The following is a 126,892-nucleotide window of genomic DNA, read 5'->3' on the forward strand; positions in this document are numbered from 1 at the left end:
AACAGCAAGAAAACAGTCATATTCTTTCGTGTGCTCAATGTGTTGCATTGCACTCTGCTCTGTTCAGGATGCTGCCACCACAGAAAATGGCATATCTGCTTTTTCTATGATCAGTGCAAAAATAGGCTGCACTAAGAAAAGCTTTGTCACATTACACCTCCAAAATGTGTGTGACTGTATTACATGACATTAACATTAACATTAACATTAACAAACACTATTAATGGCAACATGTTCATTTCCAAACCCACAGTTGATCACTGAAGTGGCAGAATTATTTCTAGGCCAATGTCTGAGCTCTGCGAGAGTAATTAACAGAAGCTTTGGTGATACAAACGAGATTATCTAGAGACTCCACTGTTGTTTTATCAGTTCAACATGGTGGCCTTTCTCCTCAACAAAATGTAATTATTTAGCTAAGATAAACAGACTCTGTCTCCCACCCTCCCCGTCCCTCTTTTAAGCGTTATTCAACCCCACTCTGCTCCAAACAACACACTCACACACACGGACACGCTTTAGGTCTGTCAGTCAGTAACTAAGGCTGATCCCCACAGGGATAGACTTTGATCAATGCGCACAAATTGGCCCAAACACACACACAAACACAAACATATAGAGTAAGATATTCGCAGTCATGAACAACCTCATCCAACAAACAAGCAAAGGCAGACTGAAGTCAGAGGCAGGCGTAAACATATTGGACCTGCAGCAGATTAAACGATTCACTGCAGCAATGCTTCCAGGTAAACAAGTGAAGAGCTCTGCAGACGGACACACCATAAGCACACAACAGGAGGTAGTGCATTAAAGACAATGATGCATAATAAATGGCAGATAACAAGAGTCCTCTCTTACATAATAGATAAGGTCTATCAAATCTTGTTGTGTGTGATTATTTGCTTCATGGGCCAATCAGATCTCCTATGTGTGGTGAAATACACATGACACAATGTGTTAAAGATTACATTTTTATTAGAACATCTTTTTTTATTATAAAAGCTCTATAACAAATACACAGTGACATTTTAAACAACGTGGTAAAATACTTCTGGCAGTATCTACTTAAAAAAATAGAAGAAAAAAATAAAAATCTATAATCATATTTCTCAGTATTACATCACAAGTAGAAAATCCAATCTTAAAAACGAAGAAGACGGGTAGGAACAATAATTTGTTAGTAGATGTGATGCATTCACAGACACATGGAGATAAAAGGCTCTCAAGGACGTTTTGCCATCAAAGGGTTTTCAGATCTGACTGTGCGCTCCCACACAACATGCAGCTCAGGTACGGGCATGCAGTTTCTTGCTAACTGATCAAGTAGTTGGCCTTCACACTTAATCACATCAACATGACATTTATGCTTTTTAATGTAATTAATTGGACGTGGCGTAAGCCCCTCAGCAGCCCTCCAGGTGGAGGAGTGGAGTGCTCTGACACTGGCAGGTACCGTGATGGTGATGGTATGGGTAACTGAAATTCACAACTTACATTGTCCCAAATTACTTTGAATTATAAAACTGAAATATGAAAGATGATCCTTTAGATTCAGTTACCTTAACCAGAGAATGTTTCTAAAATTAAGGCACCCTAAAAAATATACTAGTTTTAAAGGTCCCATATGATGCTCATTTCCACTTCATACTTTTCTTTTCGGTGTCAACTAGATAATCACATGCTTTAATGTTCAAAACACATTATTTTTCTTATTCTGTCCATTGGTGCAGCACCTCTGTTCTGTCTCTAGTTTCTGTCTCTTTAAGGCCAGCCTCCCAAAAAGCCCAGTCTGCTCTGACTGGTCAGCTCTCACAGGCCTGAGTAAGCACCGCCCACTGTGTTTCTGCGTCAGCCTTGCTAGTGTTTTTGCAAACATGGCTGTGCTTGGGGCTCGGCTGAGGGCACTGACTGTCTAGCTGTGACATCACAACCTTTATGCAGTCACGACGGCTCATTTGAAGGCACAGTTCTTGAATACGGGCAATTCTCCATGGATCCAGCATTTTAATACTTTCACAGTAGTTACGGTATATGGCACCTAGACCTGCTTTGTAAGAAAGGAGATATTGAATTGTCACTTTCTACAATATGGAACCTTTAATATGGCTCATGATGGCAGAAAACAACTTCCTCATTCTGACTACTTTCAGCTGCGTATAGTAACTGATTGTGCTATTGACCTCCCACATTTAATAAGACCCATGTCTTAAACAGCAGAACACTGAACAGAACACTGAACAAGAATTGATCTGTTTTCCCTCCTTGACAGTAGGCAAGCCAGCTTCAGGATTACAGTGCCTCTCACTCCAGAAGTTAAATCTAGCAATCCTTTCCTCCTATGAATATTTCTGGACTCTCTGAAAACTATACTATATGCTTTTGTTCTTTAAAAGCTTTGTTTCTAATAAATAAAGCGCATCTCTCATCTCCCATCTTTCAGAGCTTTCTTTCCGTTTTTCTTCCAATCTCGAACAACGTGCTTTTTTTCTCGGCACAGCGGCAGCAGCGCTCTCTTCATCTAGTCACCACTCGGCAGAACCGTGAACCGCAATCCATGGGTGCCACCTGGGCATCCTTCCAGCAGGCTTCCTGGCTGGCTTCACATCAGCGTTTCTGTCTCTCTCTCCCCACCTACTCAGTCAGAGTCATCACCCCCGTCGTCGTCGTCTGAGCTCGGGCCCTCCTCCTCTGAGGAGCTTGGGTCTTTGGTGCTGGCCTCTGAGATCATGCCGTCTGAACTGTCAATCTCTATGGACGTCTGTGACATGTAGAGGTGGACGGCCCTCGATGGGTGGCTGAGACACACACGTTCACACACAGAGGGGACAGGGAGACATGCAACAGGGGGAGGTAAGAACAACGTGGCACACACACACCGGGGTATGAATTCATGCATGACACGTACATGAATTATTTATGTACATGCATGTGCATAAGTCTCACACAATGGGGACAGGGCAAAGACGAGCAGACAACACAAACACAGCAGCAGGGACAAAGGATTAGCATCACTCAGGGTTGAGTCGTCCCAAAATGAGAGTTAAGGTCGAATCAGAATCTACGATAACATATCTGCATCTGATTGGGGTAAAGAATTTCCTTCCTTCGCCAAGTTTTTCAATGGGAGATTCAGTTTGAAGTCTGACTACATCTGATCGACCAAGATGACATCAAAGTTCTCAGTTTTTCCTTGAGAGGCTTGGCGTTTAAAGTCTGGTACACACAGTCAGTTATCGCAACACAGTTTTGACAACAACCATTATAGCGCCAATTACAGAGAGATCTGAAAACCCAAGAGAGAAACAAAGAAGTCCCACGTGCCCAGAGAGAAGATGCTTTTGACAAAACAGCTCATTGTTCAAAACAGACAATCGGAGAGCATACTGGTAAAAAAGATGTGCCACTTTGTCAATGCATTTTTGGATTGATATTGCATCCATGTGCTGGTAAAATGTTTCCAAAAGTACTGTATGAAATGTCTGTTTTCAACAAGTGCGCTCCCTCAGATTTTGATTATTTAATAGCACCTTGATTATTTCTGCAGGAGTCTCAACATCAGGATAATAACACCACAGAATCTCAGAAAAAACACAGCAATATAACTTCAGTAGTGAAACAAAATAGAAATGTACACCAGCATCCTCCATGTGGATTCAGAAGCGCCACAGTGAAGTGGGTCAGTCAGATGATACATACACCATTGAATGAAAGTTTTCATCATCTGGTAATTAAAACGAAATTTCAATAGAAGCTTGGAAACTGCTCATTCATTGTTCCACTGCTTCTATTGTTCGCTGAAATAATATCTCAAACACGCGATTTGTACTGCACTAGTATGTTGGGGTATGACATGTATTAGTAAGGAAGTAAACAGCATGAATACACCATTGTTCTACTACTACATCATCAAAACATTTACTCTAAACAGGAAATGTGTTTGGAAGCCCATTTAGCTGAACAGGAAAAGATGAACTGATAACACAGTTGTTTCTCTCCAGAAATGAAAGGCACATGGTGATATAAAAGATACACAGCAGCCCGTCTAATGTTCTGTATCTACAGCTTCCTACACAAAGGTACATTCTTAATTTATCTCTGGTTAATAACAGCTGCCCATCAACTGGTCCACATCTGGGATCCAAAGACTGTGGTTGGAGAGGAAGGTGGAAGTGAAGTGTCCAGTAGGAAAAAAAGCCCCAGACCCCAAGAGGGAGCGCCACCTGCCCCGATCCCCAGAGTCAGACGGAGAGCGAGAGAGGAAGTGTGTGATTCTTTTGTTCCTCTCTCTATCCCCCTCTTCCTCTCCCTCTGTCTTTCTCTTGGTCTTACCACGCGGTGGGGTCTTTTCTTTCTTTGCGGGGAGCCTCTACGTTCTCTTCCAACTGTCCCTCTCTCCTCTTCTTGCAACGCCTGCACGACCAAATGACGACGAGGAGGAAGACCACAATGAGCACACCGCCCAGGATGGCAAACGCCAGATAGAGAAGATCAGAGAAAGAGGCTGTTGGTGAGAAGAAGACACAGGCAAACGGACTGAGTGAGCTTGTTCGATAAAGCAATTAGCCCTCACTGCTAAGAGCTGTTTCATGCATTTGTGTCTGCTATAAGCTGTTATTAGTGCAAAAGAGTATTTTCATTTTTAGACACCACCATGAGGTTTAAATATGTGGTTTTGAGTGGAATGAAATGTCATTCAATAGCTGTTGACCAGCTATTGAATGAATTGCCATACAATTTTTTACAATCTAAATGGTCCCCCGAGGACGCATCCTACTCTTGATCACCTGACTTCACCTGTGACACCATGATTGGGTCTAAATTTCAATTTGTTTGATATTTCGATTTATAATTAATACTTGCAAAACTAATGACATTCCCATCGGCCTCAGCAGCACTTTGTGTTTAGTGCTGATCAGAAAACGGTGGCATGCTAACACGCTAATCTAAGATGGTGAACATGGTAAACTCCATACCTGCTGAGCACAAGCATGTTACCATTAACATTGAGAGCATGTTCACATGCTGAAATTAGCATTTAGACTCCTTATCTTGTTGACATGTTGTGTGTTTGCAGTTGCTACAAGGAACATTAGTTTTTTGTTGATTCTGGCCGCCCCTGTGGACAAAAGGGGTAGGAGCACCTCTGCTGCCTGTGGTAAAGATCTTGATCTAGCATGTGCGTTTGTTTTACAGCGACTGAGAGAAACAATTTTTCTTTTTAAACACAAGTGTTTGCAGAGCTGCAGGGTTTTGCATTTTCATCGCAACTGGGCTACCTGCTTGAAGGCGTGTCTTAAAACAATGGCGTGCTTGTCCCAATGCCCGCAGTACCATCGAAGAATAGTGGCTCTGCTAATTCAGTTACAAACACGTTTCATTTTCTATAACTTATTCACAACAATTATTTAATCATTTAAAAGCTTTTATTATGAAGCAGCCTTACAGAAAACGTTGTGTTTTCACCAGCAGTAACTAAACGTTACTCCCAAAACAGCTGAAAGCGAACACGACGAAACAGTAAAACACAGGGGATGTCTGAAAGTACATACAGGACAAGAGAAACTGAAGAAAGTTAGAAGCTACAAGAGTACTGAGAGCTGAACACAGACTTTTCTCAGGTTTCCTGCACAGGAGTATTGATCTTATATGGAGAGGGTGCATGTCATGGGTATGGCTGCAGTCGCGAGAAATTGGAGGCGGGGCAGCCGCAGCTTGGCCCTGCTCCAGAGCAGGTCCATCGCTAGCACAGCTCAGCTCAACTCGGCTAAACTCGGCACAGTAAAACTGCTAATGGACTCGGCGCGGCCAAAAGTGCCAGTGGGAAAAACGGTATTAAACTGAGACTGTTTTATAACTCTGTTTTGACTCTGAATACATGTTCCTTTGCTTTATTTATTTGGCTTTTCAGCAAGACTTGAAGTTATGTTTTGAAAAGGATTTTTTTCAGAGACACAGAAGAAACATGATTATATTTGAAGAAATACTTTTATCTGAAAGTGAAACTGCAGACCTGTCGTGACCACGCGGAGTCGAATCTCCCCAACCGCGCCATGAACATCCGGCGGATTCTTGACCTGGCAGATGTAAGTGCCGTTGTAGGTGAACTTGACCTGTTGAAGTATGATGGAGGCGTCACGGCCCATGACGTCACCGGCCCAAGAGACACGCTTCCTGAAAATGCCATCAACAGGAGGATACGGTCGCTGCTGGTAGTGGAACACCTAAGAAAGGAATTAGATGGGTAGATCTGGTTGGATTACTCCAGACAGAAAGTCATACCAAACTGAGTCTGGGGAAGGAAGCAATTTTATTCTCTCAGAGAAAATAAAGACAAGACACAAACCCAGACCTGCTGCTTCTTATTCTTTCTATTCTCTGCACACACACACTCACACACAGACACACACACAGGCTGTCTTGGACGCTCTGCAGGGAGCCTGACGATGACTCACCGACTCCTCTCTCGGTTGGCTGAGGGGGTGGATGCTCCCTGACACAATGAGGGAGGTGTAAGGTTTGATCTCATTTTCATGCAAACACAGACACACACACACACTCACCGACTCTTCTCGGCCTGGTTTGAGGGGTCTGAAGCTCCAGGAGATGACGATTGAGTTGGGGTTGATGGGAGCGGAACTCTCGAATGTGCACTTCAGACGAACATCCGTCCCGTTGACTGCCTCCACATTACCATGTGTATATATACGCATCCCGCTCACCTGCAGCACGCCTGCAACAAGCAGACAGCAAGAGTTTACTTCAAAAAGAGAATGCAGGGCACACAGAGCAGATCTATACATAGGTTCATGGTTTGCGAGAGAAATACATATTCATATACAAAAATACAACACATCATACGCGATGTGAATTCACCCTCATCAGTAAATTCCTGCCTAGTGAGCGCATGCAGTGTACCCGGTGACCCTGCCTCTGCCTACGCAGTGCTGCTGCAAGAAAAATCACTAACTCCAAGTTGTCACTCTAACTGTGTGAAATACATGTATTACAGCACATACTGAAATCCCACATATCGGTCCATATGCTGAATGTACGAGATTAGATCTGCGATCGGCAAGCAAACTCAAACACCTGTTTAATTCCACCTGGAAAGTCCAAACTGATTTCAGATCAGGAGGCCAAATCTGTGACATTTAATGAATGATAGCCACTTTAGCTCACCTACTGCAGCTCAGACAGGGCTGAAATGGACAGTCTGCTCTATATTTTACGGATATGGACTATATCAATCTCTACTGTACTTGGTAGACCTATTAGATGGAAAATGAATGGACTGGAAGAGCGGAGGGGGATATTGGCAACCATTTGGTTTTCTTCCACATAATGATGGATGGCGCTCCCCGGAATGGATTCAGCGCTGACATGCACTGCACACACACACACACACACACACACACACATGTCCCACACACAGGCATGTTTAATGCTGAATTTCCCATCTGGCAGCCGGTCAACATTTCATCAGGAGCCAGCCGATCACGTCTCCCTCTCCCCGAGATGGCCAGAGTCTTGCTCATCGAAGTAGATCCAGCCTTATTCTAAAGCAGCGAGTATATGTGTATGAGTCTCTGTGGAAGTTTACGTGCAGGCTGTCTAGTCCAAATCACCTGGTCTATTTATAGAGAGAGCTCTATATATCCTAATAATATCAGGAGCCACGTCTCGCCTTATTAAAGTCTATTCCCAAGCACACAGCAGACTGTCTGCAGAGCTAGCAGCCACGATGAGCTCAGGGTAGGCTTGTCCTAACGTCATTAGCACACTCACACATATGAGGAGCCAGCAGAACAAACACTTGATAGGAGCTCTGACTATCAGAGACGCTTCAATCTGACAGACGACTGCGGCTCGAGGGATTACCTGAGTGCACGTGCCATCCCAGGCCAGTTATAAATATTAGATAACTAGCTTTTGTTGATGCGATCAGTTAGCATCAGGGTTATTCTGTTAGTCTGCTGCAAAATGGATGAGATGTAACACCTCGCTGTCGATAGTCAGAAAAGATTGCACAATACTTTTCACAGGTCATACTGTGATGGGTATGAATTATATCATAGATTTTAAAGGATATTAAACCCTCAACTTAATTGGTGATTCTGCTATTTCAAATGCAGGTTGAGTGACTTGAGGTGGGTTTGCCCTATGTCGAATGGCAATATAAGGCTCCAGGCAAAGAAGTAAGAAAAGTCCAGGAAGGCAAATTGAGCCGTTATTAATACGGTGGGCATTAAGACAGCAGCGAGATGGGAAAATGTCAGCAGGGTCTTGGCTCCTCAGGCAGCGCGTTCTGTTCCTTATCAGGCTGGAGAGAGTTTCCTGCGGGCTTGGATGAGAGAGTGCGGCGACCAGACGGCCCCCACACAGCATTAAACAGACAGGCTTCTCTCTCATCACCGGGCCCTGACAGTGCTCTAACAGCCTAATGTGTTTTAAATGAGCCCGATGAAATCTGGGAGGAGTGCACAGTACAGCCCAGACTACTACACACTGCCAGGCACGTCCATCTTTGCAAATCACCGGCTCTTCTTGTCAGACTTAAAAATGTAATTTTCATTGAATGAAAAAAACACTCGTCGTCACAGTGGGATTGCTGTTTAAGCTTGTTTGGGTGTTTTTCTGCATTGTTACCTTGTAAATAAGGCAGGCACTTCAACTTACATCAATAACTTGAATAACTCAAGAAAGATGTGTAGACAAATTGGTTTGCGATGCAACAAATCTTGCCCCACTGGCAGATATTTTTGCTTGTGTATAGAAAAATAAGACGTTTACTCTTTTATATTACAGAATAATAATAATTTGATGGATTGACTTCAAACGGAACAAGCCTCCTCTGTAACCTTTCTCTCTCTTCCTCATCGACCTGGCAGTGGAAACACTGAAGTTAGTGGATTAAACCGCCTGTGTTTAGGATATTCATTAGGCAGATAACATCAGTGCTGGCTGGCTCAGTACAGCCAGTAATGACTCCCTCCTTCACTCGACTGCAAGTGTGTGTGTGTGTGTGTGTGTGTGTGTGTGTGTGTGTGTGTGTGTGTGCATGTGTGTGTGTGTGTGTGTGTGTGTGTGTGTGTGTGTGTGTGTGTGTGTGTGTGTGCGTGTGTGTGTGCGTGTGTGTGTGCGTGTGTGTGTGTGTGTGTGTGTGTGTGCCTGTGTGTGCGTGTGTGTGTGTGTGTGTGTGTGTGTGTGTGTGTGTGTAAACTCCAGAGCGTCCGAGCCACCAGGTAATGATCTCATATTCCGTATTCACTGTGAAGGCTAACAAAGAGAAAGAGGGGGGCTGGAGGAGGAGTGGGAGCTGAAAGTGTTGTATATTCAGCTGCCAGTGTCACAGAAAAGGTGACTGCTACTCCTGTTGACAAGCACCAAGTGCCTCATTTCAAACTAAAATATATGGTTCTCTCTTTCTGGCCGTAACATAGCTTGGAATGGCAACGTCAGTCAGTCAATAGGTTCACCACTTTAATCCAGACTGAAATATTGAAACTGTTGGATGTATTGCCATAAATGTTTATACAGACATTTATTTTCCCCTTAAGCTCAATCCCACTGACTGACTTGGATGGATGGCCAAAAGATTTGGTTCAGTCATCCCTAAACTGTGACGAATTGTGAACCCTGTGATGATCCCTAAACTTTTCATCCAACGCCATCATCATGTCAACATTTTATCCTGACCAATACTTTGGTTTAAAATATTTGACATTTGCATCGGCCTGAGCTACTTTGTGTTTAGTGCTAATCAGCAAATGTTAGCATGCGACATGCTAAATTAAGTATTAGACACTTACTGTGCCTTACAGTCACCTTTTATATTCGCTCACAGATATCAGCCACCTTAATGCGCTTGATTTTTTTCATCGAGATCCATGCATTATTAACTAAGGAATTAACGAACATGTTGAAAATGTTAAAGAAAGTGGGAAAAAATTGTCTCTCCCTTTATCTGGATCCACATCAAAAATTAACAGGGTCTGTTCCTACCCACACAAGTTTTGTGTATTCACGCCGACAACTAAACAACAAACTGATGCGGATGAAAAAAACCTCCATGGCGGAAGTATTTATACCTGCAAAACACACATGTATTAACACTGTTATTGTGATTCCATGTTGTCATGGCGGCAAGAGCTGCAATGATTAATCGATTAGTTGTCAACTATTAAACTAATCGCTCAACTGTTTTGATAATCGATAAATTGGTTTGAGTAATTTGTTGAGAAAAAAGAAGGTTTAAAAATAAAACTAGCTACTTAAAGGTCTGATTATGTTGAGTCACTTTCCAAACTCGTCAAATTTTCGGTCAAGCCAACAATATTTTGTGGTTTCTTTATTCCCCTTGTAGACAAAACACAACAATTGAGGACGTCATCTCGGGCTTTGAGAAACACAAAGTTTTCAACCATTTGCTGACATTTTAGACAAAGCAACTAATGAATTAATCAATAAATAAATAATGAACAGATTAATTGACAATGAAAATATTCAGTAGTTGCAGCTGTAATGGTTACATTAGCATTTAGCCCAAAGCACTGCTGTAGTACACCCTCATAGCTTGCATAGCTGTAGCCTCTCAGTCTGGTTTACACATAAAAGAAAAAGTGGTACATCTCAGTAATAACATTCATTACTCATCAAATCAGTATCCAAAGTTAAACCCCTCTATTTCTGCATATTTCAGAGAGCGTGCACATGGATTAGCAGAGCAATATAGTGCTCTCCCCCTCTACCAAATTGTTTAAAAGCTCAAGCAGAAATGATTCATCATGCTTAATGTATCAAGAGAGAAAGCAGGTCCTCCAGGCCATAAGACCTCATTTCAAATTTCCTCCTTTAACCAATCTATTTACAGTACGTGAATTTAAATAAGCGTTGCTAATCTCCTTTCAACAACAAAAAAAGTGAAGCGCTTTCAACTACGCCGTCCTTTGACGCGAGCCGAGCTGATTAAGAATTAAGGTTAATTAGGCCTTTTTGAAGGCAAAATGGATATTAACAGAATGACAGAACAGTTAGGGCTATGTACAGCGCCTCAATTACAGTACTAATTTGTCCCTGCGGCGAAAAGTACATGATCACTATTTAATCGGTCATTAGCAGGCACTAATTCCTGAGGAGGATGCATGCCATTACATGATTGAGGACATTAGGAGTGTAGAATTTAACTCATTTAGAGAAGGGAGATAAACAAGCAGAAATGAGAGAGTGACGAACAAGAGCAAGATGATTGAGTAGATGAAAGACCGAGTGATGTGTGGAGAGGATAACACCACGACGGAGAATGCAGTTCTCCTGCATAATTGCAGTCTGTAAGGAGGTGATAAGATTAGCTCGAGTTTGTTTGCGTGGTTGTTTGTCTGTCCATTCTTCCACTCCGGCACGTCTCTGTCCAGTCTGAGTCACTCGCTTGTTTATGTCTGAACATCCTGCCAAGCCTGTGCGACCACACCCAGTGTCCAGAGACGAGAGAGGGAGAGCTTTCATGGCTTATTAGGATGGCGTTATGTGCCCTACATTGGAGGGCGGGGAAAATGTAGAGATTTATCCTAATTATGTTGCAAACGTTGTCTGGCATGCAGTTATATTGCACAGTTTGCAGAACAACTCGTGCAAGACAAAGCAATTAGAGGTTTAACTCTCTGACTACACTCCATCTCAAAATTCGTATTATGAATGCTTTTGCAAGTTCATATTCATGCGAAAGGAGTAGATGGTATTAATTCAAAGTATTCAAATGCTTCTCATTTTTTTGTTCAGGTCTGTCTCTGTGCTGAGGTCTGTCGGGTTAGCACAAGAGTACTGTTGAGTCAGAACAGGAGGGAAAGAAAACTAAAAAAAAAACCTAATTCCAGGTTATATAAAGGCAAAAAGAAATGTCAGCTTTCATTTTCAGGCCTCTACTCCCTATTTCCCTCATTAAAGTCATTAAATGCTGTGAAACGTGGGAAGGCGATCTAATACACTTCACTTGTAATTAAAAATGCTAAATGAGAGCCTTTGTGTGAGGTGTGCTGCTGACACTTTACCGCCTGATTGCTTGAACTTAAAACGACTGTAGCAACAATAAAAGACTTTCTCACATAGGATTTCACCACAGGTCAGTGCTTTATCTCACACAACCACATGGAGAAAGTGTGTGTGTGTGTGTGTGTGTGTGTGTGTGTGTGTGTGTGTGTGTGTGTGTGTGTGTGTGTATTTGTCAATGTAAACTCCAGATGTTTCTATTTATGAACATATACAGCAACAGGAAAAGCGGTTGTAAAATATTATCCTCCTTTGTTATGCATGTGTCTATCGTGTGTGTGTGTGTGTGTGTGTGTCGGGTTGGGCGTCTCTCAGGGGGCTCACTGTTGGCACACACGCACATTCTCTATTAAATGTAACAGCGTTGGCATTAGGCCACTGTATCTGTCAATATGCGCAATACATCATAATGAAGTGAACTTGCTGAACCTTTAATGCACTTTATTCTACCCGTCAACACTACCTGTTACAAACTACACTGGTCCTCTGGCCCGTCTGAAGCCAAAGAGGACAAATACTTTCATCTGCTGTAAAATAATCAAACCAAGCCCACTCAAGTGTGATTAGCTTTGCTTGGCTTGGCAGTCGTCCCAAGATTGTATAAAAGCCCTCAAAAGAGGCCAAAAAATACCAAGTAGTGTTTGACCTGCCCATATAATATTTCACCCAATGTCAGAGTGTAACCTCCACCATGTCTTTAGTATCACATTGCCAGATATACTGTACAATCTGATGTATAGTGCCCCTGACTTAGTGACTTAGTGCCCCCCACAGGTTCTTAGTGCAACACAACTCTCGTAAATACGAATGCCAGGTCTGTGACCATTAGGTGCTAACGACAAACAAAACTCATTACACCATAACGATGTTATGAGTTGAAAACTTGTTGAAGTAAGCATATATGTAACGCTGTGATCCTCCCCTCTCACTGAAGCTACAGTGCAGAGACAAGTGATGGGGGCTGGAGTGGCTGAGACAGAGACACCATTCAGCCTATTACAGGACACTGTACCATCACAATGATTCTGAAGCTGTTATTTTAAGGTAAAAAAGTCACATAATGTTGCTTTAAATCTTACATCTTCAGTAGGTGTGAAGTCCTCGGTAAAATAGTGGTTAATTAGGAAAGATGGTATAACTTGGAGGATGAGGAGGAGCACGTTTTGTTGCATTCTTCAAATATATGAAGTCAGATAACTTTCTAATGAACCACAAGCTTCTAATTTATTATTATTAACAGTTTATATTGTTACAACGTAATCTGTCCATTAATAGAGCGTCGCTGTATTACCGTATGTTGTACTTGGGTTTCATCACTTGATGTCACAGTTGCTATTTTACACTAGCTGTAGATTAAAGGTTGTACACTATAGTTATTATCTATCTTCGTCTTATTCACATACATTTTTCTTGTTGTTTGTTGATTAGCAGTAGTTAAGGGAAGTTATTTTCAGCCGTTAGCCTGTTGAAAAACTATTTGGCATGAGAGACAAAATGGTCGTAAACACAGTATTGAGAGTAGCGCAATTTCCATCATGCACATAAGGAGAAACATCACAGATGTTCAGCTCCCTGATCTCAAATTCTAGAGATTATCATGCCGGAGGGAGCAATGCACCACCTCTCGTGATCACATTGGGACGCAGATGTAAACAAAATGGAGACTAACATGTCGCCAAAACTTGTATTAATGCTCTGCAGTGAGAAAAAAACAATCCCAGAAGGCTACACGAGTCTGGAAAAGGAAATGGTTGGGAAGATTCGGTCCACACGTCCTGTTTAGAGAGTACTGATGAGAGTTTAAATCTGTCAGAGTAAGCTAGCTAATGTTAACTTCAGGCTGGAATGTTTACTGTTGGCTACTCCAGGACAATGCCAGCATTTAGATAGCTAATTCAAAAAACAATCTTGTCACTGCCATGTAGGATCCTGTTGGTCCAATTACAATAAACCATCTGCTCTGTTGTGAATAAATCCTCTTATTCACTCTCATACACAGAAGCGCTCTCATTCACCTCTGTCTCCTTATAGACCGGTCCCTCTCATGGGCTTGTGATCCCTCTCGGAAGGTAGTGACGTAGGTTAATCATCCAGATTTGAACTCCTGAGTATCAAACGTGTTAGAAATGATCAGCAGCCACGATGAGTCTGCAAGCAGCTCAGGCGGTTTAAGACTGCGTCTGTGAATCCCTTACATTAGAAGATAATTTGAGCCAAACACTGGTGCCGACAAAGGTAACAGATCAGACTTCTCCTCTGATCGTCAGGTGAATTGGTAACTAAAGCAGGAATAGTTTGAATCAGTGAAGTTTGCATCCTCGCAAGATACATAAAGGCTACAATTTACACTGGTGGATTTGTCACATGACATGGCTGAACTACAATCCTCTAGTGTGTTGTGCATGAGAAATGTATCTGTTCTTTCATGGATCATGACCTGACTCTACGCCACACTGCACTGAAACTTCTGAATCTTTTTCGTAAAGTGAATTTAGCTTACAGGCAAACAAACAGAAACTGTCTCATCCCATTTAATTATTCTCAGATACCTTTTTTTCCCAAATCGTATTATTTTCAGGCCATTCTGGGCGTTTTTCACACTGCTGAGAGGCATGCTCGGTATATTGAACTTGAGTCATAACTGCTGAGCAAACATCCCCTGGTATTCTAAGTATTTTCTTTGAATATCTCGAAAACAATCCACAGAGTGAACAGAACGTCTGCCTTATTGCACAATCAAAAATATTTGTCAAAGTTTTCGTGTCGCCTTGAGGGCCTGTTCTGATGCAGTTTCTCATACATATGCAGATTTATAAACGGCAAAGCGAAAGCAGAGGGAAGCTCTTGTTTTTATAGATTTTGTAGTATGATAATTTCCATGTTAAGATAGTACATGTTGATATCTGGAAACCACAAGGATACCAAACAGAACCAATCCCTGTTTAAGAGGTGTTTCCTTGACGGTGTACACTGTGGACCTGGTCTTTCCATTTGCCCTGAGGATTCGCACTTTACAAGAGAGGAAGAAACACTGCAGGAGAAATCAAGCAGCTGGCACAACTCTCTAAATCAGGAAATTGGTTCCATTACATTATTTCCTAGACGGTGTGTGTTTGTGCCTTTCCTCTCTTCATTATGGCTCCGAGACAAAGGGACCACCAGAGGAAACCCGATTCTCTGTTGCACCGGTTTTGGAGGAAACACTTAGGACGGGACCAAACACACAAGGACCTCAGCGGATTACAAAGAGCCTCTTCTACTCTTTGTGAGAGGTTTCACAAGCCCAGGTTAGTTTTCTTTTTCTTTTTTTTTAACAAGGCCTATCTTTCATGCGGGGCTGGACTGAGGGCTGGGAATAGCAGGTTCAGGTAACAGTGTTTTCGCAGAGGAGGAGGAGGAGGAGGACGCAGAGTTGAGGGAGAGAGTGAGTGTTGAGTGGTGGAATGGGAGGTAACCCCTGAAATGGACACAAGTGTGTATAGTATACAGTGCTGTACATTTCCCTTCCCCTCATTCCACTCGTGGAACATGAACATGCAGTTGTGCCAAAATAAGCAAACATTGGTCCAAAGCTATGTGTCCACATACTTTTTTTATACTTTTGTTCTGGAGCTGTTTTCATGGATTGGGCCCCTTAGTTCCAGTTCAGGAAATATTCACGCTACAGCATAACATGGTGTCCAAATGTGCTTGTAGCAACAGCTTGAGGAAGGTCTTTTCCTGTTTCAACGTGACAATGCCACAAAGACAATTTGATAAAGAAATGAACACCCCGACTGTTGTGGAAGAACTTGACCCGCCTACACAGAGCCCTGACCTCGACCCTGTCTAACACCATTGGGATGAGCTAACATGGCCCGGTTTGCAGTGGATGCTGATGATTACATTCGACTGGTCGGGTATCATCGTTCATCATTGAGATGGCCTTCTAACAACCAAAGGCGGACATAACTTTAGTTGTTACTTGAACAAAAATCACTTTCTATGTTCTGTCATGTTAAATAAATAGTATTTCAGATATTTAGAAAAGGGAAATACTCCGGCCATCTCTGCAAGAAAGTAGTTGTGTTGTTACTGCAGTCAAGCATGTTGGGGCTACAGTTCAATCAGATTGCAGTTCAGTTGTAAATAGCTTCTCAGAGCCAATCATGGACTCTGCTACTGCACCTTCCCCCAGGTTGGCCCCGCCTACATTAGTCTGCACTTTACTGCTTGTGTTTGAGACCCTTTTTAACAAGAAATGATCAGTGTTATTGGTGGAAAAAATGATGTTATATGTCCTACTGACGCTGTCACGGTTCACTGAGAGCCTGCCGAGAAGAGTGAAGGCTCTCCAGTCTGTAGATCTGTGCACGTTTTTTAGAATGACACGTGCAACTATCACATATAGGCGTGATATTTAGGCATCGACGTACTCGTGGCCATGGTGTATGATTAAAGTAAACACTTGCAGATACCAGAGCATACGTACTGCCTCTCTTTCTCTTTCCATAAACACTATATTCAGTCACAACCTCGGCATCGAGTCCTTGTCAGTCAATCAGTCAATCAAACAATTAGATCCTCTGTTTGATTTTCTGCATGTGGCCCTGTTTTCTTTCACTCTGTGATGACTATCCTTGCTCATGCCTATTACTCCAAATAAAGCTGAAGTTTAAACTGTAATAGACCAGAGATGTACCAGACACCGGGTGTTTGGAACAGCAAATCTAAAAGCTTTTATTAACTTGATTTATGGGAAATCACTCTTTGTTTTCAGAGAGAGCAAGCAGACATTTCTTTGTAATCATGTTCTGATTGTAATCCAGAAGATTCAAGAACTGTAACCAAACTGTAGAAAGCCACAAAAATGTGTTTGGATACACTCTAAAGGTCAGTCTAAACACAGACCACGCATCAATCTCTTCTTCTAACTCTTTCTTCCTCTCCCTCTCTCCCCCCTCCTGCTTCCTCTAGGCCAATTGTAATTCATCAGGCGACGGCGTCCAGAGGAAACGTGTAGTGGGTGAGCGAGGATAAGAGTTTAATCCATCAAACCTCTTCCACTCCCACCCCGCAGCTGACTCAACAACTTCTCCACGGGATTACAAACTCCTGGGGGGGGGGGATCCAACGTGCACACTTCAATGCAACACACCCACAGGCTTCTGTTGGAGGGACGATCCAACCCTCAAAAGACAGCCTTAGATTCACATATTTACTACGAGGCTGGACTGGCCGTATGTTAAGTGGCCTGCAGTGGTATGATTCAGAGTGAATCCAGTCCCACTGTGACTTCCACCTCTGCTCCTGAGCCGATGAATAAGTCAGCAACTGACAATATACTGCGTACACAGATCAGAGGCCACTCTGTGGAGGAGGTAAAGACCTCTGCTCTTTGCTTTCCAGTCTTTAAGGGGCAAAACCTACCATTTAGTTTACAGTCGTATAATTTCTTTGGTTCTGACGGAAGCTTTTTGAAAACGAAAAAGAAAAAAGAAGAAGTTAAATAAATTTGCAATGCAACTGTTCAGTTCTATACACCGAGTCTCTACACAGTAGGCCTCTCCACATGCCTCTGACAGTACTAATACATTTTTCTTTACATCAGTCCAGCTTCTAACACCAGTTGCCAAATGACTGGCATTTCCCCTGCACTGTAAGTGTGTAGCTGCGACCCTTACCATATTGTTACACCTCAAGTCTACTGTCTTCCCTTTTTTACGTGCCTAACTCCAGTGATTGTGTGTCGAGCTGTGTCTGATCGCATCCTGTACGTGCAGACAGAGCAATGAAGCTGCTGATCTGTTTGATGTGCTGCTACACCTCCTGTGTAGGCGCGGTGTTAAGGGTTCTTACTTCCGCCATACTTAGGTCTAGTCCACACTTACATGGGTATTTTTGAAAACATTTTTCACAACGAAAGTTACCTACATCCAGACGAACGTTCAAGCACCGTTTCAGAAATAATTGCCGTCCATACTCACACTTGTCACATTGCCATTCAAGTACACTGGTCATGCACTAGCCGATGTAAAGTGGAAACAGACTGTAAAGGCTAATCTGTAGTTGGTTGCTTAGTTACAGATAATACTATGAATCAGGGACACGTGACCGCTCTTCACAAAAATCAACCTAATGCTTTTTTTATAATAATGTTGTCAGCAGTCTTTCTTTTTCTCTCTATCTTTGAATTATGAACGTTTGTTTGTGTTAATGCCCAAACTCAAGTACAAGTTCACGTTGGCCAGTGATGCTGCACTGATAAGGCCCAATTACGGAGCGAACAAGGGGGTCTGCACTATCTTTATTCCTCCAAAAGGTCCATTTCCATTTACATGTGTATGAAAGGCCAAAAGGAAAAAGCTACGTTTAATAAATACCCATGTTTGTATGGACAGGGCCTGAGTCTAGCATGACCAGCCACTTTTAGTGGCTAATGTGCACTAATGCAAACTTGAATCAGTGACTGCCTTTGCAACTCTTCTCCACTTATGCTACTGCTACAGTAGGTTTTAGCATTTTAGCGTCCCATAATTGTCAGTGGCAGCTGGTTAGCAAAAGTTAGTATACATATATAAGTGCATGTATACGAAATTAATCTTGATAACATTTTGCATTTGAGAAACAGAAGGCCTGTGTTGCAAACTTGGTAATGAAAACTGTCAGTCTGTTTCAGGAATGGAGAATCTATTGAGAGATCCTATTTAATTGCATTTTGGAGGATGTAGGATCCAGGGTTTTTTGGAGCTTTAGCCAAATTAGGAGCTAAAAGTCTGGTTCTCTCAACCTCCGCTCAATTAATTGATCACATTCTTTTGAAAATGCGTTTCTCGTGAGTCCCCAGAAGTCATGAAAGTGCATCGCTGAAGAACTGGAATTAGAAAAGAGTTTAAAGACAGTAGCATTCTACTTACACACCTTTGTATTGCTTCCCCATGTAGCTACTATATACAAGCGAGGATGTCATTCTTTGCAAATGTGCCAGAGCAAGCCTGGACTCAGAAACCTGAAAAGCACTCTTATGTGCGTCAGTCACACTGGCTTTGATGGAAATGAATGAGAGGTGGAGGTAACATTCAAGTGTGACCGAACCCTCGCACTCTTTCTTCACTCCTTCACCTGCTCCACCCACCTGCCCCACACCTTCTCTCCTCAACTTACACTCAGTCATTTAAATTGCAGAGTGCAGTTTGAGATAATTAGAGAGCAAAACCGGAAAAGTAGCTGCCTCCGCTGCTCTTTCAATACAGAGATCATTTTTATTATAAGTCGGTGTTTTGAATAACAAAAGACAGACGAAAGTCAGACACCAAAGCAAAGAAAAGGAGGTTAAGACAGAGTAACTTCCCGGCCTGGGAAATTCTATCATCATGACGGCTCTGCTTTTAACCACAGATATTTCACACGGCAGCTGCTGATGAAATTCCTGGCTTCCTTCTGATCAGATGATTCATAAAGAACTGCTGATCCATCCATCCATCCATCCATTTTCTGAAACCAGCCCAATGTCAGCTGGGATTGGCTCCAGCCCCCCCCCCCCCTCCCTCCGTGACTCTAAAAAAGGATAGGCGGTTTCAAATAATGGATGGAAAGAACTGCTGATATTCAGTGGGAAACCTTGATTTATTCCATATGCCGTAAGCCTGCTGGAGGTGTTGCTTTAGCTGGAAGATCCACTTGTTTACCGTAACTCTAAACAGTTATGAGAACCAGCGACCAAGTCTAAACGGGAAAACCCATGCTAACAAACATGCAGTATTTGCATTTGCACACATTCAGATGAGCACTGGCCGTGTGTGTGTGCGCAAACACTCGAAACTCGGCTGAACCTGCAAGAACAAATGCTTTCAATTCAGCGAGAAATGTGTTCACAATCCCTGTTTACACTTGGAGCCGAGCACAGCCTTGTGGTTTAAACATTGCGCAGGGAGGGCCTTGCCTTCACACTCAAACACTTCACAGATGCATCTTAAGCCCACTGTGCTTGGGATCAGTGCATTCTTCCTGCTTATGGACGCCTCATTGTCAACTCAACACACCCCCGGGCAATCGCATCAATCCTGACACAAAGGCCAGACATCCGCCTAGGTGTGTCAACACCGTGCAGCATGTCAAAAACACCACAGCAATGCTTTGTTGCACTGACCCATTATTGTGGTGAGATTAGAGAAGCCGCGGCAGAGAGACAACTGTAATATCCCAATAAGACTCACAGCACAAGAGGCTGCTCATCTACTATAAAGACTGACAGAGTTAAACTGAAGCCCAAACATGCCGCGTAAGCATCTGGTGGGCTGTTTACGTGCATGTGTCACTAAACCTGTAAGTCAGGACAGGTTGGCGCACGTCAGCCTGCGAGCATTTGGGCTTTCTGCTAAAGAAGCAGGAAAAGTTAAAGGAAGACAAACGATCTCCCTTTTGGAAGAAGCAGGGAGTAGAGCGCAAAATCAAGAAAAAGCAGGCAGCAGGGGATCAGGGAATGTTTGGGAAAGACTTCCAGCCGTCTGTCTCCGTTCGGTCGAGAGTAAAAAGCAGTAATTAGAGGAATCTGATATTAATTGCTGACGTCATTTTAGTTTTTCAGTGTGTTTCCTTTTAGTTTGAATCCAAGTGGTCAGAAACTGGAAGAAAAACAAATCACAAACAAATGGATGAAACATTCCAGCGCAGAACAATGAAGAACAAGGCAGGTCGTGTCGATCCGACTTCAGAATTGAGGCCAGGAAAGTCTGGCTGCTGGAGGTTCACGGTTCACACATCACTTTTTCCTTTTAGATATTTCAGCTCAAAACAAGAGAGCAACATGAGGCTGTGGTGCAGACGCACCAAACCACACAACTGTGAGCAGACACCACCAACTAGCTTTTTTTGAGTTGATTCATATTGTTTAAAAAGAATGTGTTTCTCTTTTAGGCAAATTATTCCCCAGGACCCCAGACAGCCAGGAGCCACAAGGTTCAATGTCAACTGCATTTCTATTGTTTTTGGTCATTTTAATTGCAGATTTGCACCAGTTAAATTCAATACCTGCTAAAGTGGCTCCTTTATCTTGTGGCCCTGTCTTGCATAGGGGTCTTTATCTAAATCGAGTTTATCAGTTGGCTAATATTATAGGCTGATGTTGGCTTATCACAGATATATCGCTGTCACTGTATATACTGTCCAATGCGCCATGTGAAAGAGATTAAGTGTTTGATAACCACATTTGACTGAATGTTGGCTGATATATTGATATCTTAATTTTTTTTTAATTCTCCTATACGGGGGATCAGTAAAGAGACATCTTATCTTATCTTGCACCCTTAAATTGGCATTGGTCCCAAAAATAGAGTAATGGTGGGACTTTGGTTTAACCTATTAAGACCTGATGTGACGTGTGCGTGTTTGTTTTGGATGAGGTCGTCACTTTCAAGACATGTGACTAAAGAAATGCATTGTGATTCCTTGATGAACATTAGAGCAAAGGCAATAATTTCCAATCACAGCCAAAGTCTTGTGCTCTGAAAGGTTTCGATCTGCGCCAGAGGCCAAGAAATAAAGGTTTTAGTGAACACTAACAATTCTGTCAAGCGTTTCAGGAAACGCACAGGATAAAGGAGGTGTTTTCAGACAACGCCTTAGGTTTTAAAATGCCTTTTTATGGGTGCCATACGTCTTAATGGGTTACGACCTTTATTGCTGTATGTTGTGTGGAATTAAATTGCCTGAATCTCATAAATGGATAACTTGGGGCCCTTAATGTTAGTGCAGCGCAGGCGCACAGGCTGGTTTTCAGTCTTTGTGTGTACCATACTCCAGAGGACCTGAGATGTGAATAGGTGCACACACAAAGCCCGGTTTGACAAAGTGACATTTTAAGGTGACACATGACAAATAAAAAAAAAGAGAGAACTGAAAACTATGCAGAAAACATGTCGCCATGCATGTTTTGTGTTTGACCAGGTGTTCTGCTCTCAGTCTGACAGGCCTGGCAGTTGACTGTGCTGCGCCTCCACCTCTGAGACTCTGAAGCGTCCGACACACCTCGCAAATCTGGCAATAATCATGTCTGTTCTCGAAAAGCTATTCCACTCTGGCGTTGTGAAAAGCGAAAACATTGCTCCCAGAAGCATCTTGACACGAATCATGATTTGTTGTGTTATTTCTGAAAACACACTTAAGAAAAATACACAGAGGAGACGTGCATTTATCTTTGAGAGAGCGATGAAGGCTTTTTACAGCTGTAGCACTTGCTGCGATTATGTCTGGAGCAGCAGGAGGAGTGAGGGATTATTCTCTTTGGTCTATAACATATCTGCTTAAACATGGGCTCTCAGAAGCAAAGCCTGCATGTTGAATGCTTCCTGTCTTTGATCAGCGCAATGCATGTCACAACAGTGGAGGGCTGATGGGTAAATGTGCTAGCTGTGCGCTGTTTTCGAGTCGTCGTGTGCACCTGAAGGGAAGGGGGATGGGGAGGAGAGAGGAACGAATCTGAATTGTTTTGCCTGCACAATTGCAATTTTACGCCATACATGTGTCATGAAGATGAGGCGCGTCAGCTGGCTTGTTTCATCATGCCGTGCCGTTTTGCCAGCACAATGGAGCCAAAGGCAGTGGCAGTGATTACAGCATGAGGAACCAAGATGCTGCTGAGCTGTAATCAGTTCCAGCATGCTCTCGTTCATCCCGCACGCTGTTATTTGATTATCTGTGCCTCTATATCCACACAGTATATTTAGTCATCCTCCTGCTCTGTCAGCCTGTGACTGTGTTATGACTGATCTGCAGGCACATGCTCCTTGTAAACATAAGCAGCTTGCTACTATAGTGAATCCCTGCATGGTGCTTTGGCACTGGACGGACATGTTCAATCAATATAATCCACTTAAGTGGGATGGACACAGATTACTTCAAGGTTAAACAACCTGAATGAATTGCCAGTGATACGCCAATTTGTGATATTAAAACGTTTTCCATTAGCCATTCAATTACAGCATTTGGATTGTGAGCAGCCACAACAATCAGATGCAGTCTGCTGGTGTTTGTTTACTTATGTGTGTGTGTGTTTGTGCGTCTGATGTGTTATGATCCAGCTGACACACGCTGACCCGGACCCTCCTTGTACGGGAAGCAGGTGGACTCACTTCAAAGCACGGATGCGCGTTGAAAAGGCAGGAAATGGTGGAGCTTGCATTAAAACCGAAACACAATGAGGCCACGGGTTCGATGCCAGTAAATACTGTACAGTTATGATGTTACCAGAAGTTCTGACTGGTTTATAGCTTTCGCAGGAATTCTCCAGCGACGCTCCCGGTGCCAGCGTGCCAAGTTCTCCACTTCCCAATGACGCACGACGGCCGCTCAGGGATGGAGGTTAGGGGTCCCTGCGGAGCTTTCACTAATGGGAAGAGGATCAGGGTTTTCTCTTTAACTTTGAAAGTCGATTGTAAGCAGCGTCTCTAAAGGCTCGTCCTGTTCAGCAGTCTTATGATGTGGGGAAAAAACACCCTGCCGACGTAAAGTTTTGGAAAAACCCAGACGCTGTAAAGAGGCTGGTTTCTACTGTAGAGGACATTTAATTTGTTCTATTATGAGACATGTAGCCTATTTACTGGATCCTAGTATGAACATAGAGTAATCAAAACACTGTAACTGGCCGACTTTTAGAAAGAAATCTAAATTTCAAAACATACATTTGGATAAATCACACTTGACTGTAAGATTCCTCAGTACAAATGAAGTGAACAACACGCTCATTCACTCAAAATCGTCCCCTCACTCGGTTCATCCACTCACACCACACCGGGGTCTCACCTGAAGCTGCGAGTCCACACAGGACGGTGAGGAAACAGAGCCCCTTTACGCACATTGGATGGACGGCAGGCTGTCCGATGACCAGAGAGACCGGGAGTCAGCTAACCTCGCCGAGACTCCTCCGCCGACGCACAAGTGACTGGAAAACCGGGCCGACAAGTGTGTTGATCCCTTTTCAAGAGGGACAAAAACATGGAATTTCAGTGAGTCCTCTCCTCCACCTTGCCTCTCCAAAGACGCGTCCTGACTCGCTGCTGCCCTCATACATTTCATCTCAGCACCCACCCTCCCACCACATTTTCGGGCGGAGTAACAAAGTCAACCACTCTCCTCGCCGCCGTCTTATCTCTCTCTCTCGCACACACATGTATAAACCTTGAAGCAGGGCACATTCTTCACAGTCACCAAACCTGTTCCGCTGCTGCGTAAAACACATACCGTGGCGGTGCCATACCAAGGCTCTTACGCAAAAGGTCCATCAGTACTGTGTTGTGCAGAAACATGCATTATCTCATTATGGTCCAATGTTATGATGATACGATTAAACAGCATGCGGTAATTGTGCGCTGTGACAGATTAAATGAGGTAATTAAGGCACTCACTGCAGAAGATGTGACACTGTGACCTCATATCCGCAGATGTGTTTTGACATGTTTAATGTCATCACTATGAGACCTAATGGAAATGGAAAACCACATTTTATTCATTTTTCACGTCTCCTTTGCTTTAATCATCAACATTTAAATGGGAAAAATCAGTTAGTCAAGTTTAATCATGTGAAGTTGGTTAAAGAGGAATTTCACATTACCAGGAAGAAATGTAATAAAAGCCAGTGTAGAGTCTGTCAAAAACCACAAGGCTGATGCTGATTGGACTAAAAACAAACCCATCTCCTCCTCATGGGAGACCAGCAGACAGCTTCATGGGAAACTGGCTGGTTACTGGTTTGAACCACTTGGGGGCAGAGCTGCACTTTGATGTACATCACCTGCTGTAGTCTGCAGCCTGTCAGAGAGATCAGTGGGGCTGCTGTTCACTATATTCCCTTTAACTTTAAAACTTATTGGGTCAAAATATGTGACTGTGAAACGACAAGTGCATTTACAGCTGTGTTAACGTCGCAGAGGTGAATAACGATCTCAACAGTCGACCTCAAAGGACATTTTTTACAACCTTTATTGCAGTGGAAGCAGTGAGATGACCTATCAGAGTCCACCAGCAGCCTTTATGAACAGTTTATACACCTATTAATCATACAAAAGGAAATATGTTGTTTTACTGTAACATTAGAATGTAGTTATATATTTTATAAAGCTCAGTTACTGGTCCAATCACAACCTCCTGTATAGTACTGCATAGAGATATGGAGTTATAAAGCCCATAAAAACACAGTTGTTATTGATTACACAGTCTGCGAAAAAAAAAAGGTATGGTGTGTTCACAACCATCAAACATTGAGTGTTTTCAAAGAGAGAGCAAGTAATGAGTTCATGTGTTTGATGATTAATCTGACTACAACAAATGAGCAAGAACATTCATATTCATTGCTGTAATTTCAGTACTAGTATCTCATTCAAGCTGCTTTCTTGTAGCTGCTGTAGTTGTCTATAACCTTTATTTCATCTGTTAAGTTAGAGACTAATGTAACTGTAGTAATGCAATACAAAACCATGCATGTATTCACAACTTGTATAGTGAATAGCTGCAGATATAGTAGCCCAGTCTCCGTTTGGCCACCAGTTCTCATCCACACTACACCTTATGTCCTCTTTTCTATTATCTTTTTGTTGCCTGATCTTTCCCTGGTAAGTGGGGTCAGGGAGCATCCATGGCAGTGTTCCCCGGGGGGGTCAGACCGTGGTCTGCTGTGTCTGGGAAGATGCAAGTGGGCGGGTGTCTGTGAATGGTTCTGTGGACTGGAGCTCAGGCATTCTGTTCTGATGAATTTCTTGTTCGGTCAGGCTAAACTGGCTACTTGGCTCAGAAGGCGTAGCAGGTTGGGGGGTGCAGGGCTGGTGGAGTTATTGTTTAAAGCGCTGCTGTCTGTACGCCTATAAGAGCTGAGTATGAATACCTATTTTGATATGTTTCAGAGGATGTGGTGTGTAAACGAGGCTGTTTGTAGTTTGATGTGAACTAAATTGCTTTTCTGGTTATAATAAGGATTGTGTTCATGTAAAAGACATGTTTAAATAAAGGAGGTGCTGCAGTCTTCCACAGAAATGTCCAGACATCCAACACACAATGTGTCCAAGAGGGTCATCTGATCATGTCGAAGTCAAAGCGTTTATCATCAGATGCACAGTAAAAGAAACAAACAGGTCGCCCTGTACAATGAAAATGAAAGTTGTTTTACAATGAAAGCAGTTAAAAAGTTAGAAAAATATCAAAAGGACAAAAATATAGGAATAAGATAACATATACACAGAATAAGTACAGTATGTGCAGTATTAGTACAATAAACTGTAGTGCAAATATGCGTGTGCTTCTGACAGTCTGTGCAAAACTACACACATACAGTGGGTAGTTGTGATTGTGCAGTGTGTGCACAGTCACAGCTACTCACTGTATGTGTGTAGTGGCTGATGGTCATAAACTTTCCACCATCATGACGAAAATAATTCCTCCATGGGGTTGAGGAAGGAAGAGTAACATGGAAAGAAAAATGAAACCATCCTGAGATGGGCTGTAAACATCTCTGTGACTGGAAGGGAACAGTGAATCAGCCGAAACAATTACTGAACCTTCTCAGTTCTGTCATCAAGGAATGAAAATAAGCACTCGAAGCAGACGAACCTTGTTACTTACAGTAAACATAGCATCAGTGGTGTGATAAAAAAAGAGAAAATGGCCAAATGAATAAACGCAAATCAGTGATGCAAAGGAAATGTTAATGAAAACATAACTAGGAAGAGCATCCACGCAGCAGATTGTAATATTTATTACTAACATAGTCACAGGTTTGAATGTGAATTTTACCATTTTATACGTTAACATGGGCAAAATAAAGATTTGGTGTTGATCGAGTTTGAGTACGAAATTAATTCATGAAATTTGAAAGATTCGGTCAGTGAATGCATTTTGCGTCAAAGGCAAAGCATTGAAAAATGATCCGCAGATAATTCACAATCCACATAAACTTCTGTTATGCTGAGCTGTCAAAAAAGTGAACTTTGTTTCTAAAATTATGTTAAAGAAAACTGTATTTTATTTATTTATTTATTACTTTTATTTTACAAAGATTTCATTACAATGAAAGAAAAGAAACCTGCTGAATGCATGGATTGTGTCACCTTACAATGAATCTGTGACCTGCAATATACTTCAGTACGCTTTATTTTTGTACAGTTCAGTAAATCCAGTCATGACATAAAAAAAAAAAAATGTGTATAGACTCAGCATACATACACACATATAGGACAGCTTCAGATGTTGAAATGACACGGTGCCAGTCACACAAGTTCTCACTGACATTACACTGTATGTCCTCTCTTACAATACACCTGGAGAGGAATCTTTTTGCACGTTTCATCTTTCTGCAGACATGTCCAGACATCCAGAAGGACATCTGATCATCTGATTGTGGTCATAAACTTTCCTCTGTAGGGTTGAGGACTCTCTGCGGGGTCTCACTGCATGTTTGCTGAGGAAACACCAACAATCTGCCCTGTTAACGGTGTATACAAAGCATGAAATTAAAAAGCACGATGTGCTCTGCTCAGTGTTTTAGATGTGAATGTGGCTGGATGTAGAAATGAATTTTGAAAGATGTGGTCACTGAATGTATTTGCTATGTAAAGTTATTCACGGTTTCTTCCACAGCGACTTCTGCTGCGCTGACTGTTGTCAAAAAGTGAACTCTGTATAGAGAAACACAAGTTAGCAAAAGTAAAAGAATACCTCTAAATCCAATTATCACGCAAGACCTGGGCACATATCATACAATTAAAATATACATGACGCAATACAGAGCATAAAAATACAATCATAGATACATGATTGACATATAAGGTAAAAAAATAGACATTACTCAGTGCATCTTCTCTTTTTTATATTGTAAAATAATCAGGAAATGAATTGTAAATCAATAGAATAAAAACACTACAGGAGCATTTCTATACAGCACACTGATTCAGTTTGACTTCATTTGGAGGTTCAACCGTGAATTCATCTTGAAAAAAAAAAGCTTCCTGTTGGGTGCAACGAGTGTGTGTGTGTTTGTGTGTGTGTGTGTGTGTGTGTGTGTGTGTGTGAGAGAGAGAGAGAGAGAGAGAGAGAGAGAGAGAGGGAGAGAGAGAGAGTCAGAGAGAGCCAGGGTGCTTCTTTGAATCTTTTTGTCTTATCCAACAGGCAGCTTAATGTTTTTATACATATTGTAGTGGATACATTCACAAATCTGATCCACGGAATAGACAGCTCAAGAAACACAGCACAAAGAAGACAGAGGTCGAGTGAAGAAAGTGACCAGCATGGGTGTTCGGGCTGCGTTCGCCGTCCTCCTCCTGTTCGTAGCTACTGTGAAGGCTGATAAAGGTAATTATTGCATTTTATTTTTATTTGACCTCATATTTCTTAAAGTTTCAGTACACTGGTTATTACTTAGAAAAACCCAAAGTCCGACCAAAAGCAAAATGAATTTCAGAGCTTTTTTCAAAGAAACTTCATCAATTTCCTGTGTTGAATTTCTGTGCCTCAACTGCTCTAACTGCTATGTTGAAAAAAAAAATTCGGTTCACCCCACTGTACCGTGTACTTCTTCACCTCTGATGTTTTGGTTTACTTTAATCCCTTTTGTAGCTTAGTATGCCATTTGTTTTCCCCGAAAAGTATGGGTGCATCCTGCTTTGATCACCTGTATTTTTGTTATTTATTGTGGGCTCTTCTTGGAGACAATTCAATCTCCAGACAGTGGCATGATGTAATGGACGGTAACACAGAGACAAATGGCCAGACTCAGATGTGCATAACCAACCCCAGCTCTCAGACCAGACCTCCTTTCTAACTGAAAAGTGCTGGAGAGAAAAATAACACACTAAAGCAAGCACACTGATGTTACTTTATATCTGTCCATGTGTTTTAAGGAGGAGTAACATTCTGGGGGAAAACTTTCACAATGACCTGTCCAGAACAAGGGACTTGGTTCGACAAAGACAAGAAACCACTTGAGGAGGCGAATGGTACAATTGGGTCCGCCACCATGGAGTATAAAAATAAAGGCTTTTACCACTGTGTACACGATACCGACAAAAAATATTATTTCTACGTGCAAGGAAAGGGTGAGTTAAAATAAAGTCACCATTTCTCATCATTTGCCATCCCTGTCAGTTGTCCTCACTGAGCTTTCACTTGTTCCACTGCTGTTCTTTGACCTCCAGTGTGTGCTGCCTGTTATGAACTGGACGCGACTATGTTTCTGTCGGTCATCGTTGCCGACATTTTGATGACGATTTGTGTGATGTTCATCATCTGCAAGTGCGCCAAGAAGAAAGGCCCAGCAGGACTTGCTCACACTTCCAAACGTAAGGATGCACTCCAGCAGATCAGCAAAGAGCACAGCATTTCACTACTTTACACATCCATCTAAAACGTTCCTTTGGCGTAAAGCACTCATCGTGCACCTTGTAGTGTTCACACATGCTGATTTTTCAGACTGATCTTCTGTTGAGAAATAGGGTTGCATACATATGCTCATGCGGCTGAGGCAACTCTTGCAAATCATTTTTTTGTTATTTTGTGTAAACCTGCAATTACGGTAATGCATAATTTGTACACAATAGCGCACTTTCAACCAGAGAGCATCCTTTTAAGCAAGTACTGAGTCTGATAGCACGAGTGATTGGTCACACATATTTTCTGTCATTATCCTCTAGCAGCTGCTCGCTCAGGCGGCCGGGGTCCACCGGTCCCATCTCCTGACTATGAGGTAAATATTGTATTGTTTTCCTTATTGCATGTTGCCTTCAACTGGTTTTCTTCTCCAGGGTGACTTAAAATGCATTTACCAAAAAGTAATCAAATATAAGGAGATGAAAATTCCTAATTCCTTGCAAAATAATCATAAAAAAAATAGAATCAGAGCTGAAATAAGGGAGGTACATTTTTATCTATTCATTTTTTAAAACTTAAAGGAACAGTTTGACATTTTTTGGGGATACACTAAAACGCTCTCTCGCCGAGAGTTACGTGAGAAGATCAGCACCAGAGCCAAGCTACGGGTGGTTAGCTTGGCTTAGCATAAAGAGTTGAAGCAGGGGAACAGCTAGTCTGACTCTGTCCAAAGGTTGATAAGAAAATCGGCCTACCAGCACAGGCAAAGCTCAAAGATTAACACGTTATATCGTTCCATACGCGTTACACGTATATCGGCTTTTGAAGATTCCAGGAAGAAACTGTGAAATAGTCCAGCATGTAACACGTAGTAAAATCTTGTCATCTAATTCTCAGTTAAAAAAGCAAACAAATTTCCCAAAATGTCAAACTGTTCCTTTAAGTTAAACAGATTCGTTTTACACAGTTCATATGCTGAATATACTTCCCGACGTAGCTCACTAACACGTCCGACTGATTTACAGGCCGTTACTGTGTATTGTAATTAAAACAACAACATCCACACATATGAGGATTTACATGACCATCTGTCTGACCTAACACTGTGTATGTTGTGTTTTGGCAGCAACTGAACCTTCATACTCGCTCCCAGGATACCTACTCTATGGTCAACAGGACTGGATAAAGACGAGTCGCCCGACTGCGCGTGCTGGTTTAAAGGCTACAGGGATGAAGGCAAACATTCACACAAAACATACTGTACACGATATAACAATCATGCTCCCAGTAACATGCAATCACTTGCTTTTTCTCTTTTGGGTTTAAAGGGTCACATAACCCAAATGGCAAAAAAAAATAATAAATTAAACAATGTCTTAGTTTCCCCTGGTATTAGCTAGCCAGGTATAGTAGTTGCTCCCTGTCTCCCATTTTCCTCAGAGTCGCACAGAATGTGAGTTTATTCAATCATTTAGTCTGTCATAGAAATGGATCGTCAGCAAACCTTCCTTTCCCCGGGTGAACATGTTCCCCGGTGGCAGACAATACTGTATCGTGACACTGAGGTTTACAAGGAGCCAGTGTAAACGCTGATGGTGTCATTTTAACAATTGCAATGTTTTCACTGTGTTCAGCAGATTTTTCAACATAGCGGGGACACTGTTTCTGTAAATTTGATGATTTGATGACATAAAATTGATAGACAAGTCTGTGTTCTCTGAGGAAAATAACACACACATAGGATAACTGATTGGCGTGATGCTATTTTTCGATGTATTCGTTGTCATCAATGTTAACTATCATGGTCGGGCCTGAGTCAGTAGTAATACTGAAGAACCGTTATTGAGAGCGCATGAAAACAAGTAAGCAAAAACAATGAATGGCTGAACTGTCCTTATCGAGGTGTGAATACAAACTTGACTGACGGCTGGAGAAAAGACTAAGCATCGATAATTCACTGCGTCCGCTGTGTTCTGAAATACTATTGAGCAATGTCACGAAGACATCACATGTGTCCCCGTTGAAGGGAAGCGGTACGATAAAGGGGTACTTGAGCCCGTCTGATAGGACTGCGCGGGGCAGGTCAGACAAAAAAGGTTGTAAACTACTGTCTACTGTTTTAAATGCTTACAGTGTTGTGAGCACCACAAACTAATGTCCATTCAAGTCCACTGTATTGGTGTGGAGACAGAAATGTCAGAGATTAGGTACCTGAACAAATAAAAATAACAATTGTCTGCATTGCTGGTTACCATCAGAGGTTGGTGAGAACGTTATGTTTTTGTTATGTATACGCTCAGTGGCCACTTTATTAGGTCCACCTTTACAGTCTAATGTAATCTGTTCTGCCGTTGTCTGCTTTTATGATGAAGTTCACTTTGTTTGACAGTTGTCGACTGGTGTTAATTAGATAATATTCAGTAGCACTGAGGTCTCTCCTCTTGACATACGTAAGCAGAGCAGAGTATTGAAGACGCCTCTCAAAACTACAGCCCGTGCACGATGTGTAACTCTGACCTAAGTAATAAACGCATCAATTCATTTACACATTTTCAACAGTGTGACCAAAAAAAGGTAGAACAATTGCATTTGATCGCATGAGACTGTAAAGGCGAACCTGATAGAGTGGCCGATCAGTGTATACATACAGTATGTATAGTGTATATTGTGCTATGTGTGTACTGACACGTGAAGTTGGCAGAGTACTGTCTAATTTACAATAATGTCATGAATAAAATCGTAACTTGTATCCTTGTTTAAATGCCAGTATACCTGTTTTCTGTACATATACTGTATGTTGATGTCATTATAACTTCTGACTTCCCACACTGTTAAAGAAGTAGCTCATTTTATGCTAAATGTTTCTGTACAAACTTTTATTGCCCATCATCTTGTTTACTCTTTTCTTTTTCACTCTAATCTTCTTGTGACTGTTATGGGTGCGACGTGTGTCACTAATAAATAAACCGCAGTCAACTCTGCTCTCGTTTCTCTTCTCTGCTCATGGTCGGAAACAGCCCTGAGATGCCTCTACGGATATAACTGTATGCGATTCATGAAGAGGCCTCAAAGCCGCAGCTCATATCCGCAGCACAATCACCATCGAGATGCCTTTGTCACCAGAGTTTGCTGTCTTTGGAAACATCTGACATTTCTTAATCCGTATTACACATGTTTTTATATCAGTTGTGAGCACAGTGGAAATGTTGGCTCATGTTTTGCCCTTGTTTTTTTTGTACAGTTGTGTTTTCCGAGCAGTGACTGAGCAAAGCTGTACTGATGGAAATGAAAGCAGGAAACATAACGCCACGTAATATCTCTTCTTCACGCAGACTGCTAATAATTCATTAGTCTAATTGACTTTATGTAATCGACTGAGGTGTAGAGTTTAGTGGAAACACTCCCACACTTAGTGCTCAGCTATCTTCATCTACATCTGCTGAGAGAGAAACAAAGAGGTAGAGGGGAAGGGGAGGGGGGTTGTATACAATGTGCTCCTGTATCTGTCTTTAGTTAAGTCAACCGTTCCCACACACAGACCTACATCTGCTCGACGAGTGTATGTGGTTGTGTGAGTGAAACATCCGTGCACGAGCGCACACATCGGTGTTGCACGAGTTTCAGTGCATGACAGTGTGTGCACATGCACTGAGTCGGATGTGTTTGTGTGAGTGTGAGTGTGGGTTGATCAGGGTTGTGTTTCTAAACCAAGCTGTCAAAGCTCAGTCGTTTGATCTCTTTTCTCCTCTTCAGGTAGAAGACTGTAGTTTTGTCACAGCAGCGTCGAGAAGAAGGCGAAAGCCTCCGAGCAGCGATCAAAGAATTTAAGATATCAGATTATCTGACATGGAGAGGCTTGTTCTGAACCCAGCGAGAGTTTCTGTCCTCCTTCCTCCTCCTCTTCTTCTTCGTCACCATTTTAACCTTTTTGTCTTATCACCATTAACCTGGTTGTGCAATTCCATCAATCACTGCTTTATGCCGCTTTGTGTTCTCGTCTGCGCATAGCTGCGGTGCAACAGACTGAAATAGACCTCTGAAAGACTCTCATCCTCACGACATGGTAGTGACATACAGCAGCAGTAGCATGAAATGGAGGAAGTATTCAGATCCATTAGAAGGTAATCAAGTACCAGTACAACAATGAAAAAGTACTCCATTACAAGTCACAGCCCTGAATTAAAGCTCATTTTTTCATCATTATCTTTAAAGGATAACTACCGTTTTTTACAACCTGGACCTTATTTCTAGCGAAATATATGGTCATTTACTCACCCAGATAACTTTGGTGTCATTCGTCGTCGTTCGGATGAAATTAGATCCAGTGTAGCGCCGATATATCCATATAATGCGAGTGACGGGGCAGCGACACACAGCCTCTATATAACGCATTATCTAACACGAAAATAGCTCATTTCACCAATATTTTGTTACGATATGCTAGTGCTATTCCCCTCTGAGTCCGGGCTCGTCTGTTATCAACATCCGGGGTCAAACTAGCAGTAGCAGCTACAGGTAAACAAGCCGGGCTGTCGCAGGTGCGCGTGCAGCTCAGAGACGACATCTTCCAGGTCAGAGGTAGTAGATCAGCCTACAGACCCTGGATGTTGACAATAGACGAGCCCGGACTCAGAGGGGAATAGCACTAGCATATCGTAACAAAATATTGGTGAAATGAACTAGTTTCGTGGCAGATAATGCTCATAGAGGCTGCGCTTCGGTACCCAGATCACTCACATTATATGATATACCGGCGCTACACCGGATCTAATTTCGTCCAAACGACGCCAAATGACACCAAAGTTATTTGGGTGAGTAAAGCATCATATTTTATGCTAGAAAAAAGGTCCAGGTTGTAAAAAACGGTAGTCATCCTTTAAGGTCAGTTATGACTCTTTTCAATTATGACTATGATTATTTTTTACAATATGTGGAAGTTTTGTAAAACGTTCCTTCGTCCGAGAAAAGTGATATTCCGCAGATAGGCCGTATATCCAAGGAACCTAAAAAAGGAAGGAAGTTTGGTCTTTGTTTATTTGAACTCACCTTTCTGATGCTTCAGTTTGTTTGTTCTTTGCATGTTTTGTTTGCTTTTTATTAATCTGTTTGTGTGTTTGTTTGTTTGTGTGTGTGTGTGTGTGTGTGTGTGTGTGTGTGTGTGTGTGTGTGTTTTCTTCCTATAAACACTTTCTCTTTTTCCTGGAGTGGCAACACCTTGTTTGTTACTGCACAATTAAATATTTAAAATACATCCAATTAAATCAAATTAAATTAAATTAAATTTATGAATAAAAAGAAGGAAGGGTCATTACGTCACTGAATCTTGCTTTGGTGCTAGACTGTGGTGTCAGTCTGTGGGAGGCAAATGGAGAAACACACTAAAACTCAACATATCTACGTCGTATGAAATCTGATGAAGAAACTCCTTCAGAAAATGAAAGAACACACATCAGAGAGTGGGTTAACGACTCATTTTTTTCCCCAAAATGATTAACAGGGCTGATAATATAGTGACACCAAAGCAAGGCTCTGTGATGTAATGACATTTAATTTAATTTAATTTAATTTAATTTAATTTAATTTAATTTAATTTAATAAAAAATGTTAATTTAAAACGAAAGCTTCAAAATCATTCTGATGACACAGTGTCCTCTAATAGGGTAAATTGTGTCTCTGTCTCAGCCACTCCGTCCCCCTATCACTCTTTTCTACACGTTTACTTCAACATACAAGCTTATATATACGTAATGAGTTTTGTTTGTAGTTAGCTACATCACGTCTGACACATTGTTACAGTTCTGGGACTTGTGTTGGTGACAGTGGTGTCGCACTCACAAATTGTGGGGGTGTCGAATCGCACAAAGTGCCAATGTGTACATAATGTTGCTTTAAATGGCTATTACTGAAAAAGTATCATAAATTAAGTCAAAAACTGTTTACTGTTTATGACTATATTTCAATTATAACTCAGTATTGAAAGCAAAAGTGCTCATTATGCAGAAAAATGGTCCCTGTGACTGATATATTATAATATATTATACAAGTACATTAATACTGATGCATCAATGAATGACCAGTATTTCACTGTTGTAGCTGCTGTAAAGTTCAGTCGTTTGAATCCAGTGGTTCCCAACCAAGAGATCAGGGTCATGAGGGAATTAACAGTCTGTATCAATTAGACTTTTTTCTTATATTTATCCATGAAATTTTGAATAATTTGACCTTTTTAAGCCTCAAAAAATACTTCAGTGAAACCACCTGAGTGGTTATAGAATGGGAAATGTCTTGTTTTATGGAGCTGTGTACAACTCGTTTGATAATAGTAGAGAGTAGCAAGTATAACTGAAAACAGTACTTGAGTACATGTACTTAGTTACTTTCCACCATGACAAGACAGCACAATTTTATTCCTGAATGTTTAATTTTGCACAGTTATGTCAGCTTTGTTGGTCAAAATCGACACTTTATTGTTAAGTCGTGCAGTACAGTATATGAGGTTGCAGCCCTACTTACAGATACTCACAGAAAACACAGATAATGAGTGAAAATATCAAACGGGTTAATTAAAATGCGCCCACGGTAAGAACTACAGCTCATAAATGTTAAACTATGACATCCAGCAACAGGTTAATGAGTCACTCATTATGTGAGTGGTCTATTAGCAGCGACAGCTTACAGGCAATGTGAAAATAAGATCTTAAGCGAAAACAGTATCATACAGAGAAACACACATCAGGGATGAGCGACACCCGTCACAGATACAGTAACAGACTTTTCCCCCCTCCAGATGTTTGGGTTGCGAGGACACGTGGAGAGTATGTCTTCAGTCGGAGGGCTCCCAGGCAGTGATCCATCGCCCCTCTATCGCCCCTCTCTTTTGTGAAGAAGTACGTCATATTGTCCACCCTGAACAGTTCTGGTGTTCAGGGGCTGAGGAGGGAATGGTCGAGTAAAGAGGACAAAGAGAAAAAGTGTCATGTATGAGTTCATTTTTACATGTGATAAACACATATGCCAACTGAAAGGTCTGCATATTTGAACTCACCTGATAATGGTCGTTGGTACCTCTGGGCATTTCGTTTGAAACAAGATGCTGTCTATCAGAGCCTGAGGATAGAAGTATCGATAATATTAATATACAAATATCAGTGATACACAGGTCCTAAGTATTTGTCTTTGTTTTTCTTTCATTAAGATTTATTACATTTTATATTTCTGTACCTGTCTTCTTTGACTTAAGTCAGTAAATAGTGAATGCAACATTTTTTGTTTGTTGTTTGTATATATGATGATGCTACTTTTACTCAAGGATCTGAGTTCAACTATAATATTCATCTGTTAATTATTTAAAACCAAATTAGGAGGCTGAATAAGTAACACCTAATAAGAAACACCTTAAACACATTTCTCATCAATAAATAGTTTAACAGTTTGGGACATGAGAGCTACATAAGAAGATTGATGCCACTCCTCTGCAGTGTCGGGGGTAACGCATTACAAAAGTAACTTGTTACAGTAATATATTTTTGCGGTAACAGAGTAATCAAGCAAGCAAGCAGTCATATTGGAACATAATATATTGCTCCTCTGTTTGCTAAATATGTAGCTGGAGCTAGCAGGTGGTTAGCTTAGCCTAGCACAAAGACTGGACACAGAGGGAATCAGCTAGCCTGGAGGGAGTTGTGGTTGTACCCGTTGCTGAAGCTGCTTAGCTGCCAAGTGTGCATCATTGCAGCTAATACAAAGACAACTATAGTGCAGGTTAGTTCACCTGGTTCTACTCTGTCTGTTGCTGGTGTATATTCACGCTATAACACATCTGACAGATCTGATGGAAGCACTAGGGTTTGAGTCCTGACTGTCCGGATTTCTGATGTCTTCTCAGCTGATTTTAGTACGTCAGCTGCTGTAAAGGCTAGTCAGAGCGCAGCTACAGCCGTGGACAGCTGACTGGCTGCTTCACGTTTACTGTACAGACAAGTGAGTGGTTTCAATTTTCTATCATGATAAAAAAAAATATCATATTTGAACCAGACACCCCTCTGGCACGGTCAACAAAACTGATTATTGTAAGCATCACAATGGCAGTACTTGTTTATGTCATCCATGCTTCTGCCATACATCATTCATTCTTGGGTCTCTACTTTAGCGTACACCATGATGACTGATTATGTATCTCACCTTTTTGTTCAGATTTGAATTTAATATATATATATATATATATATATATATATATATATATATATATATATCTTTTTTGTAATTAAAGTTAAATTTAATTAAAGGACAGGTTCACAATTTTTCGTTGGGCGCCCATATGAACAAAGGAAGAGGTTTTGCTCTCTGTAATCACTGCTCCTGTTCATACTGGACATTTAGATATCCCTTTCTGATGTGCTTTCAATGTACAGTAAGTCTAGAGTCTAGAACCATAGTTCACATGGGCACCAGACTATTGAAAAAAAGTGTGAACATATTTGGAAGTCTTTTAGGAAAAACAATCATGTGCTCATCCACTGTCCAATGATATCACTTCCTGTGAAAACACAGGAAGGAATCTTCGTCCATTATTAAAATGGACTAATCAGAAACTATTTTATTCATTTGTATTACTTCTACTCCTTACTCATTACAGTTTCACTGACTGCTGTACTAATCAGCAAAATAATAAACATGAAGGAAACACTGAAATCCAAAGATCATATTTACCAACAGACAGACAGACAGACAGACAGACAGATAGATAGATAGATAGATAGATAGATAGATAGATAGATAGATAGATAGATAGATAGATTTTACTTTTCTTGTGAGAGGTGTTTGGACTGATCCGAGTCTGAGACACAACGAGATAGACAGCCACTCCGATCACAATCGTAGCTACCAGGTTTCCTGTAGCTAATCCGATTATCGAACCCTCGTCGAGCTCTATGCAGTTGTCACAGCCTGGACACACACACAAACACACAAACACACAAACACATGTCTTGAGAATCTGACATTTCCAAAGTGTGATTACTGTCAAGAAATACTGTCCTCATAAATACACTGTAAATGCAAGTGATTGAAGAACTTACTCCGAAATTTCACATAGATTTTTGGTAGATCAGCGTCGTCATTATTCTCATTATTCACACAGCGGTACTCTCCTGTGTTCTCATCATTGTATTGCAACTTAATGGATTCCTCAGGTTCGCCAGTTTTTTTTGATCTCATTTTGTTTCCCTTACATGTTAGCTCAATCCCATCAGAGACAGTTTTCACTATTATCTCAACTTTTTTATCTGCGCCTGTGTAGGAAAGAGAGACAGTAACATTTAGGAAAACAAATCTGCACTATTTAATTATTGAAATGCTTGTTCAAATGAACTGCAGGTGGACTTTCATAAAGGCCAATTCAAACATAATTTCACGCATGTAGTTACAACTACACAGCCCCCTTTAACTGTTAAAGCAGTCTTACCTTCTTGACAACTGACAAACACTGTGGGAGAAATTTGGAAAGAAACATGAGAACATTTACTCGCATACAGTTTGCTACTATTGAAATAACTAAAAGGTCCTTTGTTGCTCTTCAAACCTGACTGATGTAAAATTCTGATTTCATGTCAACAAAAACAAAAATCATGGCAGAGGCCTACCGGTCAGTGTCCAGAGCAGCAGCAAACAGGCAGGCAAAATGCTCTGGCATTTCATTGTGTGTTCTCTCCTCTGACTTCTGCTGATGACAGGAGGAGATATTTCAGATCGCTGTAAGAGCGAGCGAGCGAGCAAACAGACAGAAAACAGGAAGGGCGCCATTTTCTGCCCCCCGTCAACCATTTTATTCAGCTTATTGTAACAGATAAGTGATGACAAAAGGTGTCAATCGATAAAGTTTGTTCGGCTTATCTTTAATACAAGTCTGACTTTGGGTTAAGTTGATTTTGATTTATGAAACGATTGTATTATTTGGTCACCATCAAAACATAAAGTGCACGATACAATCTGAGATGAACTGAAAATAAAATGTGATATTCAGCAACATTTAAAATAAAACTACTGACCTTGAGAATAAAGAGCCGTTGTGTCCCTGATGTCAAAGTATCCAGTCGTCTGTTGAAGTGTGTCTGTCTGTGTGTGTGTGTGCATGTGTGAGTGTGTGAGTGAGAGAAGGAAGTGAGTATGATTGGTTTATTTTCCGTCTCAGCAGGCTTTGTTGATTTCTACATCTGGAGGGCTCTCTGTGACTCTCAGCAAACGACACCATATGTTAAACACAGGCGGAACATAACTAAGGGCATCTACTTGTACTTGAGTATTTCATCTCATGCTGCTTCGATCCTCTACTCCACTGGAAATTTGGATGGAAATGTTACGCTTCTAAATCAACTACATTTATTTGAAGCCAAAGTTACTCAACAAATTCAGATTTAACATACAAAATAATGCATAAGATCAGATGATGCGTTGTTATACGCATCATCTGATAAAGTCATATAATATAATAGGTAAGGAGACTTTTTTCTGCATTGAGTACTTTAGGTGCATTTAGCTTAAAGAAATACTTTTTCACTCAAGTAACATTTTCACTGCAAGACTTTTACTTGTATCTGAGATTTGAAAAATTCCTCCACTACTGATGTTAAAGAAAAAATACACCCAAAAATTATCTTCTCACCCCAGTGGTGATGGAAAGTCAGGTGAAGTTTTGTACTACACAAAATATCTCTTGGAGCTTCGCAGCAAAACAGTGTTGCAGCATTCTCCTAAACAGCTGAAGAAGCTGGGGACTTGTTTTATAACGTTAATAAAGCAACCCAAATCTGCCATAATCCAAGTCTCTGGAAGCTCCAGAGAGCCCATTGATTTAAAAAAGCGATATTCAAATCCTTTTTCGCAGGCCAAAATCTTCAGCGACCAAGCCAAAAGCACTGTTGAAGCGGTGGCACGAGCTCAACCTTGCATCGGAGTTTGGAGCTCAGTACTGTCAGAGACTAGGATTACGCGAGTCAAGCTGTATGGAGCCAATGTATGTCTTTTTCTGTGTTTTTTTTATGTTTTGCCCATGGGGTTGAGTAGATAATGACAGAATTTTTGTGTTTGGATGAACTTTTTCTTTAACATAAACTGTCAATGGATTCAAATTAAACTGGTATGTAATATTTAGCACATGTGTAGCAGGAAAGCTGCGGTGAATTGTTAATTCATTCACAGGGCTTCAACATAAATTCAGGGAGATTTTGAAACTTCACTTATTTCACTGTAGTCCATACCCTCATCCCACCATTCATTTCTGTCGAAGCAGCTTACACATTTTCCAGAAGACATGAGCAATCTTCTGAGTCAATCTTCACACTGACATTGCGGAAATAAAGTCACTACCAGCCTTATGTTCGCTGAAATGACTGCTACTTGCTGCATAGTTGCTTTGGGAGACGTGTGGAGCTGGTAAAAGAAAGACCAGGAACACAAACGTGTGTGTTCTGATGAATATTTCAATTCCCTGTGTGTTGTAAATGTGCATTCCCTGTTCAGCACAGAAGCAGCAGAAGAGAGAGAACAAAGAGATGCTCCCACAACACAACTGTGCTTCCTGTCTGAAGAAAAGCCACAAAAACCTGTGACCTAGAGCTAACACCTGGCACACACACACACACACACACTTACAGAGTCAAACATAAAAACATGTATTATTTGGTTCTTGCACCTGCTATTGTTAAAAAAATAGAGAGAAGAGAATCACATTTCTTTTTCACTAAATGCAGCGATGCTTTCACCATCACACAACACACACTCGTCACCAGCACCATGTCAAAAACACACAGCACCCTCATGACTATGAGTCCTCTACATTTTCCGGCTTATAAAGCACGTTAGAGCGCCCCCTGGTGAGTGCCAATAAAACCGCAGCAAGTCCAGTAATCACTTCATATAATTTCAATATTATCTTTATTAGACACCCTCTTTTATACACATATACATATGCATACAAATATACAGTACATGGCATGTTACACGTCCTTATACAAATACATACTTTATAATTATTTACCGTTTTATTTGGGTATTTATTGTTCAAAATGTAAAATCTCACGTACAGTACACTATCTTGGACATTCTGGTGTTAGCATAGGACAATAAATGCATTCCAATAATGCAACAGGGAGGAGGACTTTATGAGCATGTGGTTACATGGAAATCATGTCAAAACATACAGAATATGAGTATTTTTAGGTAGAGTTCATACTTTGCATTGTTGAGACAACACACCAGCTGCGTATAGACCGGAGCACTTGATTCAGAAAGACAAAGACGGCGACGGTTTTGTTTCGTGAGCAAGAAACTCAAGTTCACGGATGAGCAACAGAGTGAGTTGATTCTGTATGTGGCCCCCGAATCCGGTGAGATCTGGTCATCCTGGTTCAGCTCGAAGGCGACGGATGCTTGGTCGAATGACTGACTGGCAGTTGTTTTGGGTTTCCTTGGAAAGCTGCACTGTTGGAAGTAGTTTTGCATGCATGTACAGTGTGTGTGCGTTGATGTGTGACTTTGAGGTCAGTCAGAGCCAGATCTCCTCACTGCTTGTGCTGTTCACCTTGTAGATGTAGCCCACCATCGGATATCTGGCAAAACCTGGGAACCATCGGGGGGGGAGAGCGTTCAGAAAGAACACGGCACGACAAGGCGAACTGCTGCTGTTCCCCCACACTGAATCTAAAGTATAAAGAATGAAAAATGCAACAGTATTTCCCTGACCTCTGGCGGCGTAGGCTAAAGACAGATCTTCCTCCTCCTCTTCCTCTTTCTTCATCTCTCCCACACTGTTCTGCTGGGCGGCCTCCCGGGCTACGAGGAGCGATGCAGGAGGGATGGAGGACAGAGCGGAATGCAAAGGAGACGTAAGGATGAGTTCGAAGGGAAAGTTTTTGGGGAGTACAGTTTACTTTTTCATGCTGCAAGTTAGATGAGAAGATCGATACCACTCTTGTGACTTTAAATATGAAGCTATAGCAAGGAGATGGGGTAATAAATAGCTTTATGTAATGCTCCCATAAAGCCATAGGTTTCAACAAAACTAAATTAAACAAATGAGATGTAACACGTTAATTATTGAGCTTTAGAGGCTCGAGCAAGGAGAATTTGTTTTGCCACGTTACCCGTCTTCCCCTACTCCCACTCGGGACTATGCTAAGCTAGCGGCCGCCGGCTGTAGCGCCATATTTAACTGACAGATATGAGAGGTTGTCTGGAAGAAAACAAACAGACATATTCCCTAAAATGTCAGACTATCGCTTTGAAGATACAGCCGGGAGATAGAGAGCTATAGCTATGCGTAGGCTGACGACTGGAAACGGGGGAAACAGCTGGCCCGGCTCTGTTTCAAGAAAGGCCAGAACAGAAAGAGAAACAAGAAGTTCCACCTACTAACACCTGTAAAGCTCACTAATTAACAACTTCTGCAAGGTATTGCTTACCTGCAGACCGAGTTTATATTTGTACATGCTCAGCTGACATGATGTGCACTGACTGAAAGACTGAAAGTTACACCAGTAGTTTTCCCTTTAAGTCACTTCTTTTCAAGGATATTATTAGCAAATTGTGGGACACAAATCATGAAATCAAAAAAAGTTACAAATCAGAAGAGAAAGATCTTCATTGACTGATTTGTATGCCTCAACAAACTAAATAACTACTATGACAGACTGAACTTCAAGGACAACACAATTCCATACTGTTCTACTTTGTTTATATGTGGCGGACCCTGCCACCTTTCTAGCTTCAAACAGTGTTCTTGGTCCTTATTTTCCTCTGAGAACAGCTTGTTTATTCACTCACGCAAAAAATAAATATTTCCGAGTTTGTATTATTACCTCATTAATATTGTGACTATTAAAATTCTGAGTTTGAATTTCTTCTCCAAAGCTACATGGTGCTCCTTTTAAGGTTTAGCAGTGTATTTGATGCTTCACTTTAGTTAAATCTGAATACATTTGTACTCAGATTTCAGCAAGCATGTGTTTCAGCTGAGCTAACCTCCACACTTACGCCATCTTCTAACCCTTTAATTCAACCCAGCGACTCAGAAATCCTACATTTTAATATTTCTAAATTTCTAAGTTGTATACAGTCCATAGCTACATGTTTTATATAATGCATATTCAGATATTAAAATGTATTTCGCGTACTGTACTAGGCCGATGTCTGTTGCCCTTGCAGCTCCAACCATCTGTATGAGGTGAGGGTGTTGCAGCTTCTTACCTTTTCTCAAAGTGCTGAGGTCATTGAGCTGCATGTTGGATGGCAGAGACATGTTCTCTCTGGGGATCTGGGCCTTCTCAACTTTCTCTACCTTCAGATTGGCAGAGTCGCTGTGCAGGAAATATAAAGGAGAAATATCCAACTCGGATTAGACCTGCTATCGGTCTGCAGGATGGACATTAAGTATTCATAAGAGCACAAAAATGCTATCATCAGTGTTTTCCTTCCAAATCACTTATGATGCCAAGATGGAAATGATCAGATGAGATGTGGGCTAGGTGTGTGATACAGTGTCAGTGTGGTGTCAATGAAAAGAGATTAGCCTAGAAGATTATAAAAAGAGATTGGTGAATTACTTTTCTTTAAAATCCAAATACCAGACTAAAATCTCAATTGAATATTGTCAGCATCAAATACGTTTTCAGTCTTTACCAGAGACAGGTGGATGTGATTTTGTGAACTGTAGTGTTTTAATGCTTCACCCTTGTCAGCACACTAGAATCATCTGCAGGACACCTTCGACTGTACCTGTGCCCAGCGTTCAAAATGTGTGAGGTGCATTGCCATGACTTTGAATATGTGAATAGTTCAACATTTCAGGAAAAGCTAGGGCTTTATTTTTTGTCGAATGCTAATATGAAGCTCCTGCTTGCAGCTTGTCAGCTTAATTTACAACACATCCACCTGTCAGCACCTCTTATGCTTACATCTCATTTGTCTAAGTGTTAAAACAACACGGTGGTGGCATGACAGCGAGGCGGGGTGGCTGCCGAGTAAGAGACCACTGTTCAGGACGGTGCTTCAACATTTGTAAGCATGACATCGGGAAAGATGATCTTCTCCTAACCCTAACCATTTGGGGGTGGTTCCCGTTTTCCCTTAACCTAACCGGACCATTAGCACAGTGTCAAATCCAACGTAAAGTTTTAACATCTCCATGGTTTGCAGGAACAAACTGGCGACTGGATTGCTAACTTGTAGCGAGAATGCAAATAAATGGATTCCTCAAAATTTCAATTTCCTTGAAATGAGACTTCTACTTCTATTAAAGTGGTTCACACAAATATCCAGTGACAGAATTCTGATTTCTGATTACCTTTTCTTGGTCATCAGAATCTCCACTGGCTCATCTGTAACACAATACAAGCAGATGTATTACCCTACGACAGTGTTACATGGAACAATGCACGTTGCAGTCACAGAGCTTCCAGCTGACGTGCTCACAAACACACTCTAGTCTCACCAAAGGTCTTGCTCTTGTTTTTTTGCATGAGGCAGAGAACTATCAGACTGAGGATGAGGAGGGCCATGAAGGCCATGGCTCCTCCGGTCACTATTCCCAGCATGGGCACCTCCACGCGAGACTGCAGGAACTCTGGGGACAGAAGAAGAGAGAGCGCTAAAGGATTCATGTGATGAGAAGATTGATACCACTCTGTAGCCTCCATGATGAATAAGAAGCTACAGCCATGACACGGTTAGCTTAGCATAAGAGAGACCTTATCACTCTCCTATTGCCTTTTACCATCACTGACCCGTCAGTGTGAGGTTGCTCTGCACTGTTCCCAAACTGTTGCTGGCGTTCAGCGAGACATTCCCTGATAGGCTACCGAGCGCGACCCTCAGCGTGTGATTGGACAACCAGGGGTAGCTTCGCGAGTCCAGGATGAGGAAGTCGGTGGTGTTGGCCACCAGCTGGCCAGACTGGTCCACGAAGGTGATGGTGGCAGGCGGATTGGACCGTACCAAGGCGAAGAGGACCAGAGAGAGGCCAGGGTCTGAGGTTTCACTGTAGTGGGCGTTAACCCTGAGGATCTCTGGCTGAACTGGGAGACAGAGGAGAGGAACGACTCAGCACTTTAATCACTGTATCAACAGAAAATAGCTGGCTCCACTTACATTCCTCAAGCATTTAACGCAGACTCACACTGGACGTTGAGCGTGATCGTGGCATTGTAGCTCTCTCCTGTTCTGGGGTTTGATGCGACACACACCAGCTCCCTGTCCCACTTCCTGGCCCGCAGAGCGAAAGTGCTATTGTGACCGGCCCCCGGTCTCATGAGCTCAGAATCTTTCTGCGGCGTCATCACCAGGCGCCCACGGTTGGGCAACGGCTCTCTCTGCTGCTCACCGTTCAGGTACCAGGTCAGCAAGGGAGGGGCTCGGGGATCCCAGCCGTCTGATTGGCAGTTAAACCGGTGTGTCATGTTCTCCTGCATTGTCAGAGCTGCACGGTGCCATCCGTCGATTTTGGGGGCGGGCTCAATAGCACCTGTGAGGACATGATTAGTGATGATGTCATAGTCATGATTAGTGATGATGTCATATGTATTAAGGTCACTCTACACAAATAGAGGAGGAGTGTGAGTAGTAGTTTGACATTTTTTTAAAATCAGAGTTACATGAAAAGATTGATATCACTCTCACATCTGTTCTTTAAACATGAAGCTACAGCCAGCAGCCAGTGTGCTTAGCTTAATTCAGAGAATGGGAGCAAGGTGGATTTTGTTACCTTTAGACAGAGCCGGGCTAGCTGTTTGCTAAGCTAAGCTAACGCTGAGGCTCAGCGTCCAGTGTGAAGGATTTAGAGGCTGATATGGAATAAAATATTCATAATTATGTTGCCATTCGTGTATAAACACCTGAAAATAAGAATGGTTGTGTTTTCGTGACATTAGAAGGAGCCTTTCATATCTACAGAGGTAACGCCTCCTCTGCCACGGAGTCCACCATGTTGCACCGCCGTGTTTCTACAGTAGCCCAGAATGGACAAACTAAACACTGGCCTTTAGTGTGCTGGCAACAGGGGAGGGGGACTGGAGAGGGCTACTCAGTTGGTCTCAATCCGCAGCCTCACTGCTAGATGCCACTAAATCTTATACACTGAACTACTGTGTCCACCAAATGGCTGATGTTCAGACATTGAATGGTTGGTCTTCAAAACTTTAACAGCTAACTCTCATTGTAGCTACTTTTAAATGAAATGATAACAAAATTAAAAATGAACATTCAGTTTGTTGTTCTCTACAAAAGGACATGTAACCTGAATATAAACCTTATTTGAGTCATTTTCAAGATTAAGGACAAGGTTTGCTTGAAACTGGGTGAGACAACAGCCATGCTTATGACCTAGTATTAACACTATTGTCATTAAAAGGTAAATAATTGTTGAATTACGGTTCAGCAAAAGGAACAGGTCACGAAGACTGTGGGCCTCACCTGTCCAGGATAAGGCCAGTGTGTGAAGGAACACGACAGCAGAGCCCGATGCCCATCTTCTCAGACACACGCGCTCCATACTGGCCCAGCGGAGCACAACACACGCATACACATCTACCTGCTCGGAGAGGAGAGGAGAGGAGAGGAGAGTAAATGTGGAAAATGACTTGTCCGTAATGGTTTTATGGATTATCTGGAGGAACCAAGAGAACTCTCCGAGACGGATATCACAAATCAAGACGAACTGCACGGCTCAATCCCACTAAGGATATAAATCTTGGTTTATGAATCCTGTGAATCCAACCTTTAAATGTCCCACATGATAGAAAGTGAGATCTCCATTAAATACTGTGAAAGTACTAGAACGATCAATGCACACAGCCCGTTTTCAGAAACTGTGCCTTCAAACGGGCCGTCAGGACTTCTGTAAGGTTGTGATGTCACAACTATACAGTCACCGCCCTCAGCCACACCCCCAGCACAGCTGTGGCTGCGGAAACACCAGCTGAGGTGATGCAGAAACACGGTGGGCAAAAAACCTGCTCAGGCGTGTGAGAGCTGAACAATCAGAGCAGACTGGGCTTTAAAGAGACAGGCACTTAAACAAAGCGTTCAGACAGAGGGTGAATAGAGGTGCTGCAGCAATGGTCAGTATGAGAAAACGAATGTGCTTTTTTGAACATTAAGGCATGTAAACATTTTCCATTACACACCCACAATAACAGGAACGACTTGGAATTGAGCATAATATGGGACCTTTAAGACAAATGACATGTATCGGGTGAGATTAAGACCTAAGCCTGAAGAAGCAGACAGCAGTACTGACGTGAAACTTTCAGTAAAGACTTTTCGCTTTGATTTGCCGTCCTACCCTAACACTACAACACAAAGCATCCACAGGCCTGCTGGTATCGACGGCAATCACGCACACAGAGTAAGTGTGAGGGAATGAGTAATGTCTAGAGCTTGCTTGCAATCTGGGTCACGTGATCTGTGTGAGCACCTCAGTTGAAAACAGGAACTGAGCCATCAAGGAAACACTCATAATGACGAACCAAGAATCTTCTTTCCAACACATGCACGCATGATGGAAGGTGTTACAGCTCTTTGGCGTCAGGCTGAGGATGCTTACAGTCAGAGCAAAGCAAGGGGACACACGTTACACCGTAGGTCTAACACATACTGCACCGTGTCAGGCTGCATGCAGGCATTTCAGTGCAGATGCGTGCACTTGAACAGAGAAAGAAAGCCCTACACAACCACACACGGTATTACCTCAGCCCTTTCTGCAGACGCTGCTGTGATTCAGCCTGCTGGAGCTCCATGGCAGCAGAGGAGGAGAGGAGGGAGAGTGATGGAAGGTGATAACAGCGAGGAGATGAGAGGCAGCCCTCCCTGACTCAGTTGCTTTCCCATCTGCGTGCACTCATACACTCTCTCACACAAACACACACATACACACACACACACAAACACACACACACAAGGCTCTCTGCAGGGTACGGCAGCTCCAGTAGCAGCGTTCACTAGCTGGCAGAGGCTGGCAGGGGCTGGCTGACGCAGGCAGTCACGCTGCCGCCACTCGGATGATGGGAGAGTGGGAGGGGAGGAGGGGAGGAGGGGAGGAGGGGAAGGGGCAGCTGAGGAGATGGGGAGAAAGAAGGAAAGGGAGAGAGGAAGGGAGCTGAGGATGCAGAAAGAGAGGAGGAGAAGAGGGAGGAGAGTGGGCACAGAGTCGTGAGGGAGGCGAGAGGAGAGGAGAGGAGAGGAGAGGAGAGGAGAGGAGGATATACAGGCTAGAAGACAATAGAGGGAGCTTTGTGCAAAACATCAATCTTTCTCCATCCACAGGCTGACTGAACATGGAGTTGTGGTGGATAGCAGAGAGTAAACTGTCAGCTCAGAGGGATAAGCAGATCTCTTCCTGTCATCCATCATTCCTGTCCATCAGCTGCAGGCATGCTAAAGAAACCCCTGCTACACAAAGGCAGACACTCCACATAGCTCACGGTGTCTGAGTTCAACTGCTTCGGACTGAAAAGCCTCTGCAGTGCAGCTGTACAGGCGTGAGCAGCAGCACGCAGAGCATTGCAGCCACAAGGCAGACAAAAGAACTACCTATACAAGAGGTATGTTTCCTACACTGGTGCCAGAATACAAGCTGAGATGACTCTTCAGGAAGTGCTGTCACTGTTTATCTTATCACATTTCCTGGTTATAAACACAAGTCTGTTTCTGATTCTGTAACTCTATAAGTTGCTCTCTGCCAGGAAGACATGTTTTGATGGGAAGTTCAAAAAGCAAATACTGTATATGTTTTTCTTCATCCAGCTGTGGGACAAGGTCAACACATCAAGGCTTCATGAGCTCATAACAGCAGCATATTTAAGACACTTTACACACAGCATCACTAAATGGAAACAGATACAGTCACCACTGGCAGGACGGGTTGGTGCTAGACACAAACAGGTAACTGAAGAGTAAAAGGACCATTCTGCATGTTTTAGCCTATCTAAAACACTTCAAAAAGAAGCTACAAAAAGAACAAGCAAGTGATGGGAAATATGGCCATCATTCACATCTTCAAAGGTACACAGCCATGTTCTGTCAGACCGAGAAACTGCGCTACAGAAGTTTGAAGTAGGCTTGTACTAATTCAGACAACCAACACCATTACACACTCTGTCCACCAGAGAGCACTGGCAATTAGATTTTTGGACTGTAAAATGTCTCGCTCAGTGTGTATCTTGATCACAATTGTTTAAATGGACAAATCTCAGGAATCCATAAAGAAAAAAACAACCTTCTTTGCCTTTAGCATTTACTTAGTCCAATCTCACCACCACAGTCCCTTTATGTATATATGTTTTTGTACTTACCTATGCGGAAACTCAATTCCAAACTCCTCTATCGTCAATTCATTGAAAATTAATCCAGAATATATTTGTTTGATCGATCAGTTATTTTTCATGCAACAAGGATTTACTGCATTTTGTTAGTAATATGAGCATCTTTTCAGTCTGACATGATAAGTTTGTCAGATTGAAATTCAATGGCTGTCGACAGGGTGGAGAGAACAGACGTGAAATGTTAAACTTGTAAATGATTTGTAGGGTAAACATGCAACACAGTGTCCTTTGTGGTTGTCCCATAACATTGTGACACTTCTAAACTCTAAGTGACTTCAGAAACTGCACTTTTAAAAAGGTGCCATTTGTAAGAGAAGTTGATGTTTGAGCCTCATTCCCAACGTGTCCATTTTTGACGAGTTGGGAATGAGACTCAAAAATCAACTTTTCTTACAAGAGCTTATACAGTAATTAACCCTCATGACTCCAGACAGACATGTAGCAGGTAACAAAGACACATGACTCATGACCTTTTTAAATTATTTCTTTATTTATATATATTTATTTATTCATCTCAGTTTGGTTGATATTCTTTTTAATCATTGTTGTTGCACTTTAGTATTTTTGTACTCAACAGAAATGAACATAAAAACGAAACAAAAAAAGGACAAAATGAACCAATAGAAAACAAAATGAACCTAAGAAACAGGAGTAGAGCAGAGAGCTGGCTTGCCGAGCAGGGAGGCTGGGATGGAGAGAAAAGACAAGAGGGGGAGGGATGGAAAGGTTAAGACAGAAAAGGGGGGTAGGAGAAGGGTCAGTCTGATCAGGCAGAGGATGTGTGAAATAGCGCTCTCCTCTCAGTTACCTCTGAATCATCTGCAGTGCTTTCCATTCACTCGCGCTGTCCCTTCCTGTGTGCCTCTGCTCTTCCCCCCTACACACACAGATCTGAAACAATAGCTCTGCTACTGGTCACGATATTAGACAAAGTGGAGCCTCTGGTCTTAAATTTAGAGTTTCTATCCTGCCATGGGACAAGACACATGCAATATCTTCCATTCCAGCCCTTTTCCTCTGCAATTCCCGACAACTTCTTACACTTCTTTCCCCTCCAGATCTCAGTTTTGGCTTGGTGTTAACGAAGAGAAAACACAAGAGCAGACCTGAAAGAGGAACGAATGAGAGCTGAATGGAATGGAAACCAGCCTTTTCTGTCCAATGAGAAGCTGACTCATTTTGGAAAGAAACAGAAAATGCACCATATCGAGTTAATTTCATGAAACCATCCCACTCTCACTGTTTACTCACTGTATTCCACTCTTGTCTTAGAGATTTGCCGCTAAAGCTAGTCCTGCTTGCTCTGACGAAGAGTGAAAGTTGGTCAACAGGAAGTGACATGTTGCAAATGGAAAGCACAGGCGCTGTATGACACCATCTACAGCTCTCAGATGTATACAGTATAGCATACGAAAAGTCAACCATGCAGCCAGGTATTGTGAAATCTGGCTGGTATAAACAAACAAGTGGAGCTTTATTCTTTGCACCACAGTCTCTTGCTAGCCCAGTATAGACTCTATAATCAAGGGTATTGTATATGGGAGGACAAATAAGAGGAAAAACAATCAAATTAAATTAAAAAAGGGAGAAAAGGGGGATTCAATCTTCTGCTGTGGTCCCCGGTGTGCTGTAGCCTCCATCTGGCTGTGCTTGAACCTGACTCGACTTCGGGCACAGACATGTTTAATGTGGGCAAACCCTGCCCCGCTCTGACCACAACCTTGTATTTCCTCTGCTGTGGAATTCGAACAGTTCATTCCTATTGTCACCTCCTGAAATGTTTCCCTTTAATGGTTGGGAGGTGCGTCCAGGTGTATCCAACAACAAGATCCATCAAACTGCTCATGAAACGCAGCCTCCCATCTTCCCTTCCAGGCTCGTGCAGGAGAACAAAGCAAGGCCGAAACGAGATAAGTCGAAGTAAACCAAAAGAGGGGAGAGGGGGTTGAGTCAAAGTAGTTGTAGTTTCCTCCTTGGTTGCCATAGTGACAAGGTAAGTTTGGGAGGAGGGGGGGCCATGTCCGTAAGGCGTCATCCGATCAGAAGCCGATGTAGTAAAAGATGGCGGGAGGATCACAGCAGATAGGCAGGGCAGCAAGAGAGAAAGAGAAGTGGGTTTGTCCGTCTCCACACTTGTGATGTTTTGGATGATATGTCAGCTATTTTACAAGTTATTCCCTCGTTTTTTGTCTTTTTTTGTTTTAAAGAGCGTCAAGTCTTTGTAGCACCCGAACCAACCCAGACAAAGCCCAAAACCCTGACCCTGTATAGCCTGCCAACAACTACCCCGTTAACAGAAAACAGGCCCAACATCAACAAGAATGACAGTCACAACAACATCGATTGAAATGATACTTTAAAAAGCAACACAAAATAATTACTCTCCTCTTATTCAAGTGTCTCGATATAATAATATTAAAACAAATAAGAACAATCTTTTTTACGACACAGAAAGAGCACTGCCTCTCTTCTCTCTGTCCTCTTTTGGCTAGAAATCTCAAGATTCATAAAACAAAAAAACAAACAAGAAAAGAAAAACATTTTGAAGACATCCAAAAATACAAATGATAAAACAATACCAATATAAAAAAGCCTCCCCAGCAACATCTAAAAACAACAAAAGAAAAAGTAACAAAAACGAAAATATTTGATACAGAAATTGCAATAGCGTTCTATACATGGCATCACTGTACAAGGAAAGGAGCAAATGTCTGGTAAAACTACCCACAATGCAATACACTGTCACTGACACTGGAAAGGAGGATGGAGAAAAGGGGTAACACAAGGTGGGGGCTGCAGGAGGAGGGGAGGGTTGGATTTGAGAAGCAGGGTAACAGCATGACAGAGAGTGAGGGACAGCGAGGAGGGGTGGAAACAGACAGAGAGGACAGCTGGAACCGAAAGTGCAGAATTACTTAAGTAATCAAAGAACAATGTTGTCTTCCTTGCAACACAGAACTGTTTTTCCTTTAATAATAATAATAATATTCATTATAATAAAACTCTTTTACAGAAAACAGTAATAACAATAAAAGTAACAATATTGACCATAATGCCTACATGGACATTAGCTGTAAAAATGGATTTTAAAGGAAAATAAAAAATAAAATGAATGCCGGAACAAACAAAAGAGAAAGAAAAACAAAAACAATGAGAGAGCTGGTTTGTCCTGTGCGATGTCACTGAGCTCCATCTTTGGAGAGCGCGGTTTTTGTTGCCCAGTTTGAGCCTGACCCCAAACACCCACCACCTGGCCCAAAAGGGGGCCGCCACTGCTGAGGATTCAGCCCGCTCCGGAATGATCCGCTGCGGAAAAGCAGGACGTGGGAGACACGGAGGAGCAGACTGAACCTCATGGACACCGTTCCCTTCCGCTCACCTCTTCTTCTCAGTCATGCACGCACACACACACGCACGCATAAACACTCACACCTAATGTGAATACTTTGGGCTTGTGGCAGCAGTGTGTTTCTTTGTGTTATTGGACTCTATGGTCTTTGCAAGTATGACTGTAACGATGCGTTGGCCAATGAGGCACATAATGAAGTATGCCAACAGTTAATAGAAGACGAAGGGTGAAGGGGGAGGGTTAGGTCAGGGCAGCAGGTAGGTGTGTGTGTGCGTGTGGAGGGGGGGGGGGACTGGAGTGAGCCAGGTTTGTTGGGGGAGGAGGTGAGGGAGTCGAGTCGAAAGACGGAAGAGTGGAACCCCAATCTAACCATGATGGGAGGTGAAAAGAGGAGACGACCTGCAGCGATGAAAGCTGGATGTCTGCTCAGAAAATGCTGGCACTTTTGAACCCAGAGGCCCCACCTGTGACCCCCACCCTTCTAATGTCTACACCCACCCATACTACCCCCTCCCCCCTTCTCACGCAGACTGCCATCCCAGGGACAGATGGAGACAGACAGATGGACGTAGAGCGCCCCCACTTGGGCAGACGACGGCGGTTTGGCGTGATGCTGCTCAACTCAAGTCAACACAACTCAGGATGGCTGATATGGACCGCTGTACACAGGATACACCCTGTCCTGAAAGAAGACAGACAGAGAGGAGAAACAGTGAATTTTTGTAACTTCTGATGATGTCATTAGTGTTGGGAATACCAGGCAGGGAGCGTCTGAAAGACACAGATTAGGTGCATTATGGGAAATGCAGGATTCCAGCATTTCTCTAGCTTTTGGGGTTTTTTTGGGGTTTTTTTACCTCCAAACTACACTTGGCTGAATTATTCAGCACATTTATTTGCTGTAAACTTGTTGTGTTGTCACATTAAACTGCAGTTCACTGTTTAACACTTCATGTTCCTTTGAATAGAAACTCTCACGCCTGCTATTTGTTCAGCTCAGTTAAGCTCTATTAACTCTGCTGTCCAAACACTCTGCAGGACTCTGCTGCACATTGGCTGCTATCGGCTCACTAGCTCTCCTCCTGTCGATGGATGGATTTTTTGTTCACAATGTAGCGTTAGAAGGGGAAAAGTATGGTTCGTCCCCCATCAATAGTGAGTTTATTGCGTCCATTCAAGCTTTAGCACTTAATGCTTTTTGTAGGTCTCCAGCATGAGAAGATGTGCTCCGTTCTTGTCATTGCTTAGTTCGGTTTATCATTTGCTAAATGATAGTTATACACACACACACAAAAAATCCTTTCGTCCTGGAGGTGTCAGGATGACAGGATACAGTTAAGTCTCAAGCCCTGTCATTCTTTTTAAATCCGTCTCTTATAAGTTCCCTAACTTTTTTTAAGTGTCATACTAAATTTTTTCATGACCTGTAAATGAAAGGTCGACATATGACAGCAACTTTCCTGTCAAAAACAACATTTACAGGACAAAGCGACATCAAAACAAAATAGCAACTAGTTTATGAAAATACTAAGTAATCAAAGGCACTTAAAGTCTCTCAATGTAAAGTAAGTCATAAAAGAAAAAATGTAAACTATAGTAGAGACGATGGCATGAATACTTCACTGATCAATCATTGTGTGTGTCATACTCGCACATAAATGAGATCCATTGGTTTTTATTTTACAGTTGAGTTCTTTCCTTGTCTCATTAGCATCAAAAAAGCCGGTATAAGATATGAAGAGGTCCAAGAGAGGCAATCTGTTTAACAGATGCTGTCAAAGGAGTGAACATTAACAGATAAAATGGACAAATGCAAAGAAAGCCAGGCAATCAATGCTGAGTAAACCATAAGAGCAAGGTCAAAAGCACTTATTATGTGGTTATTATTTAAACTCTGTAAGAACTGGTTTCACAGTCATTTATGGGCTGATGTGGAGCCAAAAGGCGCCTGCTGGACATGCTGCTCATTAGGATTCAAAAGGTGATGCAGCTTGAGGCTGCACATAGGCCTCAAATATAGGCAAAAATCTTGAATTTACCTGTGCTAGACCCCAGCCTGCTCCATGCTGTACTGCAGGTCAGGGGGCTTGTAGCTGAGGAGCATATCACTGGTGCAGGAGGAGGGGTAGCAAGCCGCCGCATGGAGCTCCCCTTCAACATCACACACTGCATGAGAAACACATATTTTACTGATATGGACAAAGAAAATACGACACTATGTTTCAGGCGTATTTAAGGGTAGATGGTTGTATGTCTCCCAACTGACCAGACTCTTCCCTCTGATGCAGCTGCTGGCTTCCTGTCAGTGACGTCTGGCTGAGAATGTCCGACATGCGAGCGGAGCTTAGTGCCTTCCCGGCCAACAGGCTCATCCCAGACATGGGGTCTGCCTGATCCTGGACACAAAGTGAACATTTTAGACAAAAACCTACTGATATTTAATGAACAGCTTCAAACCACTAGGATGAGTCATAACTTTCTTTGAATGGTTGACTGTGCTGATTGTGTGTCAATGCCCCCAAAAAACATCTAAATCAATATGACTTCCAGGTTCATGCAGTCATGCAAACATTTACTTTCTTCCTTCAGCTATCATCACAGTAAACAGGCTCTAACAAGCTGGACAAGCTGATGTGTCATCGTCTACAACATGCACCCAGCTAATATTAACATGCCATACAAATGTGAGATGGTTCCCGCCACCCTTCTGTGCTTGCTGTCACACTTAAGAGTACATTGAAAAGCCTGGTTTGATGAGTCATTCTTCATGCTGGAGGCCTAACTACAGATTCTCATAACAAAGTGTGATCAGTGTGGTCTGTAGAAACTAGCAGTGAGGATTCACTCACATAGGCATCGTCACAGGTCTGGATGGTGTGGTGGCGCTGAAGCTGTCCACGGGACCTATAGGCGTCACCCTGGGGACCTCGCGAATAGCCCACACCATTATGATCAGGCACCTCCATCGCCTGCCCTTGGGGCCTGCACTCTACATGCTCAGAATCTGACAGAAAAGAGTGCATGAACTGAATAAACTGTGATATCATTTTTCCAAGAAAAGTACATTACAAAAAAAATAGCTCTGGGGCAAATCTTAATATCTGAGATCTTTTCATGTAAGCCAGCAGCCAGAAGCTGTACTAAATATGAAGATCAGCTATGCCAACTGGTCTTACCTCTAGCTGCTGGAGCATTCCTTATGTAGCCACCATGCCTGTGCGTGGGGGAGTTGTAGGGCGGGGTGCCTCCTCGGGGAGGCCCCAGGAGCTCATGACTTTCACCTGCCTTGGCCAGCAGACCCTCGTGTGGGTGGTGGTAGCCAGTCGGCACCTCATCCTCCTCCATGCTCTCTGAGTGAGGTAAGCTGGGGCAAGGTGCCTGGGCTGGGTGCTGCTGCGGCTGAACCTCTGGGGGTCGAATTTGGAGGAGATGGTGGTAGTGTTGGCCTCCGGAGGCACCCTGTGGTGCCTGTGGCTCCAAGCTTTCCCCCTGGCTCAGCTGGCGGAGAAGCAGCATCTCTCCATACTCTTGGGATGCACCGCTGGGTGGTGTGGGGGCTGCTTGGCATGGCCGGGGGCTTTGCCTCTTCAGCAAGGCAGCCAGGTCCTGGGGGGGCAGCCTGGGGTCGGCGTGGCCTGTTAAAGAGTGGCGGGGGGACAGGAGGCCCTGCAGGGTGGGAGTGACATGCTGCTGTGGGGGGCGGTAGTCCAAGGGAGTCGGGGAGAGCAGGGCCTGCTGTAGTGTAGAGGGGGTGCCGTAGTTGCCAGTTCCCACCACCCCGCTCTGGTAACCATCCAGCCCGGGGACTTTTAAGGAGGCTCCCTGCAGGTAGGGGCTGTAGGAGCCGACCACTCCGGAGGGGCCCCGGGAGGCGGCGTCGCCAGAGAAGAGGTGGGGATTGAACTGAGCCTGGTCATAGCCCGATGTGAAGCGGCCAAGGCTGCGACTGGAGGGAAAGAGGGAATGCAGAGGGTAATTAGTTACAGGTTATCTAACATCAACATGGTCCCACCTCACCCAGCTCTCAACAATCTACAGAAGGCCTTCATTAAATCATTACACACAGACTGCCTAGCAAACACTTAAGGTCAAGTACAGGTTCAGGTATTCACTGAGAGATGTAACGACACTTTCATAGGATAAATGTGATTGTTACAAGCTCTCTCAGTGAAGGCAGTCCTGTCCATTAGGGTGATGATGTCAGTGGACACAGGACGACTGATCTCCTTCTCTACATACACTTCCATAAAATGTACATCCAGTCACTCACCCAGCTATACTGTGGTGGAGAATTCGTTGAGGATGCCATCTCAGCAAAGTCGATGAAGGATTTACATTAATTTTCTATACTGATAACAAAGAGTGTCCTCAAAGTCTGCCCTCTCACATGTTAAATCTCTGTCATGACCAGCAGTATTACTGTCGAAGTTTCAAAATAAAATTTGTAGAAAATCAAAGGACATGGCAGAAATGTAAAACACAAACAAAATGAGAATGAATGAAACATGCAATGGTAAACATAAAAAAATACAACAAATAGCATGAAGGTGTCTGTTGCGAGTGGCGATCATGGATATTAATACAACAAAAATAAAACTGAGACAGAAGGAGACACAGAAAAAGTCCATTGGTATTGTTGGGAGGGTTTGGTCTCCATCAGGGGACGTGGTGACAGGATGGGTGGGGTCACCTGTGCGACTCTGCGTTGTCTGCGCTCAGCTGCTTCCCAAGGACTCGGTGTCCCCCTGGCGTGGACAAAAAGCCGCCCTGCCTCTGCGCCCCACCTCCCAGCTCCACTTCCTGAACCTGAATGGTCACCTGTACAAACAGTTGATGTCAGAACATTAACAACAATTCACATAACCCTCAGCAGAGAGAAAAATTACAAAAACAAAATGTCATCGGCTCTTGCAATAACCTGCTGTTGCTGAGGTACACCCTGTGCCAATGGGACGGTGGGGCGAGCAGATGCTGCTTGTTGATTGGTTGGTATAGAGACTCGTGGCATGCCTGTGGGAGGTGGGCTGCCACTCTGGCCCTGATACAGCGCCGGAGTACCGTGCTGGTACTGTACTGACGATGGACCTCCTAGGAGAGGAAAGGAGACGTAAGACTAAATGTCTGTTACTCCCTTTCAACTTTCTATTTCCCCGACTGGCACCCTAACTAATAGTCCTGTTGCAATGAGTAGATAAAAACAGTTGTTATCTGCACATAATAATCCCAAGTTATTGTGTTCTTGGTGACCATGGTTGCACCTGAAAAATCATTAGTATAAAATACACCTTCTAGAGCATTATTCATAACAAAATGTGAAAAATGAACGTACAGTATATGTCTGTGTTTGTGTGCAGATGACAAAAGCCTGTGAGCAAGCCTGGCGCCTAGTATGCGTTTCAAAAAACAAATAAGTCAGTATGTAAAATGTTGTAAGTCAACTGTCATATAGCCATGAATAACTAATGTTTACTGATGCTAGCATGTGACTCAACGGTCAACACGGAGCTTTGAAACAACCAGTCATCCAATTATGAAATCTGTCTCAAAGCTTACGATAGGAATAGTTGTCTATTTTTATTTTGACAATTGATTAAACAATATTGATTTCAGCTTCTTAAATAGCAATATTTTCTGGGGTTTTTTGTGTTTTACGCATCAATGACAGTAAAGTAAATCTCTCTGGGTTGTGGACAAAACAAGACATTCAAGGATACCAATTTGGGCTTCCGGAAATACTGACATTTTATAGACCAGACAACTAATTGATTTAGGGAAAATAATCAACAGATTAATCAACAATGAAAATATCATTAGCAGCAGCCCAAGATCTATCCATTTCTAAAATCCAAAGCTAAATATGCCACTGCATCTACATCTGTAACAAGAAAAGAAGCATTTAAACACTCGCAACTGTATTACTAACCATGCCCTTGCATTATGCCTGCAGAGCCAGGCGGAGGGCTCTGGTTGGGCTGTCTGAAGAGGTGGTTGCTGGGATGTGTTGGCGGAGGGCTGGAGGGCTGGATACGCAACCTGAGGGAGGACAGGACAGAGTAGGAGAGGAGAAGAGAGAGATACGACAATGATGTAACACTTCAGTCGATAGCACTGCACCACAGTATCAAGTTCATTGTTCAATAGCTGGTGAGTAATGCGTGTGTGTGTGTGTGTGTGTGTGTGTGTGTGTGTGTGTGTGTGTGTACCTCTGGAGCTGGTGGGTTAGGTGACTGGGCTGGCTCTCTCCATGGCCTAAAGACAGACCCTGCAGATAAAAAGAAATTCAATTTGACTCAAAGCCTAAATATGATCATTTCTCAATGTGATCAAGACTTTGCAAAGTACATGCTTCCCCAAGAAAGAAATCAAGTTGAGGGGACAATTAAGCCGCAGTGCAGGATATTCAAGCCTAACTAAACTAACTAAATAAATAGCACTTTCTTCTATACTTAATAGATACCTGCATAATTGAATATAATGCATACAAAATATAACAGATGCTATAAGCTTTCACAATGCAAGTATGATTACAATGCTTTAAGAGTTGCCGTAGCCCAGCTCAACCCATCCTGCATGAACAATTATAAACAAGCATCATGGATGTGGCCTATATGACATGTCTATGACAGCTGTCTGACAGGTTCAAATACCTGGATTTGCTGGTGGAGGATTTGTTGCTCTTGCTGGTAGAGGACATGCTGTTGCTGGGTGTGCTCCAGGAATCGCTCATCCTGTTGGGCAGCGTACATTTTTTGGAGCTGCTCACACTCCTGTTGGAAACACAGACACGGACCCCACAAACGAATTTACACACAAATGAACATGGGAAGTGTCTGAAATTTTGTTGGGATGCATATTAATGGATTTTCACTGTCATTCAATATGTAAATATTTTATTATTTACATATTATAAGTAATTCTGGCTGATTTCCAATGCCGATATGTGCACATATTTTTTTCACATAATTGCGGAACACATCAAGATTTTTGTAGTGGAATTAACATATTATTATGCCTACTCTTATGTTACTCATGATATAATTCCTGGCCAATGGCAGTATGTCATTTTAAAGCCATTATCAGCCAAATCCGATGACGTGTCAATATTATTCAGCAGCATCCCTAAACTTAAGTTTTTCAAAGCTTACAAGGAATAGCTGATGAGAAAAACAAATGACTAAACTAGGTGCATGTCAAAAGTTTATTCATGATTCTTGTTGAGTAAAAATGTATCAACAGTAAGCTTACAACAGTAACAGCTTACAATAACAGTAGGAAATCACCATCTTGCTAGCAATTGTAACTGTAGCAAATTTCAGCACTAATCATATCCAAACATGCACATTCTGCTTTGTCTTAGAACTTCATGATGTAAAATGGCATGAACATACCAGTAGACTACTGCTTTGGTAAATTATGCTAATCACATTTAGTAAGAACTAATTGCACTGTAAATGACAAAAAGCACACCTTTTCAAGTCTGAACCAATTTCTTGCTGTGTGTGATTGAGATGTTGAAGCCTAATTTCTCTAAGCACTTTCTGAAGTCCGAACTCTCTGATACATTAAAATCTGAAAGGACGCATTGAACTATTTTGTCACTGTCCTGTAATATTTTATATTTAATCCCCGTTATGCTTTGCCCTTCAGGAGATGCTCCGTGTTGAAGCCATAGAAATAAACCACCCCAAGTTTATCAGGGTGATGTAATAGGGCTGTACCCGACTCAAGATTTTAATCAGTCGAATCGGATCAGCTTTTTTTCAGTTTAGCGCCACATTGAACTTCTTTATCAGCCCACATCAGTATGTTTTACTTGCAGCTTTAGACTTTTGTTTGAAGGCATTTCTTCACCATCTGTGATGTGAAAACATCAGATTTCCACACAGTCAAAGTAGTTCATAGTTCAGTTCATAGTTCTGCTAATAGTTCAGCCATAAAATCCCAGTGCACTCTGACGCTGATGCTACACATTTTGGGGCCCTAGGCCAGATTAGGATTTGGTACCCGAGATGTTATCCCTGTGCATTTTCATAAACTTCTATGTTGTATCCTGTTTTTGTAATGTACTCCGACAAAATCAGTCTCCTACTGACTGGCTCATCAATTTTCTGGGGCCAGCCGTAGGTGTGCCAGTGTTTTGTTTTCAGAATTGGGATTTCATTCATTTTTTAAATTTGTTTAATTTTCAGATAGATTTCAACATACACGATAATATTAACACTACAATTTGCCAGAAATGACAAATTTTACTTGGGACCCACTAAATTTCCCCATGACCCTCTCAAATGTCCACCTGTGGGTCCCAGGGACTCACTATATCAAAGACCTATCAACAGCACTGCTGAGGTCATATAATTGTCCCTGCACTTCTTTACTCAGAGTTTCTTCCCACGTGATCTTTTCAGGGGTCCTTCTGGGGTATAGGTGATTGTGTGTTAACCCCTCTTTTATCCATATTAACCTTTTAACACTTGGGAGTAATGATAATCCCAGCACGTCAGTACATGCCTCAGATGAAGCACCCACTGCTAACATGATGATTATCCTCCTCCCTACCTACGCCTCCGACGGGGTGAGGTAATCTCATTGCAGTGTCACTGCGAATGATGTGATGTCTGAAGAAGCAGCTTGAGGTTTTCTCAGGTGAACGAGGCCTTAAGTAACACTGTATGTTGTGTGTCAAAATTACAGTAAGTCTAAAAATTGTGTCAGTTTTTATCGATGATGCTTGGACCGGTTCACCTAGTTTACACATTGGTACATCGCTTGATTATTAACCGCAAAAAAAGCAGGATGAAGATCAGTGAAGCCATATCCGGACTTGATTTTTTATGTCCGTCATCAAGATGTCTGCACTTTTCATTTTGAACATTTTATGTCAGGATCATCAGACATTTACCTCTGTTTGAAGGCAAAATCCTGTTTGGGTGGTATTGTTTCAAACACCATGGGCAAAAACAAATACCTCCATTTTATTTATTTAAAGGGCTGATAACAACCGGGATTCTGAAAACTTTATGATGCCGAGTTAAACGTAGATAAATATAGAAAGCAATCAAACTCTGTTTACTGATAACAGATCTACGAAGTGTTCCTGAGCTCATGTAGTAATATCATTAATACAATCATGTGTTTCACAAAGTAGTGAACCTCACGCCATCCTTGCTTGTGAACGGCTGAGCCTTTCGAGGATGTACCCAATCATGATACTATCACCTGTAACCACTGAAGCTGTTTAGGGGTTGACTGTTCAAAACAGGTGCTTTTGGAGCATTCTAAAACTTTCCCAGTCTTTTGTTGTCCCCTTCCCAACTTGTGCTGCCATCAAATTCAGAATAAGCATAAATCTATTGTAAAATATCAAATACATCGTCTTTGCGCTTTTTCAATTGCGTATTTGTTCAGCAAAGAATTAGCAAATTATCAGATTCTTTCCCTCCAGTCGAAATTTTCATCACTTTTCTTCTCTGTTGGCCACCATTACTGTCAATACTCCTCCAAGATAACTCCCTGCTCTGCCAATTCTGCTGTCTGTATAGCTACTTTGTCACCTGGCCTCAACAGACACCATTAGTTAATCACACATCCTTTTCTGTGACCATTGCCCTACTGTCTTAATCTTCCGTCCAAGTTGTGACCATCATGCCATGTCCAATTTTTCTAGTCCAACTTCAGTCCCAGCAGAATGAGTCCTGGGTATCTTTAACAGCAATGCTGTTTACAAACAAGTAAGCTTTCCTTTTGTGATGCTACCTGTGACCCTGTTTACACCTCTCACTTTAACCTCCTGCTCATTACCATGCTGCTCAAAGGATAAGGCCGTACCTCTGATGCAAAGACGTCAGAAGCTCGTGAAAGCCTGATTTGAACTCCAGGAGCATAATGCAGCTCACCACCCCACTCTGTCTTTTTTCAACATTCGCTTCTTGCTGTAGCTTGACTGTTTCTGTTATGCATTGAAATGATAGCTGGGACCGCAGGAGAGAGCATAAGGGGGCTCCTACACTGATTGCTGCATCACTAAGTGTAGCTCAGCTCATAAAGCAGATTTGCAGTGCCAGGGATCTTTCTTTGTAATCCTACGAGAGTCAAAATTGCATCAGACTAGCTGCGATGCATCACTATTTCTGCACTTTTTGCCCGAGAGCCAAATATGTTGCATCACCGTTTGCAAGCCCCTAGCAGTCCTCCTTCTTTGAGCAGTTTAAAATGCAGGGGGGTTGGAGCAAAGCAGGGAATTTCTGAAATCTCAGCACCTGGTGAAGTAATTGTTTGGTACTGATCAATAACTATCGATCTTCCACAGAACTGTGACCATATTATCTCCCAGACAGAGAAGAAAACAATGAAATGTATCTTTTTATAAAACTAAGCAAGCAAGAAAGAAACACAATTATATCTCTTGATATTAGGAAGAATGATGTACCTGTTTGAGTTGCTTAATGAGGCTGCTGTTCTCTAGATGAGCCTTGAAGGCCTGAATGGTGGCGGCGCCGTCAGAGAACCGTCTGACAGGTGAGAAGCGCTCCATGGGGAGATGAAGGGTGTTACAGTCCTTATAGCTGGATCTGTGGAGGGGACCACAGGGAGCAGACACAAACAGTACACAAATACACACACACACACACACACACACACACACACACACACGCACACACACACAAAGACAAAACATGACAGATAACAGAGACACATTGACACAGACATAATCAGTCATACAGACACAAGAACAGACACATGAGAAGCTTGAGCTCTACAAACCTGCACAAATGTTACAAGTCAAAGTATCTGATGACCATATGTTGAGTGTAAAAAACATCAGGACCACAAAATTCACACAACTGATTTGTCAAGCGAATCCAGTAGCTATTCTTCAAATTATTTCATCCATCATGTCAATCATGACAGAGGAGAAGACAGGCCATGGAGGGAATTTTAACTTTGAAGAACTGTGCAAAAACGTGGTTGAAAGCTGGTCCTAATATTTTGACTGTTGCACAGTGACTATATATCACTTTTAAACCCATTCACTGCATTTCATTTACAGCTGATGTCAATGAGACCAAAACATTTCTGTAGGAAATAGATCTTTCATTAGAAAATGGCCAGCAGATCAATTTATCTGCTGATCAAAGAGTATTCCATGAACACAGATACAGCTTCTAGCTTAACACATCCACTGGAGCTCAATAGAGCATGCTTCTTTTAACAACAGGCACAAATTCAGCTTTATCAAGCCACAACAGGTTCTGCCTAACACTGCATCCATACGCAAAGCATCCACTATCTCAAAAGATGTTCTACACTGAGCTGGAAGAAGATGATACTTATGGGGAACAACATCTAGAATTACTACATGGACAACACCTCAACAGAAAAATATGACTGTGAAAGCACAGAGGTAGTGATTTAGCTTTGAGGGTCTGCTCATTTGAGAACATCAGCTAAATCTTTGGAGTGAACCTGTCACATACCTGCTCTTCCCAGGTTTGTGAGAGAGAAACAGCTATTTTGAATCAACCGGTGACGTGGAGACATGTGTCCCACCCTCAACCTCCAACAACACTGCTGAAAAAAATGTCCTTTCTGTTCGGAAGGTGCACAACTTTCACCTGGTGTGAGAACATCGTGTGTGTGAGATCAGCTTTGTGTGCAAGTGAGAGTGTGTGTGCGTGTGAGAGAAAAAGAGTTAGGCTCAAAATGCCTATTTAATGTGAGTGTGTGTTTGTGTGTGTGTTTGTGCATATACAGCTCGGAGCGGGCGTGTCCCCTCACCGGGTGTGTGTGTCGGGGGCCCAGCCCACCCTCTGGCGGGGGCCCTGGGGTCGCTGTGACTCTGCCGAGGGCTCGCCATGCGATGTGCTCGTGAGCGCGTGCGTCGTGTGCCGCTTGGAGCGGTTCGCCAGGTACCTGGGCCGCAGGGAGGGGGGAGGACGGGGGTGAGGGTGGGAGACAGGAAGCAGCGCTGGTCAGCTCTCTGTCCTCATTGGCTAATGGAGACGGGGGGGAAAGGCCCGCCCCTTCCCACCTCTGCCAATGGGTGCCATCATTCATATAATCTTAGCCAATCATAAAAAACATGAAATAAAATTACACCATAGATGGATGTTATAGCTTATGGGTATCCCACAAACACCCAGTTTCCAATTTGAGGATTGGACTGGTTGCAGTTTTTTTAAATCATTGGTTTTGCAAGCTTCAGGGTTAGCAAAGCTGTGTGAGAAAAGGTGAGAAAGTCTGGAGAATAATTTGGCACTTGCTGAAATAAGAAAGATATAGAAGTTGTTGGCCAAAGACTTTGAGAGATAGGAGGGTTGGATTTGGTGGCAGATTCAGTTTGGAACTGTGGCAGAAGGCACTTGTGCGATGGAGAAAGGAGAGATGGGGTAAGCACCACAGCAGAGTGGCCACCTCCCGTGGAAAAAAGCAGAGCAGCCTAGAGGCACTCACTCCCAGCAACCCAGGACACCAGCGAAGTCTACAGAAGGTGCTGTCTGAAGAGGACCAGCTGGGAAACCCTAACCTGGACTTCTGAATCCAACAACACAGCTCCACATACTAAACCTTTACCTGTCCTTCCCTTGGCCTTATGTCAGCTCTTTCTATGTCAAAGTTCTCATTATGGACCTTTCTACATTCTTGCACATGTCTATAAACATCCACTGCATGGTTCCAGTATTTGTTGTGGAAGCCCAGTGTTTTACCCTGCTTTTCTGAGCAGTTAAGTGGATTTAATGATTATTATGTCACTGTCCTGATGTATTTCAGGCATGTAAAATGTTTGTTTCCATAGAAGTCAGTGGTGGAGATCTGTATTACAAACTACAACTGGTAAACCATTTTAAATGGCGTGAGAGTTTTAAAAATGTATGCCTTTAGAAAATTAATAATTTTTAAGCTAGCTATCCTTATTTCGACATTTACACAGAACCGATCAACCTGTAGTCACAGGTTATGGGCCCTCCAGAGAATCCAGTTTAGACAGCACCTCTGTACAGTATAGCCCTTCACCAAAAACTATCATCGTGGGTTACCTCTGTACTGCCTCTTGGTCTGGCTCTCCGTCTGAACCCTCCTCATCCACGGGAGCTACTGCAGGGATAGGGTGCTGAGAGAGGCAAAGAGTTCATCAGTCAATACTCCTGGAGTTCACATCAGAGGAGAATATAAAAACTGCACACACAGAAATCCAGATCCTCACCGGGCTGGTGACAAGTGGTGAGGGCCCCCGGGGCCTCTTGAGAAGCTGAGCGTGTAGTTGAATGTTGGCCCCGCCATCGGAAGCTCTTCGACCAAGAGGCCCCATGCCGTTGAGCAGCTGCAGAGTAGGTGGCTGCAGCAAGGACTGCTCCTGAAGGATGAGCAAACACAGGGAGCCAGATTGGGAGAGAAAAAACAGTAAAGTTGATATTTAGACCCTCCACATGTAGGTTTCTACAAATGTCTTCCATAGGCCTTCTGTTGACCACACACCAAATCTAACCCAACTGACTGTACCTTGTACTCCAGCTGCTGCGTGGGCTGCAAGCTCTGTGTGGGCATAAGAGTGTGCATTTGGCCCATTGTGGGGGCCAGCGTGGGGAAGGGGGGCTGGGGCACTGCACCACGGGGGAAACCTGGTGGCAGTTTCTGGAGGTCCTCCTGCATCTCTGTCCTGTGGCGAGAGGAGGTAGAAAGAATGCTAATGTGCTAGAAACTAGCTCATGTACTGGTTAATGTCTAATTTGGAATTGATGATTAGCATGCAAATTAAATAACCTACACTCCACTATCCCTGTAGCTCACAGTTATAGAGTAAAAATCTTCTTTTGATACTGTAGCAATAACAAAAACATCACTGATAGTGGGTTAGAGAGTTGTGTTTATGCATTACCTTTGGTCTGGTACCCCCACAGTGTGCCGCCTCATTGAAAGGTAGCGAGCCATGGCCTCTGGAGATGGTTCCTCCCCTTCATCACTGTCCAGTGCCATGCTGCCATCCGGCTAAACAATAAATACACACACATTTGGTCATTAGCAATTACCTTTGGTAGTGTGTGTTGCATGGCTGTGTTGATGCACATACTATTTAAATGTATTTCAGTTATAATGTACATGCTTTAAAGTTCAGGTATTATATTAAAATCTTTGCTGCAATGCAGTGATCTGACACATTCTTCTGTTTCACAGCATTTGTGAGTCAGATTTTAGGCTCTGTGAGTTTTGTTTGAGTGTGTGTGCACGTGTGTATGATAATGTGTGTCTGATCCTAGTCTATGAGATGGATAAGGGGCTACACTTACAGTAAGAAAACTGTCAGCGCAGACTATTAATCATGGACAGTGAATACAAAACGTGCAAATCGTCAGAAACCAGTCAAACTCTAAGTTAGAAAAAGTCAGGTTGGAGCCGTGGACAGGATTTCAAATCCTCGAACAAAAGTCCTGCCTATACCTAACTTGCTTATCAGGCATGATGACCCTCACTGGTGGCCACCCACTGCCAGGCTGACGCAACCAGGTCGACTCACCTCAACAATCTGGTTCTCTGGGTTGATGAGCTGGACATGGGGAACAGTCATGCTAACAGGATTACCCTGTGGATCCGTCTGCTGGGCACGCACACAAACGCACGCACACACACACACACACACACACACACACACACACACACACACACACACACACACACACACACACACACAGGGCATGTAAGGATTGCACTAATTTTCAAACAATCTCATTAGTGCAGTGGGATTGGCAGATGAGGGTTAAAGCCAATCAAATCCAGTCAGACGATAGACATGATGACCACTGTTGTTTAGACTGATGAAACAGTATATATATTTACCTATTATCAATTCATAGTATAGTACAGTAATACATTTGATTAATCAGCTATTGAGAGGGTGTGTTAAGATCAAGTAGTGGCTTTAGAAAGCTTGATCACAGCAATAAAAACCTGATGTAGATTAGCCCTAGTTCTCCAAAATATCATCAAATTCTGTTAAAAACTGACATATGTCGGCTGTAAAGTCACCATCGCATTATTCTAACACCAAAAGATAATGAATTACCTGTACAGCGTTAACAGGATAGCTAATGGAGCGCGGTGTGGGTGGGGCAACAACAGGCAGGGTCTTGTGTTTCTTGAGGCGGTCAGCCAGCAGACTGTAGATGGCACTGTAGTGATCGTATGCATCTGTTTGTAGGGACTAGAGAGGAAAAATCAGGAAAGAAATAAGTTGCTGAGGTGACGCTTGACAAAAGGGAGCATCAGTGCAAGTCAGCTAAGGTTGTGTCCAACCTGAAGTGTGCGCTCTCGGTCCAGACCCATCTCAGACATGGCTATCAGCACCTGCTCAATGATGAGCTCCGTCTCTCTTTCCGTCTTCACCTGCTCACACTCGGCTATCAACTGGAAGGAAGAAGAGATGAGGGGAGAGTTGATAGCAAACTCTCAGGGTAGTGGCAAATATGACACAGTTTGGAGCACCAACTCCACTGGGAAAATTAAGTTAAAGGAATAGTTTGACATTTTGGGAAATGGGCAAAGTCATCAAATTCTCACTAATAGTTGCAAAAAGACATACAGTGGGCAGCGCAGGGGAAGACAATTACCAATCACCAGTGTGGAAAATTAGACAGGTGAATTTTATTTTATTTTTTTTGATTATTACATGACCCTGCCTTGAGTCAAAATATCAAGTACTATACAATTCTAGTGGGGTCTCACCCTGTCGAAGTCTGGGTCCGGGTCTCCTAGTCTCATCCATTTGTTCTTACAGATCTGCTCCATTGTCAACCGTCTGCTGGGCTCCAGCACTAACATGTGTCTGATCAAGTACTCACAGTCTGCAAAAACACACACACACACACATATATATGACAAAAATAAATTCAAGCTGACCAAAGGCACTGTTTAAGGTGTGGAATTTTGACCAATTTGAGCACAATGTTGAGCAATGTTTTCATTAATGGGTTCCTATTTTCTTTGTATTTTGCACAAGGATGCATATAGTAAACCATGAGTGGGAAAATTCACAACCTACCATTTTTCTCACACTATTGCTCTGATTATAAATTTGTGGCAGCAGCCAGCAACAAATAAAACAGTAATGCCCTAAACAAAGGCAATGAGGAAGAAGACTGCTAGCAAGTAGGGGTGGGAATCTTATGTTTTCAATTCCGATTCAGAAGACTATGATGTAGGGACAGGTAAAAAAAAAAAAAGAAAAAAAAAACTGATTAGAATCTATTCACAACTGTCAAAATCAATTTTCTAAATCCTAATGATGTTTACAGAACGAAATGAGCGGCGATAAGCAGTGACAAACGAGATCAGCTGACCTCACTAACAAAACACACACTGCAGCATTCAACGCGTTAAACAAACTGTGGTGAAGAAAATGACTCGGTTAATGCTCAGTCCATTTTACCTCAAACCCTGCTTCTGCTCAGCGTCTTGTACAATGATGGACCCGCCCGGAGCAAACCGTGCAGCAGAGAGGCTGCTCTCACTGCTGGACTTATATTAATAACACAGCAGAGCACATCCCCTTATTTTGTTATTGAATAAATGCTTTCAAATCAATAAATTATTGCTGTTAACTTTTTAAAATGAAAAGGGAGATTGTTTATCTTAATTTCCAGTTGTGCCTCATATTGTATTTCAGCAGATTAAGGACACCAATTAAAGAAATGAAAATAGTAAATAGAAAATATCGTCCCCTTTTCTATTCATTCAATAATCGACTTTGAATTGCCAAAGATTCACACCCTAACTACGATGCATTTATATATAACTATTATCAATGCATCTCCACTAATTAAATGTTTTTATTTCTGTAAATAATTCCTTTTTGCGCACTGTGTGACTACTTGCTACTTTTAGAAAGCAGCATACTTGTAATAATCCATAACTAAAATAAACGGATGAATTTACTTCCATTATCTCACGCTCAACCACCCTCACCAAAACTCAAGAAGTAGCCCAGATGTTTCACAATCTAATTAGTTCAGCCATAACGAAAGTACAACCTGGCCTTACAAAATTGTTACAGGCAATTATAATTTTGAGAATTGGGTTTTACATTCATTATTCATTATTCTATAATTATCCACTTTTCTGCATCAAGACATGATCTTTCAAGAGAGAATCACACACAGAACACATTAACAATCGATTGAAGCACTTGAGAATTTGCTTGGCCCTTGGATGTAAAAAAGTTTATCTTACACTGATTAAGGTATGGTCTAGAGGAGGGAGTAAAGAGACATGGGAGAGAGTGAGAGCTGACTGGAGGCCTACCTGTGGACATAAAGAAGGGGATTCGGAACTTGCCACTGAGGACACGTGCCCGCAAATTTTGTAGAGTGCTGCCGTCGAATGGCAAGGCGCCGCACACCAACACATATAACACCACACCTAAGCTCTACACAGAGAAAAGACAGCAGGAAACAAAACATTAGTACAGCTTTTCTAAATAGGGCATAAACAAACAATTACTCTTATTATTAATAAATCCAGACCGCTACAGTCTTTTGAAGAAATTGGGTGCTATAATTTAAAGACAAAAACTCGTCAGGGCCTGTCTCTTCCGCGTTCATTCATTCAATCAGGATTCTTCTTTCATGTATTTGTCTTCCTGGAAAGTTCAAGCCAGTTAGTTACACCCTGTGTTGCAGCCCAGCGGGGCCTTATGCATACCTAAAAGTCTACTCACCCATATATCTACTTTAGGTCCATCATATTCCTTGCCCTCAAAAAGTTCTGGTGCGGCATAGGGAGGACTGCCACACCATGTCTTCAACAGCTGGCCTCGAGAAAACAGGTTACTGAAGCCAAAATCTGACAGGGGGAGAGGAGAAGTTTATTCAATCTTATTGCTTTCTTCTACAGAGTAAATTCAACCAACCCAGGAAAATGCTCCAAAAGCACATGTTGACACATGCCTTCACCCACTCACCAAGACAGCCCAAAACCACTATATTAAGCTTCCCACCCATACATTCTTAAGTGAAAACACACACACACACACACACACACACACACACGAACCTGCGATTTTGATGTTGAGGTTGTGGTCCAGCAGCAGATTCTCAGCCTTTAGGTCTCTGTGGACGATGTTGCGGCAGTGACAGAAATGGACTGCTGCAACAATCTGCTTGAACTTCTTCCTGGCGTCTTTTTCTGCCATACGCCCATGAGCCACCAAGTGGTCTGCACATACACAAACACAGTACAGTTTAGATATTTTGGTACTCAGTTGTATCTTTCAATACACAGGAAGTGAAGCCTATGATTTTAATTTAGCCTAATAAATCACAACATTAATCATCGAGGAGGAATGCAAAAGGGGATTTTTAATCCTTTAGAAAACAGAAATGGGACATAGGGGAAAAGACATGACTCAGAGTTTCAGACAAGCAATTTCAACTATCCAAATAATTGGTACAAAAGGAGTAAATAATGGAAAAACATGTAATCAAGCTGTGTTAAAAAATAAAGATGCAGTGCGAATGAACCAAACATGTGATAAATAAATATCCAAAATATTTGACAGATTTGGACTTTTTCCTTAACAAAATTGCCAGACAAACAATGAAGCAGAGGAAGAGACAATAACAAATCTATACAATCTACATCAAGGTAACAGTGGGGAACACACTTACCAAATATCTCTCCACCGCTAGCGTACTCTGTTACCAGATAGATCATCCTCTCCGTCTCCATCACCTAAAAACATTAATAAATGATAAACAAGTTGGACCTATAGACCCTATGACAGGCCAACATCCAGTATTGGGCGGTTCACCCGTTACACAACAGAATGAGTAAGCATTGTTTGGCATAAAAACGGCAAGATTTAAATAGAACAAAAACTGCCATTTACTTGGTGTAGTTTCCAATGTATGTGTAAGGATTTCAGCATTAGGTTTAAGTGTTTATAACTGCTTGGGGCCGTTTTAGACAAGATGCTGTAAAAGCTGGATTGTGACAAGTTGGTTTGGTTAAACAATCCCAACACAGCTGGAAAACATCGGGTTGCAAAAACACACAGAAAACTCTCCTTTCTTAAAGCAACATTTTGTAACTGTTTTAACTTATATATAACGGCTTCAAAATCATTCTGAGGGTACAGTGTCTTGTCATAGGGTGACTGGTGTCTCCGTCTCAGCCAATCTGTCCTCCTATCACTTGTTTCTGCACTACTTCAGTGAGAGGGTAGGATCACAGCCTTACATACATCTTTACTTCTAAATTCAGAGTTTTGTTTGTAGTTACACCTACATTACTTCTGACAAATTGTTACAGACCTGGGATATTTACGACAGTAGGGTTTCACTCAAACTGTGGGTGCTGCCCAATCACACAAAATGCCAATTTCTACATACACATTAACTTCTACCACTGAGTCTTACCAAAGAGGAGTTCTTAAGCAGCAGACTGGTGGTACTAGACAGCCTCGCAGATATGTAACACCTCAGCAGCATGTGACAGCTGTGTCGCTGAACTGCTGGCATGCATGCGCGTGTGTCCCTAGAGGTCTGCTGCTGTACTGCTACTACTGCCCGCCCCATCTTTCTATATTGAGTTTGCCTTTGATAAAGATCAATAATAATGATGTGGTGATTTTCCTTTAGCCTCGTTTAGAGAGAGAGTCAAAGACAGAGACAGAGAGATTGAGAGGGAGGGAGGAAGGGAATGCACCAGAAATTCCCTTCATCTGTTGATTCTACTTTTTTCACGTGTGTGACACATTCTACAGATAATGACACTAATTATAGTGAAACAGTGGTGTGATGTCGATATGGCTATCCACAGATTCGTCAATCTACTTTTGTTCAGAACCGTGCGCTTGACACAGAAAAAAGGCAAGACTTTGAATCTCTAGATGACGTGCCACTGTAGCTTCTCGTGTACCACTCTGCTCATGCAGGCTGTGCGGCTGTTTTAGCCTGTTCCACTGCGCAGCGAAAGAGGTTTTGCAACATTTACGCAGGCAATGTGGCCTTGGCATAACCATAAATGTGAAAACAGAGTACAAAATTAGCATCAGCCACAAGCCACCAGCCAAAATGCGGTAATATGGTAAATTTGCTTCACATACCAGCCAGAAAACAAACAATGCTAATTTACAAAGTGGCTGATAAAATGTGAACATTCCATAGTCATTTGGCCGATGGACAAGAAAAAACTTAATTTTGCACCCTGTGTGAAGAACTGTTTATTTTTCCCAGAAAAAAAATCGACATAGTAATTTTTCCATGTACATTTTATAATTTAAAAACCAAACATATCTACGCATTCTTTAACACTTTGGTACAGTTAACCCAAAAAACAATGGTAGTTAACTATTCTGCTAGATTCTGCTAAATCAACACATACTTTATTTGTCCTTTCCCTATTGAGCCATGGGTCACAGGTGTAAGATGTGAGCAGTGTGCGTTATCGGCTCAGTGGGTGAGTGCGAGAGTGTACCTGGTAGAGGCGGATGATGTGGGGGTGCTTCAGCAGCTTCATGATTTGCACCTCTCTGAAGATCTTTTTCAGGTTCTCATCGTCCAGCTGGGTCTTATCCACTATTTTTATAGCCACCTGGAGACAGAGATGGAGATGAAGGAAGAGATAAGGATGAGATAAGGTGTCAAAAAGAGAAGCAGGGAAGGAGGGGGTATAGAAGAGAGAGGAGACAAAACAAGAAAGAATGTATCTTAAAACAGGCAATATGTTTACCACCTCTTTAATACAGACAATATATTCACATTACTGATATGTGGCTAAAAACTTAAATTACAGGCAACAGCTCCATGGCATGGGTCCAGTGCCCCTGCAATATTGCTGTGATGACACAATAATCATAGAAGTGCAAAGCGCCAACAAAATAACCAGTAAACAAAGAAGCTAAGGTGAGGGTGTGAGTCGGAGACTCAAATCTACATGACCTCTAATCGATTAACAAATGCACAAAAATAATAAATAAACACAAATAGTTACCAGTCACAAAAAAAACAAAAACACAAGAAACCATGAGGAGATACTGCCAACTCTTGAGATGTTCAACAGCTAAATGGCGTGTTGTCAAACACAGTGCTTTCTCTGGATTCCAGTTTGTTTGGGTAACTTGACCTGAGCCGTGACCTTTGACTGTGAGCACCACTCTTGCATAACTGCTGAGCCCTCGACAATGGCTCCAGCAGTGTGGACAGTGATGGTGTGTGACAGGGGCTTTGCTCAGCCACTTAGGAATGGGTAGACCACTTTAATGACTTACTCAAGCGAAGTTAATGGGGCTGGCCCAAAACACTGCCTCTCCCAAAAATAGATGAGCAAGTAAAGTGTGTGTGAAAAAATGACAAGCATGCGCCCTGCATCAACACGCGCACACACACACACACACACTAACGCGTGCACAAACACACAAACCACCTCATCCGTTAAATTCTGTTGAGTGCCATCACAAGCTCTCCTTTCCTGATAACAGACATGAAGAAGTTGAGCCCTCTGAAGGCTGACTTCCTGTTACAGACAGGAAGGGGAAGTGAGGGAGAGCAAAGAGAGGGCTCCTGAGAGAGTACAGAACCACATCCAACAGTGGCATTAATCCAGATCAGTGTGTGTCTGTGTTTAGCTTCACATCAAGGACATTGGACAATTGTGGAAAACATGCGTATTGGTAGAGATTGTGTCTTTTGATTATCAAATATGCAATTTCTGTGGATGACCTGAATGCCCAATCAATACAATAACACTTGTATTTCTTTAGCCCTTTTCACACAGAGATTCCGCATTATCGCCACAACGAAGGCTCGCCTTTACACCGCTTTTGTTTGTTCACACTGAACCAAGCAGCGCTGGCATAAAGCTGCTCCAGTGTGTCATTTCATACAGCATGCTGGCATTGCGGAACAAAAAGAGGCGTAATGGTACACATCATAACATTGAGATCTGTGTGGGTTTTTAAAACATGTTTCCCTGTGTCCACCTGTTAATCTAAACATGTATCCGCCACCTGTTTGTAATCATATGGATGCTGTTATAATGTGTTGTAATTGAGATCCTGACCCACCATGTATCGTGAAAAGAGACAAAGTAAAGTTTTTTGCTCTAAATTACATCACATAATCGCCATCGGTAAATAGCAAATCCCCTCTGACTCTCACTCGGGAGGAGGGATTTTCCAGGGGAAAGTTCAGTCTCGATCGGGATGGTTGACCATCGCAGTGATTTTTTCAATACAAGTTGCCAGAGATAGTCACTACAATAACACAATAGTGGAAGGCTACAAAGATGTGAGTTAAAGTTTTTTGCTCTAAGTCGCATCACGTAATCACCACCATTCGACTGCGCGAACTGTCTGGCTCTCAGTGCCGAGGACAGACGCGGTTTTTCGGGCAAAAATGTGATGAAGAGCTGGTAGGACAGACAGGATGACAGACAATTTTCCACTCAATATTTTTCTTCCTCATACAAGATGCTGAAGACACGACCTGTTACCACATGACTGTTGTTCGGTATCTTAACTTTGCCTTGTGGCAGTGTTTCTCATTTGATTTGATGAGTGAAGGATCTGTTTAGTTGTCAGACTGTGAACACCATCAGACCGACACACCCCTGTCCCGTGCTGCCACCATTTCCATTCACACAGAGGTTGTCTCGTCTCTGTTGCGGCTCTGTTACTACCTCCGGTGGCGGATCAGAGGCAACAAAACTGTCCCCCATTCCGCCTCTGTAACTTTCACACAGACGGCACGGCAGAATATCGGCGCAAGATTCCCGCCTTGAAAGGTCAGTGTGAATGGGGCATTGGATTGGCTTGGATTGAATCTATTCTTGGCCATGGCAGTCATCCAAGTTTTGTTGATGTAATCACTCCTTCTGCATCCTGGTAACAACCACAGACTGTACAAATACTGGATGCAGTCTAAAACCGAATCCAATGCCCAAGTGTCTTAAACCTGCATTCTTTCTAATGGCCAGCAGGGGGCAACTCAACTGGTTGCAAAATAAGAGGTCTGACTGTATTTGAGCTAAAGAGAAATGACCCTTTTTCTCACCTGATGTATTATGCCGGTTAACAGTTTCCTAATGAGTTCAATCGTTAGTTTCAAGTCTTCGTAATTACAGCATGATGTCCTTTGTGTAATTTATTGTCCCATGATAAAGCGGGATTTATTTTAGGGTGTGGCTACATTGCGATTGACGAGTTGTTACCACAGCGTGTCCTCTGGTTCTCAGTAAGACCTTATCAGGATATCTTCCCCAGTTCTACAGTATTGTCCATATATGTATTGTATCATCACTTCTAGCTCCAAAAAAACAGGATGGTGGCAGCCATAATGCCAAACTCTAGGCTTCAAAACAATCAAAGGGTGACCTCAGACAGAGGTGTGTTTACATTTGGGAACAGGACATCTGGATCACACTACATGTACACATTGGGGTTGGGCTGATCAGCCGATGGCTGAGAATCATTGAGCCCTCTTCCATTGTGGCATTGGGATGATTGTAATGCCCTGATAGGCCAATCCAAGTCATCAGTGGCAGCGGTGTTTGAGGCAAACGGGCATGTGACCAGTGTACATCTTAAAGGTTGGGTTTCCAGCTTTAGCTTCAGCCAAGGTATAGTAAATATGTTGTGACACAGTGTAGAAGCCTCAGTTCAGTCTGCTCTGCACTAGCTTCTATGACTATGGAATTTTCCATCAAAAGATCTGGACACACACACACACAGACACACAGACACACAAATACCCATACACTCCTGAGAGGCCGGCTGCAATGAGATGAAGTGTCACATAGCCCCTCCGATCACAAGACAGTGACCTCAACACAGCACCATCCCAGAGCAGCTGGTGCCCAGCAGAGGAGTCTGGATCATTTACTATACATTACAAAACACACACTAACTGGTATTATAAAAAAAAAAACACTAACAAGAAATAAAAGCTGCTGATGCAACAAAAGGAGATTTAAAATAGTTTAAAATAAAATACCAATCTTTCAAAAAACATTCAAGAATGTAATGGGAAATTAATAGCTAAAAGAACAATCAATTTATGCTAATGTATCTGGCTTTTTCAAATTCCTTACTATGCCCTAGTGATGACAAAGCTGCCAGCGCCAGTAAAAATAAATAAACAAATAAACAGATAAATAAATAAATAAATAAACAAGTCTGTAATTATTTACACAGGAAGCATCAGTTGAAGCATTTCTCCAAAGTCAGTCAGCAGCCACAGCTTTGTCAGTGGATACTGGCAAGTCGCACTGATTTGCTTGTCCATCACCAGTTTTACTGCACCGAATTGAGCTGAGCTGCGCCCGCGATGGACCTGCTCAGGAGTAGGGCCAAGCCACGCCTGCCCTGCCTCTTGCGACTGCGGCCAACCCATAACGGGAACCTGTCTCCCCCTCAAACAACTCTGTGTTGCAAATCGATACTCAACTGTATGATGTTGGGTGGGAAACCTGACAGAAAGATGTTTTTAAAAGTCAGTGTGTTCGGCTCTCAGTACCATTGTAGCTTCTGACTGAATCTCTTTAGTTTCTCTCCTCCTGTTTTTACTTTCTGCTGTGTTTTACCGTTTTGTCGCATTTGCTTTCAGGTGTTTTGGTAGTATTGTTTAGTTACTGCTGGTGAATATACAATGTTTCCTGTAATGCTGCTTCATAATAAAAACTTTTAAATCACTTAATAACAGGGGGCTATTATTGTGAAGAAGTTATACAAAATGAAACATGCCTGTCACTTAATTATTGGAGCCACTTTGTTAGCAGTGATTCTTTGATAGTCCTGTAGGGATTGAGACATGCTTTCAATCAGGTAGCCCAGTTGTGGTAGAAATGCAAATCCCTGCCATGCCGGGATGCCACGCCGAGTCAAACTGATTGGAGCAGGACCAGCAGACCTAATGGAAAAATGTGCATGAGTCTAAGACCCAAGTCCAACCCATTCTCCATCCCTAGATGAGGTAAAAACTCAAAACATTCTTTTTCTGACATTACTTCATGCTGCTCTTACTAACTACTTTGAATCAATAGTCCATGTGATCCAGGGCTGCGACTAACGATTATTTTTATCATTGATTAATCTGCTAGTATTCATTTTTTTACAATAAAAAAAAGCAAAATAATCATTTTTCGAAGAACACGCAGTAACGTCTTCAAATTGCTTGTTTTGCCTAACCAGCAGTCCGAAAACAAAATACTCCATTGTCAAACATGACAAAGACAGGCAGAAAATCCTTACACTGAGGAAGTTGAAACCAGCAAATGTTTGACATTTTTGCTTGAAAAAGACCTGAAACAGTCGGACAGTTGTCATGTTATTACTAAGCTGCATCAGGCAGAACCTGGCAGGTATTGTCTCATTATCAACCTAGGAGAGTTGTATATAGGGACTACAAATGTCATCTTGCTATAAAAAAAACTTTTTGTAAAATGATAAAAGAATGATCTTGAATCTTGAAAATCAGACAGCATTAAAAGTGATTGATTTACATTTTAGCCATCAAGCATTCTTTAGAATATTCACTTTGAAAACATCCCTCCATGACTAAACTATAATGAGGCTAATCCTTAACAGAGAATTGGGCCTATGGTGTAACGTCTACAGCGGGAAGCTGGGAGAAGTGCACATACACTCAGTGGTGCGGTCATATTATGTATGAGGTTAACCTTCATCAACAGGTGACACAGATTACAGCATGCACAGGGGGTGTAATGCTCAGGCTTAACCCATATCAGCATGTGAGAGCGTTTAACGTGCACTTGCATACACGCACGCACACACACCTATTTTCATGTCAAAAGCATGGCATCATGGGTGCAAACCTAGTCTTTATAATAGCCAACTAGAGGCTGCTTAGTACCAAACTAAAATTGTGGCATGTGCGTGTGTGTATTAAGTCACGAGGACATCACAAAGCATCATACACACAGAATAAGGTCACGGCAGGTCAGCACTATGACTGTATTATGCATGTGCTCACACACACAGGGATGAAAGCGAACAGGCAGTATGAGTCAGCACAATGCCTTTCAGAGATGTTCTACTTGTGTGTTGTGCACTTGTATGAGTTTGTGTGTGGAAATGACTCAGATGAGTGTGTCAGGCTGAAAGTACAAGACTGGGGACATGCTACAGTGTTTAAAAACTGGACATCACACATTCATCTGCCATTTGCAGTTTTTTCCCTTCTTACATAGCAGAGCCCACACTTTGTGGTGGGTACATTTTAGGGGATATGCAGACCTAACCGTAACCACTATCTGGCAACTAGTTTTGAATAAGACACACCTATACATCACAATGGCCACTGGCATAGGGAGAATCACACATGACAACTAGTTTCATTAGTGCAATCATACCTAATTACCATTTTATTTATAGAGCAAACACACAGATCCAATATGGAGGCGGCAAAAATGGAATTATAAAAACACCAAACTGCAGTCAGCACATGACACATCACCACCCCAACCAGGTTGACGCTGTACAGTCCACATTCCCATCTTTACAGTGATTGTTACAGACAAAGAAGAAACCAGCAGATCCAGTTTGGTACTGGCTTTACCACAACACACATATCTCTATACTGACCAAATAAGGAGCGGTGAATACCCAAATTGTTCCTAATGAAATGCTACAAGACAACACTCCATTGTTTTTGGTATCAAATTCAGAATTCTGACATCTTGCCCTAAAGGTGAGATTGAAAAAGTCAACGTTTTTATCATGCTACCTTCTCTGTACTACAACATAGAACAGCCTTTAACATAATTTTTTTCTTTGCTCTACTCTGTCTCTACTGCTTTACTTGAACTATATCGTCATTGGCTGTAAAAGGTCTTCCATTCATACATCATCTACCATCCCATCATATCATCTCTTCCTGTCCACTGCTTTCAAATATTCACAGTAGAGTTGCAATGATTAGTTGATATATCAATTGGTAGATTACAAGAAAAAATAGTGGCAAACTAGGAGTGGGCCATCTGACAATTTTAGATCATGATCAATATCGAAGGCATCCCACAATCTACTTCTCAGGTGAGTTGTAGAGATTGCGGTATTTGTAACTTTACAGATCTCACAGAATAACAGAACCAAGTTAGCCAACTATATGGCTATGTTGATTAGACAAATTACTTACATGGTTCTCCTTTGGGTGACATATTGCAAATAATGCTACCTATTAAAGGTTGTAAATAATGCAATCTGAATAATAGGTTGCTTTATTTACAATACATGGCAGATTTTTGCATTTAGACATCTAAGTATGACTGCATTGTAGAGGTGGGAACCCCAAGCGCACCTGACAAATGATTTTGCATCCAGCTTATAGCTTAGGTAAACAAAAAACAATCATAATATGACATGACAGACAATGAGCTCAGCCAATGGCAAATCAGCTTCATTCAGAATTGGTGGTTGAGGGCAGGAACCACCATCATCACTATGGAAAGCAGTGAGACTTCAATGGAGCGACCTTCTCCAACAAGGAGCCTTGGCAACACACAGTGGCCTCTGACAACAAACAGCGCTGTGGGTGATGATGGCGCAGAGTTGTGATTTTTAACTGCCATGTACCATTCACCAACACACGTATGCACACTAACTGCTGCAATCAAACGGGGGCAGAAACATGTGCTGATATGGTTCATGAGGAGCAGGATAGTACTGATGAAGCACACTGTCCTCCCTTCTGTCATGTAACAGAGATATGCATACATAGTCTGGACTGTGTTCTTCTCCTTTTGAAGCTGACTGGCTGCAGATTCACACAACTCAGAATGCAACAGAAGACGACTAGAGGGCAGGAAGGTAAGTCAAGCAGAAACGCAGCCTTTGTCATATTATTCACCCAAATTAAATCACATTTGAGTGTGCGTATATGCGCCTCTGAGAACCAGAAAGGGGATGAGGTATGCTGTATGTTGGAGAGCCGTGCGTGAGTCTGTGTGTGACTGAGGGAGTGAGTGAAATTGTTACACAGTACATTAGGCCTGTTACCTAACGCTTGCCATCCTGCCTGCCCTCTTCCTCTTGCTCATCCTTCTCGTGCCTAAAAACACTCAAGAGGAAAGGGGAGAAGACAGGAAAAGAGGAAAAAAAGAGCAGGGGAAAGGGCCCGATTTCCCACAGATAGACAGGTCAGGACATGTTGCACAGTGCCACTTTTTTACCAATCCCGCTCACCTTGCTGTGGGCACAACAAGAGCTTTTCAAAGGCTGTCTTTACTTGTTCCTTAGTCAGGTCATACAAGGGCACTGACCATACCTCCTTTGTCAAGCTATTACACACAAGTATGCACATGTACAAGTATACAATGGTAGCCCTGCGCATTCACTGCATTTCAGTGGGCTTATCAAACAGGACAAACACTCACAAGGAAACACTCCACTATGATATAAAAACATCCACTCAAATATGGTACACTGCTGGAAAAAGGTAACAATACTGAAGGCAAAAAGCAGTGCACATTGTGGAGACTATTAAGGCCAACACAATAAGTCAGCACTTCAGTGCTGAAAGATCATTAAAATCTTGATAATCATTTTATTAATGTAATCTATTATGACAGAAAGATTTCTACTTATTTCTGGCGACAGTTTAATAAACAGAGATTACCAACTACAATGGCACTCAGGTTGAGCGCATACCTCTGCCAAGGGCCCACAGTCCCCTTTAGTATTCACTCAGATACCAGCCACCTAAATACAACTGTTTTTTTCTTTTTCATTAAGACCCATGCATTATTCCCTGAGAAAGTAACAAAAGATTTTGAAAAACGCACCATTTCACATTGTTAAAGAAAAATCCCACTTAAACCCACCAAGAACAGGCTTTTGTGTGCAATGGGAATGTGTATACTCTGCATTTACACCCGGGTCAATTGAATCTGCAGCAGAGATGGGTTTTTATCACCTCGGCTCCACTTTGATCTAAACATAAGACCCGGGCGAACCTGCTAAATTCTGACATATTTCCCACCGAGCCAAGTGATAACGTGTTATCAACATCAGGTGGTGACGCAAAAATAAGGAAGGAATTTGGGATGCGGTCCCCGTTTCTGGTGCACTCGTGACATGAAACGTGACATCAGTGATGTACAGATAAAAACGCTTCAGATAAAAATCACAGACGGGCTGCCTTGCATGCGGGAAGTGGGAATGGGGTCAATAGGAGATTTTTAGTGGGTTGACCAGGCTTTAAAATAACCCCTGTAGACATGCCAATTTTGGAGGAAAAGCGCCATTTGTGTGATACCCATGAAGCGACCTGTGTTTACACTGAACATTTCTTTAATAACCTATGTACAAGTTCAACATCACATTTCAACACTCAGGAAACTCAGGAGACTTGACTAGATCACATTAAAGAATGGAGACAGACTTGGAATTCAAATTGCAACACATTATAATCTAAATAGTCTATAAAGATGTCAATATGTACAGAAAAATAATTCTAATTATTTTGGTAATCTATCTATAATTTGGTTGTTTATTCAGTTAAAATGTGAAACATTTGCTCATTTGTCTGCCATTTATCTCTGCTGCTTTATACAATATAAATGAAATATATTTGTTTTGGTCTGTTGATCAGACAAAGGATGCAATTCGAAAATGTCAATTCAAGTTTTTTTTTATAGATTAAACAATTCGTGTACATTGATCTTAGCTACTACCTCATTTTTGCAAAATCAAAAATGAGCATCAGAGAGAGAAAAAAGCTGCTGGTGTCCATGAACTAATTGGAAAAAAGTCTAAAATATCACAAGAAATAATGGTTTGGTTATAGTGTACCCAAGCATGTAGTTTATAAAGTCTCCCAAAGCGAAGGGTTGAGGGGTCATGACCGGCAATAAAGTTTATGAAGAGACACAACAACATCAAGATAGCAGCCAAATGAAGCTGAACTGTATCAAGCACAGTCTCTGTGTGAGAGTATCAAAACTCCTGCTTTGACTTCTACTTCACTAGCTGGCCTTTGTACAGAGCAGATGAACTTTCACTATTACACCATCCAGGTGCAGCACACCAGCTACGTGCCATCAAAGGTTTGTGTTGTTTGACTGCCTCTATGTTAGCAACACCAACAGCCCTCATTCCACAAGAATTAGCAAAATATGAGTTTGAAATGGCAGTGTGTTTTGGGGAAATAAACCTTAAACAAATTTCCTGTTGAATGTTTTAATATTTCTGAGAAAAACAGTGAGTAAATGAGGGAGAAAGGGACCATCCCTTTCTGGGCTTCCAAGCTACCAAGTATAAATAACCAGGTCCTCCTCTGTGTGACTGCACTGCAGGATATCATCTAGCTCCAACTAACAACTGAGAGAGTTGTTCGGCTATTTTTGACTCGTCAGCATTTCTCATTGGATAATTATGAAAACCTAGGCCATAGAACAAGAATATAAAGCGCATTTCATCTGATGACTGATCATCATATCCATATTCATGATATCCACAGGCATGTAAAAGCACACTCCTATTCTTCTGATATTCATGAACGACTGGGGATGCTGAAACCCCTGAGCTAGCTGGTGAAAATCATGAGCTGACTGGTCCGTCTGTGACCACGATCAACAGACAACAAACAAGGCCTCTCTTTCATTCTGTCAGTCCGTGTTCCACTGTCATTTGTCCTCTGCCTGTCTCTCACACTCAGTTGACAGCCAGACACAACCACACACACATCCAGACAAGCATAAACAGGCTCACACACATGGAATACAGCTTCATATCCAGCTCATCAATCTGTCACTATAAAGTTGCTATAGTGTTTGTATTGCTTTTATAACTGTAAATGACATTACAATCATATCAACACAGTTAATGTCCTTCAAGAAACATCTTCTGCAGTGTTGAAAAACACTACATAGTACTCACTGGCCCAAAGTTTATTTTGGCCTCATCAAACTAAATGGAAGGTTCTCTGGGCTATGTGGTGCAAAGCATCCAAATGACTCGTGTCTGCCTGTCTGTGTGTATGTCAACAAGGGCATAGAGGTAAAGTTGCACACTCAGCCAAACGACACACCTGTATAAGTGCCATTAGAATTAAAGGCTCTTCATCAGGTTTATAAAAAAAAACAAATAATTAGATTGCAGGAGCTGTCTCTAGCAGGCTTCAGCTACTCCTATTTGTTGTGTTTATTGGAGCATCCATCATAAGGGATGTGCGTAGTGATCACAACAGTCATATAATCCGAGGAAGGTTTCTAATGTCATCTTATTGCAAGTATGGTTCCAAGTAGAAGCAAGGGCTGCAAATTGTCTCTAAGCTTAAATCTTACTGATGCTGCTGTTGTCATATGTATCAACTGAGGTGTTCTGATTCGTTATTTGTTTTGGCCATGATGAGCTTACACTACCAAGTCAGCCAAGAGGACACAGCCAACTTATCAGGTGGGACAAAAGACCACTCACAGGCAAATAAAACCTTGAACAATTGAGGCAAATGATACAATAGGTCAGTACAAAGGATAAACACTACTTGGAATATCTGAGCGATCCCTTCTGCTTGTAATGCAAACATTTGAAACTTCCCCAACCTCTCATTAAAGATCCAACCCTTCTGTTTACCACAAACACTAACAGACGCATTTCAAAAGCCTAGGTACAATAATAAGGGTCAAGATCAGAATAAAAGATTTGCAGCACAGGGCTGACTTGTGGCAGATCTCGATGTAACGCATCTACTCATCAGGAATGACAGTGTTTTGCATGTAGACCGTTTGTTCATAATAGTGTATGTTATTGAATTTGTCAGTCATTCAGTGTAGGCTAACTGGCGCCTCTATATGCAAAAGCATCTACGTACATTCAGAGTGTGTGGTGGCAGTTTTGAAACCTCAAATTATGCCATGTCAATGTTTGCTTGTCCAGGAAGCTTCATGAAAATATCATCTAGCTGCTAACTACAATTTATTTATCACAAAAAAACTGGTACACGAAGTTGAAATACAGCTTTGACAAACTGTTTAACTTAACGTTACACCACAACAAAATGGTTCTTTCATTAGAAAGAGTTAAGAAAGTTTCGTAACATGAAAGGATAAAAGAAAAGTGGTTTAGTTTTTTAATTTAAAATCAGTCTCTGTCAAAGCTACATCAAAAGCTAATGCGGCTCTGCCATAGTTGGCTTCAACCAGTTTTCGGAGGTAGTTTAACGTTGGACTTTCACAGAGAACTATTGATACTTGGGCTACCTACATCTATCAACTTTGAAAGTTCATAGTTAATTTAAAGTTATCCAGTAAGGTGCTAAGAACTTTTAACCTTGTGTGTTGGCATCTGTCTGAAAGATATCTGCGAGTAGCCAAACAGCTAATTAGCTAGTAAGCTAAGCTAGCTACCACAGTCGGAACGTTCTGTGTCTCCTCTTTTTCATCTTCGTCAATACCCTTCTCTCCGTCCTCTGCGCTTTGCCACACATTAACCTCAGGCCTTTCTAGCTTTCCTTAATAATACTACTATTTCACTAAGTGAAATCAGATTTATCTTGTATTAAATGTGTTTGTATCTAGTAGTTAAAGGTGATGCCCCGTGTCTAACGGACCCCCGCAACACCAAGCAGCGGTGTCACCAAAGCGGGCTGGCCGCTGTGTCTCCAGAGCCTGAAGGCCCCAGCGTCATCCTGAGTACATGGTCGAAAAGGATTGAAATAAAACAATGACAACTTGTAATTGTTCACCTCTAGCGCTCGGACACCAGTTGTCTTACCTTTGCTTTGGTAATGATGTGTGTGGCTAGTTTAACAACCGCGAAATTTCCCTTGCCGATGGTCCGCTCGATTTCGTAGTGGCCCACTCGGGCTGGAGGGGGCCTGGTGGCCGAAGTGTGGCCAGGATTGGAGATGCACCCAGGGGCTGTGCTGGTACGACTGGGGTGGTTGATCCCGGAGGATGGCTGGGCTCGGTTCTGGGAGCCCATGCCTGCGTGGGTCGGTCGGGCAGAGTGCGTAATCCCGGCCGCAGTGGACCCAGCAGCACCTCCGCTTGACACGGCCGCCATCTTCTCGCCTCTCTGCGGGAACAACAAGCAGCCTTGCGCAGCGCGCATCGCGGGCACGCCCCCGCCCTGCGTCATTTTACGTAGAGCGCTCCTCCGCAGCGCCCTCTCTAGGTTGTAACCATGGTAACGATCAGCGTAACAAATGACTTCATACACAGAAACGTATTGTGGTTGCCTTGGCGACAAAGAAGTGCGCATTATCACTGTGGTTCCCATGATTCAGTGATTCCCTGCAAACTGCTGCACTGTGTATGGTTTGCTAACACTGCAACAGATTTAAATCATCGAGATGAGGAAAAAAGATACGCTTAAGTCGCAGTTTGACTCCATCAAAATAACAGATATATGTTCAGCTGTTCCTGGCGATCGATTCTGCAATGCCGTGAAGAGGTCCAGACAAATCATGGCCATGTATGGTGTTAGTGCACACCCTGCTATCATGATCTTCTTACACATTTTCACTCATTGCCAGCAGTGGGAGGACAGCTCGACCCCCCATGCTCTCGCACATAACCGCTTGGTGTTGAGTGGACCAGCAATAACTTACTGTTTTAATCAGACAATACTGATGTTTCCTGCATTACATTCATGCGATATTGTCCTAATTGTGAAAAGTGAAAGTGTTTTTTAAAAAAGCACACTAAATTGGTGTGATGTCGCACACTTATTTGAAATGATACAACGTCATTGTAAAATAGGCCTATATCATGCAATAGCATGCTACACAACCATGTTTATTCTGCAAACTTGCTGCAGAATAGGCTGTTTTCTAGGGAGCTTTAGTATGTGGGGACAACTACAATGGTTGTATTCTAGTCTGTAGGTTGTAGACAGCACCACTCCATGGTAGAGAAGAGTTCCTGCACCCCTTTACTCAAAGTGGGATTACCAACTGAGCAAAGCAGGCAGCGACACCGAGTTCCAGACCCCAAAGGCCCATCAATATGTTTGAGATAAATTGATTAATTGAGTTTTTCTTTTGGTACATGCACTAAATCAGGTGAAATTATATGTCTCTAAGGGCAGGCCCTGCACTACCTGAACTCAAGGCCCTTGTTTAGATCGGCCCTGTATCAATATCTACTGCTGAGGAAGCTCATATACTTAAATAGATGAAAACCTGGGGTCAGGAAGTACTCAAGCTAACAGAAGTACCAAGCATAGGAGAACTGGTCTGTTTCTGGGGATCTAAGCAAAATATAATAAAGCTGCCATATACAGTGTAGTCTGCTGTCATCTTATTGAAGAATAATTGGAAGCAACAGGGTACATAATGCACAAAAGGAGAAGAAACAACAGGGGCCAACAGCTCATTTTGCCTGAGGACTCAATAGCAGAATGATCCATGCTTATACCTTAATAGTGTTGGGTTATAGAGAGATAACTGATCTAGCCAAAGTCTTTCTGAAAAATTTAAATACTTTTAACTACTAGGAATCCAATGTCAATATCAAATGTGATTGAATAGCAGCAAATACTTCTGTATTTTTTGCCAGATGGCAGCAGGGTGAATAAACTGTGGCTGGGGTGGAAGTTGTCTTTTAGTATCCTTTGGGCTCACTTCACCGATATCACTGATGCTTGGTAGATGGGTACCGATGATGTTCTGGGCGGTTTCCAGTTTGTGATGTTTCCAGTCAAGATGCTTTCTATTGCTCCTCGGTACAAGTTGACAAGAACTTGGCATGGTAATGTAACCGTCTATCATTCCCTTAAGATGTAGATCCTTCTCTGTTTTTCTGTTTTGTTCTTGTTTTTTCCCAGGCTGCTGTTTCCAGTATGTTAAGACCATGACCATGGTTATCTGTGATGTTGACTCCCAGGACGCTAAAACTGTTCACCTGCTCCTCCTCAGCCTCACTGATGTAAAAACGGGTGTGTATGTCTCCCTTTTTCTAAAATCAACAATCAGCTCCTTGGTTTTGTTGACATTGAGCAGTAGATTGTTCTCTGTGCACCACTCTGCAATACAAAACACATGATTTACAGATATTTGCTGGAATTGTCTTGCACCAAAGTACTCATAGCCTCAGTATTTCCTATGCCTCCAAATGTTTCCTGATAAAGAAAGGAGATCTGTCAGAGAGCCTGGAAACTAACTGATGACACATCATGTCTATATACAACAAAGAGGTCGGACTTTGTAAAAAGAACTGCATTATGACGGAAATATACTGTTCCTCCACGTAAAGCATACAGTATAACATCACATAAAAACATCCACTCTGCACATTAACAATTATTTCCTCGTGATATAACTTCAAATTCCCCCTGTGCTGATCATTTGAGAAGAGGGCAGGCCCATGACGTCATGACGTCGCGTTCGGATTGTTTACTGTCTGAGCGTGGAGGGGGCGCTAATGGCACAAGACGTTCACACTGTAAACACACTGAATCTCTGCACCCTCCGCTCCAGAGATACTCGCACAATGCCAAGGCGGTGCGAATACATTCTGTGACAACCGCCCAGACTGGGGAGACTTGGAAAAACACTTGGTGCTGTTTTATTTTTCACGGCCAGCAACGCTGGAACTGACTCCGATACCAAAACATGGAGCTGCCTGACGAGCGTCCGAACCAACGATGCTAGCTTTAGCACAGCTAGCTAGCAGCCTGTCAGCCTCTGGCGTTTCAGCTGAAGAGGAGCCGAGTATCAATTTGTTGTCTTTACACTTGTGTCATTGGTTGCACAACTGACAGCTTCGAGTTTGTTACGGATGTCAAAAGGACGAGAGATACGTCTCTATCTAATGCAAACATCCCGCTGTCTCCTTAGCTTGTGAGTTAGCAGCTGCTGTTATTGTCAGTCATAGCTGGAAGTAGCACCGTTAAGCTAGCCAGCTTTATATCCCAGCATTGCGGCTGAATGGGGTGGAGTTGAAAGTAGAAATTGCAGTATCAGTTGCCAGTTGAGAAAGACGGTATCAGACAAAATGATGTTACGGAGTTGCTGGAAATCTCGACATAAAAAGAACTTTGGACTTGGTCCATGTTGGATCCGACCAGGATTGGCAGCCCTGCTCTGGTTATGTGTGACCCAGTTTATTTGCGGCAGTGAGGCGGTGGGGGAGACTAAAAATGTGGTACAGAAAGATGCAGAGTTTGATATCACCTATAATGACACGGTTACAAGCGAAAACCAGACCATCTATGCTTTCAATCACACTATCTCCAGGAATAAGGTGAGTTTAGCACAGTTGTTTTTCAGTTGATATCAAATCATGTTGAGTGTAATCTGATCTTTTCTCTTTCTCCTGTCTTTGGGATTCAGACGGAGGGAGTGCGTGTGTCCGTGGATGTGTTGTCACAGGGTTTCGAGAGTCCTATCCTGTTTGTGGTGCGACAGAAGCAAGCTGTGCTGTCTTTTCAAGTCCCTCTCATACTAAGAGGCCTGTGAGTATCCGCACTTTACATAAGTTGTGAACTGACTTCAAATTGGCTGAAAATAAACTCGTGTATATTTTCCCCTCCCAACACCCCATGAAACACCTCTGAGCTCCTAACAGTCCGACAATGTTTCAAGGATGTTACCTGAGATTACCAGCAGGTTGTTTGACCATGTATTGTTTGTGTTGTCACAGCCTGTTAGCCTGTAATCATCAGAGGTCTGGTTTCATTTAGTAATAGTCTATAAATTATAGAGTAAGAGAGAGAGAATGAAAATGAAATGGGAACACATTGGCTGTAGGTATTGATTTAGATTCATGTCATGACATTTTGTCACAATGCCTAAAATCACCAAATCAATTGTCATTGGACTGAAAGGCTACTCTCCACAACACGAGGCTTCAGGCCTTTTATAGTCCTTCATATACATCTGAGTAACTAGACACATGTCGATGCGACATCAAGTAATGATCCAAGCCTTCTACCAGGGAGTGTCCAGCTGTTGCTGCTGTTTTTTTCCCTTGGAAGTAAACAGTTGTGTCTTCAGATCATGTGGTGAAGCTAATGTTCTTGTTTGCTCAAGAGAGCTGACTGTGTACTTAGTTGCCTTCTAAAAGAAGGATGTAAAAGCTAGCTGTGCCTTCAGTATAATTTTTTGTAGATGTGGTTGAGATGGATGATTTTTAGGTCTGCATTTTAGGATCTTCTCTAATTTTGAGATGTTATAGTTGTATCTGGCAAATTGCTAGAATTAGAGTCCAGAACCAGTTGTTGATGTATTTTGTGGGCAGAAAATTACAAAATCGACACCCTTTAATGTTCTGGATTATACCTCAGGGGTTATAGAGCACACAGCATTTGTAACGTGACTTAAACAGGTGGGATTTCATAACATGTTAGACGTCTTGTGCTGTTCATTAGCCATTGGCCGACAGCTCATCTGTGATATGATCTGAGTTCCCCACACTCCCAGGTAGTCTCTATGGTTGTGCAACAGCAGAATGACCTCGCCATAATCTTGTGCATTCAGTCTCATGGCTAGTCATGTTTTAACTGATCAGTAATGGACCTTGGATTTTCACTTCCTCCTCTGAGATCCCCCAGTGCAGATCTGTAAAACACAGCTTACTGGAAATAAGTTGGGTCAAAGCCACCAGAGCAAAGTCACTTCTTTTTTTTGTCACATGCTCTATTTAAATGAATCCAATCCATGTAATGAGAGCTGTTTTTTTATTGAGTTTGCTCAGAGACCGTTGAAAATGCATTATGTGGCTAGGTCATGTGAAACGGCCACCCTTGGAAATGAAGTATACTCCTATTATATTAAAGAATCTTATTTCTCTCATCTTTTTTCTATGATTTCTTTATTCATACAATCATCTATTGATTTATTTGAAGAGTCTACATATTCTGTGCAAAGGAAAAGAGCTTTCATTAGATATAATATATTAAATATCATTTATTTTCAATGAATACATATTCAAGGTCTAGTCAATCACCAAACTCAGACCTTTTGAATGTGAACTTCAGCTATCTTCTTCTTTTTTTCTGTTTTGTCAAACTGTCTCTGTCTCCAGCTACCAGAGGAAGTACCCTTACAATCATTTGGGCCGGACATTGTGCCAGCCTCCAACCCGGGCTGCCTCCGAGACTCAGTACTTCTTTGTGGACGTGTCTACCCTGTCCAGCCAGGGTACCAACTACCAGCTCAGGGTCAGCCGTGTGGAAAGCTTCACCCTACAGTGAGCGATACCTGATATTAATCACACAAACACACGTCACAGTAGCTGCCTGACTTCTCAGCTTAATTCAATTGCCATAAGTTTGGGCTTTCTAGTAACCAACAAGTAACTCACTAGTATGTCTGACATGTTATTTGCCCTTTGATTACAGGACAGACAAGAAATTCAGCTTCACTGCTTCACCATCCCAACCTCAGGTACACAGCTCCATACCACGGCTTTGTGTTTTTATAAGTGTGACACTAAGTGCTGCTTTGCAATGAGGAAGTCTAGTCACAGAAATGTAAATTGACAGGCTGGGGGAGGGGGGGGGGCTCAGATGACGAGAAACTTGAGAGAACTTGCAGAAAGTACAAGTGAGATATGTGGGAGGGGTAAGGTCTGAAGGAATTCGGGATTTTACACAATCATTCAGCACAGAGCAACATTATTTTTGCTTTTCAACACATGAAAAAGAAAACTAATTTCGGTTTTCTTTTTGGCCTTTGTAGCAACCTTGTAGTCTATCAAGTCAATCACGGCTGTCACCTAATACTTCAGTTTATGCGCTTTTGTTTCATCATGTTTATTGTAGTGGATAATGTCATAATAACAATAATTTTATTACACCCTTCCTGACTCCTTATGCTTTTTCTTGCTCTTTGTCTCAGTACTTCAAGTATGTCTTCCCGGATGGGGTGGACACTGTGGTCGTCAAGGTCAACTCAGACATGACCTTCCCCTGCTCCGTTATGTCAGTCCAGGACATCCAGGTACAATCACTCCCTCTCCTCATCCCTTCAAACCAGACAGCTGCTGTCCTCAAGTAGCCCCTGGCATGGTGGTCAGCATGCAGTAACATTACTATGGCCACATGATGGCAGAAGTGAGTTCATTGCAGCTGTGCTAGTGCAATGCTGAGCAAACATTGTCACTTGTTTGATGGTCTGAGAAAATTTAACTGAGAGTTTATTCTTTTTAATTTTCTCTCTTTTGCCTTGCTTATTATCTTTGTTAGTTTTTATTGAATCCTGTTCATCTCTTTTTCCCTCTTGCTTTTAATAATTTGATGCTTCAAGTTTCTCTCTGTCTCTTTCTTTCTTTTCAGTGCCCTGTCTATGACCTTGACAACAATGTGGCCTTCATTGGGATGTACCAGACTATGACCAAAAAAGGCGCAATCACTGTGCAGGTAACGTTTGACACGTACAGACCACTTTTGTCACGAAGCCCAGAGTACAGAACAGAGCCATATCATATTTTCTCATGTCTCTTTCTTTCATCTAGAGAAAAGATTTTCCCAGCAACAGTTTCTATGTGGTAGTAGTGGTAAAAACAGAGGATGAGGCATGCGGTGGTCCGTTGCGCTTCTACCCTCTCCGTCCTGATGAGTTGATCGATGCTGGCAACCGCACCAAGGTCCTTGATGTTGTAGTCTCCCCTGCTATAAACTGTAAGTCATATGTTTACAAATATTAAATGCTTGGGCTGGTCAATATATCAATAATATGTCATTATGGTGATGTGACACTATAGACCTTAAATGTTGGATATTGTTTTAACATGATAAGGCATAAGTGTTGCCTTCCTGTGGTTTTATGATATATATATGTCAACAAAATGCACCATGCAAGTTTGGAAAAACATGCATCTTACCAGGGGCAACATTTTGAGTAAACTCAAAAGTAATGGATAAAAGTTCTGTTCTTCAGAACTGCAAAAGTTGGGGGCAGAAATTATGTATGACTAAAGGTTGCAGTTTAGTCAATATCATGCAGTATTAGCATGTGAATAGCTTTACAGTAAATGTGTCTGTATTCACTCTCTGCAGCGGAGGTGTATGTGATGGGTATGCTGTTCTGTCTGGGGATCTTCCTCTCCTTCTACCTGCTCACCTTGCTGGTGGCCTGTCTGGAGAACAGGCGGTAAGATTTTGCACTTTTCTCTTCAGTCAAACCGACAGTTAGTTCCTGTGTTCACTTCACATGCACAGGCTTGTTTCACTGCTGAGATGTTCACGTCTGTGAATCTGAAAAGTCTTTCCTTTGTAGTGATGCATCTCCCCTGTGGCTACAGATCCTTATTCAAGCTGTTAAAATCTCAGAGACAATAAATTCAAATCGACTTAATTTGGTTGAATTAGGCTAAGAAAAAGTATTTAAGCAACACCTAAAAAATAAAAACGCAATTACATGTTCAGAATGCTCAAATATGTGTTGTCGGTCCCAGTTGAAAGCAGGGGTTTGGATCTTTAAACCAAGAATGTAGATTTATACAACTGCACCAAATGAAGACGACTATACTGAATACAAATGATTCGAATTAGCATGTCTCCCTCTGTGTTTCTGCAGAATGAAGAAGAGGAGAGAGGTGTTTCTGAATCCTGCTGACATGTCGCCTGCTGAGACAGGTAACCCAGCAACTAGCTATGACGGACCGGCCCATTAGGGGCTCGTTAGAGGGTGTGTGGAGCATACCATTTTCTTAAAGTCATGAACCTGCAATGTGAAGATGATGTCATAATATATTTAACTGAACTTAACAAGCAGTATAATAATTATTTAACTCTTAAGCTTTTTATAAAGAATTTAACATATGTGTGTGTACTGAACGTTTGTCTTTCACTCTCTCTCCCTCATGCTAAGCCTCTCTGCTTGGGAAGAACGGAGATGGTATAACGACACAGTTACTCCTGTCTTGCACTTACTGCCCTTCCTCACACTGTGTTGCTTGTCTGCAGATGCTCTGCATGCATTAGCTCACATTACTGTGACTCTCTTGCCAGCATTCATAGAAAGGCTGGACTAAAGTGCTTCATGGACTGTGAAGTAACACAAACATGGCACTATTCCAAACTCTTAGCTAAACTTTAATGGCCTATATCACGGATATACAGATACACATGACTCACCTGGGTACTTGTTAGGAACAGCCAACCACAAAGTACGGTTGCAGTCGTGGTATTTTGCCAGTGTTTGTCACAGTGGTATTGTCCACACAGCGATACATCTTTTCGCTGAAGAAACACATAAGTATGTTACATTATAATAAACAATGCTAACAATATAATATATCAACAAAAAAAGTAGCAGTTGTTTCATGGAAAAATCCTGAAGATAATCATGTAGTTAAATGTGTACAGTGCTGATGTGGTTCTTCAGCTCAAGACTGCTGCTCAGTGTGTGTCTGTATCTGTTCACTGCCGCGTACACTGACATGATTTTATTTTAAACCACAGGACGTGGTGTTTAAACAATCTGCTCACTGCTGCAGTCACCGCTCCTCACAATAAATAAGCCTCTGCACCCTTCTGTGCTTACATTTTCACCCATTTTAAACTGTTATGCCAAATACATTATTTCCGGCAATAGTTTTCTAACTGGATCCCTGCATGTGTTGTTGTCTTCCTGAGTTTATGTACTAACATTTCAGCTGCAGTGCTGTTTTCGTATGCAGTGTTAAGATACAGTACTAACTGGTAGTGGTGCTTGTTTATGTATGTGCATTTTATTAACATATACTCAGCTGGAAGCTTTAAACGTGGATCTGTTTCCACAGGCAAGACTCCAGCGTCACCATATGAATACGGCTCCTTTGGTGAGTTTTACAAACTTCTGGTTTTGGTTACGTTTTTGTTTATGTGGAGTTTGAATTAAATGTTTTTCCTCCTCCTCTTCCTCTCAAGCTGACAATGGCAGCACCCTCAGTTCAGAGGCCATCACTGACAGCGCCACATCAACTGACAACAACTATGGATACATGGGTATGGACAAAAATGCACACACACACACATTTTTCTGGTCCATCACTGTAACTTATGCACTTGTCTCCACAGCCTGGCCTGCAGTTGGCTTCCTGTGAGCAGCTCTTGTCCCTCACTGGTTGTATGTGTGTCTTTGTTCATCAGGACAGGAGCCTTTCAAACGGCGCCCAATCCTCAGTCACCTTCACCACATAGCCATCCGCATTGGTGACACGCTACCGCACAATTGGCCAAATCAAATCAGAAATTTACACCGAACCAATCAGCACTATGTGAATCATACATGAATGAGACTTAGATGTTGATGCTGGGAAGGGGCCAGATTCCTGATGTGATGACATTAAAATGAACAGAAACACAACATTGAGATCAAAGTACCAAAAATCATTGCAATATTTGTATTTTTAAGTATTTGAAAATTGCAAAGAAATTCCTAAAGGTGTGATGTGTATGAACACCTTTGCATCATTAAAAAAATATTTTAAATGCAGACGTCCGTCTTATTGATCAGATTGTCCCTCCAATGAATTTAAAGTCTCTTTTCTTAACTCCACCATGACTCCCTCCTCTCTCCTCTCTCCTCTCTCCCCTCCCTCCATTCAGAGCGATCATTGGACAGTGTTGGACGGAGCAGGCAGGAGTCTCTGAGCTCCGTGGAGGAGGATGACTACGACACACTGGACGACATTGACTCAGACAAAAACATTGTCCGCACCAAGGTACGTCGAAGTTAAGACTCGTTACAAGACATGTCATGATATATAAATGTCACTCTTTTGCCTGCTGTTGCCCATTTTACTTGATGACAGTTGGTGATAATGTGCTCTCCTTATTCCAGAAATTTCTTTGTGTGTCTGACTTGGCTCGCAAAGACAAGAGGATCCTCAGCAAGAAATACCAAATCTACTTCTGGTGAGAACGCTGGTGGTTAATAACAAGCAACACTGAAGAGTAGAATCAACTGCAACAATACAATAACAGAGATTCCTTTACATCCCATTGTAGACCAAATGGATCCACAATGAATTAATCAACTCATAGTTAACAACGTTTTGTTAACATTTTGACCGTATGTCATGTCGATTCTTGGATGCATTGCGATTATGTTTTTTATGTATAAAAGTCAATAATCTGAATTTAAAACCCAATTCTCAACAATATGGTCACCTCTGTTTATGACAGAAGTTTATGGATCATCACAAATACACTGTTTTAAAAGGAGCGGACAGTCGCACAGTGAGAAAAAATAAATAATGTATAGAAATAAAAAAGTTTTGATGAGTCAAGATGCATCGATAACCTTTTTATAATGGCATCAGAGCCCTCTGAATCAGAATCTATTTGTATCGTAGCAGGTCAAGTGATGTTGTGGTAAAACTGAGCTAGTAAGAGCAGTTACAATGTAAAAATACTATTATTAACTTGTTACAGAGAGATGTGATATAATAAAGCCTTCAAATGACCCTATCATCATAATTCTAAATCTCATGATCTTCTCCCCAGGAACATTGCTACTATTGCTGTGTTCTACGCACTGCCAGTCATCCAGCTGGTCATCACCTATCAGACGGTACGCTGATGAGAAATACACTAATATACATAGAAATAAAATGTGTTGAGATGTGTAGTGAAAATACATCAACACTCTGATGGTAAACTGGCTCTCTGTTCTTCAGGTGGTCAATGTTACAGGAAACCAGGACATCTGCTTCTACAACTTCCTGTGCGCCCACCCCCTGGGAGCTCTCAGGTGTGTTGTTGGCATGTGTCTGTTTAGGTGTCCCAATGTGTTATTACAACCAGAGTATGGCAAAAAAAGATTAAAAACCTTGGTTTAAAGTATTGCTAGGACTGACTTTTAACTGTTGTCCAACACAGTGCATTCAACAACATCCTCAGTAACCTCGGTTACGTGATGCTGGGACTCCTCTTCCTCCTTATCGTCCTCAAAAGAGACATCGTCCACAATCGCGCCCTGGTCCGCAACGATCTCAATGCTCTGGTAAGACACATGCACACAGGCAGAAGTACAGTAGACGCACCGTGTGGTAAGATCAATTAGCTCACAATGCGTGTGTGCCCTAGCAAAGACAGTTTTCGGCTCTATTCCTAGACTGAATAATGAGTGAAAACATGACAATTTCCTATGGTATACTGTTTAGACACACTACCCTCAGATGGCTTATTGTATAGATACCTCTGACATAGGAAGTACTGAAGGGAGGCTGGGCCACATCCAGACACACACAGAGTCATTTTAATTATTTAGTAAACTTTTTGCTCGGTTATTTTTTTCATATCCCTCTCTCCCACCTAGGAATGTGGTATCCCAAAGCATTTCGGTCTGTTTTATGCTATGGGAACCGCTCTGATGATGGAAGGCTTGCTCAGTGCCTGCTACCATGTCTGTCCCAACTACACCAACTTCCAGTTTGGTAAGACTGCTTGTGTTCCTCTGAGAACCTCATGTGTCCTGTATTGTTTCTTGTAGCTGAATCACTGGCTTGACTGTATGATGAAAAATGTGTGTTCTCTTTACACACACAATGTACAATATTGTTAAACATGAAAGAAATACATTTTTGCCAAATGTTTTCCTCAATATTGATGAGAGTTTTGATTGCACTCACCTTGATTTTACTGGCAAGTGGAACGTCCTGGTTTTCCTTGAGCTGTCTGTGCAGATAAGATTCTGTGCGTTAGTCACATTTAATTGTATTCTCTAGTCCCAGGTTAGAGTTGATGATTGGTAGTAAAGACATTAAATCTGATCTGATATTCAGTGAAAAGAAATCTGCACTGCTTATCATCTTATTCTTTGATTGTTTGCGATGGTAAAAGGCAGATGTGTCACCGATGTTTGTAATCTTTCTCTGCAGACACCTCGTTCATGTACATGATTGCTGGACTGTGTATGTTGAAGCTGTATCAGAAGAGACACCCAGACATCAACGCAAGTGCTTACACTGCCTACGCCTGCCTGGCTGGGGTCATCTTCTTCTCTGTGCTGGGAGTGGTACGTACACACACATACAGACCGCATCATAGTGAGGCTTTGGTGAAGTTTAAACACAAGCAGAAACACACATGGACATTTTCTTAAGTTTGTGATGGTCTGTCTACAGGTATTTGGGAAAGGAAACATGGTCTTCTGGATCGTTTTCTCGGTGATCCACATTCTGGCCACTCTCCTGCTCAGCACACAGCTCTACTACATGGGCCGATGGAGGATGGGTAAGATCACAGCAAGAAACCTGAAAACTCCTGTCTTTAGATTGTTAGTAGGGAAGCTGAGAAATGCTGTGCTGCGATAATTTTTTAAATTCTGTTATTTGATCATGAGTAAGTTATTTTATACTCCATAATCTCTTGATGACAGGAGATCTTAAGATAACTAGACCTCAAAATTGTACTTAAGAATATTACTTAAATTTTACTTAGTTACATTCTATCACTGCTTATTCTAAATTTTGACACTAAGATTAACATTTTAACTGCAAACGTATATCGGTTATCTGTCTCCTTGATTACTAATAATCGGTATTGATATTCGCCTTGTGAAACCATACTGGTTGATCCCTAGTTTGAAGAATTTATACATGATCATTTTAGAGAACATTGGTAACACCTTGTGTTAGCTAAAAATAATTACATTGTGTGCGGTTATGCTGTGAATGTGGTTGAATCAGAATCTTCCTGATCAAAAGTGTAGCAACACAATTTAACTGCAAACTGTACAGACAGAAAAATATTATGTGTTTTAAACTTTTGACTTAGTTTGTTGCATAGGATTAAGTTTCATTTAAAGTGTCTCCTTGACATTTACTGTGTGGCTGCTGTGGGTTTGATCCTCACCCTTTGGACTAGTGTTTGAGTGCAGCTAACACTTTGTCTTTATATCTGTGTCAGATGCTGGGATGCTGCGCCGGATGGTGTACGTCATCTACACCGACTGTATCAGACAGTGCAGTGGACCTATGTACATTGTGAGTAATGAAACAAACAACATGTTGTTTCAGGTGCCAACATGTTGTAAAAGAAACAGAGTCTCCCATTATTTTGAGTCTACAAGGAATTCCAATGTTGAAAGGTTTGTGTAGTTTATACAGAGAACCTAAAGATGCACTTAGATCTTCAGCTGTTGGGTGAAAAATGAAAATACTGCCTTAACTTCTAAAAAATAAATCACTGTGTCCTGTATTGATAACTTCAGATTACTTGCTTGTAAATCATCTTCCCTCTTCTGTCTGTTTGACAGGACCGGATGGTTCTGCTTGTAATGGGGAACATAGTCAACTGGTCTCTGTGAGTAAACAGTCTGTTGCGTCCTGTACTTGTGCACTAAGAAGAGACAATATAAACTAAAATGTACAGTGCAGGACTAAATGATGACATCATCTTCTTGCTCCCTCTCTGTAGAGCGGCCTACGGCCTCATAGAGAGACCCAACGACTTTGCCTCCTACCTTTTGGCCATCGCCATTTGCAACCTGCTGCTCTACTTTGCCTTTTACATCATTATGAAGGTGTGTGTGTGTGTGTGCGTGCATCCATGTTTCTAAGAAGTATCTAGATTTATAAAAGAGCAGAAATGTTTTGTATATCTAATGGTATTGTTATTGTGTGTGTGTGTGTGTGTGTGTGTGTGTGTGTTTGTTTAGCTGCGGAGCGGTGAGAGAATCAAATGTCTGCCGTTGGTGTGTATTCTCTTCACGGCCGTGGTGTGGGGCTTTGCACTGTATTTCTTCTTCCAGGGTCTCAGCACCTGGCAGGTCAGTAACGCACTTAAGTGAGAAACAGCTGTTGTATTTCTACTTAATACTTCCTGTATGATGTGGCATTAGTTTACTGTGTGTTTCTGTCTGCTGACACAGAAAACTCCAGCAGAGTCTCGTGAGCACAACAGGGACTGCATCCTGCTTTCATTTTTCGATGACCATGACATTTGGCACTTCCTCTCCTCCATCGCCATGTTTGGATCCTTCCTGGTAAGATCTTATTTGTTGTGTGTGTGTATTGTGGTTCATTTACACATGCAGCATACACACTTTCAAATTGCACTGGCTGTTTAGAATTTGTTGAATGGTTCCCTGTGGAGTTTTTGACCTAGTCGTGCAATGGAGTTGGCCCCCCTTTTGTTTATACCGTGCATGTGCATAAGGGCGCATCCTCGCAGGTGAGTACATACACAGTCCTACCAATGGTATCACAAAGGAAAGGAAGGGAAGAAGAAGACAGCAAGCTAGATAACCTGGCTTCAAACAATTCTGGATTTAATGATTTAAAAAATCAGCTATAATGTTTTCTAAGGAAGGGAATAAACCTGACGTGTGGTGAGTAAGACTGAATGTAAACAGATGTTTTTTAGTTTACAAGAAAACTCCACAGGGCACATTTAACATGCATAAATCAACGACTTTGAATAGTAGCCAATCCAGTAAAGACAGGGTAAACTGATGGCATAAAATATATAGCGACTCCGAAATATTTTTGGAATGGCAATCTGCAAACAGGAGACTATTTTCTTACCCCTCTCTTACACATTCCCTCCTAGGTCCTCCTCACCATGGACGACGACCTTGACACCGTCCAGCGAGACAAGATCTTCGTCTTCTAGATCTTCTGTGATGAGCTAAGCTCTTCTCTCTGCCTTATCACCTCCTCGTCTCTTTCCGTTTGCGTCCCCGTCATGTTCTTTTAAAAAAAGCACAGCCAGTAGCCTGTTTCTCCTCGGGCTGTATGGGGGGCACCTCTCTACCTATCACAGCCAATCAGCCAGTCAGGGAAGGGCAGTAGCCCCTCCCTCCATCTGTATGGACACAAAATGTGCCAATGAAGAGCTGCGTCGACGTCGAGTGATGCTGAAGTGTTTAGTCCTCTTGCTGCCATCATCAATATAACTGTTGTGATCGATGTTTACTTACAGCTGGCAATGAAGATAGCAACATACACACTTGCTTAAAAAAATTATCTGATTTAACTTATTTTATACTGTCTGCATTACATTTGACCTGCAAGTCAGCAATGCATTTTGAAATTACTGTTTGTATGCTGTTTATATGCTGTGCGAGTGTTTGTACAGGTGTGAGTGTGTTTACAGAGATAAATGTGAGAACATGAAATCTGTCCAGTCTGTCAGTGGCCTTTTAATGTTCTAATCATGTTAGTCACATACTGTGCTCTGATTGGTCAGATCCTCTCGCCGTCCTTCTCATTGGAGAATCTAATGATGATGATGATTGTATTTCCTTCTCGACTGCCCTAAAGTCTGAATGCGAAGAGTTTTTTGCACTGTACTGTATGAAAAATCTGATTTTAATGTAAAACATTGCAATGAGCGGTTACTGAATAAAAGTCATTTTCAGGTACTTCTGTTTGCTATTTTTCTGCATGTTCTAAAGGTGACTGCCATCTTTAAACCTGATGAACCTGAACCTAGTCTATGAATTTGAGAGCCTGGCACACGTCGAGGCCCTGCAGGCTGTCTGGTTGTGCTGTGTGTGAACAAAATACAGAATGATAAAATTAGGGTGTGGACATTATACTCCAAGGATACACAACAGGATCCATAGACAAGAAAAACGTGCGTGTGTATATATATATATAAAATTATATTTATTAAAATATTTTTTTAGAAAAATACAGTATTTATTTACACAAATATATACGCACAAAATACTTTCTCTCTGCACATATGACCGTTTGACAAGCCTCTGATTTCCATGTGTTTTGAATACGACGGAGGTCAATGGAACTTCCTGTGTCCACCATGTGGCACGAGAGAAAACTGAATAATTACGTTATTATATATATATACGGTTTATGCATGTCAAGGATAGACCGCATCAGTCGGTGCTCGAGCCCTAATAAAAATGGATTGGCTTCACCTTTATAAAACCACAGTGGTTCTTACAGTGATTTCTGTCTCTAAAAGGCTTTCACAACAACAACTCTAGAAATTAGTTAATAACAAACAGTTTACACACAAGTCACTTACAAAACCAGTAGCATAAATACAAATGTAACCTCTCATGAAATGAAGCTTGACCTATGCGCAGCTGTAAAGTGCTGCTTTAGTGTTCTATCCTGGCTGCAGCAGCAAAGTGGTTCACAACATGAAGAGGAGTAAGATGATGTCTGGGATGTTTTCAGCAAAAGAAGAATTCAAGTACAGGAAATACACCTTCACATACTTCTTTGTGATTGTCTTGACTTACTACGCCCTTCAGGAAGCAACCATTCCCCATCTGACATCAAAGTAAACAGCCATTTAAAAAAACAGTTTGGCCCAAGTCTGGCACGGAACTATATGGGCACTGTCAGGCATGTTCAAATTACTGAAGCACGTGAGCAAATTCGAGCCTACATTTCGCATTGAGCTCGGATGGGGATTTTTCCTCAGCATTCAATGGTCATACACATGAATTTGCGTGTGTGTCAGTACCCTAATCTGTAAACGTGACAGTGAAGTGCTTTAAAAAGTACAGCCATATCTCACGGTGGAGGATTAAAGTCCTAAGCCCTCTGTGACATGTTGGTCCCTGAATTGCTGTGTCGTCCACAGTCATCTCCTCCTCCAATCACAGCAGAGGAGGTCGGACTTTGCCTGAAAACTTTGCACCGAAAGTTTGAAAAAGGAATGACTCGTAGAGGGCACAGGACTCTAACGAGAGGCCCTGTTACTGTCTTGAATGCTCCAAAGTCCTCAGTGACACTCACAGTACAACAGGACTGAACTGTGCGTCACGTCCTCAGTAATGATAAACTCTGATCTGGTTGTTATCGTCCAGGCCCAGCTGGAGCAGGCCGCTCTTGCTTGAAGGAGCCTGATAGCGAGTGAACAGAGGTCTGGAAGGCAGAGTTAAAGACAACTAATGTGTTTATAAAAACAGTCTGATCAGGAGTGGTGGAATTTAGACAGTGGTTGTAAAGTAGTAAAAGAGTAAGAAAAGAAATACAAAGCTTTCTACTTTCCTCTATTGCTGGACTGTTATTTACTCTACACACACACACGCACACACACAGTCACATGCATGGACTTGACCCTCTCATTTCACTAAGGGAAACATTGAAAATGTGGTAGGAAACATGGAAATACATATATGATTACATTTGTCCCAATACAAAAGAAATACTAAGCTGAAGGGGTTGAAAAATAAACTTAAACTTAAAAGAGTAAAATGTGTTAAGTTTGAATTGATTTCATCAACAGATTATGTTGATATAAAAGTAATACAGTTAAAATAAGTTATTCTGTCTCCTGTAATAAATCGCACATCAAGTTGGTCAATTTATGCAAACTGACTCAACATGACAGAAAAACTTTGCATTAAATGTGACTCCTTACATTACATGGAAAATTGACGTGTACTTAAAGTCACTGTGTTTTTGAGTGTGTGTTCTTTATTTATGTAAATGTATGTGTGTTAGTGTGTGTGGATGAGTATGTGTGATAAAAGGATACACGTTGCTGTCTTTCTTGCGCATCTCCAGCCACCTCTTGTTGCCGTCGATCAGCCCCTGCAGCCTCTGGCCATCTACCTCCGCTGACTTCGGCATGGAGCGCAGACTGCGACCGTGTTCACTTAATAAATAAACAGAGACACACATAGTTTGAGGATCATTGTAAGCACATTTAAGACAGCGAGGGTGTCTATGTCATCTATAATAACAGCATGGTAAAAGATGTATTGTAGGTTACCTAGCAGGCATGTATGATGAGTAAGATGAGGTTGGCCTCATGCTGCTGGAGGTGATCGGGTCTATGGCTGCTCCTGCAGAACAGAACAACAGTTCAGGACCGATAACAATGATAGCAACTGATAAAAAAAACATTACATTAACAACTCTCATTATTGGTGCTTTACTACTCTGAAGCAAAATGAGGCGCATGTTGGCATACTGGGGAATATCTGGCTCCATCGGCTGTTGATGAGGTCCTCAGAGGCCCTCAGCCCACTGCTGATGGGAGTACTGAAGAAAGGGGTGGCTGTGGAGGAGCCTTGGGGCGCCCAGGCCCAGGACGGCTCAGAGAGCCTCATTGGGGGAGGTGCAGCTAAGGAGCTGGGGCCCAGGCTGTGCATCTGGGGCATTACTGGTGCAGAGGTAGGAGCTGGGCTGGAGTGAGGTTGAGACAGAGGCAGAGGGAAGGCTGTATAGGGTGTGACGCTCTGCCTCTGGGCCAGTGAACCCAACGCACCCAGGACGGTGCTGAGCTGGCCTGAGATCTGCTGCAGGGACTCTGCTAACTCCTGCACTTTGTCAGGGACAGTGGGATGACCTCCTGATGAGGGAGTGAGGAGGAGAAGAGAAAGAGAGGACCATGTCAGTGTATCTGGGGATATTTAATAACCTGAGAAGAGTATATGAAATATCTGCAATATAGCAATAATAAAGTGCATATGTCAGGTTCTATGGTCAAACTATGACTACAGTAAGTGTTACCTGTCCCATCTGGAGGGTCCACAGTGCTGCTGAGGTCAGATTCGGTCACATCAAAGGTCACCTTCCTTTCTCCCGCAAGCCGAGACAAATCCTCAAACAGTGGCTATATGCAGAGAGAAACAAGACAAAGTGCAGTTAATAACAGCTGATGTGCCAGTATGAATAGCATTACCTGCCGATTTATCTTTATAGCAGCTGAGAAATGTATACACAAATGTGCACACAAAATATCAGGAATGCAAAAATTAACCAATTTCAAATACCCTCTGCACAGAAAATTTTTGCTTTAGCTTCAGTGTATCAGCGACATCTAAGACATTTTGTTAATACACTACAAACATTCATTTAAAAAGTTAATTGAAAGCGAACTCCATTATTCAGACTCTCATACAGATCACCAGCAGCAAAACTTATTCACGTGAACACAGATGGCAATTAATTAAAATATGAAAACTACATATGTATTATACTTGCATACATTTTGTATGTAGATAAATTATTACCACCACCTGAATTTTTCAGCTATGACTAAAGGTGCTTGTTGACTGCATGAAGTCCTTTGCGCTGAAAATATCAAAGCACTTGACTTAACCTAAAGTGAAGTATTATTGTAACTGTGTGTACTGTAAGATAACAGGTGCAGGCTCTGACCTCTTCAGCCAAAGAGCTCTCTAGCTGCTGGAGTTGCTCCTCTTTCCTACGCAGGAGAGTGTTTCCCCTCTGAACCGTCCGCTGCAGCTCCACCACATTTCTCGCCTCCTGATACAACAAGGGGAAAGCAACCAACTCTTTTTTGAATAAACTCTGTCTCACCACTCATTACACCAATTACTGTTCAGCAGGTGGGTCGCACTTCTCCCTACCTGCTGCAGGTTTCTTATCATCTCCTCAGTCACCCCACCGTCCTGGTTGGGGTCCTGGGAGGAACTGGTCTGGGCCGCCCGCAGAGCTGCCTGTCTCTCCATCAGCCGGCGGCTCTCCCTCTCCAGGAAGAGTTTGGTTTTTTGAATGGATGCGCCATGTGAGGAGATGTAGCGTCTGAATCTGCACACACGGATGTGCTGGAATGAGGGCTGAGGTTAAATAGACACTTGTGCCAGCTCTCACAGATTGTCCTCTAAACCATGAATGTTCTGATCCTGATCAACACTGAACCAATTATCATAATATTATCGTGATATTTATGTTTTCGCAAGCCAGCAATGTAAACAGTGTGTGAGCTCAAGTCACATGAATGCTAAGGTGTCCCCCAGGGATCAGTGCTCGATCCTCTCTTGTTTTATTCTCTACATTCTGCCCCTTGGTACCATCATCTGTCGCCATGGTCTCCATCTTTACTGCTATGTGGATGTTGTCCAGCCTGACATCTGCACTCCAACTTATTCCACCATGACCAATTACCTTGGGGCCTTCTCCCCTTCCTTTTCAGAACTGCTTTTAACAGCCTGTGCTACCTCATCCCTTTACTGAGTTTCAGTTCTTGAGAATCCTTTATCTAGCTTGTAATGTAAAGTGTTTTTGAGTATCTTGAAAAGTAAATAAAATGCATTATTATTATATCATTGTGGCTCTAAAATCACATACTGCGTCAGCTATCTGTACAGTATTCATATAAGCTTTCTGTAACCTATCAGTCAAACACCAATAAGAAGTGATAACTTTTTATTGATCACAGGGCCTTGTTTTCTGCATCTCTGTCTCCTTACTCATCCATGCTGCTGTGGCTGTCAGGCACAGGTGAGAGTGGCGGGTCGTCCAAGTCTTCTACATGCATAGGCGAGTCTCTCCTGCCACTGGAGGGCGCCATCGCCTCTGCTTTCTCTGCCTTCCTTTTCTCCTGTTTAGGTTCTGGTCGGGGGGAGGCGCTCACACCTTCACCTTCTTCCATCTCACTGATTGGACAAAATAAACAAACTTACACAGGAGATCAGTTTAATAATTATATTGGGTGAAACTGTAAAGTAGTAGAAGTAAAGTAAAAACACAGTATGTGTGGATGTCCTGTGTTGGCAACCACACCTGACTCTGCGACTGAGACGGTCGCACCGCTCCTGCAGCAGCGACACCTTGCTCTCCAGCCGCTCCTTGTCCACCTTGGCCCTCCTGCTCTCGTCCCTGGCTCTGTCTCTCTCCTCCCTCAGCCTCTCCTCCTCCTCCTTGGCCTCGCCCCTCTCCTCTCTCGCTCTCTGGATGAGTTCTCTGGCTTGGTGTTTCTCCTCTCTCATCCTCTCCAGCTCCTCCTTCAGCTGGTCCCTCTCCTGGATCAGACGAGGTAAGCTCTGGACACACACATAGGTGGAAAAATGGGAGGGTTGACAGAAGGATGGGTGGGCGACTATAATCTCTCTTTTCAGAAATGTGTCCCACCTCTATCTGTCTGTCCACTTCGTCCTCTTCCTCCCCAAGCTTCTTCCTCTTCCTCTTGAGATCTGCTGCCTGATAAGAGACAGAAAACCATTAGTCCATGTGGTTTAGGTTAGTGCATCAGTAATTAATAGAACATACAGCATGGGATAGAGGACCTTGGTCTGTAACATGGCCTCCTGGCCCTTCAGCTCTTTGGCTCTCAGCTCCATCTGATCTGCCAGATCCTGCAGTTCTGACTCCTAATTGAGGAAATAAGATGTATTCTCTGATACAAAGTGCTGGTTGTTTTAGAAAAACTCAAAATACTGTTTCAGTCCATATACTGGAGACATGTTTTACATCAAATCCATCCATTTAAAACCCCCTTGGCAGTGTTATGGCAGCACAAGTTCATCACTGTATTGTTAGTAACTGTGTATGTCTGGCCTCACCTTGCGAGAGTGTGTAAGCTGTGTCTTTTGTGTCTGTGTGTCGAGCTGCAAGCGGAGTTTCTCCAGTTGGACAGTGTGCGAGGTCTGGAGACGCTCTCTGTCTTCCTGCAGAGTGGAAAGCAGGCGCTCCCTTTGAGCTGTCTCCTGGAACACACACAGACGCACACAGGCAATATTTTAGAACAGGGAACACAATTAGGAGTGAATAGTGTTAAGTGTGTTACTCAAAACCATCTTTTGCTGATATTTCTAACCTATGCTAGTTTAGACTTTGTGAGAACTAACTAGTAAAACAGAATTTCCGTTGATGCCCCACTGGGAAACAAAAGTATACTGTAGCACACTCATCTAAACATATTCTTCTGCTTCCGTTATTGCAAGGGGTACAGGATGAGGGCACGCGTCAGCTTAATGTGAAAAGTAAACACTTGCTGACCTCGTCCAGGTATTTCTCTCTGATGTTGTTCATCTCTCTCCTGTGGTCCTCCCTCAGCTGCTCCAACTTCCTCTCATGATCACGCTGCACCTCCTCCCTCATTTCCTGGAGAACATCAGCTAGCTAGATAGTAACAGTGAAGGTCAGTTTACAGCACAAAAAATATGTACTCAACTCACATTCAAACAGAAATACACATGATGCTGAAGTTCTGTACAGAGTCTGTGTGTGTGTGTGTGTGTGTGTGTGTGTGTGTGTGTGTGTCCGTGTGTTCTCTGACCTCTCGGTGGTACTCTGCCAGATGCTGTTCAGGCCGTGGACTCATGAGCTCCCTCCTCCTCTCTGTAATTCTGACCTTTATACAGATAAAACAGTGCACAAACAGAGACAGGCACAAATACAGAGAGATCATTAATCTGTCTCCCCCGAGTCCAATGCCACCATGTTCCATCAAAATAGGGCAAACACAAACTTTTGCTTCTTGTGCTGTTTATCTCCTCTTTACATAAATATAACACATTAACACAGTGTGGTCATGTATTACACAGAGATCATTTGACGGATAAATAAATTAACAGTCTAAATACATAGAGTTAGAATCCTTTCAATGCCTTTCTTTAAAAAATGAAACAACAGTGCTACCCTGCTGTAGTCCACTGTACAGCAGCAACATTGCACTCCCAAAATAGGCGTTAAAAGGCACAAATCATCGATCTGTGAAACAAAATATGATGCATAACATTTGATAGCACCATCAGAACTGCAAATTCTTGCTCTTGACAAGAAATCAAGACAACAAATAAACTAGAGTTGAGAGCTGAGAGCTGTACTAAAGAGGGTGACAGGGGGGTGAGTCAATAGAACTTGTGTAACACAGCATGTAGCCACCCACAAAAATGGCTTCAGTGTGATCTTTCCCCTACATATGAAAACGGGTATCCAGGTTCGTGTGCCAACTCTCTAACGTCCAGTGAATGGAGGACTGAGATGGTCAAAATAGAATATCAATATCAGTATCAATGCTTTTTGGTTTATATATATATATATATATATATATATATATATATATATATGCCATTTAATGCTTCACAAATAAATGTAGGCATTTATTATTTCTTAAAGTGTGACATGATTATGATATTTCTGTTTTTATATATCTTTGTGTTAGTATTTATTCATTCATACAGAAACCAGATTAAACACAGAACCAACATCAATTTATGTCACAATTTATGAATTGAGTAATTCATTTTTTTCATATTATTTTTTTGGGTGCTTTTAATGGCATATTCATTAACTTTTATTTAGCCATTCAATTCTTTCTTTCTTTTTTCTCTTCTTTTTTTATATTTTACTTTGACCGTTTCACGCCCCCATACCAGCGTGGGCGAAGAAGCTCTATGAGTCATTTGTTTTTCACTCAGATTGCTTAATTTATTTGTAGAGGGACTAAGTACAATATTAACAGTGACTCTGTTTTGAATTTCTCTACTTATTGAACCAAAATCATATAGATTTTTGAGTTTGTCAGGCTACTTGCACCAATATTTGTTGTTCCTAGCGTTTGTGATTAGCTTCAGCTTCAGTTTGTGCAGCCTGAGATGTCCTGTGTAGAAAATCACTCTTAGGGCAAGTCAGGGACAATACGAAGAAATGTAAACACTGAAATTTGAATGACTTAACAATACTAAAACCATCATCCTCAGTCACCTCCTGTTTCAGAGAGCTCAGTTTCTCCTCCCTCTCTTCCTGGAGCCTCCTCTTCTCTGCTTGGAGCTCCTCTTCCAACTCTGCCTTCAGACGTTCTGTGTCCCGCCTCTTTTGGGTCTCCAGTCTGTCGCGCTCCGCCGTTCGCTCTTTCTCGAGAGTGATGCGTAACTCCGTCAGCATGGCCTCACTCTCCTCTCTAAACACAGGACACACACATCAATATCATTATGAGTATAAAGGTAATTACCTGCGAACTGATTCAATATTCTCTGCACACGTGTATTTAAGTGTACATGAAAAATACCTCACGTGTTTCTGACATGGCCTTTGCAGGCAAAAAATTAATTACCACATTAAAATCCTTAAAATGGCACCTTCTCCTTCTCACTCAAATTCCAACATGTGTGAATATGCAAACATTTTTTATTTCACAAGTGTTACTGTTGCACACAAGATGTCTCCTACTTCACTGTGAAGTATTTGCACTGGAGGCTTTAAGTTTCCACATCACACTTGTATTGGACCAGGATTGGCTTCCAAACTATTTGTGATGCTACAAATCATGCTTATAGGCCTGCCTTTTAAAATCGGATTTTCCGTGAGCACAGACAAAAATTTACCCTTGACCACTTTTGATGTGTGTTTGGGATCATTGTCCTGTTGGAACACCCAACTGCAGCCAAGAGCAGCGGCATGTACTTTCTTTAGAGCACCAGATCCACTGGCAGCAAAACAGCCCCACACCAAACAACTACGTTTTTGGTTTCATCAGACCACAGAGTTTTCCTCCAGAAGGTTTTTTCTTTGTCCATGTGATCAGCAGCAAACTTCAGTCGAGCTTTAAGGTGCTGTGTCTGAAGCAAGGGCTTCTGTCTTGCACAGCAGCCTCTCAGCTCATGTTGATGTAAAACACACTTGACTGTGGACACTGACACCTGTCTTCCAGCAGCTTCTAATTCATTGCACACTTGCTTTTTGGTGGGTTTTGGTTGACTCTTGACCACCCTGACCAATTTTCTCTCAGCAGCAGGTGATCGTTTGCGTTTTCTTCCTGACCGTGGCAGTGACACAACTGGGCCATGCACTTTATACTTACAAACATTTGTTTGTACGGTTGATCTCTGGACCTGTGACTGCTTTTGAAATGGCTCCAAGTGACTTTCCTGACTAGTTTAAATCAATAATCAATAAGTCAATAAAGGGGCTCAGCATTCCTTAGACTTCCCCATTGTAGTAGTGTGGCTAGTCCAGTGGGTGTATCAAACAAGCCTGATTAAAATGGGCCCAGAAAGGTCACCAGCTGTTATCAATCAGAATCACTCTACAAAGAACATTTGATTCACACACTTCTCTATAATCACCAGAATTGAAAGTTCAAATGACTGTATGTATGTTTTTGACACAGCAGATTTGCTCACATTTTCAGAAGCAAACTTCATGAATGTTTTTTGTGATAAAGTAGTTTGTGTTCCACTCATTCCTTCACAGAAAAATGAGAGCTGTAGAAATCACTGGAACTGAAGACTGCCATGATATACATGTTGTTTACAAGTCTATGTAAACTTTTGTAGATTTATGAACTGCAACAAAAACAAACTGAAAAGTCATCAGAGCATCAGTCCGGGCTAACGTCTTTCCACTGGAATGCTACACTGAGAACCACTGCTTTGATGCTCCTTTGCGTGATGTGTTAATGTGCGTGTGTGACCTGAGTTTGTGTTGCTGCCTCTCCCTCTCTGTCTGGGCAGACTCTCTCAGTTCCTTCAGCGCCCAGTCAGACTCCTCGTTCAGCCTGGCCTCCTCCTCACTCCTCTTAGACAGGAGACGCCGCCGCAGAGCCCTGGGGAGAGATACAAACATGTGCATTTATGAATTAAGAGTATGATTAAGGTTTGTTTTAATCAAATGTAGATTAAGTGTGTCCCTCTCTTAAGTGTGTCTTGACCCAAGGACTGTTATAAACCCAAACTTTACCACTCACCCAGTGGGAAGTAATCTATTTAGAAGACACAATCATCATTGTCGCTTTGCTGCAACACTGACACACTACAAAACTGTTGAACAAGTACTAGTAGTAGTATCTGAGTTCAGAGGACTTAATGCACTACTGATTACTACTGATAATGCAGTAAAAGTTTGGTGTTATACTCTCCGTGCCTACCTGAGTCTTTCCTCGCTCTCCTCCTTCAGCCTCCTCTCCTCTTCTTCTTCTGATCTCCTCAGCTCCTCCTGGAGGAGACGCATCCTGTTCTCCTTCTCCCTCATCAGATGCTCTCTCTCCTCTTCCACCTCTCGATCAGCCTTCCTCCTCTCCCTCTCCTCCTTCCTCTCTCTCAGACTCCTCTCCTCTCTCTCTGCCCTCTTCCTCTGCTCCTCCTCCTCCTTCCTCTCTCTCAGACTCCTCTCCTCTCTCTCTGCCCTCTTTCTCTGCTCCTCCTCCTCCTCCTCCTCCTCCTCCTCCTCGTCCTCCACCACCTCCTCCTCCTCTTCCTCCTTCTCTCTGTCTTTCCGGACTCTCCAGCTTGCCTCTTCTTCCAGTGAGATCTCTTGGTTTTGTTCAGCGTCTTCAAGTTGGGTGTTGGAAGTGCGGACCAGCCGCCCTCTGGAGGTTTCAGGCCTTTGTAGCCCCGGAGACGTGCCGAGGCCTTCATTTTTTAGTTGGAACCCGACACCTTGTTCTGACCGGGACAGGCTTGAGATGGAAGGTGAAGGGCTGGATTGGTGGAGGACCAGTCGGTCAACCTTGAGAGCTGGAGGGTTGTCTTTGCCAGCAACCTGCAAATGCCTTATGAGAGATAAAGGTGTTATACTCATGCCAAGGTTAATAAAATGCTGAAAATCTCAGAAGATTGCACATAGCTTGCAGTGTTATTCTGTTTAAATAAGTTGTGCATATTTCCTGAATGCCCGTAGCTGCATGTTTCACCAAAATAAACGCAATAGTTTAAACTCTTATTGTACGTATCCACAGGGGCATTTTTGGACACAAGGGATCTCGCCACTTCCCAGCATTGGATGCTCGATGGACGTGCCACTGGGCAGTGTCAGGACATATGATTTACAGGTGCTCTTAGGCTGCTTTCCACCCTGATTGGACAAACGTTTTCACTTGGGCTGTCCGATTTGGAACTGGACCAACATGGCAGCTCGTATGGAAACTTTCTCTGATTTTGATATTTCACCGAAATGTGCTTCTGAAATCATTTTAGGTGAGAAATAAACCATGCCGTTGTTGAATCTGTCTTAATTGCCTCAAGCCCCTGATTTGCATGAAGTAGCCTAGACCTCATCTTTATGCAAACGAGGAGCAGCCAACGTGCCGCCCCGTCTCTTGAAATGCAATGCAGCACTACCAGAATGCATTGCACTGCTGCTTACGTTGGCGGTGAATGACAACTACCACAAGTGACAATAAAACAGCTGAAACTGTTGGGGATACACTGGATCCAAAAAGCTTCCAATTCCTTGTGAAGACACTTCTTTAAGAGTTACTTCTTTAAGATAATGCATCGGTAGCTGTTTTCCAACATCAACACAACAACAAACCTCCGTGTCTCGCCACGCTCCTCATACTCCTCCTCTTCTTTTCTTTCATCTTTGTCATCTTTCTCCAGTGGACTGACAGTACCAGACAGGTCGTTGATGTCCAGAACTTTCTCTGACAGCTTCAGGATACAGGACCAGAACCATTACAAAACAAGGTGACAATAAACAGGTGAATGAGTAGTGTAGGATGGGTGTCACACTGCATCAGTACCTTGACATCTACGGAGGATGACGCTTCCTCGACATTCTTACCAGCCTCAGACTCCTGCAATAACACACAAGCACACCAAGAGTCTCAGTTCTGAATGAACGCACACATGTGTATGCACGTGCACATGTGTACACAAGCAAAAACTGCACAAGCAACACTAAACACTGGAGCGTGCAGTCTTTTTTCCAAAGCGAGGCAGAAACACACACACAGCAGAGGGCAAAAGCAGAGCGTACGTGCAAACACAACCAAGGCCGGCGAGCTGGCAGGTGGACTGTAAAATCAGACAGTCTGCAATATGCAATCGAAGCAAGCAGACACTGAAAATGTCGGAGGCGATGGCGGGAAATAAGAGTCCTATGTCTGGTCAAATCAACCGCCAATCTAAACAGATAGGCTAATAAAAGGCTGCACCATCAATGGGAAAAGCGATCAGATCTATCCAATCCAGTCCTCAGGGGCTCATAAGGATTTGTCCTCAGACCAACTGATATTCCAGTGTGCGAGTGATGACATCGAGGCCAGGAAACACACAGGATGAGACAGCCCCTAAGGCAGTGGAGTTGGATTCTGGGAGCTACATGCATAGATCAGGCAGAACCAGGGTTTGGGTCGGGTGGCGAATGCAGGTGGGGGATGTGAGCACGCACAGAGCAAAACACCGAGCCCTACCTCTGAGGGAAGGGGGCATTTTTTTGTCACATTCTCCATCTTGCCAGCGAGAGTTTTTCTCTCTTGGTCAAGTGTTTTATGGTCGCCCAGCATCGTCTCCTCGTCCGGCTTGGCTGATCGGCCTTGAGCCGTTCCGAAAACCTCGACGACTTCGTCCTCACTCTCCGGGGCAGTTTGAGGCTTTTGAGCATTTGATTCCTCATCTACCTCCAGTGCCTCCCCGTCCGTTTCTCCCCCTTCACTCTGCACACATCTCTCTATCACCTCATCGTCACTCTCCGTCAGTCCCCTCTGGCTCAGGGAGCATCTCTCCAAAGCCTCCTCGCTCTCGCCGCCCTTTACCTCTTCTTCCCTCCCACGGTCTCTTTCACCATTTGTCCCGGCCTCCTCTACCTCGCTCTCATTCTGCCCTCCCGCCTCATCTATGCTTCTCTCAAGCTTATCCATATCATTGTCATTTTTGTCCTCCTCCTCGCTCCCTTCTGCTTTATCACTTTTGAAGCATTTCTTCACAACTTCATCGCTACCTTCCTCAAATTCCTGTTTTTCTTCCTCTTCCTTCTCCTCGATTAAACTCTCCACAGCGTCATCACCCTCCCCATTCTCTTCTCCATCTTTGGTCTCTTCATGCTGCCTTTCAACGCTACTTTCTACTTCCTCATCACCGCCATTTTCCTCTTTTTCACTGTTCTCTTGCATCTCACTGTGTTTTATGTTTCCTGACACTCCACCACCCCCTTCGTCTTTCTCTTCATCATCACCTTCACAGGACTCCTCCTCTGCCTTGTCACTCTCTACCACCTCCTCTTTCTTACTTTCTACAGACCCTTTACTTCCTCCCTGCTCTTCCTCCATCTCATCCCCCTCTTCTTTACTTTTGCGCTCATCTGCTTCCTCTACCTGTGCCTGTCCATCTTCTATCTCTTCTTTCTCCTCCGCCCCACCGTCCTCCCCTTCCCCTCCGCCTTCATCCTCTCCTTTCTCTCTCTGAACATCCTCGTCTTCCAAATCTCCCCCCTCCTCCTCCTCCTCCTCCTCCTCCTCCACCTCATTTAACTCCTCTGCTACCTCCTGTGGAGCAGAGTGTTCCGGTTCAGAGCTGATAGGACCCATTCCCTCCACACTGACATGGTTTCTGCTGCCTGCCAGTGATGACAGCTGGAGGTGGCGGCCCCTCAAAGAGTCCTTGGCGCAGGGGAGTAGGAAGAAGAGTCCATCCATCCCAAATAGAGGCACAAAGCAAGGCGTGCAGAGACACAGGGGAGAGAAAGGACGGAGGAGGGCATGTGAGGGACAAAGAGATCGGGGGTGATGATCTTGACACAACTGCATGCAAAACCGACAGATCAAGCATTTTGCTGGGACAAAATTAGTCACATTAGACAACCAACACGTGAACAATACAGACGGGAAGAACAAATTAAAACATGCATAGAAACAGAAATATTCTGGGACTCGCTCACACTTATACACAGACACACACGCAGGAGCAGGTTTCTCCTCTAAAAAAAGCCATAATGTGTACAAGAAATCACTGAATCTATAATCACTATCTATATTATAGTAGCTCTGCTAAATCATTGGGACGTTGTGTAATTTCAGAACAAAGATCAAATGCATTATCAGCTTTCATTAGCAGGTAATGTGAAAAGTGTGCAAGATTGATAAATTGGGACTGACTTCTTAGTCAGGCGAAAAAATACATAAATCAGAGGGACACTGATGAGGATGAAACCTGCTCCTGACACTTTAGTTTCAGACAGCAAAGCAGTAACAGTGACAGTAGGAGGACAGCAGGACAAAGAGGAAGACACAGTAGCAGCCGTGCCCATAGGACAGATCCCAGCAGCACAGCAGCTACGTGAACACATCCCGGGTTCACAGTGCGAAGGTGACAGGTGTAAAGGTCAAAGAGGTCACATGAGAGAAAGAGAAGCAATAACAGATGGTTTAGAATCACAGATACATGAGACAACAAGAGAAGTCCATTATGGTAGTGATTACACTGAGGATGTGTAGACATATGTTCACAATTATTACTGCCCTAAACCTAAACATACACATTTACATGAATATTAGCATGTGTATCGCACTATTATATTCCTATCCTTAACTGATTAAAATATTTCTAATAATATGATTCAAAGTTATCACAGGCTGCATTTTTTTACCAGAGAGAAAGGTACCTACAAAATCTCTTTTCCAAAGATACAGTAGAAACTAGGGCTGCAACTAATCATTGTTTTCATTATCGACTAATCTGCAGATGATTTTCACAATTAAATGCTGAATCTGTTTCATACAGGTGTACACAGGCGTATAGGTTTCTTAAATAAATGATGAGGTATCAGTGCATTTACTTGCGTACTCACCGTAACCAATTCCAGCATTTTAGGCAGTATCCAAGGCATGTACTATACTTGTATATTTACTGGAACAACACTAAAGAAAATTCTCAAACCATAATCACAATTTCCAGGAGCCCAAAGCGAAGACAGAATTATGAATATACTACATGGGATGCCACAGGTGTGCTTCTAAAATTCCTGTCACCTCATGTAATATGTAATAATCTCTTGTCTGTCACTGTGCAAACATACTATGGCCATTCAAAGAATATGGTACACAGGTGGCACATACAGAACACAGAAATGGTAAAGTAAGGAAGAAAGATGACATAAAGAAAGGGCAACTGGTGGACCGCTGCAAAGGTGGACATGTGAAGTGTGTGTGTGTGTGGTTTTTTTTCTTTACCTGTTGGGACGGTGGCTCAGGGCTGTGGTCTCCAGATAGAGCCAAGTCCTGCAACTCTGGCTCTGTCCTCTCCTCAGCTGGAGCCGCACCACTGGCCTCACTGTCCTAGTGTGCACACACACACACACACACACACACACACACACACACACACACACACACACACACACACACACACACACACACACACACACACACACGGATAAACCATTTTAAGAAAAAACATATTCAGACCAAAAAAGCGCAGTAACCTTCAGGAAACTGTAAAGAAACGAACTGAATCTAAGTTTACAAAATCAACACATTAACAGCTGTTCCCATTTATTAAAATATAGTAATATCAGGTCTACCTCGTACTGTAGGCCTCCTCCAAGGGCATCCAGATCCAGATGAAGGTTCTTCAATAATCGGTCTGAACCGCGAGGACTCGGCTGAAAAAGTGACATTATCTTCTTTGATAGGGATATATAGTAAACATTTAAGAGCCATAGGTGGTCCAACCACCATCTTTCATTGTCTTGCATTTCTCTTAAGGTTCTACTCTACCTCATTTTCTGAGATTTTCTCATCGTCATTGTCATCTTCATCATCATCATCGTCAAAGCCAGGCAGATTGAGGGACACCCTCTCCTCCTGCCTGCTGCCCAAAACACTCGATGCTCCACTGCTCCGGGGGCCCTGACAGAGAAAGAATTTAGAAACTACACTGTAACTGTAGGCATCTGGGTTAGAGGCTAGTGACAGGCTAAAGATTCAAATGCATATCGGATGTTCCTTCATATAGCACTAGGGTCGTACTCCAATCGATGTCTTTAGGGGCTCCAGTCCTCCAGAGCTGCCAATGGAGCGCCGGAGAGCGGGGGCAGAACCGGAGAGTGGGCCTGGGCCCGGGGCATCCAGACCTCTCAGAGGAGCCAGGCTGCCAAGAGGGGATGGTAGGGGTCCCAAGGCCGAACTCAGTGTCTGTAGAAAAAGAGACACAGTTAAAGAAGTAAGCACATAGACTAAAAAATGGAAACACTTAAATAATTCATTAAATTTTGATTTCTTACTGTAGTTTCTTCACGGTCTCCAGGTCATGTCAAACCCTGATTCTTAATCACTTAATACTGAGTATTTGTTGACCACAGGTCAAGTCTGATAGTCTGATAGTTATGTTTGGTAGTGCTTTAGCTAACAGCTGCACAGTTTACACTTTAGCATCCCTACAGAAAAGCACCCAGTCTTAAAGTGATTGTTGACTGTTGTCTTGGCTTTCAGCCTGCCTTTTCCCAATCATACGTTGTTCCTGTTCTCTTATAGTGTGTAACACAGAATGAAGCATTTCTCCCACAAAAAAACTACTACTCACTCCAGGAGTCTTCAGTGGCTCCTTCTTCTTCTTCTCTTTCTTCTCCTTCTTCTCTTTCTTCTTCTTCTTGTCCTTGTCCTTCTTCGCCCCTGCGCCGCCCGCAGAGGCCGCGAGCTGGGCGCGCTCACGCTCCTGGGCCACCAGGCGGCGGTAGTGCTCGTCGCAGGGGTGATCCCAGGTGGACTGGCCCGAGGAGAAGTTGAAATAGTAGATGTCCCCCGTCACATCCTGGCTGCAGGGGGGGAGGAGGAGGGGGGAGAGGAGGGGGGTCACTTCAGCACCTCCGAAAAGACCCAGGAAAGGGAGGGAGAGGTGACGGGTGGATGGGAAGGTGAACGGAGAGAGGTCGTGCTGTCACCTGAAACTGAACGCTGCACCACGTGAACTATATAAGTCAATACAACACTGTCTCGAAGGCTCCTTGGTTTGTTTTCTCTATAATTTCTTATCAGCCTCTGAGATGATAGGAGCACACACAGAGGAGAAACGGTGGAAGTGTATTTCCCTTGCTTGAATAAAAGGTCCAATAGTGTCTTAAATTATAGAGAAAAATAGGTTTGTTGCTTTATCAATCCTACACAAACCCTCAGGACTCTTCTGTAATGTAAGAGGCATTACTTAAACAATTTCACTGCGGCTGGCATCTCCCTGGAAGATGCTGTTAAGAGAGGGTTGCTATGCACCTCCACCATCAGGTGTCAAGAACAGACCTTCACCCTTGATTAGCTGCTAGAACACAAACACTCCTGCGCAACGTTATTGTCAAACAGAACTTGCTGCTAGGACAGCCTGTATCTTTGGTGCCTCACTGGGAATCGCCAAGACTGTTTAGACTGTGGGTGGCCATGCTGCCAGGGACACCAGCTCCTCTCCTCGTACTTACCAAGGCTTCCACTCGGGAGGCAGAGGGGCAACAATGCCCTCCCTGGCCAGCCACAGGAGCTCCGGCTCACCGTTGGGATCAATGCCAATCTCTCTTGCGTACTCTTGGATCTCTGATGAGAGACAGAGAAAAGGAGAGAAAAGAGTTGTATGAGACTGAATGTTACATTATACAGCATCTGGAAGATTTAACAGCTCATTAAGTGAGTCACCCACAAAACTAAACATAATACAAAGGAATAACAAAAGCTTGTTGTAAATACTATAATGAAAACTACATGGTGACACTGCAGGCTTCCCATTCACATGTGTGAACCAATCAATCAATCACCAATATTTTCTCAACCAATGAGCTTCCAGTTAATGTTACCTGCAGCTGGAAGGTTTATTCATTTTCATTGTTCAGTATCCTACACAAAGAGTCAACCATATCTTTGCCTGCTGCCATACCCAAGTCATAACTCTCGCACTTGTGTACCTTGTTCAGAGGGTATATAGGTGTCATCATAGTCCTCTTCAAGGATCAGCTGGTCTCCTATGAGAGCAGCTGCAGTCATGGTTACTGCAGGCACACGGGGAAATGCTAAGCAGGATGACAGACACAAGAAAGGGAGATATACTGGTTAGAACAAAGTTATAGACATGCACAAGATTGTCAGCCTAAGCTCTCCACAATGCTGTGCACAATACGCCCTCCTTTCTGGGAGAAAACTGCTGGGTTTACCTTGATTTATGCTCAGCTAATAAATTTTTTTTTAAATCGAGCTTGATTGTTGTACACACACAAATGAGGTGTTATTACAACTCACACTGTGCATCGATAAATCCGCAATAACATGTCGATAACACATGAATATCGACGTCATATTAAGGACAGTATTGTGTGGGACACCAAGGAAAGAGACGAGCTAAGCTAATTAAGCTAGCATGTCAGCTAACTAGCTGGGCGCCATCTAGCTACTTAACGTTAGCTCAGAGCTAAGTAAGTTATTTGAAAAACAGCTTATTCTTGATAAGTGGTTTACCTTCCAAACTTTATATCGGTTTCTCATTAGCCTTTTTGGTAGTATGGATTTGTTGTCAGTTAAAGATGCAAACGACAGGAAATATGCGAGAGTAACAGCTCATCTCCAAGGACGCTTCCCCTGTTTCCTGTTGACGATGGAAACGAGGCTCTGATTGGCTGGGCAGCATGAGGCGTTCAAGGGTCGTCGTAAGCTCCTAATTAGTCAACATATACACAGCTACTATTGTATCAACATAGCGACATTTAATTCCTAACAAATGTGTTGTCAGTGGCTTTTGTTTGTTTTAAAATGTCACAGAACCGCATTTGATTCAGCACTAGAGCATGAATGATGCATGTATTTTTTTTTTAATGTACCAATAATAATGCAAGCAAAATGGAGAGGTGGAATGAAACAACAATAATGATTGTGAAATACATTCTGCCTATGTGTGTTGTGAGATGGCATCCACCTTGAATCTGTTTTCCAGTGGATTGGGTCTTTCATGTGTATGAAAGTGCTGTTTCACGCTGCATCTGACAGTATAAATACAAAGACTCAAATACCACTTTCCATTTGATTTAGCTGTCCTCAAGGGCAAAAACAAGTATGGCTGGATGTCGTGGGGGATGTGCTGTCGAGAGAGCTCCAGTCCTCCTTCCACAGTCATGACTGTATCCATCCTCCTCTCACTCTTTTTTCTTTCTCTGTTGGAGTTTTTGGACAAAAGTTGCACCTTGACGCTCAGCATTTGTGTGCTGTTACTATACTTCTGCCATCTCTGCTTCAAAGCAGCAGCTGGTCCTGGTGTAATGTCTCCCTCAGTGGTCACATTATAGGAAACAGGAGGTATTTACTCTGTTGTGTAATAATCACAGCCATGTCCTTAGCATAGACTCACCCCTCCTAATTTAAAGGTGCTAAACATTTTTATGACATTTCCAGCCACCATATCTGGCATCAAATACAGGTTTACATATGAAACCACAATATAAGTATAATTCTTTTGACAACTATTTTTTATTAAACTTTGTGTAATACTTTATAGTGACTTGTAATTCAAGGAAGTGCTCTCTTTGTTCAAACAGCTTAGCAGGAGTGAGTGTATTTTTTTACAAAGGGAAAAGGTGATGTTTTTCACATGTGTCTTTGCAGGGGAAGTTGGATGCAAGGATCCCTGTGGTTTGGCAAATTACATTTTCTTTGCCCAAGCCTCTCATTCACAGCTTGGGGGCTGAATTAACACTGTGTTGCTAAATGATGCCTTTATCCAGGCCCGGAGCCAGGATGTGACATCAGATTGTTGACACTATTCTCATGCAATCGATTGTTGCCTGTTGTCTACTACAGAGTAAATTAGCAGCAAGTTTCCTGTTCAGGGCTTTACAAAGATTTTCAAATATTTTATCTGGTGTAGTATGTGCACGGATTATAGCTTTAAATAAATAACACAATCTCCGTTTGGCTTCTGTCATCATTTTTTCACTCAGGGTTTTAACCACAAGAGGGCAGACGAAGGGAGGACTGATGCAACAAGACTGATTCACTTGCCAGTTAGACTTTAATCTACCTCTCTGACATAGAAACTGCAGTGATGAACTGGATTGAGTAAATATATCTAACTCTCTGGTTTAATGTCCTGCCAATAATGCAGTACATTTTCAAATATCCCCTCCATCACGACATATATTTCCTCCCCTCTCCTTTATCAGTTATGCTTCTTTTTGGTATTAGGTACATACTATTTGATGATACAAGTCTAAGGAAACACATAGACTACTGTAACAAGAGATAATATGTAGCAAATAGCAATCAGGAATTCTTAACATGCTTGGGTTCAGGTAAAAAAAACGACTTTTAATGCCATCCTGTGTTTGTCATGGTGTGGGCGGTGTGTTTCTACTAACAGAGTGAATGACCGCTACATCTTGGGCATTGATAGCTTTAGCAATGCAAACTGGCCTTGAAACGCAGATGTTTGACTGAACACCTACGCACCAAACCTACAGAGACAAAAAAAAAAAAAAAAAAAAAGTTAGATTTCACCAAACAACATAAAACAAGGTCCAGTGAGATTGCAGTATTTTTTTTATTTTTATAGCATTTTTCTAGTGTGATTTTCATTTACTATGGTGGCAGATGTGTCATCTTTGTTGTTGAGCAACCAAACATGTGACATGACACCACATTTCACAATATTTAATTTGATATTGAGAAAAGCGACGCCACGGCAGGCTAATGTGTGCAAACTCTTCACCAACCGATCGGTTCACACAGCAAAAACTCAAAGTTTTACCAAGAATATTTTTCTAATTTCTAGTCAAAATATTTAATTACATTTAATATATGACACAAGCAACCAGAATTTAGCATTTGAGTGAGATAAAGGACAAGTATTACTACAACCATTGGTTGAAACAGGTGGTGAAAAAAGCATTAAAATAATTAATGTAGTGGTCACGTTTAAAATAATCAGAAGTAACACTGATGCATTCTGAATTTGACCTGTTAAACTAAAAATCATTTAGTAGTAAAGCATACTTAAAAATATGAAATATTTCTGACCAATGAAGGTGGCAACTACTCAAGGAATTGCCTGTTAGAGCCTAAATAAATCGATCAGATAATAGCAGTTAAGTAAAAAAGCTTATTTTTCTCACGGTAGAATAGAAACCAGTCAAGTACACTCTCACTATGATTAAAAAAAAAATTGCCTTTTCTTGCACTATCTTTGTGTCCCTTTTTTTTGGTCACTTAAACGTTCACACAGTTTATCGAAGCATTTGCTGTTACATCAGCTGTAAGAAGTGTTGAGCTTCACCAAGGAGCACGCTCTTCTTATGATGGCTTGCTCTAACATTTAACTGTGCACTTTAATAAACTGCATTATCTTTGGCTCAAGAGCGGCAATGTCTACAGACGCTCATAAAGGGAGAAGATAATGTTCCCTATCGCTGATTAGCAACTCCACAGCTTGTTGGCTGGCACAGAATTGCCCAAGTGTGTCCTCGTTATTCGCTGATTACGTGAGCGTTTGTCAGTATTTCTGACCGTGTGGATTATTTTACGATTAAACAATATTCCTGGATAGCTGTTTGTCACCTCCGTTTTGCTCCTCTAACGATTTAGGTTATCTGAGTTCAGGGTGGATTTTCTTGCTCTGTTGTGAAGCTGTACAACCCACAGGGCGATGCAACCTACAGTGACACACTATGACCAGGGCTTCGGTCCAAATATCTGTATTATAGCAGAAGTGACCTCAGCAGATGTGACATTGCAAAACCACACCACTACAATAAGTAGACTTGGGTATAGCAATCAAAGTGATGTGTATGTGTTGGAGAAAATGAGAGAGAGCTCCACACTGTTGCTCACAGCTGAGATAACCTCCCCTGCTGGTTTGAGAACAGTGCTCCATCATGGAGACAGCTGGAACAATGACGTGACCTTTGAACCTCAGCCATGGCCTGATCAAATGCTGGATTCTCTGATTAAATATTTATCAGCTCCAGGCAATTACCCCACATCTGTCTGGCTGTTTGATGGTCACTGTAAAACGGGTTGTTGATCATCAACAAAAAACTTCCTTTCCTTAATAGAGCAGCAATAAATCCCATCACATGCATTAGCCTAGATATCAGTTAGCTTTATGTAACTGTTGATGTCACTGAAATCCTAAGAAACAGACCAAATTCTTCCTTTAAACTCCTTTGAAGTATTGTCTCTTCTTTAGCTATCATATTGTCTTAAATTGAGCAGAAATTATTCTAGCAAACCCAGTGGTGCTTTGCCTCTATGATGTCTTTCTGATTTTGCCGAAAATAGTTGTCATGAGATTTTTCTCAAGAATTGTTGCACATCATGTGTGTTCAGTTGCCTTTACACTTTTACGAAACATGCTTCGCAATTGCCTTGCCAGCGGGGACTTTCGAAGTTCGTCTTGATAACAATTACGACGGCAGCAATTTAGATAGATGGTTCATTGTGGATGCTGAATCAACGTGCTGCAATGCAAGCAGTCTCAAAGGTTGCTGTTCCAGATAAGCGTCATCCTTCTAACAAGGCCTGTTTCCCTCCTGGTCAGCAGCTCTGAGCTCAGAACAGCTGATATGTAGGACACTGTTATCTTGCGGGCCAGGGCAAAAGCCCTAAAGACTACTGTACAATGACACTACAAGCTGGAGCCATTTACAGGGTGATCTGTTCATCCTTTTCTGTTCTTGGCGTGTATAGTGGAGGCCTGAAACAAATGGTTGTTTTCATTATCATCCTTTTTTAGATTGTTTATTTAGTTGCTTGTTTAATGTTAGAAAATAGTGAAAAACAGCCATTACAATTTCCTAAAGCCCACTGTAGCATCATCAAGCTGCTTGTTTTTTTCTAAAACCATTCAAACCATTTCAAAAACATGGTTGTCCTTGTGTGGCTGCTCTAGTTTACCCCGCTAAATTAGACTCTTCTCAGCCAGAATTTGAACATGTACACTATTGGATGACAACTACAAAGCTCGCATTACTACGTTGTCAAATTGCCCACTATGTTTTTCCCACTAGTGTCAGACAAATGGCCAGAGTTGATACGTCTAAGTTGAGTCTAGCGGGCATTGATGTGGCTTGCATAGGCGACAGCTCTGACACCCCTCTGTCTTCACAGCCTCTCCTCGCTTGGCTCCTATCTGTCAAAATGTAGAGTTGAATGAGTTTGTGGTAGGGGGTGAGAGTGAAGACAGACACCACAGCATTAAAGTGATAAATAACAAAGGCAAATGGAAGCAGGGACAGACAAAGACAGGTCGAATGCCATTTGGCTTTTAAATGGGCATAGAGGAACTGGATATTTTGGGGGGGGGGTTACAAACGAGGAAAACTCTCCACAAGTGTAATGAAATCCACTGTGTTAAGTCAATAAATGAATGTCCAGCTTTTGTTCAGACACATTTGCACCATTGCAACTCACATAACGGTCCCATTTGAGTTAATTAAGGATCAAATTCAGTTCTGTAACATACATACAACAGCATTTATTCCTGCATGCTGTTTGGCAGTAGGCAACTAATATTTTTGACTATTCTGTTCTGTATTCTGTTTATTATGATGAAATAAGTTTTAAGGGTTTTTGAAGCCTTATTAGAGAATTTCTGGTATCTAACATGTGGCTTGAACTGAAGAGTCAGATATAGCAGTGCACTAAATGGAGCAGCTGTGTTATCCAAGAGTGGCACAAAATATTACAAATGCTTTTCAACATACCAGTTACATCCTCACATACTGTCTTTAATTTCGTATATAATGTATGTTACTGTGCATGATTTGAATTTGTGTCGCAGTCCGTACCTTGCCACATGTTGCAGAAATGAACCAGGCATGTTGCAACTGCACAGAGCAAGTATTGACAGTACGAGAATTTACGAGTAGTGGCATTCACAGAAAAGCGTATTGATTATATAGGCTACTGGAAGTATATGATGCAAGAAACACAGACCGGTCTCTCAGTTACAGTTGATTGCCACTGACCACTGATGACAATAATTACCCTTGCATCTTTTTACCCTGCGCTATTAGACTAGCTCTCACTCTGCAGATGGATGTGGTCTGATTTAAAAAGAAGGCAACCTTTTCCTAACATGTATTAGCACATAGAGATGCTTGTGCAGAATTATTTCCACAGGTTATTTCCAAGGGTTTTAGTATGACTGAGTATGTATACATTATGTTACCTCCTCTGTTTCAGAACTCAGTGTGTTTTGAACACACAGTGTATGTTACTGATTTTATTATTGCATATCCAGATTTTGCATCATTTTTATTTTTATTTTATTTTAAGGGAACGTAGTTATCTTACAGGAACATTCCCATTGGCAATTGGTATGAGGCTGTTGCTTGTTTGACTGGATATATTATAGTGCTCATGATGACAGGAGCACATTTGTGTAATATTAAAGACAACTTTCTACACTATGATCATTCCTATTCCTCAAATTACATGAAGCCATGGTGACAAAGTCCACTGGTGATAGGACAACAAACAACAGCATGGCACACAGCACTCTTTGACCTATTAATCATCGCACACACACCAGCCACAAACTTTGTTATCCGTAAACTGAGATAAGTCTGTCTTTATACTCTATAGATTACTATAGATAACACTGTTGCGTGGTACTGTGCGGGTCTGTGAGTGCATGCACATTTGCTTTCCACTGACTGCAGGTTGATTGTGATTTAAAAAAAAAAAAATCGCTGTCCTCTGTCTGCTCATGTTTGTTTTTCTGAGCAGCCTTTTGGCATCACCAGGACTGCAAATATTGTTTCTTTCCTGTCCTACACACTCTTCTGTAGCGAGCTCAATGCAAGAAAACCTGTTTAAATTGTATGCTGCAGAAATGTAGAAAATAAAACAGGACCCAGTACAGACCCCGTGACATACATTTGAAGTGTTAACAGTTCTTATGAAGCCTTTTGCTTTGCTTCCAGTGTTTTTCATTAATAAGGATACACAAAAAAGGTAACTGTATTCCGTTATACAGTTACAGAGAAATAAGATTACAACAGAGATCACAGGATTACCATTTGAAAATCAAGAATGTAATACTAGCCTGAAACCATGCATATGCGCACACGTGACAACATCACTCTGATCTGAAGTGTCTCCTTTTTGTATTAAGATTGAACAAAAGTCCTGGTATTGATACTTCGTTTCTCTTGTCTTTACTTGCACATGTTTGGTATTGAGGTTATCCAAAAGTAAAGTGAAGTAATCAAATGACATTGCATTAAAAAAAAAAAGTAACCCTCCCAAACCCAGGATGTCATAAAACTAGCCTTCTGCTGTGTCCCTTTGTCCCCTTTTTGCTATCTTCACACTTCTTCACTAATTTAACCATCTCCATTGCTCCCGTCCTCACTCCGAGTTGCCCTTTGTTTGTGTCGGCCTTTCACGTTCTCTGCACAACAAGAGCAGCTTGGCTACAGGAAAAACAGAAAACTCTTTTCTAGAGGAGAAAAAAAATGAAGTATCACAAGGAGCATTATGAGGATTGTTAACAAATGTTTACACATCTGTAAATCTGAAGATTGTACTGTATAGAGACTCTGTGACTGTGTGTGTGTGTGAGTGTGT

At 42.3% G+C, this 126,892-nt stretch overlaps 7 protein-coding genes across 13 annotated transcripts; 2 read left to right on the forward strand and 5 right to left on the reverse strand.

The window, feature by feature from the left end:
- Nucleotides 1–957: 957 nt before the first annotated feature.
- Nucleotides 958–24,075, reverse strand: LOC311256823 (myelin protein zero-like protein 2). The gene is made up of 5 exons (XM_084352178.1): nt 23,821–24,075; nt 6,561–6,730; nt 6,011–6,221; nt 4,330–4,501; nt 958–2,795 (listed from the first exon to the last, which is right to left on the reverse strand). Exons 1-5 carry the CDS (start codon nt 23,873–23,875, stop codon nt 2,636–2,638), a joined length of 768 nt encoding a protein of 255 aa, XP_084208304.1. The 5' UTR covers nt 23,876–24,075; the 3' UTR covers nt 958–2,635.
- A 4,087-nt stretch (nt 24,076–28,162) lies between these two features.
- On the forward strand, nt 28,163–32,348 carry LOC311255881 (T-cell surface glycoprotein CD3 epsilon chain-like). Of its 2 annotated transcripts, none has more exons than XM_084350542.1 (5): nt 28,163–28,353; nt 28,902–29,096; nt 29,196–29,339; nt 29,691–29,743; nt 30,494–32,348. In XM_084350542.1, exons 1-5 carry the CDS (start codon nt 28,290–28,292, stop codon nt 30,551–30,553), a joined length of 516 nt encoding a protein of 171 aa, XP_084206668.1. In that variant the 5' UTR covers nt 28,163–28,289; the 3' UTR covers nt 30,554–32,348. The 2 variants fall into 2 exon arrangements, with proteins under 2 accessions (XP_084206668.1, XP_084206669.1); XM_084350543.1 differs by having other exon boundaries at nt 29,694–29,743.
- A 3,452-nt stretch (nt 32,349–35,800) lies between these two features.
- Nucleotides 35,801–39,530, reverse strand: LOC311255868 (T-cell surface glycoprotein CD3 delta chain). Of its 2 annotated transcripts, none has more exons than XM_084350524.1 (7): nt 39,414–39,530; nt 39,009–39,085; nt 38,831–38,851; nt 38,445–38,657; nt 38,170–38,313; nt 36,413–36,474; nt 35,801–36,297 (listed from the first exon to the last, which is right to left on the reverse strand). In XM_084350524.1, exons 2-7 carry the CDS (start codon nt 39,061–39,063, stop codon nt 36,229–36,231), a joined length of 564 nt encoding a protein of 187 aa, XP_084206650.1. In that variant the 5' UTR covers nt 39,064–39,085; nt 39,414–39,530; the 3' UTR covers nt 35,801–36,228. The 2 variants fall into 2 exon arrangements, with proteins under 2 accessions (XP_084206650.1, XP_084206651.1); XM_084350525.1 differs by having other exon boundaries at nt 39,009–39,088; nt 39,414–39,514.
- A 1,751-nt stretch (nt 39,531–41,281) lies between these two features.
- tmem25 (transmembrane protein 25) lies at nt 41,282–48,408 on the reverse strand. 2 transcript variants are annotated; one of them, XM_084350955.1, is made up of 9 exons: nt 48,103–48,408; nt 46,828–46,945; nt 45,536–45,880; nt 45,144–45,434; nt 44,852–44,983; nt 44,705–44,738; nt 43,609–43,718; nt 42,106–42,195; nt 41,282–41,982 (listed from the first exon to the last, which is right to left on the reverse strand). In XM_084350955.1, exons 2-9 carry the CDS (start codon nt 46,904–46,906, stop codon nt 41,909–41,911), a joined length of 1,155 nt encoding a protein of 384 aa, XP_084207081.1. In that variant the 5' UTR covers nt 46,907–46,945; nt 48,103–48,408; the 3' UTR covers nt 41,282–41,908. The 2 variants fall into 2 exon arrangements, with proteins under 2 accessions (XP_084207081.1, XP_084207082.1); XM_084350956.1 differs by having other exon boundaries at nt 46,828–46,948.
- A 3,667-nt stretch (nt 48,409–52,075) lies between these two features.
- sik3 (SIK family kinase 3) lies at nt 52,076–86,155 on the reverse strand. 3 transcript variants are annotated; one of them, XM_084351580.1, is made up of 26 exons: nt 85,802–86,155; nt 73,549–73,665; nt 71,739–71,802; nt 71,125–71,286; nt 70,790–70,914; nt 70,375–70,498; nt 68,800–68,918; nt 68,371–68,481; nt 68,141–68,278; nt 67,595–67,672; nt 66,959–67,068; nt 66,583–66,739; nt 66,287–66,436; nt 66,120–66,193; nt 64,861–64,995; nt 63,512–63,653; nt 59,733–59,852; nt 59,289–59,347; nt 59,009–59,118; nt 58,004–58,173; nt 57,776–57,903; nt 56,262–57,031; nt 55,935–56,089; nt 55,352–55,481; nt 55,125–55,251; nt 52,076–53,767 (listed from the first exon to the last, which is right to left on the reverse strand). In XM_084351580.1, the coding sequence occupies exons 1-25, from the start codon at nt 86,138–86,140 to the stop codon at nt 55,130–55,132; spliced, it is 3,909 nt and encodes a 1,302-aa protein (XP_084207706.1). In that variant the 5' UTR covers nt 86,141–86,155; the 3' UTR covers nt 52,076–53,767; nt 55,125–55,129. The 3 variants fall into 3 exon arrangements, with proteins under 3 accessions (XP_084207706.1, XP_084207705.1, XP_084207707.1); XM_084351579.1 differs by having other exon boundaries at nt 67,595–67,675; XM_084351581.1 differs by lacking the exon at nt 64,861–64,995 and having other exon boundaries at nt 67,595–67,675.
- Nucleotides 86,156–88,450: 2,295 nt separating this feature from the next.
- sidt2 (SID1 transmembrane family, member 2) lies at nt 88,451–101,330 on the forward strand. Of its 2 annotated transcripts, XM_084351585.1 has the most exons (26): nt 88,451–89,274; nt 89,364–89,485; nt 91,057–91,221; nt 91,373–91,418; nt 91,872–91,973; nt 92,309–92,392; nt 92,488–92,653; nt 93,032–93,125; nt 93,552–93,610; nt 93,846–93,872; nt 94,759–94,797; nt 94,886–94,963; nt 95,567–95,682; nt 95,802–95,875; nt 96,467–96,533; nt 96,640–96,713; nt 96,842–96,965; nt 97,281–97,398; nt 97,843–97,979; nt 98,089–98,197; nt 98,873–98,949; nt 99,222–99,268; nt 99,383–99,488; nt 99,624–99,734; nt 99,837–99,950; nt 100,517–101,330. In XM_084351585.1, exons 1-26 carry the CDS (start codon nt 89,026–89,028, stop codon nt 100,577–100,579), a joined length of 2,568 nt encoding a protein of 855 aa, XP_084207711.1. In that variant the 5' UTR covers nt 88,451–89,025; the 3' UTR covers nt 100,580–101,330. The 2 variants fall into 2 exon arrangements, with proteins under 2 accessions (XP_084207711.1, XP_084207712.1); XM_084351586.1 differs by lacking the exon at nt 93,846–93,872.
- Nucleotides 101,331–101,558: 228 nt separating this feature from the next.
- On the reverse strand, nt 101,559–119,974 carry cep164 (centrosomal protein 164). Its single transcript, XM_084351709.1, has 27 exons — nt 119,792–119,974; nt 119,245–119,349; nt 118,768–118,879; nt 117,885–118,116; nt 117,332–117,496; nt 117,080–117,211; nt 116,884–116,964; nt 116,534–116,638; nt 113,108–113,161; nt 112,897–113,015; nt 111,512–112,135; nt 111,059–111,190; nt 109,351–109,546; nt 107,921–107,995; nt 107,641–107,763; nt 107,205–107,348; nt 106,929–107,012; nt 106,774–106,842; nt 106,426–106,685; nt 106,113–106,298; nt 105,270–105,450; nt 105,058–105,165; nt 104,407–104,509; nt 103,865–104,245; nt 103,664–103,736; nt 103,427–103,546; nt 101,559–102,810 (listed from the first exon to the last, which is right to left on the reverse strand). The coding sequence occupies exons 2-27, from the start codon at nt 119,321–119,323 to the stop codon at nt 102,714–102,716; spliced, it is 4,035 nt and encodes a 1,344-aa protein (XP_084207835.1). The 5' UTR covers nt 119,324–119,349; nt 119,792–119,974; the 3' UTR covers nt 101,559–102,713.
- Nucleotides 119,975–126,892: the final 6,918 nt, after the last annotated feature.

The sequence above is a fragment of the Pagrus pagrus genome (assembly GCF_965226575.1).
Source record: "Pagrus pagrus genome assembly, chromosome: 4".
In the NCBI taxonomy this organism is placed as follows: Eukaryota; Metazoa; Chordata; class Actinopteri; order Spariformes; family Sparidae; genus Pagrus; species Pagrus pagrus.

What these genes read in the sequence shown, in the direction of transcription:
- LOC311256823 (XM_084352178.1), bottom strand. Translation starts at nt 23,875, where the DNA reads ATGTGCGTAAAGGGGCTCTGTTTCCTCACCGTCCTGTGTGGACTCGCA. An exon ending in AACCAGGCCGAGAAGAGTCG is followed by an intron (nt 6,222 to 6,560) that starts GTGAGTGTGTGT and finishes TTCCTTTCTTAG; the next exon opens with GTGTTCCACTACCAGCAGCG. An exon ending in ACTCCGCGTGGTCACGACAG is followed by an intron (nt 4,502 to 6,010) that starts GTCTGCAGTTTC and finishes TCTCACCAACAG; the next exon opens with CCTCTTTCTCTGATCTTCTC.
- LOC311255881 (XM_084350542.1), top strand. Translation starts at nt 28,290, where the DNA reads ATGGGTGTTCGGGCTGCGTTCGCCGTCCTCCTCCTGTTCGTAGCTACT. An exon ending in TACTGTGAAGGCTGATAAAG is followed by an intron (nt 28,354 to 28,901) that starts GTAATTATTGCA and finishes ATGTGTTTTAAG; the next exon opens with GAGGAGTAACATTCTGGGGG. An exon ending in TCCCATCTCCTGACTATGAG is followed by an intron (nt 29,744 to 30,493) that starts GTAAATATTGTA and finishes GTGTTTTGGCAG; the next exon opens with CAACTGAACCTTCATACTCG.
- LOC311255868 (XM_084350524.1), bottom strand. Translation starts at nt 39,063, where the DNA reads ATGAAATGCCAGAGCATTTTGCCTGCCTGTTTGCTGCTGCTCTGGACA. An exon ending in GTTTGTCAGTTGTCAAGAAG is followed by an intron (nt 38,658 to 38,830) that starts GTAAGACTGCTT and finishes TTTCCTACACAG; the next exon opens with GCGCAGATAAAAAAGTTGAG. An exon ending in AATCTATGTGAAATTTCGGA is followed by an intron (nt 38,314 to 38,444) that starts GTAAGTTCTTCA and finishes GTGTGTGTCCAG; the next exon opens with GCTGTGACAACTGCATAGAG.
- tmem25 (XM_084350955.1), bottom strand. Translation starts at nt 46,906, where the DNA reads ATGGAGCGCGTGTGTCTGAGAAGATGGGCATCGGGCTCTGCTGTCGTG. An exon ending in ACTGGCCTTATCCTGGACAG is followed by an intron (nt 45,881 to 46,827) that starts GTGAGGCCCACA and finishes ATGTCCTCACAG; the next exon opens with GTGCTATTGAGCCCGCCCCC. An exon ending in AAACAAGAGCAAGACCTTTG is followed by an intron (nt 44,739 to 44,851) that starts GTGAGACTAGAG and finishes ATTGTGTTACAG; the next exon opens with ATGAGCCAGTGGAGATTCTG.
- sik3 (XM_084351579.1), bottom strand. Translation starts at nt 86,140, where the DNA reads ATGCGCGCTGCGCAAGGCTGCTTGTTGTTCCCGCAGAGAGGCGAGAAG. An exon ending in TAGCGGTGGAGAGATATTTG is followed by an intron (nt 71,287 to 71,738) that starts GTAAGTGTGTTC and finishes GTGTATGTGCAG; the next exon opens with ACCACTTGGTGGCTCATGGG. An exon ending in AGACCTGTGACGATGCCTAT is followed by an intron (nt 55,482 to 55,934) that starts GTGAGTGAATCC and finishes CTTTGTGTCCAG; the next exon opens with GATCAGGCAGACCCCATGTC.
- sidt2 (XM_084351585.1), top strand. Translation starts at nt 89,026, where the DNA reads ATGATGTTACGGAGTTGCTGGAAATCTCGACATAAAAAGAACTTTGGA. An exon ending in TCTTCTCTGTGCTGGGAGTG is followed by an intron (nt 97,980 to 98,088) that starts GTACGTACACAC and finishes GTCTGTCTACAG; the next exon opens with GTATTTGGGAAAGGAAACAT. An exon ending in CATGGGCCGATGGAGGATGG is followed by an intron (nt 98,198 to 98,872) that starts GTAAGATCACAG and finishes TATCTGTGTCAG; the next exon opens with ATGCTGGGATGCTGCGCCGG.
- cep164 (XM_084351709.1), bottom strand. Translation starts at nt 119,323, where the DNA reads ATGACTGCAGCTGCTCTCATAGGAGACCAGCTGATCCTTGAAGAGGAC. An exon ending in AGCCACTGAAGACTCCTGGA is followed by an intron (nt 117,497 to 117,884) that starts GTGAGTAGTAGT and finishes CTTTTTCTACAG; the next exon opens with ACACTGAGTTCGGCCTTGGG. An exon ending in TGGCAGAGTACCACCGAGAG is followed by an intron (nt 107,764 to 107,920) that starts GTCAGAGAACAC and finishes GTTACTATCTAG; the next exon opens with CTAGCTGATGTTCTCCAGGA.